The 104331-nt window shown below is 28.6% G+C and overlaps 5 protein-coding genes across 7 annotated transcripts; 3 read left to right on the forward strand and 2 right to left on the reverse strand.

Moving 5' to 3' along the window:
* Positions 1 to 1614: 1614 nt before the first annotated feature.
* Positions 1615 to 22693, reverse strand: LOC107446925 (DNA replication complex GINS protein PSF1). Its single transcript, XM_087150268.1, has 7 exons — positions 22471 to 22693; positions 19018 to 19082; positions 16417 to 16512; positions 14360 to 14450; positions 10665 to 10778; positions 9792 to 9866; positions 1615 to 1804 (listed from the first exon to the last, which is right to left on the reverse strand). The coding sequence occupies exons 1-7, from the start codon at positions 22537 to 22539 to the stop codon at positions 1736 to 1738; spliced, it is 579 nt and encodes a 192-aa protein (XP_087006394.1). The 5' UTR covers positions 22540 to 22693; the 3' UTR covers positions 1615 to 1735.
* On the reverse strand, positions 4074 to 8623 carry LOC122268806 (uncharacterized). The gene is made up of 2 exons (XM_043039208.3): positions 8302 to 8623; positions 4074 to 6227 (listed from the first exon to the last, which is right to left on the reverse strand). Exons 1-2 carry the CDS (start codon positions 8333 to 8335, stop codon positions 5110 to 5112), a joined length of 1152 nt encoding a protein of 383 aa, XP_042895142.2. The 5' UTR covers positions 8336 to 8623; the 3' UTR covers positions 4074 to 5109.
* Positions 22694 to 22888: 195 nt separating the features above from the next.
* LOC107446918 (molybdopterin synthase catalytic subunit) lies at positions 22889 to 23858 on the forward strand. The gene has a single exon (XM_016061697.4). The coding sequence runs from the start codon at positions 23041 to 23043 to the stop codon at positions 23476 to 23478; it is 438 nt and encodes a 145-aa protein (XP_015917183.3). The 5' UTR covers positions 22889 to 23040; the 3' UTR covers positions 23479 to 23858.
* Positions 23859 to 27072: 3214 nt separating this feature from the next.
* On the forward strand, positions 27073 to 49955 carry LOC107446941 (putative inorganic phosphate cotransporter). Of its 2 annotated transcripts, XR_015428731.1 has the most exons (11): positions 27073 to 27360; positions 29354 to 29568; positions 30037 to 30270; positions 32368 to 32551; positions 34041 to 34168; positions 36750 to 36899; positions 40079 to 40211; positions 44527 to 44682; positions 44874 to 44959; positions 48127 to 49545; positions 49602 to 49955. XR_015428731.1 is itself a non-coding variant. In XM_016061726.4 (10 exons), exons 1-10 carry the CDS (start codon positions 27318 to 27320, stop codon positions 48271 to 48273), a joined length of 1476 nt encoding a protein of 491 aa, XP_015917212.3. In that variant the 5' UTR covers positions 27073 to 27317; the 3' UTR covers positions 48274 to 49955. The 2 variants fall into 2 exon arrangements, 1 of the variants encoding a protein (XP_015917212.3); XM_016061726.4 differs by having other exon boundaries at positions 48127 to 49955.
* A 1660-nt stretch (positions 49956 to 51615) lies between these two features.
* LOC107446920 (uncharacterized) lies at positions 51616 to 102660 on the forward strand. 2 transcript variants are annotated; one of them, XM_016061699.4, is made up of 7 exons: positions 51720 to 51914; positions 55884 to 56026; positions 64746 to 64825; positions 78380 to 78468; positions 94543 to 94626; positions 98695 to 98817; positions 101285 to 101420. In XM_016061699.4, exons 3-6 carry the CDS (start codon positions 64771 to 64773, stop codon positions 98800 to 98802), a joined length of 336 nt encoding a protein of 111 aa, XP_015917185.1. In that variant the 5' UTR covers positions 51720 to 51914; positions 55884 to 56026; positions 64746 to 64770; the 3' UTR covers positions 98803 to 98817; positions 101285 to 101420. The 2 variants fall into 2 exon arrangements, with proteins under 2 accessions (XP_015917184.1, XP_015917185.1); XM_016061698.4 differs by lacking the exon at positions 55884 to 56026 and having other exon boundaries at positions 51616 to 51914; positions 101285 to 102660.
* The last annotated feature ends 1671 nt before the right edge of the window (positions 102661 to 104331 follow it).

The following is a 104331-nucleotide window of genomic DNA, read 5'->3' on the forward strand; positions in this document are numbered from 1 at the left end:
AAGTTGACTAAGACGAAGCTCAATTTCAAAATATAACAGTTGTTAGTTGCAACTTTTCCCCCCTGAAAAATATGTAAGGATCTTGGGAAAAATTACTTAAGTTTTTAATTTATTGTATCATTAAAAAGAGAATGTAAAATGTGTAAAAATTTCATATAATTAAAAACATAACACAATACTATTTACATAAACATCAAAGATATAATGAAGAAAATATGAAAAACATCAAACTTAATTACAGTTTCTTTGAACAGATAATTTTAAATTGTTCAGATTTATTAAATAATTGCTATAGTTTAAAAGAAAAGCATTAGTTTGAATACATTAATATAAAAAATGCAAAATTTTCTAAAAAATAGTTACTGTTTGAAATTGTGCAGATTTTATAGACAATTTAAGCATATCTTTTTTAAAATTTAACCATTACAAAATTAAACTTAAATAAATAATAATTTAAACTTAAATTAATACGACATAAAAAATGCAAAACTTCTTTTAATTGACTACTCAAAATTTATCATATTTATTAAACATAAAACAAGAGTTTCATGATGCGAAAAAAAAACCCAGTTCAGTTCAATTCTATACTCCTATGAAAGCACTATTTAGTTTCTTGGAAGTTAACATTTAAAAACTTCTAGCACATTTCCAAGCAACACTTTTGGTTAAATTAATTAGCGTGAATTTACGAGGCTTTGGTTGAAGTTTTTTACAAAACAGAAATTTTATTGAAGAAAATTATATAACTTTTCAGAAACTAGAAAAATGGCAAGGCATTCACTTATTGAGGTATATTATATTCACAAATGTAAAGTTAAGGTTACATTAGCAAATATTAAGATAATTACTGCTCTCGGACTATTTGAAGCAAGCATTTTTTTTAAGACCATTAACTCTAATGCTAGTGCATAAGAAAGCTTAAAAAAAAAAAAAAAAATTGAAAATAATAAAATATTTTGCAACTTCCATCAAACTAACGCAACACTGCAAATTAATGTTGTCTCCAATTCCTTACATAGAAATAGTAGTGTCAAAATTTATTCAACAGATAAGTTTATGAAAAGCTATTTTTTGTAGAACCCTTTTCAAAATACTTTTTTATATTTTTAATTCCAAAATACTTTAAAAAAATTAAAGCAAGCAAATGCAACTTTTAATGATGTACATTTCAGCACACACACATATATGTTGACATTAAGAGACAACATCATACATAGAACAACATAAAACTTTAATGTGTTTAAATGTAATTTTATAACCCAACTAAAAAATGAATTTGATATTTTATAAAATACAGTAAAGTTACTTGGAAACGGTTTGGCAGGTAACTTTGATTTTGTTGGTAACTGTTAGCTGGTAACTTTGATTGTTGTACTTAATTTTATCAGCATACTTTTAGAAAAGATATTCATATGTAGATGTGTAACATGCACAATGTTTTCTTGCCATGGAAGTATGTACAATCCAGTTGTGCCTTATTTTTAAATTAAAATCTTTTATTTTTTACAAATATTTAGTTTTGTATAGTTCAAATAATTAATCATATAAAGATATCTTTAGCCATAGAGAGAAAAAGTTTTAGATCTATTCATAATTCAGGATATTACAGTACACTTTTAAAAATTCGAAACTGATTTATTATGTATATGAAAATGATTAATACAAAATTTTAGATTGTATTTACAATTTTACATGAAATACATTTACTTATATTTCATTAGAGTCCAGTTTATATCTAATCTGTTATATGCTCTAAGATGCCTTGATGGATTAATTTCTCACAATCTTTTCTCTGTAAGAAATGCTGAAAAAATTGTAACAGTATGATTAATTTTAACACATTTAAAAAAATAAAATTTTTACTATTACTGTTAATAAAACTCGCCTATAAAATCTTTAAAAAAAGGAAAAAAATTAATGTTTTCAATATTAAACAACAACAAAATACAAAAGTATTTCAATCAGTTTAAATTACACAAATAGTAAAGTTTTTGATGTTTATTTTTGATTTAAAATTATTAAAATAAAAATATACCATAAAATATAAAAAAGAATAAAATAATAAATATATCTGCTTATGCTTATATATGGAATAAAAATAAGAAATAGCTTTTCCCCCCATTATCGTGTTAATCAAAATTTGTTTCATTTAACACAATAGTGCTATAAAAGCATAACAAAGAAAAGTGTTTTTGTTCAAGGAGATTTTTATAACTACTTATTTAAAAATATAAAGATTTTAAATACATAGGTCAGAGAAAACAGAGTGTAAAACAAATATATGAAATTCAGAACACAGAAAGAAATAATGTAAGGCATTTTACAATATGGTTAGTTAGGATGATTTCAGATATTTAAAAAATTAAAAAAGAAAGTTTAAGTTTATAAATATTTTACAACAAATATATGAGAAATTTTTAAATTTTATCAAGTAGAAAAAAAAATCTCCAACTATTCAACAAAATAAACTTTCCAACATATGTACTATTTTATATGCTTGGAGAAGACACAAGGAAAGTAATTCAATTATCAATCATTTTACAGGGTCCATGCTCTACTTTAAAAAAAAAAAAAATTCAAGGACTTTTTAAGACTAATCATAAAATTTTCAAGGACTTAAATTCAAGTAAAAGATAGACTAAAATTTAACATTTTAAACTAAAATGATATGAAAAAAATACTAAAATTAAGACTTCCATCCCTCTCTCTTTACTTCAAAAAGTAACCCTCGCATAAAAAAAAAAAAAAGCAAAGGTGCTCTGAATTTTACATAGGGCCTAGATATAAAGAAGTTAGATATACAACCTCTGAATAAGCAGATTCGAACAAGTCATGAAGAAAAAGAAACATTTTAAATGATCTGTACAATAAAAAACAAAGTACGCTTAAACTTATTTATAATAACAATTCCACAGTAAAGAAAAATAGAAAACACACTATTTAAAATTATTAAAAGATATTTATTTGTAAAAAACTCATGTCTCATACGATATGTAAAGAACATTAACAAATACACCAAATAATTGTTGAATATCTGTGATAAAATATGATGAAAAAAAGAATCAAATAAAGTCCCTGAAAATCAAATTTTAATAAAACGAAATGTTAAAGTCGTAATAATATTAATATAAACACATATCATAAAGAAAGAAAAGGTTATTTCCAAGATCATCTATATCATGGTAACAAGAACAAGTCAAGGATTCAGAATAAAACATTAAAAAAAAAAAAAAATTTTTTTTTTAGCAGAATTAAATTACCTTAAGAAAAGATAAATTAGTAATAATTTTCAGCTGAATTATCACAAATGTGAAATAAATAAGTACTAGATTTAAATATATACAAGACTCCTAAGCTATATGTAGTAAATACACAGTAAAATTTTTCCAAATCATTAATGAAACTTGAACAAAAATAATAAAATACATAAAAACTGCATAAAAGAAGTGATGAAAATTAAAGGCTTTGTTAACTTCTATTAGAAGCAAAAAAATAAAATAAACAATAATTAAAATTCAGTTTTAAGAACATTGCATAAACCTTTGAAATACACATTTTACCAAATAAAGCCTTAGAAAATCAAATTTTAATAAAACAAAATGTTAAAGATGTAACCAACTTTAAAAACACATATCATAAAGAAAAAAAAGGTTATTTTCAAGATCATCTATATCATGTTAACAAGAACAAGTCAAGGATGTTAGTAAATTTTAAGCTGATTTAACACAAATGTGAAGTAAATATATACAAGACTCCTAAGCTATATGCACTAAACACACAGTAAAAGTTTCCAAATCATAAATGAAACTTGAAAAAAATAATAAAACACATAAAAACTGGATAAAAGAAGAGATGAAAATTAAAGGCTTCGTTAACTTCTATTTGAAGCAAAAAAAATAAACGATAATTGAAATTCCATTATAAAAAAATTTCATCAATTTTTGAAATACATAATTTGAGTGACATAGAAATATAAAAAATTTCATTAACATGTGTTTATGAAAATATTTTAAAATTACATTTAAATTATTGAAGATATGACAATATACCAATTATTTATGAAAACTTTCAAATTTTTTTCCCCTCTTGGTTTCGGTCAATTCACTGATTTCATCGATGGTTTCAATTTCGGATTGCTTTTCTTTTACTGTCCTTCGGAAGCTATTCGCCTTTTTTACCAACAATATGTTTTCAGTTGTCTCAGGTTTTTCTAGCAAGCTGTCAGCTGATTTGCTGAGTTCAGTCACAGTCTTCTTCAGACAAATTTTTTTTGACTGCAGTTCTTGGAGCTCTTGATCGTTGTTGGGGTCTTTTTTTCCTTTCAAGCTCTCTCTCTTTTGCTTTAAGGTCAAGGTGATGACGGTATTTCTGTCTAGCACCTCTAGCAGCAATTTTCATCTCCTTAGTGATATCAATCCCCTTTGCCCCCCCCCCACAGGATAATAACGCATCTTACACAAGCCTTTTAGCTATGTATGTCTTTTCTTTCAAATTATCAACTTCAACCTGACGCTTGATTGAAAATCCTCTCTCTACAGTAGCTTGCCCTTGGGAAAGAAGTAAAAGTTTCTTCACAACACTCCACACTTTGGAATACTCATGGACACACGTGTTTCTTCAGAAACTCATTCAGTCGTTGAGTTGTTTGGTTGAAGTCTCTAAACTCAACACTTACTCCAACAGAATTAAAAAATTCAAAGATTCCAAAAGAATAGAATCACATTCTGCATCATTGACTTTTATACACCCAGCCAATATTTTCAGAATGATAGCCATTTTCTTATATGATTTATCATTGCTGTGATACATCCTCCTGGGGTCTAGAGATGCAAGGCATCGAACTAACTGATTAGATAGGGGTGACTTTTCTGCTATTTTTTTCACAATGGCAGTCATGTTGAAGGTCCAGCCCAGCTTTAGCAGTTATCTGCTTCTGTGCGAGCAGTTTCTTCAGTATATTTCCTGCAACAAATCCAATTGAAACTTTGCTGATGCTACCTTTATGATTATTAAAATCAAAATTAGCAAAGTCGCAGTGCTCTTTCATTGCACTGACAGATTCATTCCTTAAGACTTTGAAAGTATCCAATAAATTTAAAATCATTCTCCTCAAAACAGAAAAGGCAGCATCGGCCAATCCTTCTGATATAATGTTAAAAAGGGCTGAAGAATTCTAATTACTGACAGAAAAAAATTAAGTTTTACAGGAAGAAGTATGTCCTTGCATGAAGCAACTACAAGCAAATAAGATTTGCAGCTGGGTTTGTTAAACTTCCCCTTTTCAACAGAAGAAATGTATAGTTTTAAAACATCCAAAATATCTAAAGTTCTTTGTGCAGCTGGGTCATTCTCTAGCCATCTATGGCCACAAAATTTAAGAGGCATCAATTTACTTTCTGAGGTTTCTAAAAAGTCTTCTTTCCTTGCTGGAGCATCTTTAAATAGCCAATGAAGGCTTCTCAAAAAATCATCCAAATGCCATTGCGTCTCAACAAATCCTCTTTTAAAGCCGTTATTCACAACATGAAGACTACAACTACCTACATTTGGTATTTGACATCCGAATTGATTTTTTAAGTTCGTTTGAATTAAATCAAAGATCTTCCAATTTACATAAGGTCCATCCATAGAAACCCCCATTAAATTGGAAAAATCCAATTTGCTGATGGTGGTGAGAAGATGAGACACCGTGACATCAGCTGTAGAATGGCCTAAAAAACTTGAATCAATGTACTTAGTGACAACATTTTCATCACCCCAAAATCTGACCAAAACATCCAACTGCTTGGATTGCAGAGACATATTTAAGCTCTCATCGAACATTACACAATAGTCACCTGAGAGTTTACAGCTCTCAAAAACTTGTGACTTAAAATATGGTGCTAAGCCAAAACACAAATAATACGAAGCTTTATTGGCCCCACAAGAAAAAGATCTGGCAATCACACTGTCGCTAAACATGTCTTTAAATAAATCGGCAATTGTTTGACATGAATCAAAAGAATAATTATTTTCAACGCACTTTAGCACCCATCTTATCTCAGCATGTGTACTATCAGTAGTGCCAAAATTCACAACAGCACTAGAAGAAGGCACTGCTTCTTGAGATATGCTACTTGTAGAGGAACTGGGCACTGGTTGCTCAATATTCAGTACCTGCTTGTGCTCAACAAAATTTTTAAGGCTTGATGCCTTGAGATTCTTCAAAAGATCTTTGTGCTTTTTACCTGTAAAAAAAAAAAAAAAAAAAAAAAAAAAAAAAAAAAAAAAAAAAAAAACTAATTTACTAAGCAAGAAAAGGAAGTTTTATTTCCATAATATAAATACTTATATTTAAACTTGAAGGCTAAGCAAAAAAAATTTTTGAAGCTAAAAGTGGCAGGTTACTAACAGAAAGTAATATTAACCTGTTGATCACTAACAATGGTTTATAAATTAAGTTATTTATTATAAGTGCTATAATATAAAAACTAAAATAATCCAAAAATAGCACGCACATTGTAGAAATTTACTATAACTATATAACTAATGGCATGATTTTGGCAATATTAATCAAGTTACATTGTGCACAGGCCACCTTTACATCTGAGACAACTTGGCATCCATCGTTCTAAAGTCGTGTAGGTTTCAAATACCTTGAGGAATTGAACCAAAAATTTCCATAATAGTTCTGTGCATCAACCAGTGAGTTATCACTCTTATACAACAAACATAATTTAAATTTAACTATAAGATTTTAAAATTAACAATTTAATTAAACTAGAAACATTTTCTTTTAATAAAATTCTTCACAATATCCAAGATGAAGATTCAGTACATGTATGTAAGAAAAATTCAACATTTCGTTTCAATTATGTATCTTGTTTGAATGTTTAGTTTATATAAGTATTTAAACACATTTTATATAAATGTTGGTAAATTAAAAATAAATAAATATGTAGTTAAATTTTGTTTTAATCTTTATTTTGACAAAAATAGATAACATTAAAGAAAAAAAAAACTATTAATTAATTTTTTTTTTTTAACTTTTCATTTAAGTTAGTAAAAAAAAAATTATGTTGATAATAAAAAGAGCTACTTCCATTTTTATAATAGTTAAATAATCAAATGATTAGGACCTTTTTTTGTTTTATTTACAATTATTGTAAGGTGATAAGTTTCCCGAAACATACACTTAATTTTAATAATAAAAAAACTCAAATCAATCAAAACATTCAAATAAAAAAACTCAACATAATATTCATTAAGTCGAAATTTTTATTGATTTTGTTTATGCACAAGTTTTTGATACTTAATATGTGCATAAATTAACAACAATCAAATATTAACCAGTGTTTTCATCGCAGAAAAAAAATGGGTGAGAATTTCTCACCCTTTCTCAAAAACAGGGTGAGATTTCAAAAAGTTAAGTGAGATTTCTAAAAATTAAAAAGCAAAAACACAAAGAGACATGAAAAAAATCATTTCTTTAATTATAATAAATTTTTAATATCTTCTAATCTTTAAAGTATTGAATATTTTTGCTGCATCATCATATGGAAAATGTTCTATATCTACTTTTTCATCAGCTATTCTCATTAGGTAACTCAAATACGTATTTGTTTCGTTTTGATCGTTTCTACCCACATTTGTTTCATTTTCATTTGTCCGTTTCGGAGTAGAAGATATTGCCTTTACAAGGTATTTGTCCACCTTGCATTAATGCGCAAAAAATTTGAACGTCTTACATGAAGAAACCTTACCTACAGTAAACACGTGGTTGCAGAGAAATGCGTTCTGAAAGAGGTTCGGACGAATGGTGTTCTGTAGTTCTTAAAGATTTTAACAATACTGGTTAACAGGGAAGCTAGATAATGGGGCAGATGTTGAAAAGAACGATGAAAGATCCAGGAAGAAAAGTGAAACGGATTTTATTCTAAATGGCGCAATGCGAAATTTTTTTCAAAATGCGAGAAATTCGCGAATTTTGAAATTGGTTTATAGAATGCGCGAATTTCTCGCGGTAATCATTTTTTAATGCGAGAAAAGAAAAAAATATGCGAGATTCTCGCGTTCTCGCGCTGTAGTGAAAACACTGTATTAACACACATTGAAAAGCGCTTAAAACAATCACTTTTCATTTTTAAACTTAAGCAAATTGCTTATATTTTAGAAGGAATAATGCAGTAAATTTAAAGTAATGCAATAATAATTTTGATTCAAATTACTCCAAAAACTAGTTTTGACAACAAAAAAAACTTTTAACAATGAGTTTTTTAATTTATTAATGTAACAAAATATAATAAAACGAAAAATAATTACCTTCATTGTGGGATCGCAGGGCTGATTCTCCCATTTTTGAGACATCAAATTCCTTTGAGCATAATCGGCAAGATGCTTTATACTTTCCATCGCCTTGCTTCAGTCAGTCACTATATTCTGGCTTATTTAACCACAAAACGTTAAAAACACATTTACCCATTATTTTATTTGAACTAATAAACAATAGCCTGAATGTACTACCGAGGAAAAATACGAACAACAAACCAACGTGTTAACACAGCGATATGAATTAACGCAGTAAAAATATATTGATATATAACTTATCCTCCTTGAGTTACCAGTCAAACCAGTCTTTGTTAACGATTGCGTTGGCAAGAGGGAAATCGTGACGTCAACAACTGATAAGAGCGAAGAGCATTACGTCATCATCGTCTGAAAGGCGGAAAAGTCATTCTTTTGTTCATACGCGCATGCGTGAAAAGTTCAACACATAAATGCCAGAAATAGGGCGATTTTTGCGAGTTTCTGATAATTTTCAAGTCCATTTCGAATATTTCAAGGACTTAGCATTATTTTCAAGTACTCTTTGGGGGCCCTTGAAAATCAAAATTAAATTCAAGTACTTCTTAAGGCTTTTTCAAGACCATGGGAACCTTGTTTTAATTAAAAAATAAACCAATTAAAATATATACTAATTAAAATATATACTATTGGTATATACCTATGTTACAGCAGTTAAAATCTTCATAACTGCTATGTAACTACACAATTACAGAGCAATATCAATTTGCAGATTAACAGACAAATGTTTATAAGTTACAAATAAATTTAATGCACCTTAAAAATTAACTTTTTTCATTAAGAAAAACTTTCAACGTGTTAATTTTAAACTCAATGCATCAATTTTAAATACATAAATAATAGATTAAGCAACAGGAAGTGGAACTTCTTAAGCAAGTAGGCTTAGATGCTCTCAGAAGTCTAAAAAAAAATATTTTTTAATTTACAAATACGAAAAAGACAAAAAATAAATTAACAATTAAAACATAAAATCAAAATGGAAAAGTGCCTAAAGCAGCTAAAACCAAATTTGCTTTATTTTAATTAAGATATTCAAAAAGACAATTGTCTTTTTGCTTTCAGAAGGTAACTCTTATTATGCCTATTTCACGTCAGTAAAGTATAAATGTGTGTTCATTGTTTGGCACAATAATGGACAAAAATAACACACCGAGTAAAGAATAAATAAGATATGCAAACAAAATAAGTTTCTAAATTTACCACTATATAAACTATATTTTAGTTTTAGAAAGTCAACTATATTTTAGCTTTAATGGGTATAAAAGACACCAACAAATCAAAATAATAAATCTTAGTTTCGAAATTTACCACTCCCTTATCTGCCGCTTTAGAAAAAGAAATGAAAAATAGCATTATTTAAGGTTCATTGTAACGAAGAAATTAATGATTAACAAAAAAAGAGAAAAATAAAAACACTGAAAACAATAATTTGTACAAGAGAAACTTACAGTACTGTTTTTTGTCAAAACAACAGTGTTTCCATCACTTGTTTCAAAATCACCATATTCACTCAGGCATCTAACCTAAGAATAATAAATAAAAACACTTATATTAATAAATAAAAATCAATATTTTTTTTTTAGGGAATTAGTTTAAAATACAATATTTCTAAAGATACATATGATTCAAATAAACCTAAGCTCCCTTTCTTTTCTTTTACTTACTATTTCCAGTATCAGAGTGTCTCACTTTACTATGTCTCTAATGCTCTTGCAGTACTTCTTTTATTTCATTTTATGTTTCAAATTTCAATGACAGCAATTGTTGCAGAGTTATTTGCATTATCATTCACATTCTATCATGTTGTTATTCTATTTTAATATGACTAGTTTTTGAAAGTTAATTACTATGTCTAAAAAAATTTAAAACTTTTTGTTTTGAAACTGGGTGGGCTTTAAGCGGGTACCGGGGATTGAACCCATGGTTCTTCACATTGACAGTTCAGTGTCATAACCACTCATTTTTACTAAAAAATAGCATGAATTGGGGAATAATCTAACTTATTTTTACAAATTCTTATTTATTCTCCTTTTGAATGGCTTTTATTTGCTTGTTTTGTTATTTTATTTATTTATTATATTTATAATTTATTTATTTAATTATGCTAGGCAATTTCTGTCAGAATTTGAAGAATTGATATTGCTTTACAGGGCAGGTAAGGGTTGAAAATGCATGCCAGATCATAAGTTTTACATGGATAGGGCAATATAATTTTTAAATTCTGTTCTTTATATTTTATTTTTTTACAACAATAAAACATTCAGAAAATATGAAACACAATGATTGTATTTAAAAAAAAGCAAATATAAAAGCATTTTTACTTGTATATATAGAGATTTAGGAGGTTGCAGATTCGTGAAAAGATCAACTCCAACACCACCAATGGATGACATGTAACTAGCTATATTTCGGTTGTATGATGAAAACCAATTAACCTTAAAAAAATAAAAATGTTTTCAATAACTTCAAAAAAATAAAATATTCTAGGTGGTAAAATAACATTTTAAATAAATCTTAGCTATAAAAACACAACATATTGGTTTAATATATCTTTTTTGAATTTTATTTAACTAAGTAAATCAAATCTAATTAATAATAAACCAAATCTAGTAAATAATAAACCAAATCTAGTAAGTAATAAACCAAATCTAAAACATTTTATTTATTCAATGTTTCTCACTGTTATTTCAAAAATTGAATTATGTTAATATATCTCTTTATACCACATAAAGACAAGGTTAATATTCCGGACATATTTACTGGACAGAAAAATTTAAATATTATCATTCACACACAGACACACAAAAAAAAAAAAAATACCTATAGCAACACATTTCTATTGCCAGAAAATTTTTAAGGTTTCTTAATTAACAAATACGGATAAATTATAAATTTTTTTATCATTTATAGATATTTACGCCATCCTCTATCATTATTAAAATTAATCTCTATTATCATTATGATTTGATATTTTATCTTTATCCAAAATTAACAGTTTAAAACTGAAAATGGTATTCGTTTATTATAAAGTAATCCGAAAATATCACCTTATCAGGTAATGTTTGTAAAAACATATTGAAAACGGTATGTAACTTAACCATTTTAAAATTATTACTAAACAGCAAATATTTTATATTTACTTTTATGATGAGCTTTACATAAAATTATTTCCAGCCAAAACTGTTTTTAAGAATTAACTTTATATAGCTAAACAATCTAGTGAGAAACATGGACTAATTTTAAAGCAAACCAAAAATTGAATAGAATATTTAAAAAAATAAAGAAAGAAAGAATATTAAAAAAAATTATATTAGGTTGCAATGTTAATTGAACAAAATGATTATTAAAATCCGCATTTGCATTTTATTCTAATAGACATTAATAACAAAAAGTTTGGGATCGATTAATTGAGAAGATTAAAATTTTTATGCAATAATTTCCTTAGTTTTCATTACGGATTCTAGTTCAAAATTTTTTCTGATATCTTAGGGTTTTACTTCGTTCCCATAAGCACATGTGTTACCAGTAGAACTGAACTTCTTGAAATTTATTGATTTTAAAGGTCAATATGGGTTTTCTACCACAATAAAAGCATGATCTCTTCCATGGGCAGTATCCCCATTGTCCACACTGCATTTTTTTTCTTTTAGAGTGTTTCACTATCCTCATAGAGTATCATATCGTTCTAGGCAAAAGGAAGAATATATTAATGAAAGGACATGCTTTCTCCCCGTAGCCCCCTCACACACATTCCTTCTAGTCTTTCTAAAATGCTCTACTTTTGAGGGATGGTCACATTCTAGGTGATAAAAGAACGACTTTTTGTTTTAAATATTGTTGCAAGACAGAAATTTTGTTCTATCAACTATAGTGATGATGAAAATTTAAGCTCATTTAAAAACCTTGAACCAAAATTAAGTAATTTTAAGGGCTCTTATTTTCCAAAATAAAAATTAAGCAGTTTTTAAGTACCCTGGGAACCCTGTGATTCCTTTATTATAAAGTAATAGCATGATACAACCTTATTATGAAATACATTATAATAAAGAGGTTTTCAATTTAGAGTTATTAAACAATAAATAAGTCTAATTTATTTCTATAATAAATTTTATGTAAAAATGTGTTTAGTTAATGTAGGCAATAAAAATAATGAATACAAAATAACTATTAGAAATACTAAAAAATTTTTTGCAACATAGACTAATTTCTTAATAAAAAATGTTTCAACAAGCTTGCAAAATTACCAAAAATTAAATTAAATAAAAGTTTAGAAATCAAGTTAGTGAGTGAACTTGCAATGGTAACTGAGCAAAATTTGAGGATTTAAATTTTATTTTAAGATATCATAATATGTGTAACTAAATCTGTCTTAATACAATATAAAATTTAGGGATCTTTTAATTTAACTAATTTTTACAAAACAGTCCAATCAAAAATTAGTAAAGCAGTTAATCAGGGATGAGAGTAGTCAGATAGTAAAAAAGAGGAAATCCAAGAATATATATATATATAAAAACAAAAATTTGACAAAAAAGTGCGATTTTTAAACCTGTAAACCATGTGATTATAAATCCCGATATGAGTCTTTTAAATCACGTGGATATGAAACTCAACACCGAATTTAAAAAATGCGAAAATACAAATCATGATGCGTAATTTTTAGAGCACGATGCATAATTTTTAAATCGCGCAATATTACAACCGCAAAAACGAACCCACGACATTGGATTTTAAGCTCGCGTAGCTACATAGAGTTTTAAAAGCTCGTAAATACAAATCGCGATATTGGTTTTTTAAATCTCGTAAATAAGAATCGCAATGTACAATATTTAAATCGCCTGAATAAGAATCACAACGTTCAACTTTTAAATCAGGTAAATACGAAAATCGATGTTTCATAATAAAATCACGATTTTAAAAATGCATAAATACAAAACACGATATTGGACTTTTAAATCTCGTAAATATGAGTCATTATGTACGATATTTAAAAAGCGTAAATAAGAATTGCAATGCGTAACTTTTAAATCAGGTAAATACGAAAATCGATGATTGATATTAAAATCGCGTGAATAAAAATCGAGATATTTGCAGAGTCTGAACTTGGGATTTCTAAAAGGCTTGTTCGTATTGTTTTATGTTTGGACATAATAAATAAAGATTTACAAGATTAATTGAATGAGCAAATAAATATTTTCACCGCAAATCCACCTCTATTTTTTCTCTCTTTTTTTTGTTTGCTTTCACTCCAAAATACAAGAAGCAGCGACGTCTGAATTACGAAAACACGAGCTATCCCGCCAACGGATAAAAAATACGGAAAATCTTATTTTCTGTGCGTGAAATCGGAGAAATGAGAAAATATAAGTAAAAATGCGGAAGGGTTAGCAGCTAGGACGTAGTTTGAACTTTCTGTTTTTCTTTGAAAATCGTAAATTAGTATAATTATTTTACTTCAACGACTGAATTTTCAAAAAAAAAAGCGGGATACTTATATAAAAAAATTAAAAAAATGAAACTTTTAGAGAATAGGAGTTTTTGATAAAAAGGCTGAAATTTGAGAGACAAAAGCGAAAAAAAATCTCATCCCTGTATAAAGGTCAACCAGTTTTATCCCAAGGAAATGATTTTTAGAGAAACTTCAGAAGGAGGAATGAGGACTTCAATAATTTCGCTCTCCGGAAAATTAAATTCCTCATAAAATATTTTAACTTGTGTAAAATAAAGTTTCAGCGGAAATTAGCGGGAAAAATGGAAAAATCTGAAAAAAAGCGGAAATCCGCAAATCCGCGGAAGAATCTCAACCCTGAGTTAATAAAATTAATATCTGAAATTTTTAGTGCGAATTTAAAGATAAATCAATAGCATATTGACATAGCCTAAAACATAAATAATTTCCTTAAAGAAGATCGGTTTTACAATATTTAAATGCATACATATATAGAAAAAAAAAAGGTTTGTATTTCTTTTCACAAGTCTACAAATGAATAAAAAATAACACATCTTAAATCTTTACTTCTGATTCAGATAAGCAAGCTCGAACTTCAGGAGGTAAGATAGCACCAAAGCCCCATCTAATATCTCGAATCATTTGCAATCTATTATATCTGAAAATAGAAGTAGAAATAAATTATGACACTCTCAATAATTTTTGACCTAATAATTAGATTTTCAAATGCAATATTTTTGATTTGAAATACTCACAAAAGATATGTTAATTACATGCATAGAAAATAATAATGATAAAAAAAAAAAAACAATCCTTGGAGCAGTTTAAAATCATCACATATTTTTAAAAGTTACAGTACTTTGATAGGCATACAGTCTAATACGAATTTCTCTTTTTGCTCTTCACAAAATTTTATAATCATGAAAATTACATAATTTCACTTTCATTTTTTATTCTACAATATTCCCAATTTTTTTAATACTTCTTGATTATTATTTTTTTATTTGGCTGAAATAAAACTGACCAAATCACTAGGATTAGGTCAAAAATCCTTATGGTTTTTACAATATTATATCATGTAAATTTTAAGTAACTTATTTGAGTTATCCTCTTTGAAATAAGGGATGTGCTACATGCATCACATATCCAAGATGTTTTTCGGCCGTTTTCTCTAGTTATTGGTGTGGATTTCATAGAATCACATAGTATTTTAAAGTCTGACTTTTATTTAACATAATATTAAATAAAATGCATATGCAATCTTTAAACAAGCATTTGAGCTTGATTTGCAACATTTCCATTGTATGTAGCCGGAGCTTTTTAATCGTTTTCTCGTCAGCTATTGCTGTAGATCCAAAAACTTTAAAGTAAATTTTACTACAACATTTGAATTTCAAACTATATATTTTGATAATTGCATTTTGATGGGCTCAATTTGAAAAGATTTCAGCATAAATTCATATAGCTTTGTTGATTGCCAGCTTGCATAAAAATAACAAAACTTTCAATTTTTTTATGGCACAAAATTGGTAAATGTTAACATTTTTGTAACAGGCTATAGGAGCGCAGAATATGTCTAAATGCACAAACAAGTTTTGGGGGAAAATTCTGGCAGCCCTAAGGAGAATTCCTACAAAAGTTTTCATGGTTAAAAAACAATGTGTCGCTTTAAAAAATTTTTCACTGCAAAAAAATGGTTAATACACGGAATAGTTAATAAAAATCACAATATTTCAATGTAATATTATGGCCTAGAAATTAGCTTTGATTGGAGTAATCACTTTGTGTCCTTGTCTCACATTCATTTCAACATAAATCCATAACCATGACATTCCAGACAGAAATAATCTTTCATGTATGAAAAAAATTAGCATTAAAAAACTGCTCTTTCCTGACTATCATCAAATCTTGCTGCTAAATTAAAAATGTAAATCACTTAAATATTAAAATATGCCTTTCTTAAAGTTTATTTTAACACATTTCTAAATTCTATATGCCACCTTTTCAACTTACTATCAAAAAAGAAAACTGTTTTATTAAATATAACAGGAATAACTTAATTCGTCAATTTATTTATTTCTTTGAATTCCATAAATTTTTGCATAATTGCCATTCCATTCCAAATGAATTCCATAAGGGGGACCTTATATTTATTTTCATTAATCATTCTTTCAATAAAATTTTGATTTCTATTATTTTTAAGACAGATACTAATTTATTCAAGAATTGTATAAAAAATCAAATGAATGTTTTTCCTTCTTAATGAAAAAAAAGGTTATTTTATTTTATATTCTTTCTTTTTGTTATTTACTTATTTAAAAAAAAATATGTTTAGTTAAAATGTGAAGAACAGAGTCAACTTTTAACTAAAGTATAAAAGGTATGTTCGTACTATGTTTTAATAAAGCAAAATATAAAAAGGCATAAGTAATATTTATTGCTTTAAGTATAATTTAATATTTTGTAGTTTGTTTTATTGTAAAGTCAAAAAAATATTTGTAAAAATTAAAAGAACAAAAACAAACAGAATGAAGTATAATGATAGCAATTCTAAAAATTTTAAATAAATGTATCAAGGAATTTTAATGATATGAAGTTAAGAATAAAAATGAATATATACTTACAAATAAGCTAAAATGCACCGTTGATTCCTTAATAACACAGCATGTCTAAGTTGTACAGCTGCATGATACTGCATTTCACTTGTTATTGATGCATTTCTGAGAAAAATGAAAGATTTAAAACTGAATGATGCATACGACAATACTTACAAGACTTTATTATCACAAAAAAACGAAAATATTGTTTACAAAGAATTGTGTCCATGCAAAAAGTTAAAGAATAGTATTGAGTGATCAATTGATTTAGTTGTTACAATTTAAAATTAACTATCACAATTTATATGAAGTTGAACAGATATGAAAAGAATACAGTATGCTAAAAGAATCAAAATTTATTGATACACAAGTTTATCTTATTTCTTCCAATTTTTTATTTGAGTTTCATTGAAATGTAGAAAAGTAAAACACTCATGCTATAGCTAGTTGTCGTCTAACAGGATTATGGAGGTTACGACTCCAAAATTTTAAAATGAACAATATAATAATAGCGATGTGGTTAGAATTGAACGTAACGGCCTTTACTTCCCAGACAAGCTGATACCAATCAATTTACAGCCAAAAAAGTTACAAGCTGTCACACAGCATAGAATTGCAGTCCAACAGTTCAGTGCCATCACATTCATTATAAAATTCAACTTAAATTTAAACAGTATAAAGTTTTTATAATAAAAGACTTACATTTGAGTATTTTGCTATGTGAATGTTAGATTAAGTTGATTTTTCACAGTAATAATCTCTGGCTGACTGCAAGTCGCAAGCAAATTTGGATTTATAAATATAGAGTTGTAGATATATTTCGTAAATTCTGATACCATAGTCATAAGTAGGGATATAGCCAATAGTGATTTAGCCGATCACTGAACATTCAGCCAAATCACATAATAATAATAAAAGAAAACTTCTTACGGAAGACAGCTAAGTAAGAAAAAGAAGTAAATATAGCGCAAACCCTGATTATAATCAAAGCCAGGGTTGGAGTTTTTGCCAGGACAGTGGCAAAAACCTGGTAAAAACCGGCAAAAACCAAATTATCTAAATTGCTGATTAAATATTATTACAAAATACTTGAAACAAATTTAAATCAATCATAAGGAATAATAATTTTGATACATTACATGAAAAAATTATTTTTAACATATTAATAATTAATATACCTAAGGGTACTAATTTTTAAAAGAAAGTTTTTGATCTCTTTTCATTTTAGAATCCTAAAATAAATGTTTTTTTACAAATAAATATTATTATTTGTATAATACTATTATTTATTATAAAAAATTATTATTAGTACAATAATTAACTACACATGTTGATAGATATTTTATGCTTTAAATTATACTTGTATTAATTTAAAATAAGTTCATTTCACTGGAAAAAATCTGGAATAATCACTGGAGAATAATCACAAATTTTCCAATCAATAATGTTTTAAACTACTAAAATGATATATTATTACATTATCATTTAATTATGGAATAATAGTTTTGTTAATTTTTTTGTAATTATTTATATTCATAGTATATATTTCAATTTTAGGAATAATTTTGTATCAAAAATGTGTTTTTGTCCTCTCATCTTGGAAAATATAGGTTTTTGCCACTTTGCTTGGCAAAAACCTGTTTTTGCCAGGACAGTTTTTACCGGTATTTACCATAGTTTTTTCCACCTGCGGCAAAATCTTGCCAACCCTGATCAAAGCAAATACAGAAACGGTTTTTAAAAAGGCTGGACTATCCTAAAAACAAAAAATTATGTTCAAAAACAAAAGAGGAAAAATAAAGATCTATCTAAATTTTAAAATGAACATTTTAAAGCGAAAAGCAGTTTTACAATTACTGTATTTTAAAAAAAGGTGAAGAAAAAAAGAATAAAGTTAAACAATAACGTTCGTAAAAATTAATGTGCCATAGTAAAAAATTCAATAAAAGCAATTTTTTTTTTTTATAAGTGTAACACTGAAAATCTTAAATTAACTTTTTTGCATTGCCATACCTTAGAAAAAATTATGATAAAAGAAGAAGGTTTATTAGAAACACCCTTTGTCATATTGAAAATGTAAATAAATAGAAAAGTTAATAATAAAAGCAAAAGAGAAACAGATATCTTAAAATGCTTAGCTAAAGATTTTATTTCTAATAATGTATGGTTAAAAATGTGATTTTAGATTATTCTCGATTAAATCTTTTTAAATTCCCAAATACTTTGCCGAATATGAGGCTGAACATTTGAATAAACGAATATTCAGCAAAATGGCTAAATAAATGATACATTCCTAGTCGTAAGTTAATAAAAATTAAAATGTTAACTAAGTAGGAGTGTGGCAGAAAAGATAAAAAGTAGATGCTTACAAAACTGGAATTTAGGCATTTATTGAGTTAAAATATCAGTTATAATATTGAATTTGTCCTACCTTCTGTTTAAATACACTAGTCATAAAACACTTAAATCAATTTAATATTTCAGACATTTTAATGAGTAAAACAACTACACATGAAATAAAGCATTATAAATTCATTATACATAGGGACACAAAATTTAAGCATAACTATTTTGTAAGCAATAAATACGAAGTATATTAGTATTGCTTATCAAAATTATTTTACATACACATCAATTTGATTTTCTTCATATAATGCCTTCATTTCTTCGAATACTTGTTTCATAACTTCATCCTAAAATAAATATGTTTGTGAACAATTCTTCAATCAAATACAAAAACATGTTTAATTTTTTTCGCTTTTCGTAGTAATTGTAACTTTTATTTTAAATAGGTTGTTAAAGGAAATGAAAAGTAAGCTTTTAATTGCTTCAATCACTATTGATATTAAGGATTCATTTTGATCTTATTTTACTTTTGTTTCATGATAAAAAAATTATGTAGAGAGTATACATGTGTTAATTAAAAAATAATTAGGGTAATTTTATTATTAAAACTACAATTAAAACACTTAAATTTTGATGTTAAACTTAGCTAGTACCTTTCATTTCCCTGAAAGGAACAGTTCTATAGTTTAGGTATATAAATTCTGACGAAATTTACTGTGAAATATCCCCATATTTATGGCATATCTATATATATAAAAGAAAGTCGTGTTAGTTACTTCACTTATAACTCAAGAACGGCTGAACCGATTTAGCTGAAAATTGGCAGGGAGGTAGTTTAGAGCCAGGAGAAGGACATAGGATACTTTTTATCCCGTGCGATAAACCGTTCCAGCGATATCAGTGAAAGTCGAAATGGAATTTTCTGATTGGTTAAAAGCTAGCCATTGTTTTATATTTTGCTATAAACGATTCAATTTTCAAATATCTTGAAGATAACAACAGTGATATTTTCTATCTTATAACTCTATTCATTTAGAAAAGTAAATTAAAGTAAATTGCATATACTTTAATTTTTAATTAGCGCTTTTCTTTATGTCAGGTGAGCACAAGCAAGTAAAATCAACGAGAATAGATTTCTTAATTGTTGGTCGTATCACGGATTCAGTACTGTGAAAACTGTTTAATAAATATAAAGACAAAAGCAAATTTCATTCAAATTGCACGTTTTCAGAAATATTTATATTTAGTACGTAATTTTAGGTTAGCAAAATTAAATATACTTTTCGAAGATTGCAGTGCTGTGACAGTTGTCATTTGAAAACTATTAGTTTGTTTGTTTATTTATGCAAAGTTTTCGAATTCATCCATTTTATTTCTTTCATTTATAAAATTGATTTTTGTTTTAAATCTTATAATTTTCATATTTCTTATTCATCTCATTTTTATTGCTCTTTTTATTATTTAAAATATGTATGTGATATTTCGATTTAGCAAATTTGCGACCACTGCCAACTTTTACATTTCTTTTTCGTTGTCAGAAAGAATATTTGCAAAAATATGCCGCCTAAGCAAATCGCTCTTAGTCGGTCGACATCTCAAGCGCGCAAAAAGAGAACTACCCGTGCTTCAGAAACATCGGAGCAACGGGAAAAAGACTTGAAACTAATCGAGAACATAATGCTTTTTCCCGTTCCTTAGAAACGTCTGAGCAACAGGAAAGAAGACTGTCAACAAATCAACTACGAACTACACAAGCCCGTTCGTCGGAAACATCAGAGCAACGGGAAGCAAGAATGAAAACCGACCGAGAACGCATTTCGCTATTCAGACGCTGCCAATACTCTGATTTGAATTTCAGTGCATTTCACTATGATCCGACAACAAACTATAGTCTTCCCCCAAGTGTCATCATCGGAGAAATATATCAATTATGTATGTTTTGTAATGCTCTCAAATTTAAAAATGAAACAGCTGAAATTTGCTGTTCTAGAAGCATACAGAAACTACAAGATTTTACGTCGCCTGCCGAGACATTATCAACCTTCGTATCAGGTCAAACAAACCAATCGAAACATTTTTTGGCGCATATACGCCGGTACAATTCGTGTTTCTAAATGACTTTATTCGGTGCTACACGTATCCTGAACGAGAATTACATCCCAACATTCAAAGTGCAAGGCCAAATTTATCATCGTGCAAGGATCACTTCTTTCAATGCCTAACGCAGATCATAAATTTCTACAAATTTATTTCATGGATAACACAAATGATCAAGTCAATCAACGTTGTCAGGTAAACAATGGCACTAAACGAAAAATTGTTACCGTATTACAAAAATTTTTCGATCAACATAATCAGTTAATTAGGCTGTTCACAATTGCCCTAGACTAAATGTCATCCGATATTTACAAAGTTGTTATTAGAGCTGAAAAAACACCTGTAGGCCACCACAAAGAAAAATACAATGCGCCAACATTGGATGAAGTGGCTATTGTTATAGTTGGCGAAGAATTTACCTCCCGCGATACAGTTCTTCATCGCAGAAATCGTGACGTTCAAAGAGTTCTCAGAAACGTATCGATCATATGATGCATTGCAATATCCTATTTTATTTTGGTGAGGAGAGGAGGGATATTATTTTAACATAAAATTAAGAAGTCCGCAAACAGGCGAGAAAACCAATAAGAAAGCAAGTGCAATAAGTTTTTATGCATATAGATTAATGATTGCCAAAACGCTGATAATCATACTTTAAAATGTCGACAATTAGTTCATCAATACATTGTCGATATGTATGCGAAAATTGAAACTGAACGCCTACTGTATATTAAATTAAATCAAACCAAATTACGTTCAGAAGAATGCATTCATTTACGGGATGCAATAATTAATGATGGTAACGTTAATCCTAATGATGTGGGGAAAATGATTATATTGCCGACTACATTTGCAGGGAGAAAAACTTGGACTCCCTGCAAATGTAGTATTCATACATGTCTGAGTATTCATACATGTGCCTTGGACTCCAAAGCACATGTATGAATACTCACAGGATGCAATGACATATGTTCTCGCATATGGGCTCCTAGATTTATTTATTACATTTACGTGCAATTCTGCTTGGGTTGAAATTAGAGATATTTTGTTACCAGGACAATCATCATCGGATCGTCATGATATTACAGCACGTGTGTTCAAACAAAAATGATAATCTTTACTTGATTTCATTGTGAAGCGTCATGTTTTTAGAGAGACACGGTGTTGGGTGTACTCTATTGAATGGCAAAAACGAGGATTGCCTCAGGCACACATTCTAATTTGGCTTATTGAAAAAAAACCACCTTCTAAAACTGATCAGATATCAGCAGAAATTCTTGATGTCACCATAGATCCAGTCTTATTTCAGATCATTGTCCAAAATATGTTTCATGCTCCGTGTGCATCACCATACATGTCTGTTTGAAAATGCACTAATGATATCCTAGAGAATTAACTGCTTTTTTTCACCATTAAATAAAATTTGCATTTCAAATCATAATCGCAAATGTCATTTACACACTTAAATACAAAATTCAAATTCAAATTGAAAGCGTTGCAACGCACGCAGGGTACAGCTAGTTATATAGTAACAGTGAAATATTTTTGATCAAAATTAAGTTATTACTACAATTAAATGAAAAGTAAATCTAAAGTTTAGTGTTTTAAAAGGTAAAATGTTGATGTTTAGAGAATAACCTGTATTGGGTTTAAATAATCACATCTTTGCAGTTGCTTAATTAGTTCAAGAGCCTTATTTCCAAGCATGGTGGTAAATTTTATTTGTTACCAAAAAACTTCTTAAGTTTAAGGCATAAATTAAAGTTTAACATATGTTTAAAAAAAAGTTAAAAGGCAAACAAATCTTGTAAACGAACACTTTTAGCTGCAGACGAATTATTTTTACCGCGTTATTTTTTTTAATTCGATTACAATTAAAAAATGAAAAATAATAAAATTTAAATTTCTGAGAAATTATGCTCATAACAGTTAGAAAATAGTAAAAAATAAATCATATTTTTGTTCTGAAAATTAGGATAAATTGAAGAACTAATAAGAATTAAAATATTTAAGAGCTAAATAAACTGAAATGAAGATATAAAAGTCATGTGATGTAAATAAACAATGCAATGCCGTGATACCCTAATACTGATCAAAATCAAAGTAAATTGTGTTTTGACTAAATTTCGTTATCTTAAATTAGAAATAGGACACATGAAATGTAAATAGTTCGAAAAGTGAAGGATACAAATAAATTTCAATGTTAGCATGGATTATATAGCCGTCACGAAAAATAAAATTGACATTAATGAAGTTTTTAAAACACTATCTCATCCATCCTGCGGTGGAACTGCTTGCTTTATTGGGACAACTAGAGATGATTTTAATGGTAAAAAAGTAATTGAACTGCAATATGAAGCATACGAGTCAATGGCTGTTAAGGAATTAGAAAAAATTAGTAGATCTATGAAGCAAAAATGGCCTATTTTTAATGTTGTTCTTATTCATCGTATAGGATGTGTGCCTATATGTGAAACAAGTGTGGTTGTTGCTGCTAGTGCTGTTCATCGAAAGGAGGCCTTAGATGCAGTCTCTTATGGTATTGATACAATAAAATCTGAGGTTCCCATCTGGAAAAAAGAAAAATACTATGATGGGACAGCTGATTGGAAAATAAATTGTGAATGTAAATCTGTGACTAATTAATCTGAATACATCCTTAACAGCATCTTTTGAAAAAAATCGACTGCAAAACAGAGACAGTGTCTTTTCCTATTTTTTAGCATTATTAAATATTTCAGTGAGAATTATATATTTTCTATTAGGAAAGAAGAAAAATATTTGAATGAACACCTGAGTATAAATTAAATAGTGAATCCACGAATAAGTAATTTGAAAATATTTTCGACAACAGTGTTTTTTTCTTGTTATATAACATAGATATATGTACACATTTTTAAGCTTAGTAGAGAGTTCTAAAAATGACTTGTTCTCTTCAAAATTGTACTGCAATATTTATAGTTGTAAATTGAAGGATATATTTGTAAAATTGTACTGTTGATAAATGTGTTTTGTAAGTGATGGAACAAATGAATAAAAAAATTTTTTGTTATCACATATTCTTTTAAACATGAACTGTTTCAACTAAGTTTATTTCAAAACGAACATAAAGATTTTCATTTAAAAGGCACAAACTAAAAGGTAACTAATAAAAAAATTTCGCAAATTTCTTATTCTAGTCATTGCAAAATAAATAATATGTAAACTTTATTATTTATTTTGCTATAATTTTTGAAATAATCAAACATTTATCATGTAAAATAGTGGCAGACATGGCCTAATTTATTACAGGTCTATAGCCGGGTAATCAACAGTATATCGAAATAAAATTTATTTGTTTAAAGTATCTTTCTATTAACTTAACCTTCTGATGGTCTCGCACACAAAAAACTACACTTTGACTTGCATTCTTTTTTTCGAAAAAGCAGTTTTTTCATGATATTAAATAGATTAATGGGAGAGAAATTCTGCTGGATTTGCAGACTTTCAAAATTGTCAAAGATTAATATGCTATAAGATTTTTACCCATGTATTTTTTAAATAAAATTTCATTAGAGCAGCTTATAAACTGAAAAGACTTGTCAAACTCCGTGACCACTCAAAAAAAAAAAAAATTGACCAATGATATTTTTATTTGGACACTACTTTTCATTTGAATAGTTTAATTTTTAACCGATAATTTATTTTAGATTTTGTTGCATACTTTTGATACGCTTGTGAAGAAAGAGGATTACAAATAATATTGATAGAATGTTACCCCAACATCTGTCACTGAGGATTGTTGTTGCCTAAGTCATGTTTTATTTAGTCTGGGACTACTGGATCACACATGATTTCACATTGACAAACACAAATTTAATTTGCCGTTTTATCTATACACATGGATTCAGAAAATCAGTAGCTCTCAAAAGTTTTGAATAATTATTCAAAATTTTTTTTTTTTTGCATCACATGATAAAAATATCTTCACTTACTCTTGATTGTAGTACAAATATTTTGTTCTGTTAGTAAATTATAATTATTTGAAAAGAAATGTATTGCAGTAATGGTACAACTTTCTTTCCTCAAAACATCACTGTTTTATAAGAAAAACAAAACTAAAATAAATTGAGTTTTTATCAATTAAAAGGTTTTTATACTTAAAAAAAAAAGACTGTTTCTGATCATTTCAATTATTAATAATTATTTGCCTTTTTGAAAGTAGTCTATTTTTTAAGGTTATATATTGTGAGATAGAATTATTATTTTAAATTATAAGATACAAATTATTATTATAATTATGAATTATAATTATATTTATAATTATAGTTCAATGTTCATTGAACTAATTTACTATTAAATACACACATATACAAATTCTTTTTGTTTCTTATCTCTGAGTTTAAATTTTTGTAAATAAATTAATGTTATGTAATTAACATAGAACAATCATTTATCATCGTTAAAGTGTTAAAGATACATTATTAATAGTATTTATTAGATAAATTAGTGTCTTAAGATTATTACTATATAAATTCTTTATAATCACAGGAAAGAACTAATGAAATTGTTTTGCACACTCCAAATATATATTTATGACTTTTTTTCAAAAAACAAACAAGCAAACATTTATTTATTTATTATATTTATCGAAAAAAGTATGTAATTTTTGGTTGAATATGATCACCCTTTCAATTAATAAGTATCCGCACATTCTGATAAAAAACCATATGAAAAAGTCCAATATCTGGTAACGTATTTTTAAAATAACTTTTGACTGCTTTATCACAAATTATAGGTTTTTAATTATAAGCTTTCTTATTTATTTATAAACTGATTCACCTATTCAATGATTAGATATTTTCCTTGCTTCTTATACCCTCACTTACCCATTCTTCTTTCATTCGCTGTAACAAATATCGTACAAGATCACTTGAAAAAAAAAAGGGCATTACGAATCACATCATTTGGAGCAAAACTGAATAAAAAATGGATAATCCTCACAGTAGCGAAAAATATTAAATTGTGATCATTTATTAATAATCGATGTTCTCTAAAGTCTACATAACAGATTTTTAATTCTAAACTGATGTAAGGTTATAAACCAAATAAAAAACGCATCAAAGATAAGACTTTTGAACCTACAATCTCTGAAATTTGTTTCACAATTTTCATATTATTCTATTGTAATTTTCATAATATATTTAACTGGAATTAATGCTTATTTTTTATTGGTTATTATGAAAACACATAAATATAAAAAACTTAACTCTAATTTCAAATATTTCTAAAATTTTAATTTTTGTTACATATCTTAACCTTTGAATTTTATTTAGAGATTATTTCTCTATTTTTATAAAATCTATCTATGCATATAATATTAATAATAATAAATAAGTTAGTGTTTTTGTCTGTCTGTGGGACACTGAGACCTGTGAGGAAACACTTTAGAGAAATAGAATTAAACGTGAAGATCGATATTGACTTTCCATGTAACAGTTCGTTGGAAAGCAACATGGAAGACTGATTTTCAAAGTTTTGATTTTTCAAAAGCGAATTTCGATTTTACGTGAAAAGCAAATTTCGTCCCACTGTGCGATATCAGAATAAAATGTGACATTTGGTAACTTTTTAATTATTTTTGAAACGTAATGCTTAGTTAACTTAGACGTTTTTTTCTTTTATTATGTATCCTATAAGAATAATGAGTCATATTTTGCCTTATTTATAACTGGACACAAGTTTTATGGCCCCTTTCTCTAAATACAAGAAGTTTTATTTTTATCTTTCGTAGTATTTTTAAAAACCGTTTATTCAAGTTTTTATAGATACAAAACGGAATTTATGAGGAGTTTCCTAATAAGAAATTATTTGAATATATAATTTTTTTTTTTTTTTTTGGTACGAAAGTTTGACCGGGCTATGAACATTTCCAGGCCCATGAAAAATAATTCCTGACCTCTTTCCTTGAAATATGGCCTTAAATTGTAATTTTTTGTTTGTTTTTTGAATAAAAAATAAATAAAACAAAACAAAATGTTTTTTATAACAAGAAAAAGTTGAATGTCTTGTGCAAGGCATTGCTTTAACTTTTGAAACTCAGATAGATAGATTCTAAAAGATAACTCAGTTATTTTTATTTCATTTTTTTTTCTTAAAAATTTATCTAAGGAAAGAAAACAATTGGTTTTTGGCTGAACGCAATCCCCTGTTTGTTTTACATACGCTTATTTATGCCCTCTAATAAATCGCAAAGATCTCATTTTTGAAAGGTAAGCTCATGTGAGCTGTCCTTAAATTTCAATGTCATACCTTGATGTAGTTATGAAGAATGCCTTGTTTCGTATGTTTGAGAAAAAGAGGGAGAATATTTATTGTGAGAAATATTAATTTCTCATTAATTCAATAAAAATAATTAACTACTGGAAACGTGTTATTCAAAGGAATTTTGAGCAAGATTTGGAAAAAGAAACTAATTTGAATTGTTTGAATTACACTTAATCAACATGGGCGCAGATTTTAAATTGGAAGAAGTAAATACGATAAAAAGTAAGTTTAAAACTGTTAAATATTTTTTTGGGGTTTCAGTTTTGTTCACATTTCTTATTTGATGCGCTATTTGTTTAATTTATTGTTTTTATTTTTTAAGAACTATCTTAATCATGTTTTAGAAATCTGAGTGGAGAGACAAAATATCTAGGTTTTCGAATTTGGTAGGTAATTATGGTGCTTTTCTTTTCATTACGTAAATACGGAAAGTATTTTACTGTTTTATACACATTTCTGATTTCATACTTGAAATGTCTTATTCTTTATTTTTTTTAAGGACCGTCTCAATCCTTTATTTGAAATTTGACAGGAGAGATAAACTGATATCTAAGTATTAAAGTTTTATAAGCAATTATGGGGACTTTATAAATGAATAAAGTATTTCATAGCTTAGTTCACATTCCTGATTTCTCATTTGAACTGTTGTTCTTTTTATTTTTTAAAACCGTCTCAATCCTCTTTCTGAAATTCGATGAGAGAGACAAAATGATATTCAGGCATTTGAACTTTTTAAGCAATTCTTGTGCCTTTTTTAATGATATAAATGAAAAAAGTATTTCATAGCTTTGTTCACATTCCTGATTTCTCATTTGAACTGTTGTTCTTTTTATTTTTTAAACCCGTCTCAATCCTCTTTCTGAAATTCGATGAGAGAGACAAAATGATATTTAGGCATTTGAACTTTTTAAGCAATTCTTGTGCCTTTTTTAATGATATAAATGAAAAAAGTATTTCATAGCTTTGTTCACATTCCTGATTTCTTATTTGAAGTGTTGTTTTTTTATTTTTTAAACCCGTCTTAATCCGCTTTCTGAAATTTGATAAGAGAAACAAAATGATATCTAAGCATTTAAATTTTTTAAGCAGTTATGGTGCCTTTTTTTAATTATATAAATTAAGAAAGTATTTCATAGCTTTGTTCACATTCCTGATTTCTCATTTTAAGAGTTGTTTTTTATACTTTTTAAACCCGTCTCAATCCACTTTCTGACATTTGACACGAAAGACAAAATGATGCCTAGGCATTTGAACTTTTTAAGCAATTATGGTGCCTTTTTTTAGTTGCATAAATGAAGGAAGTATTTTGTATTGAGATGGTTTTGACGATAACCTATTTATATTGATTAGTTGATATTGAAATGTTGAAATCAAAATCCTTTACCGTAATTGTGATGGTTCAAAAAATAATTTTATTTAGTTCGAAGTTTTGCAACTTCACTTATTCATCATGGATATAGATGGGTCGTTCGGAAGAAGTAAATGCTATAAAAACAAGTATTATACTTATATATATATATATATATATATAGAATATTTGTTCCGATCACGATTTTGAAAGCACATTTCATTTCAGAAGGAAGTATTTTTGATTAAACAGATTTTGATATTGATTGGTTCTTACAAAATAGTAGAAAAAATGGCGCTTGTAGGAAAAAGGGCGCTACCTGGAGGGAAAAAAATAAAGACAGAGTTAACAGATGGCAATTTAATATAATTAAAAATTAATTAGTTTCATCGCTAAGCAATAATTGTATAATATTTTAGCATTTCCTGGTCGAGTAATTTCTTGTTTTAGTGATGAAAATTGTCTGCCCAGACCATGTTATTTCGAGTCACTTTATTACTTTCTTCCATTTACTTTTTCAAGTCTTAGGTTAATGTCAACGAGCCCACGCTTTGATTTAGAATTTGATTAGCGCTGCAATGACAAATTTCAGCCACATTTATGCTAATCGATACTTGGAAATTTCTACAAAATCGCGCGTATTTGCCCTCAAAGCCATGGTGGCCATTTGCCCGTTTTGCTATGCCATACCTGGCCCTATACTGTATACTTCATGAATAAATAAGAAATTCACTTTGTTTGATTTAAAAACTATGTTTTTGATCGAAGTTTGCCCGAATTTCGGGTACCCTGTATTTATATACATATATATATTTTACTTATTTTCATCAATCAATATTATGTTTAACTGAAATTGTTACATTTTAGAAGCATCAAAAAGCAGAGGACTACCGAAGCGGTTCATAGTTACTATTTTAGCTTTTTTTGGTTTATTTAATGCTGCCTGCATGAAGGTGTGTGTTAGCGTAGCTATAGTTGCTATGGTGGATCACACTGAAGTTCAATTTTCCAATGGGACCAATAGTACAGCCGAATGTCCTGTTTTAGTTGACCAGGTGAAAACTGAGCAAAAAGCATATGAGGTAAACTATACCATTAAGTTCGGTCTGTCTGTCTTAACTATAATAAAGAATTGATTTATGTGAGCTTTATTAAAAAATATGTGATTTCATGTAAAAAAAGATGAAGTTAAAAAAATACGATGGACAAACTAAATCTTATTGAAACATATATACATTAAAACCATATTAGATGTACATTAAAATCATATTAGATGTAACAATAATACATATTAGTTTTGAGAAAAACTTTTTCCTAGTTGGAAGTTTGTAAAAACAAATGCATCAGAATAAGTGATTTAAGAAAAAAGAATTAGTGTTTAAAACATTTAGTAAATAAATTAATAAAGTCTTTGGTTTACTCAGCAGAATGTTAATTTTGTCCTTCTTCAGTTTTTTATTTATCATTATTATTATGAAGCAAAATTGTTCATCGAGTAAAATTTCAGCCATTGCTACTTTAAAACATTTTTTTTCAATTATTATTTTTAGGGCAAACGCTATGATTGGGATTCCATACAGCAAGGATTTATTCTAAGTGCATTTTTCTATGGCTACTTCTGTGCTATGTTACCTGGGGGTTATATGGCAGATAGATTAGGTCCAGTGAAAGTTTTTGGTTGCTGCATTTTTTCCACATCTCTCTTCACTTTACTGAGTCCATTCGTAGTTCAATGGGGATCGGTGCCATTTATTCTTCTTCGATTCTTAGCAGGATTTGGCGAGGTGACATATTTAAAATTTTATTGCAATATTAGTTTCTGATTTAACTTGCAAAATATTGTTATTAAATATTCTTTGAAGAAATTGATGCTTGTAATCATGAAATAGTTTATTTAAGAAAACTATTCAGTATGATGCAATCGATGATATAAGGAGTTCTAATTCATTTTGTCTTTAGATGTTTTTTTTGTTCTTGCTGGTGTTAATTTGTTTTCTTTACATGTCTTTCTGACGACTTATACATGTTTAAGCGAATTGAAAATTTGTTGCATACAATTATAAAAATCGTTTGTTCAAAGATTCCCTGCAAAAAATAATCTTTATTAAAAATTTATTATTTTTGTTTTTTTATTTAATAATAATCGAAAAAATTAAATAGTCAGGTATACAATTTTTTGCATTATTTTGAAGAATATTATTTTACGTAGCAAAATTGGTCGAACAGTTCCTGAGAAATCGAATTTTAAATGTTCGACTTTTTTGATCAGATAACAAACAAAGCAATTTTTTTTCTTTAAAAAAGTTTTACTTTGTCTTAACAGAGTTTGGTTCTTGTCTACATTAATTATTTTTTCAAATGCAAGTTTTTCTGAGTTCAAAAATTGCTTTCTGGCACATGCCTGAATAAACTTGAAATGGTCTCAAACAAAGAAAATAGTACTCGTTGTTACAAGTATAAATTGCGCATACTAATTGCAGAAATTAAGGAGTTGCAAATATTTACCACACTCCAAAGTATATCTTCGCTTATAGATGAAATATAAATTACAATTCTAGGAGTTTAAGTTTATAAATGAGGCTGTATAATAATAGCAAATTAAGATCATTTATTTTAATTGTACTGTATCATCTAGGACACTTGATTTTTCGATTGAATCTTCTTATGGAAGATTTTTTTCTATTTTAGAACAATGAAATAATATATATTTTTTGCTTGTTTCTGTATAATTTTATCGATAAAAAATTAGAAGTACCAAGGAATATAATTTTATTTAGTACAAGAAAATTTAAAAGTCTTTCTTATTGTTTAAGTCGACGCAATTTAATACTAATGGACAAAATTGTGCACAAAAGCAATTGTATTCAGTACAAAAAATTTAGGAATATTTTTTTTTACCATTTCACAAAGGAAAAAAAAATCATATTAAAATATTAATATTTGTATTAATAATTGTCAAATTAAATAACTTTATTTTAAAACATGATTACGTTATTTCAACTTTATTTAAATAAATGTGTACACTTCCAAATAAATAATTAATCTTGATAACTCTAAACTATATTTTATTAAAAAAAGTACTATGTTAGTTAATACACATAAATTGATTAATTTAGTGTCTACGCTTTAACTCTACTAACAGTATTAATTGCAAGATTAAATTAATGGTAATAATTTTGTTTATTAAATTATATCATGAATAATATTAGTTTTTATTCACTTTCGTTACTAAATTTGTAGAAAGTCCTTTAATTAAATTTCCTATCTTTTATTTTAAAAAAAATAATAGAAAAATTTATTGGGCTTGGTAAGCAGGGCTTTTTTTTTTCTTCCTATCACTTCAAACAGTGGATCTAACCTTTACAAGGCGATGATCATTTCGGCGGCTCACAAAAGCAAGCAAGCGAGCCAGAAAAAAAAGAGTCTTTAAGAAAGAATGCTATAAAAATAATTAGTAATAGATAGAGGTAATATCGTAAATAGAGTTCTATCGATATCAATATGCCCTGATCTATAAAAATCAAGTGCGCCTAACTTTTTCAAGAACGGGGAAGAGTTTTCCCTGCATGCAATGTATAATGGTCGAGAAACATATTTACAGGGAAGTAAAACAGGTTAATTGATTTGTTTGAATTTCTAAATCGAATAATATTATGTGTCGTATATTAGATTTTATTAAAAAAAATGTACTTATTTATGAGTTGTAGTTTTTTGTTATTAGTTTTCTTTATTTTGTTCGCTAGACGTTTTAATGCATATTTAATTCACATAAAAAAATAACGTATGTGAAATAACTAGGAAAAAAACGCAGAAACGGGTCGGTGTAAGCTGAAATAAGAATTGAAATAAAAAAGAAACACATCAACTTTTATGATTTTTAGGGGGCCACTTATCCATCTGTCCTTGCAATTATAAGTCGATGGTCACCAAAACTTGAGCGCAGCCGGATAACATCCATAATTTTGACTGGTGGATCTATTGGAATGGTGTTTTCGTTCTCGGTAGCTGGACTACTAAGTGCATCGAACTTTTTAGGCGGATGGCCATCTGTTTTCTATGTTTTCGGTAGGTTTCACTTTGATTTTACTACATGTGGACATAGTTTGCGTTTGTCATCATCACAATATAAAATTTTAAAACCATAAAATGAGCATAACATTGCCGTTTTTTCACAATTCTACGTACCCTATTATTATAATACACGCATCCATGTTTTTTTTTTAAATATTAATTTTGATAACTATATTCAAAGGAAAAAGACATAAATTTTGTGATGATTAAAATGTAAATATTGCATCAACTTTTATTAGAGGTCCTAAAAATGACCGACGTGATGAAAAAATAATCCGAAAAAAGAGTAACAATGTACGGTTTACAGTGTTTTATTTTGGAAACCAGCTAATTTATTGATAACAAATTTAAAAGTTAGTAATGAAGTTTATCAAAAGATGGCGCTGCTGAATATCTAAAACTTTTCTGCAAGCGACTCCTACTAAAACTTTTCTATAGGCGTGGGTTAATTTTGTTTTAAGACTGCGTTTCGTTGCTACAGCAAATTGTGGTTATTTTGAAGTCATCGTTTTATAGTTGTTTTCTGTAAGCGCCATCTCCTAACAAAATTTTTAGTTAGAGGATAAATACATGTTTTCTTAACCAGAACGCGGTAAATCGTATACTTCTATCGCATTTTCTTTTTTCTTTAATTGATTTTTTAATTTATAATTCATTTTTGGGACCTTAAGAGCATGTTAATTGAAAAACGAAAAGAATTACCTGCTACAAGTGCGGTTTTGTGTAAAAAACTCATTAGATATTTGGTATTTTCTACAGAAATATTTTTTAATACCAATAGAAAAACTTGTAGTAGCTAATTATATATATTATAATTATAGATAGAAATCCCAAACATTTCTTTTGGTAAATTTTTTTAAGAAACTATTTTTTTAATTGAGTGTGAGAATATTTTTTTATAGTAAATTACATAAAAATAGTTAACATTAAGGACATATAACTTATATGACCGGATTTCTGACTAAACTAATCTGACCATACTTTTATACATTTATGAACTTATTAAACTAACTTTGAAAATTCGATGCAAAAAACTGGTTTCCTAAGCAATAGTTAGTCAATCATACATCATTTGATATTTATTAAACAGTCGATTATTTTACGTCGGTTGTTGGACATCTATATACACAGTGATGACAACTTACTCCGGACAGCGAATACATATTTTCAAGTGGTAGTTTATTAATTGTGATTCTTGGTTTAGTAAATTCAATTTAGTAGATTTTTATCCACAATTATTTCTAAACAATTCGTTAGCTTATATAATTCACCACTTTTTTCAGATGTGTCATGCTATACCTTTTCGTCATGCTATATCTACCATGCTATACCTAGCAAAATCTGTCTAATATTTTCAAATTTAGTTTGTAGTCATTTACCATTTGTCCAGACGGGCAAGCCATGTAAAATTAGCGTGGCATTCGACGTGTTAACGTATCTCATTTATCAAATGATAAGATTAGATGTACCATTTTTGTTCTAGGTACCATCGGCTGTGCGTGGTACTTTTTGTGGGTTATTTTCATCTATGAATCTCCAAATGTTCACCCAACCATAACTCAAGAAGAGATTGAGAAATTCAAAGACGTATCTTCTGCTAAAGACAAAGGAGTATTAAGTTACTTTTAATTTTAATAATTTGTTTTAGTTGCTAGAAACTTAAAATACAACGGTGCTCAACTGTTTTAAATTAACTGCCTTTAAAAAATAAACTTTAAAATATATAATTATTTTTTTCCACTTTTTTAAATTCGAATTTGAATTTCCTGCGAAATCATTTATTCTTTGAATAAACGGCTGTCATATTTGTGTATACGTAAAAGGATTTTATTTCTTTTATAACCAGCATTGAACAGATCACCCAATTCTGAGTTTAAAATTATTAATGTTCAACTCCATAGTCTTGTAATTTCAAACGCAATTGAGAAGATAAGGGAACTTCTAGATCAAGCATTGAGAAAAATTAGTCTACATGAAGGGATTTTCAATGGAACTAACCCGCATTTGCGTTACATTGATAAAAAAAAATCCCCCATAAAACCATCCTCGCTTAGCTCGACAGCAAGGGGTCTCCAACACATAACCCGTTAATCACAATGGATATCTTATGTCGGCACTGTGGTCTATGCGAACCGGGTGCAGAATTCATTTCAACCAGCCATCTGTGAGATTCGAACCTGGGTCACATCATTGGGAGGCGAGTGCTCTATCCCCTGAGCCTCTTTGTAAGAGGATTGATACAGTTAAATCAACTTTAAGAGAAAAATTAATGAGTGATAAACGGGAAATCAACATTAATCCTCTCTTGCTAAAGGTTTTTCGTTTACTCGAATGGGGTCTATTGTGGAGTTTTATATAAACTGTTCCATATAGTACCACACTGCTTTTTATAAAAATAATTTGCAGGCTCTAATATTTTTCTATTTAATGACGATAAATATTTTCTGGTGAATCAATACTTGATCCATAATTTTGTTTAAAGCATATATTAATTTACAATAACCATATGAAGTAAACAAGAACTAGACTTCGCTCAGTAAAGTGAATTTCATCGAACCCTACTTTTATTTTCTATCCATATTTCTTCAAAATATTTTTTATGATAGTTGACATTCTTAATGTATGTTAATCATCGTATTTTTTATTATTTATTTAGAGAAAAATCATTAAGCACAGCAGGGAAAAAATGGCAAAGTAAAATAGACAGAAAATAAAAAAAAATTAAAAAACACCTTAAGAAGTGGGGTCTATTATGAACCTCGAGTAGTAAGCAATAATACTCGTTGGGAAAAAGTTACTTGTGATTAATTCAATTTTTTCTCAAACCAATTGCTAAATGAATTTGTCGACTAATTTATTTCATTCACTTGTTACACTTTGGTACAAAAAGAAACACAACACATACATTTTTATTATTATTATTTTTAGAATGAAATAGTGTCCTTTAATTTTTTATTGTAAAATATCATCGCAACGTCATAAGGGATGATTGCAAAAAAGTGAGCACCCAGAATAACTTTTGATCTAATGATCGGATTTTTACGTACTCCTAATGGTTTGGAGGTTTAGCCTTAAATAAGCTAGTTAAATAATGCAGACGATATTTTAAAATACAGAATAAGACACAAAAATGCATTTCCTCTGTTTAAACCTTTTTTTTCCGGATTCTTGGCCCTTAAAATACAGGGGTTAACCACAGCCCAGAAAATATAGCCCCAATAGTTTAGGTACCAGAGAAGAAATTTTCTTTTTATTAGAAGAAATTAATTTTCGATTGTTAATTTCTTTATTTGCGTATTTATTCATTTAAAAGAAGTCGTATTTGTAAAATTTTATTTCTCCCGAACAAACCAACTGATTAATTTGAAATTTTGGATTTCAAATGTTGATTAAAATGAAAGAATTTTAATACCTTAAAATTTAAAAAAAAAGTAGCTTATAATTTAAACTGTTTTGGTTTAAAAACTTTATCACCTGTATTGGAATAAATAATAAAAAACATTTAATAATTTTAAATAATTATTTTTGACATGAAATTATCTTTGAAAAAGCACGTTTTATAATTAAGCAAAAGTGTTTTTTCATTTGCCTTATTAGTTTTGAAGGTATAGGGGAAGTTAACATTAGGGAACCGAAAGTTTCGATTGCTCACCTGCCTGAACTATAAAAACCCTAATTTTCCAGACGGTGGCTACCCCTCTATTATAATGATCAAGAATACGAATCCATCGAAAAGAAATTATGTTTATTCAGAGAAAGTAAGTTTTTGTGTCGGATTTCCTAACTCAAAATATCTTCTATGTTAATTAATCAGCACATTTATGGTTAGACCTGAGGTTTTAGTTTAGGCTCTCGACTCATTGAGCTGTATTACGTGAAAAACCGATCACCTGATTATTATATCGAAAATTATACAGGTTTTCACCTAGCACTTTATTGCTCGTCGTATATTTGACAGAAATTTTGATACTGCTATACGTAATAAAATAAACTCAAATGTGAACTATATTATTGATGGAATTATTCAGACAGTGAAAAATATGATGAATATTGAAATTTAAAAACAGTGAAAAGAGAAGACATTGTATGAAATGGAAACATGTTAAATACACGCAATTTTTTAGACATTCCAAATAAAATTTCTCATTTTGCTGTTGAATTTTATTACATTAGTTGTTTGTCACTTTTTCAGAAACAGAATGTACCATGGAAAAGTATTTTAACTTCATTACCTGTTTGGGCATTGATGTTCGCCTGCATTGGAAATAATTTTGGATATATTATGCTGATGACTCAAATTCCAACATACCTCAATTCAATTCTTCATTTCAATATTAAAGCGGTGATTTAATCTTGGTTATTTTTATTTATTTATTATTATTTGGTGATTTATTTTTAAAAGAATTAATTATTTAGTAGTCATCGACTGAATATTTTTTTAAAAAAATCTTTTACTTCCAATAATAAAAAATTACTCATATGATTTATAAAAAAATATGTTGATATCAGCTCTTAAATTTTGCTCAACCTACCAAGCATTTTCGAAGAAAAACATTTTCTTTTTTTGCAAATTATACAGTATGCATAATTATATAGTAATTTGTTTTACAAATGTAATAATTTGTGGACAATCTATAAAAATATCTATGAAATGCGTGAAATTTGTGAAATAATCTCGTCTCTTATTATTAAAAAAACAATTAAAAGTGAGAAAAAATCACCAGAGTTTTTAAAGCAAACGATTCGATAAATGAAATCGTTTTTTAATAAATAATCTTTTAAAAACTTTTTTAAGCAGAATAAGGTATACTAATATGAGGCAACAATTATTTTACAGAAACTGTTTGTTTTCCAAAATTAGAAATTTAATTTTAAAATATTTGTTATTATATCTTACAGACATTGCCTTAGTGTTTTTTCCGGCACATTTTTTTCCGAAATAAATAAATTTTTGAGCAAACTATTCGATAAATAATGTCATTTTCTAATTATTGCCTTTTCAAATTTGGCTTTTCGAAGAAAACGGAAATCGCTTGAAAGTTGTGTAAAATTAGAAATTTAATTTTAATATATTTGTTATTACTTGACATGCTTTCTCTGAAATTTTTTTCATTCTAAGTAAAAAAACTTTTGAGAGTAATTGCGATTGTAGAGTAAATTAACAACTATTCTACAGAAATTCTCTGTATTCGCGATCGCAACGCTCGAGTACGCCGTCTAGCGGGAGCCTGTAAATATCGGACATTAATTTATCACGTTTTCATTTAGTTCCATCAAAGTCATTGACTGAATCAGACGCCATTTTTTAGCAGCAAATAAGAAACAAAATTTCCCTAAGGAAAAGGCCGAAGAACTTGAAAAAAATCTCCAGAATATTAGTAAATCTTTCAGGAACAGAACACGCCAAACATTTGAAGAAAAATTCGTCAATAATTTTTAATTTCTATTATCAACAAACTTGCAACTGATGACTTCCGATTTCGGATACTGTTACAGATGTGTGTATTAAGGTAAAATGCATTTCTTCTGTCTTCAATTCATTACGAATTAAAGTGAAGTCAACATTGCTTTCGTCATTCCAGTGAATAAATATGAATTCAGAACATACAGAATTGTAATAGTTATAGCATATTCTTCTTCGTTATAGAATAGTATATATTTCTGTATCCATATAATTCGGAAAACAACAATAAAAAATTATCCAAGTTACTTGAAATAGTGCCATTTGTGCTGATTCTTAATTAATTTAAATCGTTTTCTTGGTAAGTTTTTTTTAATTTTGAAAGAATAAGTTCAACTAGAATTCAGCTATTCTGTTTTTAGCTACATATTCAAATTCATATCAATTATAAAATTTTGCTGTGTAGTATGTTATCTAAAAGTAATGAAGGTATAAACTATGTATCTATTATTTGAGAATAAAGTTTTCAAACAAGGAACTTATCATTTTGGAATTCTCCGGGAATCATAAATCAGGTAAGTGCAATGATTTTTACAATAAAAAATTTGCTTGTAAATATTTTTTTTTACATTTGATGATGGTTCTCTACAGAATGGTTTTTTACGTCTGATTAAGAACTATAAGAATAATAAAAAAAGAAACAATATGAAAGTTTTTATTTCAATGTTAATAATTCTTAAAATCGTTTTTTTTTATCCTAAGAATTCTTTATTTTCCGTTTTTTAGTTTATAATTTTTTGATAAAAATTGTTCTCAAAATACTTTTGAAAAATTAAATGGTATAACATTATGTGTTTATGTATACTTCTTGTATATTCCAATGTTTGAAATAATATGATTCAGAAAAGTATGGAATAAAAATTCGGTACTTACGACGTATTAACGCCACCGCCGCTACAGATTTGGCGGTTTTTAAGTGCCGCCAATCTACACTTAAAATTTTTGCGACAGTTCATAAAATAAAACACTTTATTTGAAATCAAAATAGTTAATTGGATTTCGGTGGAAAATGAGCCGATATAGAGTTTAGCATAGATTCAAAACAATCATATCGCCATATGAACTCTGATGAATAAGATTCCAAATGAAATAACATTTCCAAAACGTACGTTTGCCAAGATAAAGTTTTATGTTGTGGGAATTGGTACATTTTCGTTTTTTCGGTAAAATATTTCCCTCCTGAAAAAATAAAATTGCATCTTGTTTTGTTTTTGGCAAATCCCAAAGACGAATATTCGTAGCACTAAAAGTGGCGACAAAAAAGAATTGTTCATTTGTTTTTGTTTCGTCAGCATTCTTTATTTTACGTTTCTTAGTTTCTAAATAATGATTTTTATTGAAACTTGAAATTTTTTGATAAAAATTGTTGTCAAAAAACGTTGTTTACAAAATTAAATTTCATAAAATTATGAAGCTTATGTATACTTTTTTTTGCTTATTTTAATGTTTGAAGTAATATGATTCTTAAAACTATAGAATGTAAAGTTTAAATGGGCCTTTCATGTTATATCATTAAATTTAGTAATACTATTTCTCGGGCATTAGGTTTTAACTCTTATAAGAATATACATATTTTTTTCTGTTAATGTACAAATATTTTTCCGATGTGTTTTGGATATTCCTTCTCTAATAAAAAGAGATACCATTTTGTTTTCGGTTGTACAAGAAAGAAGATCAAGCATTTTTCTTTTTTAAATTTAATAAACCACATTAAAGAAGGAACGTTGCAATGCTACACGCTACATTAACGACGTCTCCAGAGTAACTGAATGACGGTTCATATGGAAATCGCAGGTAAGCGTCTCATACAACAACGCCCCCTATAGTTCGTTGCGATCGCGAATATTGTTCAAAATTTAGAATCTAATTTTAGCCAATTCTTTATGGAAAATTTTCATGCATAGCTTTTCTATTATAATTCCACTTTATCAATTAGAATACAGCATTCATAAGATCAAAATTTCTCAACTAAAGTTTTATTGAAAACTTTAAATAAGAATTAATATTTTGACTAGATAAATAAGTTTGGATGCTTTAATTAGAGGAATCTTTTATTTCAGAGTGGTGCATTGTCTGCTTTACCTTATGTATCACAGACTGTGGGGGCATGGATAGCCTCTTTTGTTGCTGATAAACTTCGTTCAACGGGAAAACTAAGGATAACTTTAATTCGAAAAGTTTTTAGCTCAATAGGTAAGAGAATCCCTTTTCCCATTTCGATCAATGCCTTGCTTTTCATTTACGTTGCCAAAATAACATAAATAAATTAAAAAGGTAGGAAACAACGTATAAAGCATAAATAATAAAATCATCAGTTACGATATATAACCGTTTTGACGCAACACTTGAGTGGTTACTTTATTATGATCCCATGAGACAAAAGAGAAGATACTAAATTCATTGCTTCAATGCAAGCTAGTGGCGGTGATACAAAGGTTTGATGAATGTTTTTTTTTTTGACATGCTTTGGGAACTTCTTCGTTTTTTTATGATATTTTAATTCAGATATTATGCTTAACTATCATTGGTGCATTCTGTACTACGGAACATTTTGTAATCCAAGTACATTTTCTTATGCGGAACATTCTGTAATGCAAGTACATTCAGTACTGCAAAAGATTTTTTCCAATTATTTTTAGCGTTTGTTATTTAACAGGATGGCAATGCGTTATGTAATACTATTGGCAATGTAAAGGAGCATGATGGAGATTTTAATGTGTTGTGTTGGGCCACACAATTCTCACATATCGTTACTATTGAGCATGCGTGGGAAGAACTTGAATGTGTTACGTTACAAATGTAGTCTGTGTATGGAAAGAACTCTCCTCGCCATTCGTCTGGAGCAGTGGCGGTGACTATGGTTTCAATGTTTCAAGTAGGGGTGTTAGGTCAAACAAGTTTTGACTTGGGTTGGCGAAGAAATGGGAATCAGGGAAGAGAGAAGCTCTCCTCTTTGAATTGCGCTATTTCCTTGTTTCCATAGCAGCAGACGGCCTTAGACTTTGAGCCGAGGGCAGTTCCTGTGATGTTGTGGCTTACCCTCCAATGCCTGACGAAGTCAGAAAAAGTCCATCGGACCATTGACCCTAAGAAAATCGAGGACCAGAAGGGGGGATAAGTATATGCCCTCTCTGGAAAGTCTCAAACAGTCCAGGAGTTCATCTTAGAGAGACTATGGAACCTCAAGGATTCACCAGTTGCACTGTATTGGAAAATATTATTTTATCAAACATAGTTCCTGCCTCTAGTTGCCTATCAAGATCTAGTAGAGTACAGGCCAACGAGAATCAAGACGGTATTAAAGAAATTGATCGGAAGAGATATTCATAGTGCCAAATTGTTGTTTAACTACCATTTTATGTGCTAATTTGTTTACTTTTGCTATTTTTTTTAATATCCCTTGTTGTGTCACAACAACCAGAAATAAGACGTGAGTTGTACCAAACAATTTATTTAAACATTCACACGAAAAAGCACAAAATATTACCCAAAAGAAATATCTCTTCTCAGAAAAAAACTCTCTTTCTCAACTACACAAAAAAAGAACATCACTTCTCGTGTGTGTCTCTCAAGCAACATCATTTTAGCATTACCTCTCGAAGAATTGATGCTTTTAGCTCAGTTGTCACACACTGTTACGTTACAGTCAAACTCCTCCCTTCCACAGAGTTTTCTTTGCAAAAGTAGGAAATGGCAAAAAAACATACATACAATTTTGTCAAAACTGATCTATATAGGTTGACATAAAACTGTTTTGTTTATCGGTATATAGGAAAATAAAACAGTAAAGGAAAATAAACAGTAAAGGAAAATAAACAGTAAAATTGGAGTCACGAATCTTTTCAAAAATAATTTTAAGCTCTTCACTTTCTCTTTGGGATTCTTGGAAATTTTGTAGCGAAATATTTAACAATTCGATACCAATAAATTCTTTATTACAAGGTAATATCTTTTCAGTGAGTAAGTCATCGCTTTTCGCCGTTTGATCAGAAGTAACGATGTGTTCATTGGAATCGACTATACCGAGCTGTACATTATCTTTATTTTCTACTTCCCTCCTTTCATTAATTTTTTCTTGTTTTCGAGTCATTACAGCACTTATCATTGGGACTTCAAACGAATTTTCCAAAAGAGCAGCCGTTTTGTTACCCAATAAATAATACCCTTGATCAAGAGAATCACCTAATACAGCTGCCTTAGTAACCACTTTTCCTAACTTACAGTTTAATTCAACTACGGCTAATGGAAAACAAAATGATTCTTCCTGTATTGGAGTTTTTATCCAAACAAATTCACCCGTGTTCATTTCAGGTTTTACAAATCTCCTAGGAATTAAATCCAAGGTTGCGCCAGTGTCTCGTAGTATTGAAATGCCAACGCCATTTACCACGCCAATGCTCGTATATGGTGTCATTATATCAGGAAACCTTGGTTCCGAAACGTGAAGCGAAGCCACAGTTTCTGAATTTGTTTTCGCCTTGGGACATTGAGGGCGTAGATAATCATAAGAACCGCATTCATAGCATCTAAGCTGTCTTCTTCTTTCAAATTCTCTTTCGCGAACATTTTCTTTAACATTGTTTTTCTGCCAAGTCAACTTTTCTTTAGTTCTGGTATCACTTTGGTTCAGAAATCGCCAAGAATCATCTTGGTTGCTTCGATTATAAGACACAGACTTTTCCTTGAAACTGTTTTTAAAACTTTCATAGTCGTCCAATTTTCCGGCTAATTTGGAATAAGAATTCAATTCCATCCAATCTTCAAGAAAATGATCTCTCATGTCATTTGGTACATGACGTTTCATTTGCTCGGTAACCATCAAACTCTTAAGATCATCGAAAGTGGTAATTTTTACTTCAGAAACCCATTCGCTAAAATAGCAATTTAATTCTTGTGCAAAATTTCGCCAAGATTTTTCAGGTGATTTAAAATGTCGATAAAAATTTTGTTTGAGTTCCTCTGCATTAAGCTTATATTGTTTAAGAATCAATTCTTTTACAAAGTCGTAGTTATTGGCATCATTAGGAGACTCTCTCGCCAACATATTTGAAATGTCGGGTGGTACTACGCTCAATAGGTAAGGCACCCATTCATAATTAGGAATTTGTGCAATTTCTGCTTGACGTTCAAAATTTATCAGATACAACGACATTTCATCTTTACCTTCATTAAATTTTGGAGTTATTTGTAAAATCTGTATTTTATGCTTTGTTTCACCTGATACCGGTCTGTTTTGGTGCTGAATTTGAGAATTTGCTTCTAATTCGAGTCTACGCATTTCCAATTGATGTTGCCGTTCAAGTTCTTCTCGCCGTTCTTGTCTTTCAAGTTCTTCTCGCCGTTCTTGTCTTTCAAGTTCTTCTCGCCTAATTCTCTCCTCCGTTATACGAGTCAAACACATCTTTACATCCTCAACCTCATAATGTTTACTAGTTTGAATTATTTTTTTAATTTCACAAACATTTGCTTGAGGTGGAACAGATTCACCTAATTCGTCGGCCAATTCTATCAAATCCACTTTTTTCGCTTTATTAAGAAAAGCCATAATTTACAACTGATAAGAAACTACATATACAATCACTGACTACCTTAAATCAACTACTCTTACTATATCCCGCCGCTGCCACCAGTAAAATTCTGTTGTGTCACAACAACCAGAAATAAGACGTGAGTTGTACTAAACAATTTATTTAAACATTCACACGAAAAATCACAAAATATTACCCAAAAGAAATATCTCTTCTCAGAAAAAAACTCTCTTTCTCAACAACACAAAAAAGAACATCACTTCTCGTGTGTGTCCCTCAAGCAACATCATTTCAGCTTTACCTCTCGAGGAATTGATGCTTTTAGCTCAGTTGTCACACACTGTTACGTTACACCCTGAATGTTCACCATGATTATTTTACTTAAATTAAAAAAAAATAGAGATCCCTGTATGTGATTTTTGGAATGAAAGTTGATTGAAATTTAAGATAGTATTTGCAGTAACCGGAATGTTTTTACATTTCTTTTGTCTGAATGGAAGAAAAAATTTTTTATTTAACTTTCGGAAAATATGAAGATACACAAATGTTTCTTCGTCATTTTTTATTCGTTGTTGTACTTCATAAAATGATTGCACTAACCTTTCGTTCCTATAAAAAAAAGAAATAATAAATGTACAAAAAATTGCATTTAGCCACGGGACGAAAACTTAAAATCATTTCACGATATTCGATTATTATGTAATATCGATATGATTTTAAAAATGTCTAATTATGTATGCAACAAATTAAAGTACATTAAAAAATATCACCGAACTGCATTTTCGAAACATGTCGACTGCATTTTTAGTTTTTATGAAGTGTTGGAAATTTTTATTAATCAATTGAAATTCGAAGAGGTTAGCCCTTTTGTACTTGTATTGTTCATGATTTTATATGCTTCATCTGATACTTAATTAATATTTTTATTCATAAAAGATCTACTCCTAAAAATTTTGAATTATACTTTTATTATTTTTAAGCTGGATATGGGTCTGCCATATGCATCTTAACTATTGCATTTTCTGGATGTCACTCTTACCTCATCGTATTTTTGCTGACATTTGGAAACTTCTTAAATGGTTCCAAGTTTTCAGGATTTGTTGCTGCTTCAGTAGATATGACGCCGAATTTTGTGGGTATGTATCACCTTTCGTTATTTCCAACACCATTGTACATTTAGTCTCATTTTATATTACATGAAATAATGTGATAATTGCAAGTAGAGTTTATTTTAACTGCATTTATAGTTTAATCATTTCTTTGTATTTAAAGTTCAGAGTAGTAAGATTGCTAAACTCTAAAATAATGGTTGGGTTTATTACAATAGGTATAATTTATGGTTTGACGAGTGGGACAGGAAATATTGCGGGCATCATTGGACCGACGATGTTTGGAGCAATCATTGCTAATGGGGTAATGTTTTTCATTTATTTACTTATTTTTATGGTTAAAATCGGTGTTTAATTTTTCCTTAAAAAATATTTAATGTGTCGATGTAATATTGTATGCAAAATCAAAATACAAGATTATTTAATGAAATAAAATCACATAAAATTCACCATCACAATTTTCCCCTTTGAGATTCCGACATAGCACCAAGCATTGTATTTATATTTCAGAAATATATTTTTAATATCTTGAAAACCTTCATGTCCTTTTATGTTTAAGAAATATTTGTGTAGGGTAATAGGGTAAATATAAATTCTTTGTCGTAGATGAAACAATTTAGAGATTTTTTACAGTTTTTTTTAAACATAAATTAATGGATTTGGTTATAATTCATGTCGCAAAGCTGCATTCATAAAAAATTTCAAACAGTAACAGAGCTTTGTTATATTTTGTAATCCTTTGTATAGTAAAATATAAGTCAAAGAAATAGAATAACAGCATCAGTGATGTAACTGTAACATGTAATATCAACAATATAATGTAATAACAGCAATTTAGCAACAATGCAATCACAGCAATTTGACAGTATTGATCTGTGGTGACTCAGGAGATAGAGCATTCGCTTTCCAATGAGGTAAATTGGGTTCGAATCCCAGAAATGACAGGTTGATACGAATTCCACACCCGGCCATGGAACTGGAAAAAAATATCCTCAGTGGTAGACGGATCATGGGATAAAGCCCCCTTGCCGACAGACTGACCATGTGAGATTTTCGTGGTTTTCCTCACCATGTAACGAAAATGTGGGTTAGTCCCTACAATAAGTCCTCCACGAAAGAGAAATTTCTCCCTATACTTGATCCAGGCATTCTCTTGTCTTCTGGTTTAAGTTCAAAATTACAAGACTACGGAGTTACACATCGATAGCCGCAAACCTTAATTTTGGTCGGCTGCTCAACGATGATCATGAACTTAAAAAATATAACTGTACTGTTTTTGCTCGTACATTATATGGCCAAGTTTCACAAATCATTTTAACATTGCAATCCTCCTTTAAGAAACCACGAGTTTACAGCAATTCGGCACATTAATTTTCATAAAAGGACATAGAAAGAAATCATGAGTTTTAAATAATTTTTCATAAAACTACTTTGAATTATCATTATACTACTTGCCTTTGGGGACCATCTTGGTCACCTCTAAAAATTATCTTGTACAACATATATTTTATAACCATCGTTGAACAGCCGACCCAATTTCGCGTTTACGACTACCGATGCTCAACTCCGTAGACTTGTAATTCTGAACGCATTCCAGAAGACAAGGAAACTTCTGGATCAAGTATTGGGAGAATTTTGCCTTCGTGGAGGATATTTTTGATGGAACTAACCCGCATTTGCGTTACATGGAGAGGAAAACCACGAAGACCTCACACAGTTATTCTTACAGTAAAGGGACTCTAACACATGATACTTCTACCACTGAGGATATTTTACTTCATCACTGTGGTCGGTACAAGCCGGATGCGAAATTCCATCGTTGGGATTCGAACCCGGTTCACTTCATTGGAAGGTGAATGCTCCATCCCCCCGAGCCACCCCGTCTCATTGCACTACAACATATAAGCTTTAATTGTAACCAAGCCTTGCTTGAAACAATGTATCCAAATTTTTTTCATTCTCTAAATTTTGTCTGCTACGTTGCTTGCGCGGAAGTACTTTATTTTCAATTTTGACTTTTTTCAAGAGATGTCTGCGATATAAGTTCTTTATGTATTTGATTTTTGTAATAATTTAAAATCAGTTCAGTAGCCATTGATTAACGCCAAACACCGTAAGTATGAGTTCGGGATATTTCAGCATAGTAGGCAACAGAAGTATTAAAATTATTTCCATCTTTTTCGTGGGATAAGATAAGAGAACTCACCTCAATGTTTGCCTTACGTGCTGTACTCCTTTCTCACGCATTTCTGGAACCCTCTATTCTTTTGAAATTAATTATGCTTTGAAGTGAAAAGACTCTGAATTACATTCTACTAGATAAGAAGTAGAAGGAGCTGACATATTGTTGTTGTTGAATTCATGGCGTCTTTGTAGATAATATTCATTTTGCTGTGTCAATTCCTTAACGTTCTTTTGTTTATAAAATACCTCTATTAATTGATTATTACAGTTTATGTTATTCAAAATTCTAACTATGTTGATATTGTAAAATTTATTTAACATATACTTAATTTCTAAATAGAAAAAAAAAAGTAAAGTTAAATAAATTACGAGTTACCCGCATTATTTATATATATGTATATGATTTACATTCTGTTAGCATACAATATTACCACGATGTGCGGAATTCTAATTTATGCGAATGTTTTTTAACCTAAGATCTCAAAATCCCTTTCTTTCGTGCTCCCGGAAAATATTTCAGGAAAGCGAGAAGTGAATTTGTCTAAATAAGTTTTTCTCTATTGCGATGTAAAACACTCCGAATAAAAGTAAGGTAAAATGTACTGGCACCCTGAATGCAGCATCCGATAAAATCTATTTTACAGTAAAATTTTACGTTACAATTTTACACTAACATCTACTTAATTGCAGTGATTCAATGATTTTACCGCAAATATTACTGTAAAAATTTTGGTATATCAAATTTTTTGCTGAAATTTAAATTTTATGGGATTATATATATTATTATAATTTAATTATATATTATTAAAATTTTACGGTAAAAATAAATTTTGCGGTGCATCTGGAATTTTTTTGTAACTTATCGGAATAGCCAATACGGAGAAAATTCAGATTTTTCGTTCTATTGAAAATTCATTCTTTCGAGGGTAACGAGGATATAATATAATTTCATAACGGAATGTTATTCTTGGCCATAGATGGCGCCACTGGAAAACAAGAACACTCGCACCCCTCTGCCTTACGTGAGAGAGAGAGGGACAGAGATAAAGAAATGTTTCATACAACGCTAGTTATGGTGACCATCTTAGCACAACCCACTGAAAATTGCTTCGAGACCCACAATATGCGAAGCTTCTTTGTCTAAGGGATATTTCAAAGAGCGAATTTTATTTCTTAAACAACACAAGAAGAAAATAGAAAACAAATATTATCAACGAGTTTATGTAAATAGCTATTTGATTGAATTGAAGTTGAAGTGAGTATAATTCTGAAAATTTTAATTTACAGGCTACCATAGCAAATTGGAGTAAAGTTTTTATGACTATTTCTGGAATATATTTTTTCACCACAACTGTTTTCGCTGTGTTTGGCTCAGCTGAGTTACAGCACTGGAACAAGACAGAGCCCGTTTCGCCAAAAGAAGAAAAGAGTTGATGAATGTATTATTCCTATGATGTTCTGGAAAATTAAAATCATGGGACAAACTTACGCATCATATGGATTAAGAAGTGTATAGGAACCCATGACCGGAAATGTTATCATACGCTGCTAGGGGTGCTTTTCTGTTATGAACATTTTATATGTGCACCTCGGAACAGATGCTTTTTTCCATCTACATTATCTTCGTTTTATGTTTTTTATTAGTAATTGCCGAAAATTGCATTAAAATAGGCTGAGAAAAACACTGTAAAATATTCCGGAATTCCAGAATCAGGAAAAATCATGGTAAGAGGTATTGGCACCCTGAGTGCAGTATCCAAAAAATCCATTTTACAGTAATTTTTACAGTAATATGTATTTAATTGCAGTGATTTTAAAAAATATACTATAAAAATAACGTTATATCAGATTTATGCTTCGCAAATTTTCACGGTGAAAAGCACTGACAGTCTGATTGCGGGTACTTTTACCGTAATTTGATTCTGAATTTTTTTACAGTGTATCCGTTTTATCGTTAGTTTACGATCTGGTGAACTTATCTAGTTAATATCTAAATCATTAAATTACGATAAAAAAGATTAATACTGAATCAATTTAAATACGATTTTTGACAATAATTATTAGAAAATATTGAAATTAAGTCAATTTAGAAAAATAAAAGATCTTTTTCAAAGACAGACGTAGAAACAGTTTATAATTGGAAAGTGCCATTAGCTGCGTGCGATAATCTTACTGGGCATGGGTTCCCATACAATTCTTAATTTTCGATATGTGCCCTACCTCTCCTCCAAGTTAACTCCATGATTTTAGATTCACCTTTTATATACTAGGCCTCCCCAAAATGAACAGAGATTTAAAAATTAAAAAAGAAAAAAGACAATGTAGAAACATACGGTTTGCTGTGTTCTGTGTAGAATGAGATATTATATAAGTTCCAAGTTCCAAAATTAGTTACAGAGCTCGTCGACATATCATGCTGAGTACTGAGGAAAACCATAAAAGAATGATAAACTAGCACAAAAAAAAACAACTTCAAAACTATAAAGCAAAATAATCATCATTTGCAGAAACAACACGATGCAGTCTGAGGGGCAAAATTTACAGACGCTCGTGCAAGTTCATCACTTGTTATGATCTGATATACCCCAGAAAATATTGTTTTATTGTTCTTCTCATTCAGCAGCTCCATCTACTGACGGACTTTGCGACTAGTTTTTAAATTTAGTTATAATAAAAATTTGTTTCCTAAGCAGATTACAGCTTATAGTGCAATTTTATCTCCTTTGGTTTGAAATTTAATATTGCTGGTCATTTTTGGGAAGCTTGATACAAACCTGCTAAAACGTAGATAAACTTTTTATCCCTAAGCAGCTCCATCAGTTGACGGTGTTTGAAATTAATTTTAAGCTTGGTTAAAACGAATTTTTTTGTTCCCTAAATAGATAATAGCTTACGGTGAGTTTCATCTCCTTTCCTTATCCTGCAATTAATATTTCAAATCGACTGTCATTTTTTAGTCCTTTGTTAAAGCGTTAATATTTTTGTTAAAAGAGTAAAGTGCTTTGTTAAAAAGTGTTTTGTAAAAGTGTTTTGTTAAAAAGTGTTTTGTAAAAGTGATTTGTTGAAGCTCTGTTAAAAGTGTAAATAAACTTTAATAAACCATTTCCGTGTGCCTTGAGATGTATTCAGATTGTATTTTGAATTATAAAGGGTGTAGAATTATAAGATGCAAACACAGAGGTAAAATATACAATTAGCCTTTACATTTTAAATTGCTTATTTAAATCTTCCAAAATATTTCGTCACAGTTCATATATTTTGTAAATAATAGTTTAAATGTATATATTTTATCAAGTATCCGTTTTGCGGACATAGAAGCGGAATACATGCTTTGTGAAGGGTGTTTGCACACTTGGAAAGCTGTAATTGGTAAGACGTATTTCCATTTCAGGAAATATTTACAATCTTTTTGTTAAAAATTATACATTTTTTATTCATAGTAACCTACATCTTGGTGTTTCTTTCATAAAAAAGCATATTTTTTACTGAGAAAATACGAACATATAAAAATTTTGTTAACATTACTGTTAAAGTAAATTTTTATTTTGCTATGGTATAACAGCAAATCTATTTAAATGCACTTACAGTGCACTTTTATTACACTTTCAGAACATCAGAATAAAAGCTTTATTTATAATCTAAAAAATTTCTGATTTTTAAATATTACAAGAAATTTATAGTTTTAAAAAAATGCAATATTTTCTTTATATTTAAGAGCCCTAAGTACAATAAATTCAAGTAAAATTATAAAAAAGTGCGATAAAACTATTTAGTCAACTAGGTTTGATGAAATAATGTTTCACGCTAAAATATATCGCTCAAGCATTTATGTACTAGAAAACAAATGTGGTCAAATCACCTGTGTACCTGGTAAAATTTGCCATATTTCTGGCTGACACCAAAGAGCTTGAAAATTTTTACAGAAGAGCCTTGGTAATAAATTTGGTAAAATTCGCTAAAAAGATAATTTTATGATGTGTCATAAAATTTGGTAAATGTAGTAAAATTTGATAATTTTATTATCATACCTTAGAGCATGGTATAAAAACTATATATTCGGTTAAATTTACTTTTGAATTTTTTTTTCTTCTATTAAATATGTGGTAATAAGAACTATAATCATACTTGCAGGTTAAACATTAAAATAGGAACGGATAAATTACTAAATTAGTGGTTTTAACAACGTGTATTTTAGTTTTAACCAGAATTATGTATTTTTTTTAACCAGAAATGTCATTAGCATACAGTACGCTAATTTTACCAGAATTTTTTTCTCCGTTTGCATGTACAAATACAGTTTTAAAGAGAATCTATCAAACATTTTTAGAAAAGGAAGGAAAAGGAGGGAAAAAAAGCGAAAAATCCAAGTCGATATTTTTGCGAGTAAATAATCATCAAAGAACAGAAGATAACTTAATTCGATTTTTGATCATTCAAATATTTTTAATCGTTCTTCATGTAAAAACATTTCAAACATTTATTTTATTTTAAAATCGAAACATAGTGCGTGTATTGTGCAGTTTTTTTTTTTAAATTCAAGATATATGATTTCGAAAACTAAAAGCAACAGAAAACCAGGAAGAATAGCGTATGACCACACATGTAAAATTATTGATGCAGACGGCTGGCAAGGGGAGGAGACATGACAGTTGCAAATCAATCGCCGAATCAAATAGCACGTTTCTAACAGTTCTAATCAATTGTTTTCATCGCTTTTTACCCCGCTTCCGACAACAAAAGAAAAAGCTTTATATGCTTACGGAGACATCATCCACTAATTTTTTTTTGTTGACGTGTCGAGCACCATGGCAACGTATGTAACACATCAAATTAAATCCTGAACCCCTCTCTCTCTCTTTTAAAACTGCGAAAAAGATTCCAAACGTTTGCGAACGTAACCGAAGAGAACTAACTGAAGCAGGGTTTTGCTGCCAACTCTCACGCGAACTGAATTTAGAAACTTTTTCTCCTTAAAAATCCATTGGGTAATTCTACAAGTTGGAAAAGTAAAAATTTCATTTGCTCCTTCTGCAAATGAAAACGATGTGCCGTGTGGTTTAAATCGTTCTTAAAAGGTGAGATTTTTTTTATTTTTTATTTAAAGCTTTGAAAGTTTTTTTTAATTTAAATATATTTTTTATAACGCTTTTTTATGCAGAAAGTAATTTTATTCGAATGCTTCACAAGTTGGAACCTTCTGGAAAGTTTAAAGAATAAATGTAGTATTTTTTCTTCTAAAGTGTAAAATGCAATTAAATTATAAAATTTTTAGAAAAGAATTCCTTAATGCTTTTTTATATTTAGAAATAAATTTTCGCGTTTTTAAGTTGTTTAAATAAAATTCATGTTTTTAAGTAATCATTTACTGGTAAACGTGGTTATGAGTAGGGAAATATCGCAAGCTTAATTTGATTTATTTTTTTAAATAAAGCGCAGATTTATGGTCAAAGACAATGTAATTTCATCTAAAGTATTTACTTCCATTATTATCATTTTCCTAGTATAATTTTTCGAACACATTTCATCAGGTAAATATTTTGCAATCGTTCAATCAAGAGTTTCAACTGTGTAAATGTTGGCATGCGTCACACGAAAAAAAATCAATGAAAGTGTGTCTATACCGACTTTTGATACCAGAGTTACCTTGTCTTCTGAGTAGAGTTTGAAATTGCAAGTATATGAGCTTTAGCGTCACTGTCTCAAATCCATTACTTGGACAATACTGTATATTGGAGCTGATAAAATAAAATTATTGCCCTTCAAGGGAAAGATTTTATTTCCTGGTGTTAATTAATCTATAATACTTTACTTTATTTCTAGTAAATTTTTTGTTTAGATAAGAACAGAAGTTCTCATTTTTTTAGTGTGTAAGGCAAAACGGATAATTTCCTCTCAAAACGCATGCTTATCATAATAATTAACATCGAAATTTCCTTGTCTTCTGAGTATGGTTCAAAATTACGAACATACGGAATGGATCTCTATTGCCCCAAATCAGCTACTGTAAAACTGTTACCGATAAAACTGCTTATCGGTGATGATAAAAAATAATTCATATTATTTATCAAAAATCTAATCTTTTATTTTTCATGATAATTCCTAAAACGCGACTTTACTTTGTTTGAGACAAAAATTCTGTATTTCTAGAAACAAAAGTCTTAAAAGAAAAGTAATGTTTACGTAAAAGAAAAAGCGAAAGTAGTTTCTGTAGTTTTAAGGCAATAAAATGTTGTTAATCACTTAAGTTGTTGGAGCGGATTCTTTTTCTTTTACAGCTTCCAGTTTTGTTATTGTTTTCTTCACTTGATTTTTGTTTAGTTATATAATTTGAAAGTAAAGTTGATTAAATGATCTGTAAACAATGGTTTTGATTAATTTTTTTTAATTAAGAATGATATAAAACTTATACTTCTTGAATTAAATTTTGTTTTGCATGTTGGTATGAATAAAAAAACATAGTAATTTAACACGGAATAGAGACAAAGTAGTTAAAAGAACCAACAAAATGTTAAGATTGTTTTAACTATTTTAACTTGAGCATTAAAAGTTGTTATTGTGCACTATTAATTTAAAAGAATTATTGATTTTAAGAGTAAGTTTAATTATTTGCTTAAATTATAAAAATAAAAATGTATTTTAAATATTATTAAAATTATTATTACTATTTTTAACAGAAAACAACCAACAATTTTTTTACCTGTTTCTTGTTTTGTTCTCTTATTCCATGTGACCCCGTGGGACAATACAATAGAACCCATTTTGAACCAGTCAAAAAATTCATTAATTGCATAGACCAAATGAAAAAACACAACTAAATGCTGAAACTTGATCCTAAAATGTACTCGTTTTATTAAATAAATTAGTTTTTAAATTAATTTAGTCTAAAATTTTTAAGTTTTACTTTAAAGTTGTAATAAATTTTCATTCATCGTTTTAATGTTATTAAAGTGCTGTAGTACACCAGCTCTGAAATGTTGTTACACGGAACCCTAGGGTTCCGCCAAAGAGTTAAAAGGGTTCCACGAGTTAGCACAATCAATAATCCATTCTCTACTTATTATTTTGGTTGCCTTTATATATATATATATAAATATATATATATATATATATATATATATATATATATATATATATATATATATATATATATATATATATATATATATACATATATATATATATATATATATATATATATATATATATATATATATATATATATATATATATATATATATATATATATATATATATATATATATATATATATATATATATATATATATATATATATATATATATATATATATATATACATATATACATATATATATATATATATATATATATATATATATATATATATATATATATATATATATATATATATACATATATACATATATATATATATATATATATATATATATATATATATATATATATATATATATATATATATATATATATATATATATATATATATATATATATATATATATATATATATATATATATATATATATATATATATATATATATATATATATATATATATATATATATATATATATATATATATTTATATAGCAATCATTTCCACACAATATTTCTCTAACAGTCATTTTCAACATTTATAACAGTTCTTTTTTTTATTTAGCAATATAAAAACAAATTTTTAGCTAGACTAGATTGCGAGGTCAACTGTTAAACATAAAACCTAATTTCAGATTATTAATAAATAAAACGATGAAAAAATTTCATTCATTTTATTAAATATAAAAAAAGTTTAAAAGTCAAAATAAACTAGTCTTTTAATGGCTATAACGTACACAATCTCATAATTATATAAAGAATTTAAGAAAAATTTAAAATAAATATTTTTTCACTAAACTACTTTTTTTATCTGGGAAAATAATCTTTTTCGAAACCATTCTTTTTTAAATTTTGAATTCTAGCTTCTTTTTTTTTTTTTTTTTTTTCTTAAAAAAAAGTTTTTTTCTGGAGCTTTATTATTATTGCATTTAGGTTATTATTTTACATATTTACATGATTCAATCAACAAATAATGCCAATTGTTTAATATTTGTTAAGAGTCACGCAAACTTGTGCACTGTAAAAAATTTCGGATCAAATTACGTTAAAAAGTTTCGTCACTCAGCACTCACGGTGCCAATACTTTTTATCTTGAAATCCATTTTTACCGGAACATGTTACTGAACAAAAAATTCTGATATACCGTAATTTTTACACTTATAATTACTGTAAAAGAACTGAATCACTCTAATTAAATATTACCATAAAAAGTACTGTATAATATTTTGCGGTAAAAATGGACTTAAATTTACCTATTAAATGGTAAAAATGGATAAAATGAATTTTACGGTTGATGCACCCAAAGTACTATTTCAAGTACCGGCGGTACTTTAAATCATAATTTGAATCGAAATTTTTTACAGTGTTATTTATCTACAAAAATCTCTCGATGGTTAGTTCAAAAGATCTTTAAGCATATAGGAGAAAAGGAGGAAAATTAAACTCATTATTATAATTTATGTTATATTCATTGAATAAAGTTATATAATAATAAAGAGTATTTAATTATTATAATTATTGCGGAAAGGAAATTTGAAGTAAAGTTATAAATGAAATAGTTGAAAAATGCTACTTCAAAGTGTAGACTAAAGCTGTTCGTTAAAGGTTTGTCTTTGAATTACATCAAAATCGAAAATGTCTTCCTAATGATATAAGAAATTAAAAGCCGACTGTTTAATACTTGAAATCTAACGAAGTATTCTGCAGTTCATTAATGTGATACATGAAATATAATGACAAAACAAAGCAATTTGAAAGAAGAACACACACCTAAAAACGTCGATGGCATACATTGTTTCTTTCGGTTCTTATATTCCAAAATCAATAGTTAAGCCTATTTTTACTAGTTAGCACTAAACTCAAAATTTTACCCAAAAAGTTATTTTTAATAATCAAATAAGCAGTTCAATGTAGGCAGTGAAATTTCAATTTATTTTATTCTGTTCCAGATATTTTACTGATAGTTCAAGAAATATTTAATGAAGTTAAGTCAGCACGCAAGAAGAATTTAATTTCCTTAGTGTCGATCAATTTTTCTAGATTCGACCTAGATTTCATTGTTACAGCTGAAACTTATTCATAATTCTTTAAGGTGAGAAAAAGAGTAATTTTATTTCTTGCAAATGCTATTGCTTATAGTTTTTTTTAACATTTTTTTTTTAGTATTTTGGTATTGCATTAAGAAAGTTTGAACTCAGTATTTTCACATTTGTTTTTAAATCTGTAATTTCACGTCCCTTTTTGTTGAAGACTTTAAATAAAATTTAAGCATTTATTACGATGTTTACGTTAGTAGATTGAAGATTAATTAACAAACTTTTTTCTGGTGTATAGATTGTAATAAATGATTAAAATCAGGATGAATAAAATAGGCATTTACATTTTAATACTTCTAAAAGAAACTATGGATTGCGTGCTGAACTACATAAATGAAACTCAGGTAAAATGATGTCATCAATTTAATAGATGTAGTTTTTTATTATTAATGGAGATGATTTGTGTATTTAGCTATAAAAAATGTAACGAATGTGTTATGTAGGTCAAATATAGGTTCCCAAATTCTTCCCACATTAACAGTCAAACTATTCCATTTACGGGATTAATTAAAGTCGAAAGTAGAAATTTCACAATAAGAACAGAGAATCATATCTTTATAATAAAGTAATAATTTAGAATACTAAAGTAATAATTTAGAGTACTAATTTAGAATACTTTTTAAAACGATAGAGAGAATTAAATGGTAAATTTTATTCCAAATATAACTCAGCTTTACACTTCTCGCTTGAACGATTAAGAATCTGAGTTTTAAACTAGAGGGGGATTTTTAGGATCTAAAATATTTTTTATTTACTTCTTTATTTTTTTTTTCATATTTTAAATAATTTCTTTGAGTTATCATGATATGAAGAATAATTCTATCAAGTCAGCTGTCATTTATGTCGCTTGCAACTATAGCTATATTATACAATAACCTGTAGCTGTGTTATAAAATTGTATTAGTTACTAAGTATGAAAGTTTGATCTAAAATAAAGCTAAAAACACGGATTTGTGGCTTAAAACTTCCCAGCTACATTGATTCTAAAAAGGCTTTTTCAAAAATGCTTAAAAAAAATATCGTTTGCATAGTGTCGATTACAAAAATTGATTACATTTATGATCTCTCTGGCACTATCTATTGGCAACACTATAGTTATTGTTCATTTTGTGAGGTTGTCTTAAGTTATAATTTAAATAGTGTTGATTATATATAGCTTAATTAGATATAGCTTAAGTATTTAATTAGATCCATTTTGTATTTTTATAGTAAAGAAAACTGAGTTACGAAGTAATTATTTAGATTTATTTTTTAATTCTTTTTAATATGACTGTAGAAAGACTGTTGACGTTTTTTAAGATTTTCTCATAATCAAAGATTGAATTAAAGTCTGCAGCATTACAGATCAACGCTTTGTCAGAAAAGCTTCGATGGAATTAGTTATGTTGTAGAGCCTGATACGTGTAGGGTGTGAAATTAGTTTTATAGTAAGGCCTGTTACATAGGGTACTGCGATGACTTAGAGGATAGAGTTTTCGCCTTCTAATGAAGTGAACCGGGTTCGAATCCCAACGATGGCTGGTCGATACGAATTTCGCTCCTGGCTCGCACCGACCTCAGTGCTGAAGCAAAATATCCTCAGTGGTAGACGCATCATGTGTTAGAGTCCCTTAACTGTAAGAATTACTGTGGGAGGCTTTCGTGGTTTTCCTCTACGTGTAACGCAAATGCGGGTTAGTTCTATTAAAAAAAATCCTTTACGAAGGCAAATTTCTTCCAATATTTGATCTAGGAGTTCCTTTGTCTTCTGGATTGGGTTAAAAATTACAAGTCTACTTAGTTGAACATTAGTAGTCGTAAACCCAAAAATTGGTCGGCTGTTCAACAACGGTTATAAAATAGGGTGCATAGGGCGTAAAATTAGTTTTAATAGTATAGTAAGATGCAATTTCGGTATTTTTAGTTTAAATATATTTTTAAGCTAAGAAATTCATGAATGTAGTAAGTTTTAATTAAAAAGTGTTTTTCTCGGATTTCCATATAATTTTTTTTTCTAAAACAACTTTCAAATAAAGTTTAAAGTAAACTATGTTTAACTATTTAGAATTTCATCACAGTTTAAATGTGCGTAATGCAGCGTTATATGAGAATGGTTTTATATTTGGATTACACGCCTGTTACATAAGGTGTGAAATTAGTTGAACAAGTTCTAATACATACGACTAAGCATGAACGTTTATTATTCATTCTTGGCAAAGGAAAGGAAATACATGCCAGCACGAACTAAATCTTCGTTCCATTCTGTTGTCCGAAAGTAAAAAGGCTGTAAAATTGGAAAGTAGATGGAACGGGGAACGCTGACGAGCAACAAAAGGATCTTGGGAGTGGTGGAAATGAGAGTAATTTCCAGAAGAGATTACTTTTTCGCAAACTTGCAATTAAACAGAGTCTTAGAGTAATAATAGCGGTAGTCCATTGTACCATAAAGAACCCCGCTCATTTATGTTGTCTCTCATTGATGTTTAAATTAATGAATGAAAACATATACAGTTGGAACGGTGAATTTCAATGTTCAGCTTTTTTTTTATCGCATACAACTTTTAGTACATCATATTAATGGTATCTAATGATACAAAATAAAGAAGAGCAATTGATTGAATAGCCGAGTGATGAAAGCTCTAAATGAGATTTTAGTGAATTGGCCTTAAAGCTTATAACCTACACTTTTTTTTTTACTTGAATAAATCTTTGCAATTTTGAAAATAAAACATAAGTTTACAGTGTGCCAACTAGAAAACGGACCTCCCTGAATAACTTTCAATCTAATGATCGGACTTTCACTTTCTAGGATTGAATCTTAAAGGTTTGATAAGGCGATTTCAAATAATTAGTACAGACGGTAGTTAATCAGTCAGGCACAAAAACGTACTTTCTCTTAATAAAGATACCTTTTTTAGGCGGATTAAAATTTCTGACCCCCAAAATCTAGGAAATAGCCACAATTTAGGAAATATGGCCCCCATAATTTGATTAGGAAAGCCTTCCAAAGTTTGGACTCCTTAATATTGATTTTATTCCTTGCGTATTTCGACATATTTCGAGAATTTTTTAAGTGAATTCAAAAATTTTACCCAACAATTATTAAATTCGCTCTAATAATTTAAATAAATAGTTAATTTCACTCAAAATATAACTTACAGTAAATATTTATGATTTTTTTACCATTTTATTTGAAAATGATCAAAAAAATTTGGAATTGTAAAGTTTAAAATTTTTTACATCATTTTAAGGAATGTAATTTTACATGGCAAAATACAGAATTAGAGAGAAATATGTCGATTAGTTCCTGAGACGTTATATTTCAAAAATACGACTTCTTTAAAACTCGATTCCTCAAGAACTATTCGACCCATTTCGCATAAATTTCGTATTTTTCTAAGCAGAAACTACATTCTACATTCTGCATTAAAATGATAACTAGACTAATGGGACTCTGTTTCCCAGATTGCTGCTACCCCCTATATTTTGGATGTCACAAATCTGAATCTGTTGAGAAAAAAACTATGTTAATACAGAAAAAATTCATTTTTGTGTCTGATTTCGTAACTTAAAATATCGTCTACTCTAAATAATTAGCATAATATACCCTTACACCATTAATATTGAGTCCTAAAACGTGAAGATTCGATTAATAGATGAAAAAGTTATTCGGGTGGTTTGTTTATTTTTTTTTCACACTGTTCCTTGATTTGGAGGACGAGATGTTTGATGATTTTTTTGTTCAGTTGTGCCTTTTACCTAAGGTTGAACTAATTACTTTTGAATAGAAAAAAGATGTATTTCTGATAACTGCAGTTGGAAAAATAAGAACGAAACAGCCCGAACAGCCAGCTCTATGTACTATATTGCACATTGCATGGTACGATGTGCATATTTAATATACTTTATATCAGGGAATCAAATTTAAAATTTAAAGGTACTTGCCAAACTAAAACTTTACTCTTTACTACTTTTACGAAAAATAACAAAACTTTTAAAATGTTAACATTTATAGTATAAAAAACTTCATGAAGCGAAAACCATAAAAGGACAAAGAAAAACATATTTTTTTTGCAAAATAATAATAATAATAATAATTATAATATTAATTTAAAATAAAGTTTCCGTAAGGTTTCAATAATTCCATAATTCCATAATCATCGACATGTCATTAAAAACCGTTTAAAAAAAGAGAAAAATATGAGAAATGTTTCCATACTTTTACAACTTCATGTTTGTATAAAACTGCGTTTCGGCACTAAAATATCATTTGCCAGTGTCAAAATATGTTAGAGGGTCCCTTTATAGAAATTCTGACGAAATCATTCAAGCGAATTTTGAGCCCCGCTGTCACGCAGGTTTGTCGAATTTGCATCCTGATTTTTTTGCATGTAAATGCTAACTTTAAATGTTAACTCTTAAATGGGAATGGTCTTTGTTTTGAAACATAACATTTAACAAGACCAAACTTACTTACTCACCAGCTCAAAATATTTGGTCGCTAATAGCGAGCCCGAAAGTGGACATTTCTCCCCTTGTGTTAAATAGTAAGTGCTGATTTGACACAGCAATATGCTTTCTTTTAAATCAGCAGTAAGTGATATCAATAAATTTTATTTTACTTCATTGTTTCAATAATTTTATTTTTTAAAGTATCTTTTTTTATTTAAAAATAAAACATGGAATGTTTGAGGAAATGAAGATTGTGCACCGGCTTTTATTTCTTGTCTGCAATCTCCGCCCCCCCCCCTCAATTGGTAAAATTTATAATTCCTAACTCTATTTAGAACTGTTTATGACAGCTTTCGCATTCTTAATTTACACACCCAAAAAAGATGCTTTTTAAAATGGTAAACGAATGCTTTATGATAAATACACTCAGAACCTGTATTAATTCAGAAAACACACCTCAGTGTTCGAGGGAACTGGAATCTATGAAATTTCAAAACTTAATAAAATAAATAGATGTTGTAGAAGAAAGTATCTTGGACAGCATGTATCTCGGACCAATGTAAATATTTGTACCACGTAGTTGAGGAATTTTGTATTCAGTATATAAAGTAGCAGGCATATACCAAGGAACTGTTTTTTTCTTAAATCTTTTATACATTATCTACTATATATCTATTATTTTAAATGCATTCTTTTTGCACTCAGGACCGATCCTAGGTATGAGTAAAAGATGCTTGTAATCGCCCATTAGAATAAATATATTTCTCCGTGGACTTTTCCACATGCAGCTTGCAAAAGTTACGTTCTCAGCAATTTCATAAATTTTTTAAATATTCCTATTGTAAAGCAATTACTAGGTATTATGTTTATGATTTATTTGAATTAATTTATCTAAATGCATGATTTATTTCAGCATGATTAAATTTTTAATTTAAGTTAATTTTTTATTGCACAAATATCTAACTTTAGTCAGTTAACAAGTCTAAAAAAAAAGACCCCCAAGGGAGTGTTATCTAAGGTGTAACATCTATTTGTTAAAGGTGCTACGTGTGATGGTCCATGGTAGAACATCATATTGTATTTTTCCTTTCTTTACTTTTTTTCTTCTTCTTCTACGAAACAGCAGAATTCATTTAAAAAATTCATTTTAACATTCTAAAGTATAATGCATTTCCAACTTAATTTAAGTGATTTGATTTATTGCATTCTGAATAAACATTAAAATTAACCCAAACTGCAGCGCTCTTCCCTACAATTAACTAAGGTATGACCTTGTGAGAAAATTCAATTTTTTTTTTAAATGTATAGTTTAAAAGCACAGAATCGTGAACTTTAAGAACCCCGTGGGGTCATGCCTCAGATTTAGACCCCCTACTAGATGGCTCAACGACATCGAAAATGACCTGAAAATCCTGAAGATTAGAAATTGGAAGCGAGTTGCCGTGAATAGCAGGAGCTGGCGTTTGTCAGCTATTGAGGCAGCCAAGGCCAGCAAGGGGCTGTTGCGCAGAGAAAGAAGAAGAAGATTTAAAATATTTTTACACTAAGCTTTTCAACTTCTAATACTTTTTTAAAACCTATTTTTGTTCGTGCCTGTTTTAAACCAAAGTAAATAAAAAAAATGGCTTTTGTTATTACGAATATGCTCATCATTATTTTCCTTAACATTTCTTCAGGAACATGAACATAAAAGACCAGTATAATGTTTTTAAATCTTTTATTATCTGGGTTTTCTTTAAAAAGTTTTCAAGTCATGGTTTTTGACTACTTTCAAAAAATGAATTTTTGTTTGTCATTATTTTTTATTTTTTGGTTTGAAAATGGAGGAAGGAGAACTAAAATCTCATTGTGATATGATGGACACTTGAGAATTTTTCCATTAAATCTCGCTAAGTTTTTGCATTTACTGATGAGTTTATGTATCATTAACGCTAAAGGTAAGAATTGATGGAGAAACCACTTGTTAACATTCCTAAGAGCAGGATCCCAATCCATTATTTTTGTTTATTTTTTTTTTAAATAATAGTTCCAAAAGTCACTTCTTTCTTGAAATCATGTATAATAACTTTTTTAGCTATTGCATTATAACTAGCCTGATAACTAATAAAAAAAACAGCAGAATTCTTTTCAAATATTTAAACTATAAGCTTGGTGTTTTCTAGCTTATTGATGTCCTTAATAGAAAGAAAATGAGTATATTTCACGTTCTTTAATATTCAATTATACTTATTCGTTTTGTCAGATAAACTCAATGATCAAAGTTAACATGGCAGCATGGCAGACTACGTCACTAAATTAGTATTCTTAAATTTATCTGAAACCACATGTTTATTTTGTATATAGCATGAACTATAATCACGAACGATAATACCCAAGGACAATCCTCACCAACATCATCACGGAGCTTTTCTTGAAGTTTCTGTACACCATCAACTCCAAATTACGATCTGTGGATGAATGAATGCAGTATAATTAGGTTCTCCCTGTAAATCGGGCAGCGATATGTGTTGCTGAAGACCATTCTTGACCATAGATGGCGCCACTGAAAAAGCAAGAAAAGCACCCTCTGCCTTAAAAATTCGCTTTATCAGGCTTGCTGAATGGCAAGTGGCATAAGTAACAGCAGCAATAAACTTCTTTTTAGAATAATTTGCCGAAAAAATAGTTTTTAATTTTATTTTTCAGATATTAACCCTGGGAGAAATATATTAGAAAAATTTCACTTTTCTTTAGTTTACGTTATTTCACGTCGTATTTAGTCAACTATAGGTTATTAATGTAAATCTTCAAAAAATCAGTGAAAGTGATAGCTAGACGATAGAAATAGTCATTTAGTATTCACATATATTTTGATAGCTCTCCAATTTCTTTTGAGGAGTTTAAATACAGTCAGAGGTTTATAATAATGACGCATTATTTTTACTAACCTCCTGATTTATTGCCTTTTAATAAGGGGATATACTTTCATTGAAACAATACTAACAGCCAGTTAATAATGTAAATATGCAAGATATCAGTGAAATTGATAGCTAGAAGATTTCTATACCCACTAATAGTTCTCAAGTTTCTTTTGATAAGCTTGCAAAAATTTAGAGATTTTATAACAAAGACGTATCAGTTTTAATCACAATATTTTAAATCATTATTTTATAATAAAGCTATGATAAAAGATATATTATTGCATTGTAAAAGTTAAATAAAAGAAAGGCAATAATATATCTCCGTTGAATCGCCATAAGGATGAAGTATTAAATGAAGCAATAACTGTTTAACCACGGAATGTCATTACCTGCTCTCATGATGTTAGTACGTACCTATGTTTTCCTGTATTCTACATCGTTATCATTTCCAGCAAATAGCTTTTCTTGAACGAAGATTGTAATGACCATTATGCATTAGTAAGATTTGCAGAAAGACACGAGATTTGTATGTACTTTTATTTCTCGAAAATGAGGAAGTGCTTTATGTGGGGGATTTAAGGGGATTAACTTTTTTTTCTTCTTTTCAAAATCAATATTTGGATGAAAAGTATGTGTTGTTTTTTTGCTCATGCACTGTTTCAAACTACTAAACAATTAAATAAACAATATAGTGTGTAATATATTAAAAAATAACATATTTCGCAAAAATAATCATCGGTCAAAAACCTCATATAACTTGCCTCCGACTTTGACTGGATATATAGATAAATAAATAGATAGATATAGATAAATAAATTAATTAATTAATTAAAAATAAATGTTATTAACTAAATAAATACATAAATAAATAATACATGCTTATAAAATAACACACATAACATACATAATAACATACATAATAAATAAATAAATAAAATACATACATTGCAAATTTTCAAAAGTACTATATCGGTAAAAGTACTGTAAAAGTACTATACTTTAAAAAATATTGAAGAACTTATCGGTCCTGTAAAAAACTTAATGTGATTGTAACTTTTTTAAAGTTTTTTTTTATTGAATTTGAGTAATACTTAAAATTGAAAGACTACTAATGACTGCAAAGCAGGAACAAACAATTAATTGTTCTTCAATTCAAGGTTAAAAATAATACTTTAGATGTATTCACGTGTCTATCTTAGAGTTCGTTTGACCTTAGTTTCAAACCAAAATCGACAATAGTTTCAACAAACTTGAATATCTCATTGTTTGCATTCTTATTTTGTCTCATTTTTGTTTTACTTATGTATAATGATTTTTTTTAATAAATATGTCAAATTTTTATAACGTAAATATTTTTTTTTATTTCAAAAATATTTATTTTTAGAGTTCTCTTTTTCTCCGGGCACATAATGGGTTGTGCAGCTTCAAAAGCAGTACCACCACCTCCAAGTTCAACAGAAACAGGTAAAAAAAAGATTCTATGACATTTTCTTTTGCATTATGCATTAATGATGCTTTGTTGTTTGCATATCCGCTTCGGTTAAAAATGTACTTAGCTTATTTTTTTAATGCATACCTAATGTATTAAACGCGAGTTAAATATGATCACTTATATTAATGACCACTAAAATAGTACTAGTATTATTATTAAAATGTATTTTACAGAATTTCAAATACAAGTCATTTTTAATAGATGGAAAACTAGTAAAACAGAGGGGGGGGGAAAATAGGGCACATGAATTAGTTTAGATTCACCATGAGAAAAAAGTATGGTCAAAATTACCAACATATGGTAAAATGTACCCCATTTCTGGCTCTTTGGGAACACCAAAAAGCCCCATAGTTTGTACCGAAGAGCTTTGGTAAAATAAACAATAAAATATGATTTCATAATATGTGATAAAATTCGGTAAACATGGTAACTTTCAGTAAATGTGGTAACGTCACAGAACTTTAGATCAAGCTATAAAAACCATATATTGGCTAAAATTTAATTTTCATTTTTGTAATTTTCACTAAATGTGTGGTAACAAGAAATATAATTTTGAAAACCAGAGTTTCCGGTAAACCGTTGCTATATGAACGAAAAAAATATCAAATGAATGGTTTAAATATCAAATAGTTTGCTTTTATTACCACAATTATGTTTTAATTTATTTATTCATTTTTTGCCAGAAGCGTCATTAAAATATAACTCGGTAGTTTTTCCAGAATTTCTCCGTTCACGTAAGTGACTATGTCAATCATAATATTGTGAAAGCTTTGCAATTTTCGAGCAGTCTTTAAGTACATCAAATTTTAAAATTTATTCTCGCTTTACTGATATTACAAAGACTCTCTTAGTAGCTTATAACAAACATAGGAAGTCTGTAATATAACAGGAAAATTTCTGCGATAGATCAGTTGCTTTGCATTTATGTGAAAAAATAATCAAAGTAGGAAATCAAAGAATTTTATAACACTCTTCTCAGATGCCCACAACGGGATGAATTTAATAAAATTTTCACCTATTAGTGAATTATATGACAAAAGAAACAATGAAAAATGAAAATTATGAAAAAAACGACAACCGAAGCTGACGTCTTCAGGGGGTACCAGTTCCGGAAGCCATAAATGCAAAACCTTTTCTACGACAGGTGTCTAAATTGCTCTCTCTGTACCCCAAAGGTTTTACCTAAGTCCAGGAAGAGAATACAATACAAAATATAAAATACATAAAGCAAATACAGAAGTATAAAGTCAAGACTAATACATAAGAATAAAATGCGCAAGAACTTACTTGAAACATAAATCCCATAACCAAATTACACTACAGATTGCCAAACAACAACTAAATTGAAATAAACGAAAAAAGAACGCCCCCTAATTTGATGCGCAGAAGGGAGAAAAAAAGAAAGAAAAAAAGAGCGAGAAAGTAGTGACATCATTAATAGAAATGCTTAACCGGGGCAACTCGTTCAAGACTTGATCTTGCTCTATTAAAAGAAGAAAATGAAACTAATAATAATTCTAAATTATTTTCTTAATTTTAAAATCAATATTACAAAAATTAAAAGAAAACCATTATTTTCTAAATTTTTCAAAAAATTACTTGTTGCCTCTTGAAAACTTTCAACATTATTACAAATTTTATTAATTCTAAACAATTGAGAAAAACAATTAAAGTTTTGAAAATTTTGCTGCACAAATTAGTATCAAAATTACAGAAAGAAATAACTTTAAATTTGAAAGCCTTTCCTTTATCATAAACACCAAGTTTAATTTGTTTCGGATGTCGTATTTTTTCATAATTTTTATTTTTTCCTTTTTCATTGCTTCTTTTGTTTCAATTCCTTTTGGATTTTCAGTAGTATAGCGCTTTTTTCCACTGGAAATTTTGTTTCTAATTGCTTTACTTATTTTGAATTCTTTTCTTAATGTGGATTATATGACATAATTTTCTTTCAATATTACACAGTGCTCTCTTGTAAGATAGTAAGATTGAAGAAATTGTTTCCGTTTATTCTATCACGCGAGAGAACCTTTTAACAGTACTTAAGGGAAATTTCTTGTAGGGTAAGTTAATTGCTTAGCAGCTATGAAAAAAAAAAAAAAAGAAACTAGACGTAGATGAGAAAATCAAGGCACTTTATCAATCTTATTTATGGAGAGGAATTACAGTTATTTGAATTATTTTGCAAAATTTTTCCAAAATGCATAAGAGTACCTTGTAAGTATGCTTGTTAATTTGTAATCAAGACTTCAAATATCATTTAATAAAGGTGTTTTAAAAGACTTTCTTAAAAATTTTGCTGAAGTGCCTCGTAATTGCTACTAATGTAAAAGGCTGTTAAAAGAAACTGTTGCTTATTTTTTCTTCCACTAAATTTGATTGGAGTTATAAAAAAACAATTTAATTAAAATTAAATTGCAAGATATGAAGTAATATATGATGCGCTTTCTATGAAAATAGTTTTTATACAAGGCTCAGCTTTAAAGTTACAACTGTTTCAATATTAAAGACAAGGTTTTATTGCAAATTTTATTTCCGTTATTCAAATTCAAAAGTTAAAGCTCTTACTTCAGCAGTTCAAACAGATAACAACTGAAAAAACTTGATTTTGCTATAAAATAAGTAGCCTAGTATTGGCATGAACGTGAACTACATATGAATATTTTTGTTTTGATTAACGAATAAAAACAAAAATACGTCCAAGTAAATGTCTTTATATTCGTCATAGGAGAACCTTTGTCCCCTTTGTCAGAAAGAAACTCAAGTTTTTTTCCCTTAGTTTTCTTGACCAAATGACCCTTGGGTGTATTCGTCTTCTTACGTGACATAAGCATCGGGTTGCCCATGGCGACTACAAGTTTCCTCTTTCTATAAGCAACGAAATAAAAACATTGAAGTGTTACCGAGAATCTATTATGACCTAATCTATTCACCGACCTTCTGGGTAAATTCCAATAACTGGCCATGACAGCGTTTTTACTTTTATACCATGGCGATGTCATTTACTTCGTCGCCAAGTTATGCTTGTTCAGAATCAATTTCAAGGGAATTATGTCGTCGGTGAGATGTTAAGCAAACACTGAACTTTCTTTATAAGAGTTAAGGAACGATTAATTATATTTTGATTGTCGCATGATTTAAAAAGTTTTTGGAGGGGCACCGTGACTTTAACAAGTTAATTCAGAGAGGAGAAGTAACTTATATAAAATTATTAAAAAATAATGTCACCATCATTATTCAAAACTAATTGTTTTTGTATATAATTAATTAAATTCGGTATACAAATTTTCATTGCCATAAAGCGTCTTATGCGTACAATGTTTGAACGAAATTAGAGTACACGGTGACAGTAATTCTAAAAATTTTATATTTGCTACAAAAGTTGAAAAAAAAACTTCCATCTGCTAAATATCTGCAAGATGATTATGTTTTTAATATTCTTAGCTTAAGAATATTAAAAATATAGTAAGTATATTTTAAATATACTTAATATATTTTATATACTTAATATATATATAAGTTTTTTTAAAATTAAGTATAATTATTGCATTTAAACTTATGATGATTCCTGATTTATTTTCTCCCTTATTTGTGTAAAACGTTTGGTGGGTGTTCTTGATATTTCTTATTACTGAGGAAAGCATCCATATACCCCCATTCCCCGAATCAGTGGTACCCATACTAAGAATGATAAGAAACTATTAAAATACTCCTGAAATATTATATTTTCAAAACTAAAGTTTAGAAAAAAGATACACGAGAAAAAAATCACGGAGGACTTTTTGATGGACCTAATCCGCATTTGCGTTACATGGAGATGAAGACCACAAGAACCTCCCACTGTTAGCCTGACGTCAAGGGAACTCTAGCCCATGATCTGTCTACCACTGAGGATATTTCACGTCAGTGCAAGCTGGATGTGGAGTTCGTATCAACCAGTCATCACTGGGATTCGAACCCGGTCACTTCATTGGAAGACGAACGCTCTATCGTCTGAGCATCGCGGCTCTTTTACGCTCAAATTTGTACTGAAGAGGAATATAAATATATGTTAGTGGGATTATAGTATTTAATATTGACATTTTAAAATTCATTTTATTGATTCTTAGAATTAGCACCCCTTTTCCCATATTTCAAAGAAAAATTGAGGAAATATGGTTCTTTTTTTGAATTTGCGAGTATGGAATCTGCTGAAATTAAAGACATACCTTGTGAAATATGTTAAATATTTGTTTCGCTTTATCAACGCGCGGACGGGAAACTGAGCAATAACGACCGTCAAAATTTACTGCAATTTAAGTGCAAGGTTAACTTGAAACATCTTATGGTGTAAGTTAAACCATCTTAAGCTTGGTTATTCGCTATGTTTCAGCTTGAATAGAAACATAGCTCAATTTAAAATTTGATTAAGTTGCAAGAAATTTGCACCTAATTACAGTTCAACATCTTTGATCACGCAGCTCCTCTTCTACATATGCCCCTGAAGAAACATCTATCGAAATGTTTGCTAAGTAAAAAACAAAGTCACAAGAATGTCTCCACGCTAGTCTAACTCTCTAGCTCTCAATATTACCTGGGTGGAATCTTCAGCAGCTAGCATCCAATAATCTATTAGCGGCCTCTAATTTATAGTTTTTTTTTAAAAGTATAACAATAAATTTTTTGTAGAAATTTCCTTAGTATTTAACATTTTGTAACAATTGCCCTTGGTGCAAACAATTTGCCATCACCAGATCTGGTTGCTGGTATATCGATGCAGGTAAGCAAAACATACGCTATTACCCCAAAACGTAAAAAGTAAGGAAAATAAGAAGCATGATGCGCACTCAGAGAAGATAACAAGTCGCGCCAACAGTGAAGGAAGTTATCTAAAGATAATGTGTGTATCTGGACTTTGATGAACAGAAGTGGAGTAACTGTATGCTTCTATTTAAATTGTATCAATAATGAAGGAGGTTTTCTAAACATAATGTGTGTATCTGGACTTTGATGAGCACTAGTGGAATGACTGTATGCTCCTATTCAAATTGTGTCAGCAATTGAGGAAGTTATTTAAACATAACATGTGTATTTAGACTTTGATGAACATAAGTGGAGTAACTGTATACTTCTCTTTACCATAAGTATAGACTAGAGAAGAAAAGTAAAATAAAATAACAACAAAATTGATTATAGTAGATACAAATTTATGAATTGATACACATAAACAACATTTTAAAGAATTAACATTTTCAAACATCACGATTAACACGGTTATTACTAGAACAGAGACAATTTGCCATCTGGATTTTGCACTGAAGAAAACATTGTTCTGCTCTAGATACATATGTTGTTTCAGCAGAATTGTGCATACTTCCTGCTTACACCATAAGAACATTGCATGTTTAAAAAAAAATTTTATTACATCTACAATCTTCAATAACTATTATTACCTTCGTATAACAAAACAGATTTTTAAACTTATACGAAGCAGTTGGTTTGAATTCTAAATTCTAGAATTTGCTGAAAGAGAGTATGAATAAAATATTAAATTTTTAATGAAGTTATAGGAACATGCTCAAAAGATTTAATCGAGATGACTTTAGCTGACATCACTTCACATGCCTGCCTAATTACTCTGTACCAATCAACACTCAGTTACCAGTAGCAACCAGTTGATCAATTAAAAACGTTTATCTAATATTTTATAATTCATGATTTGAGGACAAATCAGTGGAACGTTATTGAAAAATTTTGTAATTTGAGGACACCCATATATTAATGGAAAATATTAATTTATCTGAGCAACAAAAACTTCTTTTTAAAAAATTGATAAATAATGCGAGTTTGCTGAAACATCTTCATCAAACTTATGTTCATTACTAAGCTGTTGTGAAATATCATATAATATTCTACATTTGAACTCATGTAAAATGAATGAGAACCTGAATATTACTGGATACTGAGCAATAACAACCGTCAATATTTACTGTAATTTAAGTACAAGGTTAACTTGAAACATCTTAGGGTGTAAGTTAATGTGTTTCTTTTTTTTTTTGCTGAATTTTTTTTAAAGACGGGTATAGCACTTTTATATGTTAGCATGGTGCTTATTTGTCCTTAGCTTGTATTCTCCGTGCGACAAAACTATCTTATTAAAAAAAGCAAGTGCCTTTCTGATTTTTTTTTGTTGCTATTTCACTACATATTAAAAATATACGGGTGATTCTCACGAAACATGACAATTCACTGTCCCTTGCTCCAAGATCTAATACTAAAAGAACTTTTAAAAAAAAATAATAATAATAAATAGCATTGCCGTTAGCATTTTAAAATGACTTTGCACTAGCATTGACTGTTTTGTATACTTAAAAAATTTAATTGAATATCAAAATGTCATTTTCCTGGCATGTCCCAAAAAATATTTCCAATAATAACTAGCTTCAAAACTTCCCATAAATTTTTCAAAATCTAATTTTTTTTATCTTATCCTACGTAAGCATTTCTAGAATATACGCAGAGTGTATTGTTTACTAAAACTTCGCTTAAAATAATTTTTTCTGTCAATAATTTTTTTGTCCCATGAAAATCTATCATTTTCTTGGCTACTTTTATTTAGTGATTTATAATCAAAATAGATAGCACCAGGAATCAATATCTTATGTTAATAGATTGATTAGATACCCTCCTATCTGAACATGTCTTGTTGCATGAATAAAGAACCAATTTTCTGGCTCAAAATCTATTTCAAAAATTTTTTCAAGGTGAGTAGGTTTTTATGCTGTCATTTTTCTGGCTTCTTGTAATCATTAATAACAAAAACTACATAGATTTATCTGAGTTATTTTAAGAAATACTGTGGTTTTCTGCAGAATATAAACGTTTTCGGCCAAAATATTAAATTAAAGTAAAGTTATATGCTATAAAATGGCGAATTAGTCATTAGCCTGGCTGTCTTTTTCCTGGCTTATGAATGCCAGGACATTGAACTGTTACCAGAAATTCTTTTTAACTGCTAATACTGTAAAAAGGGAAAGCAAATATTAACCTAATACCAAGTTTATGTATGATTGTTGTTATGTATGATTGTTATGTATGATTGCTTGGATGTAATCAAAGTTATTTATTTATCTAATTATTGATTATTATGCATAATTTCATTCTGTACATGTCTGCAATAAAAAAATATTTGATACTTCCTACAGTGGATAAAAAGAATTAATTTAAGCGATTTATGGTCCAACTAACATAAAGGCTTAAGTTGAGTTACTTACTATTAACTTAAAATGACTGTTTTTTAAACTTCTAAGGTAATATGTCATTTTCCTGGCATGCAAGATTTGGAGAATTTCTATTTGATTTTTTTCCCCGGGCAAATGTCAATAAACTACACTGCCGTCTATAAGATATTAATAAGTGTAGCTAAAGAAGTATACAAAAAAGATTTTAGATTATTTTGAAGACTTTGAATTTGAGGAAATTTTTTGGTCCGAATTGTCATGTTTCGTGAGAATAACCCATACATGTTCTCTGAGAGTTTCGTGGGAATTTGAGATCACATGTTGGGGACATTTTTTTGACCGCAAGGAGTTTGAAAGTTTTTATGTACTATCGATGAAATTTGAGGACTGTATTCAAGATTTGATGATGACTGATCCCATTACAGTATTTTGCTTTTTTTTAATTAACATGTCATCTATGTAATGAAGGAAGAGTGCATGTTGATGGCCTGTTTTAATTGGATTAAAATTTTTAATAGAAGTTAAACGAAACTAAAAATCAATAAACGTGACTAACGCTTTTTAGCTGTTAGTAATATTTTTTACCTATGACTGTTTGATTTGATTTCCTTCTTCATTCCATTTTTCAAAAAATAAACAAAACTACTGCACTCTGTTCTGGAATAAGTTTTTGCATTTGCACATAAAAAACCAGATAGATATTAAAAAAACCGGTTTTTTTGAAAATTTCTCAATTTTTTTTTCTGAAAAAATATAACAAAATTGCAGTATTCAACATTTAACTGTTTGTACAGTATATTAAAAATTTCAATTTTCATAATAATTGAGTCATTTCGCTAAACAGAAACTTACGCTGTTGCCATAAAATGAGAGTAAAAGTTTACCGACCCGTAATGCAACGTTGCGGCAAAAGGCAGTAAGTTATGAATGACTCTCTTCCGCTTACGTCATCTGATTAATGGTACCTCGACACGCTCGCTTACTTCCATCATTTTCCAGTTTATGTTTTCGGGTACGATGAATGAGATACAGGAATATGACTGGGAAAAAAAAGAAATTCATGTTCTAACACGTTTTGGATTCGTTATGTATTCTGATGTTCGGAATACATTTGAATATTTTCTTTATTTTAGTTTCGTTTGATATTTTATGGTTTGCAATAGCTAGATGTTTATAAGCTTTTTTTCAAATGATAGATACTTACTTTTATCACATTACTTTGTTTATGTATATGAATAATTTTTAAATTCATGCATTAAATTTTTTATTCCAAATTTTGTTGAAACAGCAATTTCGTAGCCTATTCTGATGCAATTTTTCGATATCAATTATTAGCAAACACAAAATTTAGATAATTTATAAAAGTAATAATATCAATTCAAAGGTGCATGGGCATTCGCTCTAAAATAGGGAAGAGCTTCAGGCAACGCTGCATGACGTTTCCTTCCATGGGTTGAAATGCAATTTTCAATCCTTATGATATGTGCTATCTTCCTTCCAAGCTGATGACGAGAACTTTTTAGTGATTTCTTTTACATAATAAAGTACTACTTTGAGTAGCCATTTATAACGTATAAATTATCTACAATTTGTTAGAAATGTAATCTTCATTTACAAAATGAATCATTACTGCACAGTAAAACGTGTTTTTGAAACCGAAATACAATTTTGACAGATGTTTTGAGACTTGAATAAAATCTTCAACCGCTCTTATAATTGCCAGCGCAGTTGAATTCCTTTAGAAAGTTCTGGTGAGTATGGATCACTTGACTTGAGAAAAAGCCTTTTAATATTTAAAAAAGCTTCCACTCGTCCTTTGAAAATGAAGTAGTTTAGATATCTTAATGGAAATTCTGCTCCCTGTTTATTTTGTTAAAAATTTGATTCCGTAAGATTTTTTCTTAACTTTCAGCAAAAATTACATAGAATCTTCATTCTTAAGAAAAAGTTTTAAAATTGTCTCTAGTAAAAATTCCATCGATTAAAACTGAATTTGAACTTATTACCTAAATTTTGGGAAATTAAGGTAAAGTGGATCCTCGATTCGGAACATAATAGAATCTACAAAAGCCCTTACATATATTTTATATATTTTTTCATATGTTTTATGTAGTCTTATGCCAACATTTAATTCTCTCTACAAAGTCGAAATTCGAGATCAAACATTACTCAGTACGAAAAACTAATTAAAATATGCACTAATTCTTGTGGATCTTTGTGTATAGATATTTATTAGGGCTTTTTCAAAAGTTAAGGGTAGAAATAAATGCTTCGTTTTGGACCCCGATACTACGATCAGTTATCGATGTTATGAAGTAATAAATTTAATAAATCAGATTTTAGCTGTATTTCAAAAGTTTTTATTTTTTATTTTTTTATCGAAAACTTTTAAAGTATAAAGCAAAAAAAATGCGTAATTTTTTAAACATTCTGATATTTTTTTGACTATAAAATTTAATCATAAAAAACAAGTTTTGATAAATAAGTCCAAGACGACTCCTTATTTATATGATCACATCCTTTTTTTAATGAGTATTAGTAATTGCTTTGCTTAATAACTCAGCCGATGCATCCATTCGACATAAGTCTTAAAAAAATGCCTCACATTTTCTCCTCCGTTGAATTAACCAAAAGTCCACCTAAATTAAATAAATTTTTAAAAAATAAACTCGCAGCACTAAAGTAATTACTCTTTACAACCCAATTTATCCTAGTAATTCTCTTTACTCCATCGTGTAACTCCTTTGCGCTCGGATTACTCCAGTCCTTCATTGTAATTCAAGCAACTAATGACTTTGCAGAATGAAAATCAGTATTTCGAGTCACGTAAAGGACCAGAGCGTTGCACTTTCTTCGAATAATGCACTACAGTACGCGTGAATTATTTCGAGACCAGGATTATTTGCTGTCGAACGTTGCTTTTACAAAGAGTCCTATATTTATATTCTTCTCTCGGATTAAAAAAAAAAGAGAGAGAGATAAAAATCTTGTGAGACTTTTTTTTGTTTGTGTACGGAGTATGATTAATTTATTTTCTTCTTATTATTTTGATCTAAGAGATATTAACTGGCAGACTTTTTGGCGAAAAATGTCGAGTAACTTTTTTCCCTTAAATCTTCGAAAAGAGGCTGCCTGATTAGTTCCCCTTTGTTGAGTCCTGTCCGACAATAAGGCTGAGATTTTTTAAAAGGAAAGCTCCACAGAAAGAGTAAATGACCTCTTATTTGCATAAATTATCTTAAATGTTGGCAACGGTTTGTAATGGTAAAGATTTTCTAATTATGTACTTGGAATTTTCTACTCATGTCATGGTTACCTATTACAAATACAGTTTTCTGATGTTTGAAAAGTATTAAAAATGAATTAGTGAGGTGAACGCTTACTACTGTATCGTTTTATTTATACTTTTTGGTTCATCGTAAACTATACTCTTGAGATTTTCATTCTGAAATAACGGTGAAATAATCAGCAGCAGTCTATCCATCCAATTTACCTTAGAATTTTACTGTTTGGAAATTTTTTTTTCTTCCCTTTACGTGTTTGAGTCCGTTTACAGCTGGTATGGTTAAAAAAAATCACGAATACAAAACTATACGGTTTTGGAAACAATACAACTTGCATGGCTTCAATATCGTTAACTTGAAATTTAATTCGGCATTGGAGTTAGAGTGCGGTTGAGTTGTGTTTTGTCAAGTTAATCGCTGAATGTGGCTTAATTAGTTTATTTAGTGCACGAATCTATCGTGCGAAATGGGGATTATTAAACTTTTTTTGTTACACAGTTAACTGCTTGAATGTGGCATGCATAACCTAGTTGGTTGAAGGATCAACTTGTGCTCTTGAGAACGAAGAATTCATGCGTATTAAATGGTGACTAGTGCATGTTAAGTCTGTCGGGGTCATAAAGTCCTTCAAGTTTCTATAGTAAATCAATACCTCTTGGGGTACTGAATTAGAGATTGATCGTTCTCGGTTCAGTTCAAAATTACGATAAGTGGATGAACGAATGAAATATGATTTGGCACTCCCTGTATAACAGCCTGTGACTTATGTGTGGTGGAAGTCGTATTCTTGGCTATAGATGGCGCCACTGAGGAAACACGGAACGCACCATCTTTAAAAATTCGCGCAATTCCCAAGTAGGCTTGCTGATACTGGCAAGTGGCATAAGTAACAAAAAAAAAAAGATATATTAGCAACACAATTTGAATGTCATCTTTCTTATGGTTTTGTTGTAGTTTTCGTAGATTGCGGTAAAATTACAATTAAATAGTTATTTGACCATTTTTGAGAATTTTCAAACAACGTATAAGAGTTTAAGGAAATTGTAAAATTTTACTTTTAATAAAAAATGTTTCGATGAGCTCTTAATTTGTCTTAACTTTAATATTCTAAAATAACTTTTAATAAGAAAATGTCCCATAGTATTTTTTAAAACTAATATCAAAACTGAAAATAAATGATTGCTATTAAAATAAGCTTTAAAAATTTGCATAATTTACATCTATGGCCATAGAATAAGTTATAACTCCCAGAAATGTCATAATGTTTTGTTTTCATTATCTGTTACACGAGTTTAAACCTGAAAATGCGGAAATGATTCTAAACATATAGAAACAAACATTAAAGTTTTGCAAAACTTGCAAATTAATAAAAAAATGAAATTTTTTTTTTTCATAACCGTCCTTGAATAGCCAACCCAATTTTGAGTTCACGACAACCAATATTCAACCCCGTAGCAATTTTGAACCCAATCCAGAAGACAAAGGAACTCCTGAAGCAAGTATTGGGAGACATTTTGCTTTCGTTGAGGTCTCTTTGATGGAACTTACTCACATTTGCATTACGTGTAAAGCAAAACCACAAAAACCACCAATCGTTAGCCCGATGGTAAGGAAACTCTAACCCATGATCCGTCTGCCACTGAGGATATTTTGCGTCAGCATTGTTGTTGGTATGAGCCGGGTGTGGAATTTATATCGATCATCCATCGATAGGATTTGAACCCGGTTCACCTCATTGAATGGCAAATACTCAATCCATTGAGCCACCACAATTAAAAAAAATAATATTGAAAAAAAAAAGTCGTAACGTGAATTTTTTTAAAACTAACAACAAAAGTTTTAAAATGAAATTTAAAAATTGATTTTAAATATTTCAAAACAATCCTTAAAATTCAACATAACTTACAATCGAATGTCGTAAAATAACTTCTTACGGAAAAAATATATTTTATATTATTATTTAATATACTAGATATTTTTAATTATAATCGTAATATAGACATTCGTAATATAGATATTCTTCCTTTGATAACAAACATTTCCAACTGAAGACTAACATTATAAAACAATTTTAGACGTTTTCTTAAATCTACATTAGAAAAAACTCAAGTGCTCTAAGAAGTTATTAATTACACGAATTCAAATTTTTTTTAAAAATAGATGTATAAATATCGTTAACCCAAAAATAATTGTAAACAATTAATATTTTTTCAATATTTGGCAATTAGTTTTTGTTATTTAATTTATAAACAATTGAAAGAAATGTAAATAATATAGAAATTTTTTAAATTGGTTATGCACAAACAAAACATTGCAAAAATTGGGCCGTTTGCACAAAATATTTTTATCCTGTTTATCATAGAAATTTATTTAGTTTCAGTTTGACCAACAGGCGGTTTTGCAAATGGGCAAAACTGAGAGAATGTTTCACTCCACTATACTTCATATATTCTCTTCATACACTATTTTCCTATCTAATAATGTGAAAAAACTGGTTTTGCTATGAGGAGAAGATTGCGGGTTAAAATACGACTTTTTACGAGTAGAACTATCAGTTCATGAAAATGGAATTTTAGTAATTTTTATGGTCATGTTGTTTGACAAGAGAGCACCGCTAAGGTGAAAGAGTTACTTACCTAAAAACTCTCCCTCCGGATAGATGGCAGCACCACTCAATCGTGTCACTACTTCCTCAATTTATACATAGATCTAAAGAAGAAGGAAATTTTATCCTTTTCCACATGTACTCATGGTACAGCTTAGCGACTGATGAAAAGACTTTCGATTCTACAGATTTTAGGAGGACGTATATTGCATGTACTGGGTGGATCTTAGTGGATTTGTGGACCCTGAAAGAAGGAGGATGCTCATAGATGACGAGAGACATATGATGACGAGGACATAGTAACCACTGGGTTACTATGTCCTCTACGATGATTATTTCATAAACAATAACTAATACCTTCAATTTAATTGTTTTCATTTCCCTTTCTTGCTCACATTAATTCTTTTGTCCTTTTAGTGCCGAAACCTGTAGCATTTGAAATTCCAATTGAAGAAACTGCAGAAACAAATAATAAAGCAAAAAAACCTCCACCGCAAATATTGCAGGTAAATAATACAATTCTATCTCACATATTTTATTTCAAAATAACTATTACGGAATCATTTGCTTGAAAAATTATTATCTTATATTTTGTTCAAGATTAGTTCTACTAATTTTAGAAACAAAATTAAAAAAACTTGCAGCTTCCTGTAGTGAAATTTGGTGCTTGTTGTCTTTATTAGTTTTCAACTATTTAGGCAAAATTTTATTAAAAATTACACACCTTGAATCTATTAACTTTTATGCATAATCTTGGTATTACAGATTATTGTAAATTGACAGCAATTAGTATTATAAATTGTTTGGTAAATATTTACTTTTAATAAGTTTAAATGTACTGAAAAAAATTGAGTAATTGATCTCTGTCCAAGATTAATCCAAGATTAATTGTGACATCTTCATAACTTAGGGTAAGCATTTTGGTAATTATAGTTGATATTAGATTTTACACGTATATTAGATATCACGGTTGTTCTACTTTTATAGTTCAACATGTCCTATTTTTTTTTTTTTTTTTAACATTGTAACTCATTTAAGTTTCACATTGTTTCAATCTTAATTTTTTTAACCCTTGTGTACTACCTCCATTTTTATCTTTCATGTTAATGTGCTTTTTTTCCATTTTCAATACCTTTTCTTTCAATTAGGGGAGAGTCGGGTACCCCCGCCCACAGTATATTTCATATGTATAGAATATTTTTTCAAGTCAATGGGCCATCGGACATTAATTGTTATATTAAAAAAAGATTATTTTCAAAGTTTCAAGTATTTATGCAGCTGTTAACATGGTAAACAATAGTTTTGAAAATATGTTGAATACAGTATTTATGAAATTAAGAAAAATTGGTTGAATGTTTCGATTAAACTTCATTTTAATATTAAAAAAATTATTTTTTCTATACATAGAGCATTAAAGTATGTAGTCTTAAGTTTTATTTGCACGAAGAAAGAAGTTTGTTTATAGATAAAAAAATTTTCGAGTAATTACAAATTTACCAAAAAATTGGATTTCGGGTAGCCCCGCTCACATGAATGTCGGGTATCACCGCCCAATTTTATTTCGTTTTTTTAAGTTAAACTATTCTTTTTTTGGTTCATTCTTTTTGCATTATTTAATTAGATGATAAAACAATAGAAACATACAAAAATATTGATTATTACTCAATATTATACAGAAATATAAGCAATACTCCTTAAGCATATATGGCAGTACTTTTACTTTCGTTACTTGTACCGCCGGTACAAGTAAAAAGTACGTACTTTTACTTGTACTTCGTTACTTTTCAAATTTAGTACTTTTACTTATACTTTCGTTACTTTTGGGAAAAAGTACAAGTATTTGTAACGGAAATATCGAATGAAATCGTTACTTTTTCTAAAACTCAGTAAACTTTCTACAAAAAAAAAAATTACATTAAAAAAAAATGCTTATGTTTTTTTAATTTATAAAATCAATGCGCAATATATATGCATTCACAGCTAACTTCCTGTTTAAATACCTTCTGTTTCAACTTATACTGCTCAACTTTACTAGCTCAAAGATCCCAAAGCTGTCAGAAACCTCGTGTTTGCTTTGTTTATGTTTGTGCTTTTTAAAGCGCGTTTCTAAAGAGTAAAACTATTTTAAATCAAAGGTTATTTAAATAAATAAAAATAATAAACTAAAAATCAAAATCAATAGATAAAATTTCTTTTTCGTGCAAATCCATAAAAAGTTTGATATTAAAATTATATTTGATTTTAAAATTATATTATACGATTATATTATACGATTATATTATACGATTATATTATACGATTATATTATAAAATTATATAATAATATTCTTCCGAATTTAAAAATAAATTAATATCCATAAATTTCAAAATTAAAAGTAATTAAATAAATCACGACAATTTTGCAAAAACATTAAAGAACATAAGAATATTATTCAATAAAATTTCAGGTTACTTTGAATTTTCGATTTCCTAGAAATGCACTTTTAAATCGTTGCTTTTTTTGTTTAGTACTTGTACTTTTACTTGTACTTTTTACTCGTTACTTTTTAAAATAAGAACTTTTTACTTTTTACTCGTTACTTTTTTAAAAAATACTTGTACTTTTACTCTTTTTAAAAGTAACGTTGCCTTATATGTCCTTAAGTGGGCGGGGCTAACCGACTATCCCCTATTTGTTTCAAGTGTAGTTTGCATGTATTAATAAAAGAATACGGTATAAAATTTTTCAGTTAATCTTAACATCAAAATTGGTGTTAACTACTCTATACTAACTATAAGTTCAATAAAACTATTACTATATTTTTCTTGTTTTTTTGAACTAACTATAAGTTCAATAAGACAAGAAAAATAATTCTTGTAGATACATCATAAATGTTTATAAATGTACGTAAAATAGTTGCCACTGTTTTTGGTGTTCAGTAAAGCCGAAACTTGTGACGACAAAACATGGCAATAAAACGTAATTCACTCAAAACTCAATTTTTTAAAAACAATTACAACAAAAACTATTAGTTTTGAATGCCAGAACGCAACGATTTTTAAAACAACGATATCTGAATGGAAAGATCCAGGTTATTAACAAATAAAAATAAAAAAAATTTCAAAAATATTTTTCTGTTTTATAATTTGGTGAATCGATAATTCGAGTGCATACATTTATAACAACGAATTGATTTTAGACGCCATTAAATACATAATTCATATTTTAATGGTATTACTATTTCGTAATAACACTTAAAAGTTTTCGTTCATTTAAATGCCTCTTGTTTATTTGTCTGATAAAAGTTTCCACTTAATATCAGAATTGGAATTTTGGTATAGATATTAATTCTACATTTCTCAAAGCTAAATTTCCGTGCAACTTGAATTAGAAATTTGTATATTTATGGAAGTGTTATTCATTACGCTGGTTACAAATATCTCTTTAAGTTGTCAATTTTAAATTTGAAGATAATACTGAGAATGCAGGTAACTTAAAAGGACGCCAAACTGAGGGAAAATTTTTTCATCGCAAAATCTTTTTCTCCACCCCAATTAATTTAAAAGTTAAAGTACAAAAAGAATTAGTTCAGTCAAATCCAGAGTAAGTCATGAAGTTTCAAATGCTAAAAGGAAATATTCAAAATATCAAAATGAAAACAAATTATGATAAGATTATTTAGAATCACGCAATGGAGAAGCTCTCTTCTAATAATTTACTTGCATTTTGATCTTTGATGAAATTTTTATCAGCAATTAGAACTTTATGACTCTAGGTTTGCCTGAATTCACTTTTTCTATACTTAAAATTTTAAATTACTCATGAAAATGAAACAGAATTTGCGATGAAAAGTTTCTTTCACGCTATAACGATCTCTTAACATCAGAGACAAATTTAAAACTACAACTTGGCACATTTTGAATTACGTGTTTAACTATCACATGAGTACCTGAGTGTTATCCTGCCGACCATTTTCACCAAATCCAAAAATATACATTGGAAATGGTTCAAATTTAAATATTATCTCATTTTTTTGCCTCTCATTTTATGCAATAATTTATATTTGTATTTATTATTTTTTTAAAATCAATTACTGCAATGAAATAAATTTGGAAGATACCAAAAAAGATTCCAGTGCAAGTGGATCAGTAGTTGGAGAAAATACTTAAGTATCCATATTGAGATTCAGCTAATTTAAAATTAATAATTTTTGGAAATTTTAACTGTATTTCGGCCAAAAACTGTTTGAAATGCAAACAATAATTTAATTCTTAATTGTTTTTAAGCAAAAACACTCAGGAAAAGCAACAGAAAGGAAAAGTCCAGACACAACATAACCTTCAAAACGTGCTGATGCTCTTGACATCCAAAAAGATTAAATTAATCTTTCTGGACCGCACAGAACAAAAATTCTGCTTAGCTCAGCAAACTCAATTGTTGGTGAACAAGGTTCACCAAGTCCAACGTTGTACATTGAATAGCAACTGAGTTCGGAAAAGAACATGCAGATCTTTTTAAACCATCTCCTTATGCCAGAGAGTATTTAAAACGCTTTTATGAAAAGAGCTTAATAAGAACAAGTTGATCGCACCACAATCAAAATAGTAATGACTGAAACAAAGTAACGATTCCTTATTACTTTTGTAACAATTAAATTTCAACATTGCTGAGAGAAAAAGAAAGTAGTTTTGCTTAAATAACAAAGCTAGACAACGAAAAAATGCAGTGTTAAAATAAACTGCTGGTTACTATGGCAAGACCCGAAAGCACAGCTTTATCTATAGAAGCTCGATTTTTTTAGTTAACTAAAGAGTATATGCACACAATAATAAAATTTTATGTCATAAGATAGTTTTATGCAAAAAAAATTAATTATGAAAATAATGATAAATCCCCCCAAAAACTTTTAAAAGCAGAAAAGTTCCAATTTCCAAAACATAAGAACTGTCATACATTTAAGACAATCATATGAGTTTAGTTGTAAGGAAAAAAACCTTGATGAATGACTAAAACATCAGGTATAACAAGAAATGTTAGCATTGTATTAAAACTCTCAATCAATAGATATATAAATGCGATAGCCCTTAGGGGGGCACTTCTTTAAAATGCATGCTATCTAGGTTTATATTCTATAGTTCATAATTAAAAAATATTTCAGTGCCTTCCATCTAGAACATTCAACAATTAAAAAAATTTTAAAGGAGAAGATCCATGTTAAAGTAATTTAATATTTTTTTTATGAAACAAATGAGTTTTTCATAAATAAAGAGAATTAAATACTTTTCCCCGACGACTTATTTGTGGAAAATGATATTGTTATTTATAAATGCCACATTTATCAAAGCGGTTCCACGCTAAAATTACATACTCCAACCACATAGACTGCGAATTTTAAGCAGTCTAAGTTAAATAAGTGTTTAAAACTTTGGTGTTTTAGTTTGCGTTAATTTTAACTTAGTTTCTGGCGAAACAATTTAAAAGTCAAGCTGCACGCTTCCGTATGTAGTGAAATAGGGAAATTGTTTTTAGTTTTGGGCTAGTTTAAAACGAGAAGTACATTTTCTGAAAACAATTCTTTCGAATTAATTTTTATAACTTCAAGTCTATTTCACCAGAATACATCTTTATCAAAAGTTAAAGCAAAAACTTAGTTTATTTAATTACACTTTTTTAATGTTTTCAATAAAAAATTCTCTGAAAAATCGGTTTAAGATTGAAACATAATATATATATATATATATATATATATATATATATATATATATATATATATATATATATATATATATATATATATATATATATATATATATATATATATATATATATATATATATATATATATATATATATATATATATATATATATATATATTTTAAACGTGAATGCTTTCTAATCATTCACGCTCATATCTCGAAATTTAAACAAACAAATTTATGGCTATTGATATTTATATTTTGATAATATTTCCATTTATTGATATTATTATTCAATGGTTTACCATATTATTTGTTTAAATTAAATAATATTAAAATTTAGTGTTACCATCATATATTTTTTTTTTCACTTTTGATTCAGTATGATTATAATTTTAATTATTTAAGGAATCACTCTTTTTATTGCATTATATATCACAGTGTATATTATATTAATTGTAGAAGAGAAATTTAAATTTTTATTTTATTATGGTGTTCAAAAAAGCAAAATATGTGCTATTCATATATTTAAATTTATTTTTCTTCCTTCTAAATGTTGTATTTAATTATGAAATTTATTTTGGTTATTTGAATGCCCTTAAGGAGTGGCAAAAATTACAAATTAAAGATGGTAATCAAAAATAGTGCAACAAATAATTTTGAAAATCAATACAAATTTTTTCAAAATTAGAATTTAAATGAAGTTAGACTCAGAGAAGGTTCAGGCATTTCCATTAACAGATCAAGTTTATTAGAGAAAGAGTCAAATCCAACATAAAGTGACCAAACCACAAATTGACAATGAATAGTATCCGGATACACTCAAAATACATTCAAAATAAAAATAATAAAAGTGACAACTACCCGATGGTGACTAAGAAAACTATCTTGTTAAATACTAACACAGGTGGTACTTTAAAAATAAACCCAACAAATATTTTCGAAAAGTTATGTGTCCAAAAAGAGAAAAAAAGATAAATGAAAACAAACAAAAAGTAATTTGCGAATTAACCTAACTTGCACTTCAAATTAAAAATAAGGAAAATAGCTAGGTCAGTCAAATTTTAAAAAACTGATTTACCTAATACCATATTGAATTTGAAAGCTTTGCTTTGGATTTCAATTAATAATGAATTGTGACGGGTTGTAATGTAAATTCTGGGAAGACTGATCACCTTTTCTGATTGTAAAAGCAATTTGTTCTCACACATTTTTTTTCCTGAAATCCTGGTTAATGATTGCAATATATATATATATATATATGTTTTTTTTTCTTCTTTGAAAATTGAACTTTGAATTAAACCTTACTAAAACTAACTTACTTCTTTTTCTTTTGGGAGTAAAAATAAGAATTCTGGTCTTTTAGTGAAAAGTGGTTACTAATTGGATACATTTCCCTAAAGTTTTTTCAAAAAAATGTTTAAAGAAATAAACTAAAGCATATTTAAAAAAAATTTGTTTTTACGATTTATTGCACAAAATTGTTTCAAAAATTTTACTCCTGTTGGGCAAAAGGGTTTAATATCTTTCGCATAATCTTTAAATAATCTTTTCTTAAACTATATATTTAATAAGATTATTCTAATATTATAGTTAGAAGCGTATTTATTGGAGTAGTAAATAATTCGTGTTAAACTCTTTGTGAGTCAAAAATTTTGTTGATATTTTCTCCAATAGTTATCGATTGAAAATTCTAATTGGTTATGGTTATATGTAATCGAAAAATGATTGGAAAATTGCAACCATTTTACTCTTAAGGGACAAAAGGATTAGTTGAGTTTAGTATAATTAAATAATATTTTCTCTTAATATCAAACGCGCTTTTTCTAGTATTATAATTAAAAGTGCATTTTTATAAAAAAAATGTACTTAAATCGTTCGTTAATTATTTTTTATGAATCGAAATCATTTCGTTGATCTTTACACTCGAAGAAATTTTTATATTAATTGAAAAAGCTCATTAGTGAAGACTGTTGTGAAAAAAATGTTTCAAAAAATGTCGCAATTTTACTTCTAAACGACAAAAAAGTTAGTTAAATTTAGCATCATTAATTTACTTTTTAATAAAAAATATTGAATACACTTTTTCTAGCTTTATAATTGAAAGAGTATTTTTATTAAAACATTTCAATCAAACATTTTAATCAAACCCTAATTACCTTTTGTAAATCGAAACCACATCGTTGAAGTTTGATGCGGTAGCTATTTTTGTACTGATTTAAAAGATAATTACTTAAAGCGTGAGTAATTTTCTCCTTTATTTCAATTGACTGTGAACTTCTATAAAATAGTTATTTAAAAGTATGAATATTGGTGTTGCTTTACCTCATTATCGTGTAAAAGTGTAGTACCAACTATCAAAAACATAATGAATCATAAATGAAAATAATAAAGGTCTGAAAAAATCTTTAGATTTATCCGTCTTAGATTTTTAAACCCTGAGTCAAAAACTCAAAAGTTTTTCCGTAATCTTATAAAAAATATTAAAGCTTTATAATCAATAAAAAAATCAATGTCTTTACATTTATTATAATCATTAGAAAAACGATTTAAAAAATCATCTAAATTATTTTAAGGAAATGTTCTTAGCTGGTCTTTTCTGGGGAATATTTTTTTCTGTTCCTTGAGATCTTTTTTAAACAGATTTAAGATATTTTCGTATTGCAGATTTCAAATCTGCAATCAGTCTCACTCTGACAGCTACAGTGTTTTTAAAAAGAGATTTTTAGTCTAATTTTGTCGACATGCAAATGTTTAAAAGCGTTATATATATAACAGGAGGTTCACATAAATGTTGTGTCAAACTTCTAAGGAAGTTAGGGTTTATCATTAGGAGTAAAACTACATAGGAACCTATGCCCGGATATATCGTCATACTCCGCTAGGGTAACGATTCACTTTCATGAACTGTTTCTACGTGTGCTTCTGAACAGGTCATATTATTTTTCATATTTTATAACCGTCATTGTTAAACAGCCGACTCAATTTTTTGTCTTTACGACTACCAATTTTCAACTCCGCAGCTTTGAACCCTATCCAGAAGACGTAGGAACTCCTGGATCAAGTGATGGGAGAACTTTTTGAAGGACATTTTGATGGAGCTAATCCGCATTTAAGTTACATGGAAGGGGAATGGTGAAAAACTCTCATTGTTAGCCTGGCGGCAAGGGGACTCTAACTCATGATCCGTTTACCACTGAGGATATTTTACGTCAGCACTATGGTCGTTACCAGCCGGTATCCGTATCTACCAACCACTACTGGGATTCGATTGCGATTCACCTCATTGGAAGGCGAACGCTGTATCCCCTGAGCCACTACGGCTCTGAACAGGTCCTAACAGGAAAATCCTTTAGTTGCGTACAAAGACATTTTCGTGCATGGATTAATATGTAGTTTGAATCATCATGATGTGCCCTAACACCCCTAGAAGCTTGTCGCAACATGTATGCGACCTTCTGTTTTATATACGCTTTTAAACATTTGCCTTTCGTCAAAAAATAGAGTGAAAATATTATTTTATGAAAACAGCTTTCGGTGCAAAAATAATTTCAGATTTGAAATCCAGATCAGAGTTGATCAAATTTCAGATCATAGTTCAATGCATCCGAAATAGGTAAAATCAAGTATTTGTATAATTGTAACAAAAAATTGCTCTTCAGTGTTGTCTGTGCATGGATTTACCTATTCGTTGATCATTTTTGAGAGATTTTGCTATTTTTTTTAACAGCTGAGATCATTTTCTTGCCTGTTTCTTTTAAATGGCATTATTTTTTTAAATATTTATTTTCTTAAGTTAATGGTTGCAGCTTTATTTATAGTCTCAGCAGTTCTACAACACTAGATGAATGAATCTTAAGACATGCATGGATTTTAGTTATTTCTAAGTAGAGCAAACATTAATAGAAATTTAATTTATACATTCCTTTTGCTACTTCCTGCAATATGATCGAGATGGTATCGAAACCAAACACCTCGAACTTGATAATCACATTGACTAGCATCATAACAGTCAAGTTTATTCAGTTTAATTAAAAACCGAAGGTCTCTCCACAACTGATTCACTCAGTTTCCAAAGTCAATACAATAATTCCAATTAACAATCCAACTTACCGTTCGGAAAGTGAAGGAAAATATAGAGCATAAGATGATAAGTTATCTAGATATCGATAACTATCCTATGGGGAGTTTGGTGCCTTCCGGCGCCATTTGACTATCGGGAGCTATTATTATCCTTTATTAATTTGAATAAGATTCTCGCCTTTTATTGATTTTTGCCCTGAGGGTGATGACGTTATTTATGATGTTAAAGGCGCTCTCCTTATCAGGAGTCACATCTTTATTGGATTTGCTACAAGGAGGGGGGGGGGGCTCGATTAATGAATTATTAGAAATGGCTGCTGGTGTGGGCCAGTGTCTAATGAGCGTAAGACTCGCTCCAAGCTTTCAACAGACTTAAGAGAATTGAATTAGTAGTTCCAAGATTAAGACTTGCTTAATTAGAGCTTTGCTGCTTAGCATATGTGAAGCTCGCCAAAAATGTCGTCATTAGTAATAGGATTATGTAATGTTTAACGTTTTCCGCAAAGTTCACAGTTGCCTTTGAAAGCTTATTACTTAATTAGATCGAACAAAACATAATTTGCGTTGAATGAAGAATTTTATTATTTTTCTAATGTAAATAAACGTATATAAACATATATGATAGGAAATAATTAAAAAAGCGAAAAGTAGTTAACTAATGGTAGTTAACTGACTAAGTCAGTATACCAGCAGTAAAGCAGCTTATGTATTAGAGCACAGAAAAAAAATTATGGTAGGAACAGCAAGAATGTGGTAGAATTTACCGTGTTTCTGTCTCTATGGGAACATCAAAAAGTTAGGAAATTTTTACTGATTTTGGTTAAATTAACCATAAAATGTAGAGCAATAGTAAATGATAAAATTCAGTAAATGTGGTAAAATTCGGTAAGCGTCATGAATGATATCTTAGAGCATGATACATTATGATATCTTAGAGTAGTGTTTTCCAAATTTATGACTTTTGTGTACCCTTTCTAAATTTTTCGTAACGTTGTGTACCACTAATAAGAAAATTAATGCACTTTTTACTACAAAAAAATTGCACAAAAGCTATAAATCACAACTGGCTGTTGACACCACTAATTATTAACTGTTAACTCTGCAAAAAATAGCAAACAGAAAAAAACGTAATCGTAAATTTTCACGGCTAGCTTTGTTTTTAAATAAAATTTCGTGATATTTTCGTTTGTTGCAATATATTTCACATAAGAACACGTACCCCCGCTAAAAAATTTCCGTACCCCTGGGGTACGCGTACCTCACTTTGGGAAACACTGTCTTAGAGCACGGCATAAAAACAATTTATTCGGTTAAATTTGCTTTACAATTTCGTTTTTTTTACAAAATGAAAATTTTTTGTAAAAAGAACTATAATTTAAAAACCAGAATTTTTGATAAACCGTTGCAATATGAGCGTAAATATTACCCAATAAATTATTTATTACCCAACAAAATATGGTTTTATGATTAAAATTATGGTTCTTTTACAAGGAATGTTATTATCATTCTATACGGTAATTTTACCAGAACTTTTTTTTCATGTGGAAAGTAATGTTTCTTTTTTTGCATTAAATTCCATCTGGAATATTTTTGTTTAGTGTTTAATTTTAAACATTAATATTACCACCCTTGCTATCAACAACGTTTTGCTATCTAATAGGCGAATTTTTAATGCCGTATCAACAAAAATCAAATAGGTTTTGAGCGAAATGTATGAAGAGAAAAAAAATACAATTTGTGCAACTTATAATAATAAGTAACGATATTAGGAGATAAAATTTTAAACATATTCTAATTAATTTTTTTTCTTCATTTTTTTTAAATATTTTAAAATTTAAATGACTATTCCTTCGAAAAAATCTGCAAAATCTGTTAATACATCAAATAATTTCAAAATGTTATTATAAGAGTACTATAAGAATGCTTGTTCGAGAAAGGATATTTAAAAAAAATGAGAAAAGATAACGTGTAAATGTATTTTTCATTATAAAAATTTCGATTGTCATTATAAAAGCAAATTTAATTATTTTGCATCCATTACTTCCTACGTATGTCCATGAAACTTGGGAGTTTTTGTAGTTATCTTATAAATTATGAGTTTGCATGTAACTTAATTATCTTGCTATTGACTATAAGGAAACTTAAAAGAAATCTATCTTTAAAAATAATAATATTTTGTAGTATTAGGAGTCCACTCCCTTCGTCAACCTCCAAAATTCCTTTCTATTCATCATTGTATTTTCCCTCTAACCTTCAATATTTTTTCACGAAAACGCTGAATAATTTGTTTTTAAACTATTCAGTTATTTTGTAGCTTTACGTAAGAATATTTTCTTAATATGTTAATCAAAATTAAATAAACGAATACCCTGACTTGAAAAATAAATATGTGTACTTGGAAAAAAAATTAACGTAATTAACACCGATGGTATAATTTAATAACAAGAAATAAATAGGAATTACTTTTACTCGCTGATGAGAGTTATAAAAATTCGAATGGAAACTGCTTCTTTTTATATCACTTTTTACTAAGCCTTTTCATTTTTAAAAATTAAAATATAAATGTTTAAATTTATATCTGGCAACGGCATGTAATCTCTTTTCTCCTCCCCTCTCCTTTTTGCTACTTTTGACTGACATTCAACACTGTTAGAAATTTCTTGGAAAAAATGGGTAAATAACAATTTATTGAACGGTTATTTTACCACATTTAATCAAGACAGTCAAATAACCGTAAATAAAATGGTAGTCAAACTGTTAAATTTGAGAAAAACTGTTTATTAACTGCTTTCATCTAATACGGTATAACAACCTGAATTTTGACGCACCAACTAAAACGACCTAATGAAGTTACTTAATTGTTTGCAAAAACGTACATGTCATAGCCGTGCTGGCTTATTTGTCCGTCTCATGAACGGCAGTACTTGAGTTCGAGTCCTAGTGTTGACATCACAATATTTCCTCCATTCTCTTCAACACATGAAGAATTTCCAGTGTCCGGCATAATGCCTATTACCTTACGAAAAGCCGAGCTCCTATGTCTAGTTACATAGTTAATTCTTTTTTTTACGTTTTTGAAAAATGCTAGTCGTAAATGGTAAAGAAACCGTATAGTTTTGTATTCATGGTTTTATAACTATACTTTTTGTAAATGGTTTCAAAACCATAAAGGAAAAAAAAATTTCTTTACCGTAAACTTAGCGGTTAAACGGATGGACAGACAGCTGCCAGTTATTTTACCATAACTTTAGAATGAAAATTTTAGCAGTGCAGCGCTAGCTTACAGAATAAAGTTCTCATGAAGAAAAAATAAATTCGCGACAACCTCAATGGAAGGCTAACGTTCTATACTTTGAGCCACCACTGCTCTCATGAAAATATTTAGCATTATTCATGATATATCCTTACAGTATATTTTTTAGATCGTTATCGAGATAATTAAGGAATATCGATATTTCACGATATATCGTCTAGCTCTTTTTGGCAGTGCTTGCTGAACTACTAGCTTCAAGGCCTGGTTTCTTAAGGCCTGGTTTCTTAGGACAGGACGCCGTCAGTTGGAAATCAGCGCTAACCTCTGATTGGTCCATTTGTGAGTTTGATAGTATACGTCATCGTACGCTCATCTTGAACTACAATTACCGTCCAACTCAACTGGAGTTGTATTACAACGTGGCGTTAACCACAGAAGCAATGGCGGACAACATCCAACAGCACATTGATATCAGCCAAGATTTTGATTTTGACATTAAACATAGCTTCTTCATTAAACATAGCACTCTTCATTTAGCTCAGCTATAATGTTTTTTTTTCTTGGACAAAGTCATTATTTGTTCTCTAAAACACTGGTCGACAATAACAAAATCAATACAAATTCAAAATAAATATTTGTTTACGTTATTAACGCATGTGCAATGAGAGATAATGTCTGCGTTGGACCAACTGCTCACGCTGAGCTAACAAAAAAGTATTTTTTTTTGGCGTCAGCTCTACGTCAACTTTCCGCTGACGCCCAGATAAGGCGCTAGTTCTAAGAAACCAGGCCTTGAGCTAACAAACCAGTATTTTGTTGGCGTCAGCGGGACGTTGACGTCACGCCGACGCCCAGATAAGGCGCTTGTCTTAAGAAACCAGACCTTTAGGAAAGGATATCAAGGTTAATAACGAAGCGTGGCACTAAAAAAACATAATTTCTTTAAAACCATTATGATAGCAAAAAAATAAAAGTATTACAAAAAATAAAAATATAAGCATTATATAAATAAAATAAAAATACATAAATATATAAATAAAAGTATATTAACTGAAATTTGGTTTCTATGCTTGTTTAATGAAATAATCCTATCAAAATTATAAATCAATAATACCAAATGTGTAAACTTCAATTAACACTTTTAACTTATAAGACCTCAGGAAAATAAATTGGCGCATATTATTCGTTAATTGAATAATAAAAAGGTATTTTTCGTATTCCTCGTGACTTTCTGAAAGAAAAGCAAAGTTTAGATTTTTCGAAAGTTATTCATTATTTATTCATTGGGTATTAAGGCTTTTATTTTGCTTAAAAAATCGTAATTATTCTCATAATAGCCATAATTATTATTTACTTTTCACTTCAATAAGTAGCAAAATAGGCTGTATTTAATTTTTAAATTTTATAATCTGAATAACTGAGAAATCAAAAACGAAGAAAAGTAGTTTATTGAATGCATTTATCTTAACTGCATTTGTACTTATTTCTTCCATTTGCAAACTTTTATTAAAAAAACTTAAGTGGAAATTCACTTTTTTTTCATTTTTAAGAAAATAGAATTGTACGGTAACCTGCTTTTCATTTTTAGTCGCTTTAATTACTTTCCTCTTAAAGCGAACTACTTTCGTATTTGTTCGGGGCCCATTTAATTTATTCTTTAAAAGTGTTTTTCTTTAAAGAGTTTTCTCCCAAAGAAATTTCGAAATGAAGCCTCCAAGTTAAAATTACTTAGAATATTTCGAATTAAAAAAAGGTGCATTTAATGCATTTCGTATTTTTAAATCTTGAAAGCGAGAAATATTATTTCTCGTTAACTAAAAATATTCGATTAGTTATTTATGGGATTTTATAGAATGAAAAAGAAAATGTCTTCGCAATGGATAACCCAAGGAAGAATTGAATATTTCCTGATCGCTTAGTTTTGTTTTAAAAATAATCGAAAAAATGAAATTTAGTTCAAGTAATCTTCGATAGGAAAATTTTTCGAAATAAAATATGAAATGTAAATATAAAAAAGAGAATTCGCAGCAAATTAAAATTTTTTTTCTCGCTACATTGAATTTAAATACTTGTGAATTATTCATGAAGTTCTGAAAGAATATGTTTAGAAGAAACATAAAACTGTCCAACCAACTGCATAATTCATTTTCAAAAGAATGGGATGCGTTTGAAAATTTTCCGTTTGAAAGTTTTCAAATGTGATAAAGAAAATAAATTTTCTCGCCATGTATCTGTTAGTCAATGATACGGAAAAACGGTTTATGCAGATTCCACAAATACATAAAATATTGACTTAACAGAAATAGTGTTATTGTAATAAGCGCATCGCTTTTATCCATATTTTATCACTCAATATGCCAGCATTACATGCAAATATTTTGTGGCGATTATTGAGGCAGTTGAAGTAAAACTTTCTGCTATTAATATTATATTTTCTGCAGAAATAATATAAATTGTTTCTTTTGTTTCAGATTTTGCACAACAAATGATATAAATGTAACTTTTTTTGTTGTTCTATTCAATAAAATTTTAACTGAAAAAAGAATAATTTTTTTAGCAAAAGATTTTAAAAACGATAGAGTGGATAAATTTTTATTGCTTACAACTCAAGACGAAGTGAAGTGATTATGACCAACCATGTGATCTAAATCAGACTTAATTGGATACCTGTAAGTGACGTAACACGCGTGTGTTGAACTTGATTGGCTTTCAAATTGGTAAATGCCACTATTTATCAAAGATGACATCACTTGCAGGTATCCAATTATCAATTTCGAAACTTCGTTGGATGGAAGATATTAAAATATTATTTTTTAGTTGGGGGAGAAATAAAAGTTTTTTACGACAGTATTTTTTCATAAAAACTATAAGTGATAACTTACATTTTAGTTTGAGGTAAAAACATCAGAAAATAAATTAATAGCATTGTAATTAATATCCTAATTAAAACTTCAAGATTATAATTTACGATATTTTGTTTCATGAGTTAACAAAGAGCATTACACTATCAGGGTCAAGTTTGAACTATAAAATCTGTAGTTTTCATCCTAGTATCCGTCTCATTGCAAATACTAGTTCATAAATATTCTTCCACATCATTAGTTAAATCATTAAATCATCATTAGTTAGTTAAATTAGTTACTATAATATGGGTACTTTAAATCATGATACCGATACTTTGATCAATATTATCATGCAAATTTGAAGTTTTGAAAATGCATTACATTGAATCGTTTTTGCATTCAAGTTGCACTTTAAGACTAGCACTGCTATAGTTCAAATCCACGGTACAATATGATGCCTTCTTATGTAGTTTAACTTGATATCGTTCTTGCAGAATTTTTCTCCAATATAATGATACAACTAAATTAATAATTTTAACAGTTATGACTGGTATTATTTCATGTGAGAGTTTTGTAATAGTAAAAGATTGTCAATGTAGTATATAAAGATAATAAAACTTTGATGCATTTATAATTTTTATGATAGAAATTCAAGAGGAGGCTTTTTTCATATACTTGTTTTGACACAATTTATGATATACGAATTTTGATATTTCTCTTGCAGCGCTTAGAAGAACAAAACCAAAACAACTTAACAGTTGAAGAAATAAAAGAAAAACAACAGAAGGCTGAAGAGAGGAGGATATCGGTAGGTTTTGACTGATCCTTATCCACTGTTTTTCCTTTTTTTTTTAATAAAGCTAATCGTTTTATTTTTAGACTAAGAAATTTATCAAGAACTTTAGCGTTCTAACTCCAATGTTTATAAAAAAATCTGTGTCATATGAGGAAAAAGTATTCTTGTGACTTTACAATGTGTGAAATGCTCAAAAATAATTTTTCGAAAAACAATGAATTTATTTCGGATTTAACACAGTGATCGTTATGTTGGAAAAAGAAATAACGGTCCTCGTATTAAAATGAGCATTTGTGGTTTCGTTAATGTCTTATTAGGTTCACAGCGTATTAAATATCATCAATAGTATAGAATTCAATGAAATTTTCTGATATTAGAATTGAAGGATGGCTGTTTGTGATGTTAATGTACAGCGCACAGAAAAAGAAGAAAGCGAAACACTCTGAATAACTTTTAATCAAATAATCGGATTTTCATGTACTAGGTCTCAATCCTAATGGTTCGACAGGATGATCCTCAAATTTGTTAATAATTAGTGAAGACGATGTTTTAAATCACAAAATCAGATACACAAAAAGTATTTTCTCTGAATATATGACCTAGTATATGATGAGATATGGCGAAATACGCAACAAGTAAAATTAGCATTAAGGGGTCCAGACTTTCGACCGCTCTCCTGAGCAAACTATTGGGACCATATTTCCCCGATTAAAGCCATCCACTGTATTTTGGAGGGTTGAAAAAAGGTATGTTTATTCAGAGACAGTACGGGTTTGTATTTCGATATTTCGTAACTTGAAATATCGTCTGCATTCAATAATTAGCATATTTGAAGTTTGAAAGTCACAAAATCAGATACGCAAAAAGTATTTTCTCTGAATATATGACCTATTATAATATATGACCTCTGAATATATGATATGATTTGAAGTTTGAAAGTCACCCGTGGAACCATTTAGATTGAGTCCTAATACGTGAAAATCAGATCATTAGATCAATAGTTATTTAGAATAGTTCGCTGCTTAATTGAGCAAAAGTATTCGCATTATTTTATGGTGTTAGCTTATTGAACATACTATATTAGCATTTCAATTAAATAAATTAAAACTGGCTATCGAAATTTTTAATCTAAAACTGTTCAACGATAAAAAAAATAGAAGGTGTCTTGATAATATTCACAGAGAAGTATTAAAAAATTTACATTCTAACGGTAAAGAATGCCAAAAAGCAACATAATTTGTTTTAAAGCGCGAGATAGAAACGCTTTTTGCCCTGTAACATACGGAGTTCTATAACGGTAGCAAACTTAACTACTCGTTGGACAATAAGTATATCGTTTGCTTTTATTATTCTTACTTGAAATTATTTTTATTAATTTAGATTGAGATTTAGATTTTAGATTTTATTCATAAATTTATTCGTTTTATTTTGATTCTAAAAAAATGAGTGAATGTTTTTTCTTAAAGGATGTTGAGTGTTAATGAAGAAAAGATACATTTTTTAATACTCAAAGTAAATTACGATTTGATTTAAATTTTTTTTTTTGTTGTTCTTAAAGTTATTTCTATGATGAATGAAATATTTATTTATATTACATTAAATTTAAAAAGAAATAAACAAAAGACATGCAAAGAGACAGATTTAATTAATTTTAGAGTGTTCACTCAAATTTACAGCATAAATTAAACGCTTCCCATTAAAGTTGGTAGGGGCTCTGACATAATTAAAGCAAGAGAAATTTTGAAAAGTGTGGTGTTATTACATCTAAGTGTTGCGTCTTTAATGTCTCTACAATGAAATAATCATTATGTTGTTTTGTCTAAGTTTGATAGCAAAAATTGAAATTAAAGAAATATATGGAATATATAACATTGAAACATTAAATTATATAGAATTGTAGCCTTACGTAGAACCGCTTGCACAAAATCCCATGATCCATTTTACTTTCTGAGCTAAAAATATTTTTTTAAATAAAATGAGACATTTATTTTTATATATTTCTTCGTGACAGAAATTACTTTATTGTAATTGTTTTAATATATTTCTTATAAAAAGTTTGTTCGAGTTTAAGTTAGAGTTTTCTTGCTTTTTACTGTTAGAGAAAACGATGCATTATTGCTAGAAAGTATTTCTAAAATGTGTATTAATATGTTTTTTATCTGTGAAAATTTAACTTCTCTGAAATATATTATTTTATTGCTTTTAATGTAATACACATAAAAGGAACGAAAGCTTAACAATTTTTTGAATGACTACAGAACTTGGAACGTAGAGCTTAGACTGTTATATAAAAATAGCTTTGAATTAGCTGTTTCAAAAATATCAAAATATATAGACACACATTATATATAATCAAGATTTTGTATTATCACACTTCAAGGTTAAAATATACAATATTCATATCAGCTATTGATTCCTTTTAACAGAGAGAGAGAGAGTATTTACATGCATGTTTGTTATTATTCATGTTGCTAAGATACAGTATAAGCTCTATCAATATATTTCAAAGGGATCGTTTTATACATCTAAAATGGAGGATAAAAGGAAATGGTAATTTACTTTTCTCGAAAAAAATAATTGAAGACTAAAACATTTATATATTATACAACTCAGACATTGCAACAAGAGCTTAGAAAAAAATTATAAGCTGAAAGCTTCATAGAGTTGTATTTTTGGATGACCTATAATAAATGTTATTATTCAATAATTTGCGTTGGTTATAATAGCTTAATTCTGAGGCCACGCGGTAGCGAGACAAAGAATTGGTCTATTTAATATTTTTGATGTTTTGAGTTCCGTAGACTGGAGTTATTTAGCCGAAAAGTCTGTACAGTTGTCAGTATATGTATTAAGAGGTCTCTTTCCTCCCGGTTGAAATCAACCGTAGAATGGGGGTAGACGTAGAAGAGAAATTTTATGTATGATTTAAATCTTCTTTATTTTATTTTCCAAAATAAACTGATGCTGGGCCTTTTCCTCACTCGGCAGTATGCTTCGAAGCTTGCGAATTGCTAGACCATTTTATATTGTGATATATTTTTTTCTACAATTCTTAAATCAGCATTTTCTTAAAAGATATTTAAGAAATATAGAGTTGTTCATTTTTAAATTTTTATAAGCATCTTTATTTTTGCTTAATTTGCGTTTTAAAAATTTTCAATATTATTCATATCCAGTTGTCCTCAGTTTAATTGGCCGGGATAGCCTGGCTGGCAGGGCACTGGACTCACGTTTGTGAGAACGGGAGTTCGAATCCAGCCGGCCAAAGACTTCCCCTGTAGTAAATGGTGAGTGGTGCACGCTAAATCTCTTGGGTCACAAAGTCCTCCATGCTTCCATAACAAATCATACATCTGGGGTACTGAATTGGAGATTGATCGTTTTCTGGTTCTGGTCAAAATTACGATCTGTGGACTAATGAATGGATATATGAATGGGTCCACCCTATTAACGGGTGTGACGTATGGGTGGGGCAGAAGTCGAATTCTCTAACATAGATAGCGCCACTGGAAAACAAGAACAATCGCAACCCCCTCTACCTTAATGGCTGACAAAAACAATAACAATATCAGTTTAAACAATAATATAGTGCTATAGATGTGATCGCCCACCCAAAGTTTGCTTAGAACGAAAAACATCAAGAAAAGGAAAATCAAAATTTTTATCTAAATCTAAGCAAACACACGTAGAAAAAATTCTATCCTGTTAAAACTACCGTACTTTAAGGTAGTGACATTTTTGGTAAAAAAAAACCATAATTCTGGATTAAAAAAAGCAAAATATATGGTATTTAAACCATACATTTGGTAATTTTTCTTTTCGTATGGTTACAGTTTACCGGGAATTCAGATATCTAAAATGTTGGCTTTTATTACCTGGCATATAGAAAGAAATATAAAACAGAAAGCAAATTCAACCGCAAAAATTTATTTCAATGCTAGACTCTAAGGTATCATGATAAAATTACCAAATTTTATCACATATTATAAAACCATATTTTACAATATTATATATTACTTTAAATACCTTTAATTACTATAAATACTTTTAATACGATATGGTATTTATTATTTCGTTCAGATATTGGAAGAGAAGAGCAGAATAGCTCGCCAAGCCCAAAAGATGTATACCAAAAATGGTGAAAAAGTTGATCATAATGAAGAAGAGAAAGAAAACCAGGCCAGCTGAATAATATTAAAAATGGTATGTAACAATTGTATTCTTTAAATAGACAATTGTAATTTCATAAATAATTTGAAGGAAACTTCAACGAATAAGCATAGATAAAGTGGGATATAGATTTTTGAAATAATTTTATTTTAAGAGTAGTTGGTCTATTGTGAATTGTCACAGGCCTAATAATATTAAAAACGATATATAACAATTGTATTCTTTAAATAGACAATTGTAATTTCATAAATAATTTGAAGGAAACTTCAACGAATAAGCATAGATAAAGTGGGATATAGATTTTTGAAATAATTTTATTTTAAGAGTAGTTGATCTATTGTGAATTGTCACAGGCCTAATAATATTAAAAACGATATATAACAATTGTATTCTTTAAATAGACAATTGTAATTTCATAAATAATTTGAAGGAAACTTCAACGAATAAGCATAGATAAAGTGGGATATAGATTTTTGAAATAATTTTATTTTAAGAGTAGTTGATCTATTGTGAATTGTCACAGGCCTAATAATATTAAAAACGATATATAACAATTGTTTTCTTTAAATGGACAATTGTAATTTCATAAATAATTCGAAGAAAAATTCAACGAATAGGAATAGATAGTGTGGGATATTAATTTTTGAAATAATTTGACTTTAAAAGTAGTTGGTCCATTGTGCATTGTTACATGATTAATAATATTAAAAGCGGTATGCAATTGTATTCTTTAAATAGACAATTGTAATTTCATAAATAATTCGAAGAAAAGTTTTACGAATATAGCATAGATAAAGTGGGATATTAATTTTTAGAATTATTTTACTTTGAAAGTAGTTGGTCAATTGAGAATTGTTGCAGGATTAATAATATTAAAAATGGTTTCGAACTATTGTATTTTTTAATAGACAATTGTAATTTCATAAACAATTTGAAGGAAAGTTCAGCGAATAAGCATAGATAAAGTGGGATATTAATTTTTGAAATAATTTGATTTCAAAAGTAGTTGGTCTATTATGAATTGTCGCAGGCCTAATAATATTAAAAACGATATATAACAATTGTATTCTTTAAATAGACAATTGTAATTTCATAAATAATTCGAAGAAAAGTTCAACGAATAGGAATAGATAGTGTGGGATATTAATTTTTGAAATAATTTGACTTTAAAAGTAGTTGGTCCATTGTGCATTGTTACATGATTAATAATATTAAAAGCGGTATGCAATTGTATTCTTTAAATAGACAATTGTAATTTCATAAATAATTCGAAGGAAACTTCAACGAATAAGCATAGATAAAGTGGGATATAGATTTTTGAAATAATTTTATTTTAAGAGTAGTTGGTCTATTGTGAATTGTCACAGGCCTAATAATATTAAAAACGATATATAACAATTGTATTCTTTAAATAGACAATTGTAATTTCATAAATAATTCGAAGAAAAGTTCAACGAATAAGAACAGATAGTGTGGGATATTAATTTTTGAAATAATTTTATTTTAAAAGTAGTTGGTCCGTTGTGTATTGTCCCAGTCATCCATATTCGAACTAATAGGTGCTTTAAATCTAAATAAAAAATTGTTTCTCATTTTTACATAATCTCATTAATTACATTAGTAGTAGAAGAGCTATCTCGTCATTTATAAGTTTTTAAATATGTATTTAAATTAGCATATATTCTAAACAAAATTATTAGTAATTTTTTTAGTTAAAATGAAATTGTATTTGAAGTTATTTCCTTGTGTTTTTTCTATTTTAAATACATTATTAAAATGTATAATAGGTAAAAATTCATTATTTTTATAAATTTAGTGAAAACAGACTTGATTAGAAAATTTTATTTTTAAAAGCGTGAATTTAATACTTTAAGGAAAATAGGCTTGAGTAAAATAAAATTATTTTGACCTGTAAAATGATTCCACATTTAAGTAAAAAATTCCCCTTTAAAAGGTTATAATATTATTGTATTTACGGAGAAAAAAATTTTGGTGAAATTACCCTATGGTAATGATATTTCTGGTAAAATAAAAATCGTAGTTCTGACTAATAAAACCAAAATGTATGGCATTGAATGCCATTCATTTGATAATTTTTCTGTTCATACGGTATCGGTTGTCCAGAAATTCTGTTCAACAAAATTGTCGATCTTATTACCTCACATTTAGAAAAAAAATACAAAACAGAAAAGTAAATTTTACCGCATTAACGGTTTTTATGCCATGCGCTAAGGTATTATGCTAAAATTACCAAATATAATCACAGATTATAAAACCATATTTTATCGTTGGTTTTACCAAAATCAATCCCAAGAGGCTTCAGTAAAAATTCCGAACTCTTTGGTGTTCTCATAGAACCAGAAACACGGTAAACTTAATCATATTAAAGTAGTTACGACAAGACTTTTTTGCTCAGTCTTGAATGCAAATTTAATTGAAAAATTTCATTCCTTACTGTGTCAAGAATAATTTTTTATTCCATATTTTTATCTCTTTTCAGATTCTACTGGAGGAACAAGAGCAACAAATAAAGTTGTAATTAAAATGTGTGTGATAAAGACATTTTTATGTGCCTTTAAATATTATTTAAGAACTGAACGAATGATAAACATAAAACAATGAACTTTGCCTTTCATTTATTTTGTAAGACACGTCAAAATATTTATATTTAGTATTCAGATGCTATCTGCTCACATGCTAGCATCAATATTCTTTATTGCTGTAGAATCACAAATTCTTGTAGAAAAAAATGTATATACACTTGTGAAATCTATAAAACGTTTGATGGATAATATGCTTTTTTATTTTATGTGTATTTAAAATGCTATTCACTGTAAAAAATCACACTAAAAAGCACTGGTATTATTTACCGTAAAATTAATTTTTTCTTGAATATGTTACGAAGCAAAAAATCCGATATGCTGTTGTTTTTACAATAATAATTGTCGTAAAATGACTATATCAATCGAATTAAATAAGTATTATTGTAAAAATTACAATATATTTTGCGGTGAAATAGATTTTACGGTAAAATGGATTTTATGGTAAAAATTGATTTTATTGTAAAATGGATTTTACGGATGATGCACCGAAAGTGGCGGCACTTTGTTCTGTAATTTGATCCGAAATTTTTTACAGTATAGTCTTTACGTGGAAATTGTTATTAAATGTTCTATTATGTCAAATGTTCTTAGAATTCATTACATTCATTTTCTCTATGAACTCAATAAGAAAAATTGAGAAACAGTTTGAGATTTTTATTAATACTGTGAAAATAGATTTTTATTTAATACTGAATTACATTAATCAGAAATTTTTAAAATTATTTCTTTTTTCAGATAATACAATGTAAAGATTGCTATTCCTTTCATGACAGTAAAATAATATTGTGTTAGATATGTAAAATTCTTGTGTTTAAAAATATTTTATTTTTATTTCTAAATAGCATTAATTAATGAAATTTTATGTGATTGATTTATTTGAATCAGTAAAAATTGATTTATAATCAACAAACATTTTAAAAACTCATTTTTTCAATAATATACCAATTCTACGATAAATAATAATTTCTACGAAAATAATTTCTATGATTACCAATTTTATTTCGATTGTGTACTGAGCTTAAGATACAATTTCAATCTTTGTCCTTTTTTATGCATATATTACTGGTAAACTAAGAATTGTCGGCATTGTATACAACACCAGGAAGTATAAATTATGTGAATTATTATATGCCTTATTTAGGTAATATAGAATAACAAATGCTTTTTATGCATAGTTTGATCTATGTTTTGACAGTTGTAAATCACAGAAAAAGAAAAAACACATTATCTTTTCCAATTTTTCCTTAAAGTAAAATAAATAAATAAATAAAAACTGGGTTGAAGTCGATTGCAGTCGATTTTCAGTTTCGAAGACAATGCCAGAATTCTCACTTTGCCTGTAACATACTTTATAAAAGTCTAAAAAAATTTAAACAACTAACAAACTATGTTATGTATGTTTTGTAGATTTTTAGGGTTAGCACTGCAGATTCTTACTTTAGTATCGCAACAGCTGTGTAATTTCATTTTCGCACAAGTTCTGACACTAGAGAAGGTTCTTTTTCATAGAATCGAAACTATAGTGTGTTCCTTTTTGATCATAATTTGTGCATTTTTAACACCATCTAGTTGTTTAATTTATACATAGCGCAACGTACACCTTATATTGATTTGGAGACATGTTTCATTTGCATTTTTTTTTCAATTTATTATTGAAGTAAAGCAATTAACCCTAAAAATTTTATAATAAAAATTAATTTTTATCTACTTTCTATTTCTGTAGAACAATTTGTAACCACAAAAATATTTTAATTAAAGTTTTATTCATGTTATTCATTCATGTCATAATTTTTTTCTTCATGTTATTCACATTCTATTACTACAGAATTGCATGTAACACACAAGAACACTATGAAATGCCTCCTTGTAAATTTGAAGCAATTGTAGAACAACTTGTGGGTGTTTTAATATAAGTTAGTTCGTCACAAAAAAACCATAAAACTATTATAATAAAAACCATTTTCTTATTCAATCGTTATTTTTATTACAATGTCCCTAAGTTTTAAAATAAATTAAGATTCAAAATGTGAGGTTTTTAGGTAACAAATTATTCTAGAATAATGTTTTAGAATTTACGACTGCGGAACACATTTTTTGTTGCAATTCTGCCAATGCTTGAAATTACTTAATTCGAGTACGGGAGATTTCAAATCTGAGACAAGTTTTGCTCTTAAAGCTACATATTTTTTTAAAAGTCATTTTTAGACTATTTTTTGTCGAAAAAAAAGTTTAAGAATGTTATATGTAACAATTAGTCGCATAAATGTTCCTTCCAGAAGAATTAGGGCACATCATCAAGATTAAAATTGCATAGAAACCTGCGCCCCGGAAATGCCGTCGTGCTTGGCTAGGGGCGCTTCCCTTTGATGACCTGTTCCAAAGCACAAGAAGAAACAATTCATAAAAGGAAAGCGCGTTTAGCAGCGTATGACGACATTTCCGCGCATGAGTTTATATACAATTTTAATCCTGATGACGTGCCTTAATTCTACAAGAGGTTTTGTCGCACATTTATGCGATCTCCTGTTATATTTAACGTTTTAAAACTTGCACATTTTAATAAAAAATAGACTAAAAATATCTTTAAAAAAATCTGTACCTTGAGGAGTGAAATTAATTGCAGATTTGAAATCTGTGGTATGAAACTATCTATAATCTGCGATACGAAATCTGTTAAAAAAATCTAACGCAACTAAAAAAATTATCCTCCAGTACCCTGCATAATTTGAAATCAAATGTTGATATATTTCTCAAAGAATGCAAAATTTTTCTGCACTCTAACACAAAAAACAACAGCGTCATGAAGCTTTTTCACCAACCAATTTAGGAAATTTTTTTTATGAAAACCTTCATGCGTATTTGCAATTTATGTAAATTGCCGTTTTCGTTCTTTATTTACAATATTTTTTTTTCTTTAACTGGCGACAGTAAATTTTCATGTGGC

This window comes from Parasteatoda tepidariorum, chromosome 8 (genome assembly GCF_982258835.1).
Source record: "Parasteatoda tepidariorum strain Cologne lab strain chromosome 8, Ptep-v5.0, whole genome shotgun sequence".
NCBI lineage: Eukaryota > Metazoa > Arthropoda > Arachnida > Araneae > Theridiidae > Parasteatoda > Parasteatoda tepidariorum.

Bases quoted from the DNA above. Each gene is read 5' to 3' on its own strand.
- LOC122268806 (XM_043039208.3), bottom strand. From the start codon at position 8,335: ATGGGAGAATCAGCCCTGCGATCCCACAATGAAG. The intron at 6,228-8,301 runs GTAATTATTTTT...TTTTTTTTACAG, and splicing joins CCTGCGATCCCACAATGAAG to GTAAAAAGCACAAAGATCTT.
- LOC107446925 (XM_087150268.1), bottom strand. From the start codon at position 22,539: ATGCTTGGAAATAAGGCTCTTGAACTAATTAAGCAACTGCAAAGATGT. The intron at 9,867-10,664 runs GTAAAAATGCTT...TATTATTCTTAG, and splicing joins CTAAATCTCTATATATACAA to GTTAGATGCCTGAGTGAATA. The intron at 1,805-9,791 runs GTAAGTTTCTCT...CAATTTTTTCAG, and splicing joins TTTTGACAAAAAACAGTACT to CATTTCTTACAGAGAAAAGA.
- LOC107446920 (XM_016061698.4), top strand. From the start codon at position 64,771: ATGGGTTGTGCAGCTTCAAAAGCAGTACCACCACCTCCAAGTTCAACA. The intron at 78,469-94,542 runs GTAAATAATACA...TTTCTCTTGCAG, and splicing joins CTCCACCGCAAATATTGCAG to CGCTTAGAAGAACAAAACCA. The intron at 94,627-98,694 runs GTAGGTTTTGAC...TATTTCGTTCAG, and splicing joins CTGAAGAGAGGAGGATATCG to ATATTGGAAGAGAAGAGCAG.
- LOC107446918 (XM_016061697.4), top strand. From the start codon at position 23,041: ATGGATTATATAGCCGTCACGAAAAATAAAATTGACATTAATGAAGTT.
- LOC107446941 (XM_016061726.4), top strand. From the start codon at position 27,318: ATGGGCGCAGATTTTAAATTGGAAGAAGTAAATACGATAAAAA. The intron at 34,169-36,749 runs GTATTAAGTTAC...TCACTTTTTCAG, and splicing joins CTTCTGCTAAAGACAAAGGA to AAACAGAATGTACCATGGAA. The intron at 44,683-44,873 runs GTATGTATCACC...TTATTACAATAG, and splicing joins TATGACGCCGAATTTTGTGG to GTATAATTTATGGTTTGACG.